At 40.5% G+C, this 144179-nt stretch overlaps 1 protein-coding gene across 7 annotated transcripts; it reads left to right on the top strand.

Moving 5' to 3' along the window:
- The first annotated feature begins 47415 nt into the window (after window positions 1-47415).
- Window positions 47416-142049, top strand: TSC22D1 (TSC22 domain family member 1). Of its 7 annotated transcripts, none has more exons than XR_013339477.1 (4): window positions 47416-47899; window positions 48508-51368; window positions 84566-84755; window positions 85719-87821. XR_013339477.1 is itself a non-coding variant. In XM_021528468.3 (4 exons), the coding sequence occupies exons 2-4, from the start codon at window positions 48541-48543 to the stop codon at window positions 140891-140893; spliced, it is 3138 nt and encodes a 1045-aa protein (XP_021384143.2). In that variant the 5' UTR covers window positions 47421-47899; window positions 48508-48540; the 3' UTR covers window positions 140894-142049. The 7 variants fall into 7 exon arrangements, 6 of the variants coding, with proteins under 6 accessions (XP_077637516.1, XP_077637514.1, XP_077637515.1 ...); XM_021528468.3 differs by lacking the exons at window positions 84566-84755; window positions 85719-87821 and adding exons at window positions 139677-139728; window positions 140636-142049 and having other exon boundaries at window positions 47421-47899; XM_077781390.1 differs by having other exon boundaries at window positions 84566-87821.
- Window positions 142050-144179: the final 2130 nt, after the last annotated feature.

The raw sequence follows: 144179 nt of genomic DNA, 5'->3' as shown, positions 1-144179 counted from the left end.
AATATTTGAGGAGCGGAAGAGACTGAAAGATGAAAAGGCTCAGGTGAGAGTGATGGTAGATATGAAGGAACCTGACAAAATGACTTGAGATAATATAGAATATGTCAGCTGAAGTAGCATGGAGAATTTCAGCTGAACACAGTATTTCCTTTTATTTAACACAAGAGAAAAGTGACATTAGATGAAAATGAAAGATGATGGGTATAAACATCCAAAAAAGAAACACTGCTTTTCAGAACAGCATGCACCTCCACTGTCATAACTAAACAGGTGGGCTTTTTTTCATTCTGCCTAAATACAGGGCAATGCCTATAGGTGTGTGACTTCATTTTTCTCTCACAACACTAACAGAAAATGTTCCATGCATGGAAATGATTGTCATAAGATTGTGTTAGAAGAAATACTTCATCTGAATTCCAGGACCATCTTGCAGTTACATGACTAATAGGCCCAGTAGGTATGTCAAGAGAAAAAATGCTCTAAAAGCCACCCTACTCCGAGGTGTGATACAACCAGTAATTGCCTAAGATTGGCAAGAAAAAAAGCCCCTGAACTGTGTACTCCAAATGTACGTGATTCTAGGATCCTTTCACTTTCTTTTAGCACCAAACATTTCTGGAAGCAAATACATCAAGTGAGTTAATTAGCAGGCTGGGACCAATGTCCTTAGCAACCTCTGCAGTCAGGAGGAATGCAGTGCACATGCTACAGGAAGGGAAATAAAATCCTATTTTTAAAAGCTTCTCTTAATACAGCAAAAATACAAACCTGATGGACTAGAAGGCAATGAAAGTTTTCCTTCCATGTACCCCCTCTGGAACACCAAATATTCCCATAGGCAAAAACAGACCCAGAGCCAGTGAAGCTCTGTTTCCCTTGGGAGAAATGAGAAGCCCAGTGGCCAGAGTGGCAGAGTTGGGTCCCTCAGTCCAACCCAACCCAACTCAACCCAACCTAACCCCATCACTTTCAGCATCTGAGCTGCAAAGGGAGGACACTGTAGCACCTATGGCAAAGCAGCCAGCAGCCACAGCCACAGGGCAGAGTACAGACTCCCAGATGAGTAAGTCCTTGCTACCCTGCAAGACTAACTCTGAAACCACCAGGGGAGGTTACACGTGACTGGGAAAGTTGCCAAGCAGTTATACCCCAAAGTAAGAGAAAGTGAAAGTGTCACAGTTTAGACATCTGTTCTTACAATGCTGTTCACCTACTTCATTCAAATTTCCTTTTTTGCCCTTTAATCAGTGCATTGTTTGTTACCCACCTGACTCCCATTTGGGAATGTTTTAAGAGTGGCTGCCCCAGCACCAGCATAACTGGTATTCCCCAGGCTGTTGGTTCTGAGCTCAAGCTGGAGTGTTTCTAGTGACGCCCTTACACTTGAATGCAGCCCTGGCTACTGCCCATCAAGTCCTGCAGAAGGGTTACATACTCATGACTCTTATCCACTCCTCTGGAAAAGCTGAACAAGCTTTGTCTCCATGAGTGGATACAGTATCTCATTATGATCTGGAGGGATCGTTCTCAGAGATTCAGCACTGGGATGACAAATCCGTAAACTCCTTTGGGATCTGTTTCTTTGTAAATACACAGACATGACTCATTACACTAATGTAGTTATGTGTGAAAATTCAAGGGGAAAATATAACCCCAAACCACCTTCATAAGAAAATAAGCTGCAAAGCCAAACATTACTGCATGCTTTTTTTTTTTGCCTGGATATCAGCAGTTTACAAGTTCCCTCTTGTTGGCCCTCAGGAAACAGCACATCCCGAGACTATGAGCACCAGGCAGTTAAAGCAATGCCAATGCTCTTCAGTGTGATTAAAAAAGCAAGTTCGTTGATATTTGCTGGAATTATCCACTGGCCTAGATAGGCCATGAATTCCTTTCTGTATGCCATGCTGTCTGACCCTTGCAGGCCTAAGCGTTTATCCCCTGGGATGCCTGTGGCTCTTGTGCTTGCTAAAGGCTCCCAGGTCTCATCCTGCTCCCCATCAAGCTCTCGGAGGTTTGATGTTGCAAGTCCTCTGCTAATGGGCTGCGCACTGGTGCTAATGAGGTTCAGCTCACTGACCACAGAGAGGATGGGCCACTTGTTATTTTTCTAATTAATTCAAGAACTAATCATACAGCAGCATGCTCTGAAGACAGCCCATCTAACAACTGTGTTAAGAAGTCTGTACAAATCTGTCCCCTCTGCATTCACCCCTGAGTATTTTTCCCTGCTTTTTGCAACTCATTCAAACAAAGGATGGCAAAAAAAAATCTTGTTCTACCAGCTGCTTGTGTTCTCCCCCATGGCAGCTCATCCTGTACATTAGGTCCTTCTGCTGTTTTAAATCATTTGGCATTCCTTTTGGGCCCACCCATCCCGCATACCCTGAGCTTAAATTCTTGACCCCTACTGGGAGATGACATTAGCTCTCCACTTCACTGCCTCTCCCATCTTACTCAAAGCTTATCTAAACCCACAGTTGCTCATATCTCCGATTTCTCTTTTTCTTTTGGTTATAACACTCTAATTAGAGCCTTGAAGCATACAGAGAAGTGATTTGCATGAAAGGCACTATTCAAAATGAAACTGGTTCCCAACCCATGCAGCTTAGCATGGCATTTGAAGGCGATAACTTATTTAGAGCCCTCATTTCTTGCCATTATTTTTTAAACACTCAAAGCCCCATTCATCTGCCCTTTTCTAAAAGACTGGAGCTAGTTTCGCTAGTTTTTCTGGATGGGTAGTACCCTAATAGGTCTGTACTGTGTTAAATAAACCCTAGAAGTGTTTCCACATTCCTCTTCAGTGTGTATATATTTACTTGAATGTGTATCACCTGTTCCCCAGCCCACACAGTGGATGTCTATCCTGTATGCTAAAACACACAAGATAAGGCCATTATGATAAACATCTGCACTCACCACTTTCTTGCTCCTCCAAAGCTGCTTATTTAAATGAAAAAGACAGAAAAAGTCATATCAGAGTGGTAGGCAACTTTAAAGTGAAATACTAACAGTAAAGATGAAGACACCTTATTATAGTTACCAGTCATTATTAAATATTAACTAAAATTAAATCTGGAAAGTTTGTAAACACCCTATTTACATACCCAAGTGGTTGTCTTATGTTCAAAGCCTCCCCTCAGAAGAAAAGCAGCTCCCAGTGCCATTTGGCTTGAAGGGGACATAAGTTACAGAAGACCTGACACGAGGAATTTGTGCTGTGGCTATTCATGGTGCCAATGCTCTCCACGTAACTCTCCATTCATGGCCTGTTTGGGGAACGGGATGTGTCCCAGGCACTGCAGAAAAGTCAGAAAAGGGCCACTTATTGGTAGCATATTCAAAGCAACATTTGCAAAACAAATTCAGCACAAATGAAATCTGGCCCAAGCAAAGTTGGCAAATCCTTGCTTGTGCTGTCCATGGAGAGCAAGTCACGTCCTTGCTGGGGTACTCTGGCTGGTCTCTGTAAATGTTCTGCTGCCTGTAAGGATGCTTTACCCATCCTAAAACTGTGAGAACTCCCGGCACGCTGAATGCATGGCTAATCCCATGGGAAGCTTTCTGCACTGTGCTGTTTCAGCAGCCAGCCAGGCAACAGCAAATTGGTTGTGCAGACCCAAGCGTTTCCCCGTCCCCCTGCCTTTGAACAGGCAGGGATGAAGAACAAACTTCTAATGAATGGACTTCAGTGCAGTGAATGTGGCCCTGGCTGGAGTGGTACAGCTCTGCTGGCCTCGGGCAGAAATGCTGCAGAGGAACAAAACGAGGAGCAAAACACTCAGAGTTGAATTTGGCCCTGTAATTTCAGTATGGGGCAGTACCAGGTTAAGCTATATAGCACTACATGCAAAATTGAGTGTTCTTACGCCCAGGATCAGGGACAGAAGCCAGGCCAAGGCTGACTGCAGTGACAAGGGTTAAAAATCAATAATTAGTCTAGATAGAGAGCTGAGATTGCTACATCTGCCTGTAGGGCACCAGCGCTGAGCAGAGAAGATCCTGCTGCTGTGGGAGGATGGACCTTGGCTCACCACAACATCCCACCCCCTCCTCCAGCAACATCAGTAGCAGTGTCTTTGGTTTCTAGGGCTCTGACACAGCCAAAATGAAATGCAGGGTCCCAGACCTTGAGCTAGTTCCTTTCCTCCACCCTGCTTCAAGACAGCCCTCCCCTGCGGATATCCATCCACTTAATCTGTGTCTTCAGCTGGTCTTTCTCTGCAGGCTGCATTTATTGTTCTATATGAAAGATAATTCTGAGAAGAGCAAGCCAGAGAATGTGTCAGAGAAGGGGAAGAAGTGACTTTGTAACTCCAAATAAGTGCATGCAAACAGGGATGACTGCCAGTGATTACTCCCAGAGTTGTGCCTTCTGAACCCACCACATTCCCGTCCCGTGACGTTTGCTCTTCTCTCCAGCCTGACTGCAATCATTAGCCAAAAGATATTGTGGAATTTCACTGTCAACTAGTAAAACTAGGCCCTAGAAATAAGCTTCCTCTATAATTACTCCAGAATACTCAAAGGACCAGATGTTGAGGCATGTGGGACACATCACAGCGTAACAGGATGGTTGTGGTTGGGCAGGATCTCTGGGGATCATCTAGTTCAAGCCCCCTGCTGAAACAGAGCTGGTTGCCCAGGTCCATGTCCAGACTGCAGTCCCAAACTTCAGCAGCAGGAAAAGTTCCTGAGGCAAGCTGACTTCTCAGAAGGAAGAGAAATTCTCAGAAGATGCTCCACCCAGATGGCAAAAGACACCTTCATGGCTTCTGTAGGACAAAGCAGAAAGTAGGGTGGGGGGAGACTGGGGTTTAAATGGAAATGGGTTTTGGCCACAAAGAAATAGGTGGATACCAGGGAAGGGAGGCTGCCCCAAGTTTGAACAATAATAGCCCAATTTCCCATCAGTGCAGTTTCATTCTTGCCTATGGAGCTGAGTTAAGGGCAGTGCTTTAAAAGAGAATAAACCAGTGTTGGGAAGACAGTACAGTTGTTATGGTTGGGGAGACCTGCACCCAGGGACCTGGTGAGCGGGAGAGCCACGTTCAAGTTTCTTCATTGCATCAGGCTTCCTATGCCATCCTGGACAATTCCTGCCTAACAGTGCCTCAGTTTCCCACAGGAACAAGAGGGAGGTAAGAGCTTTTCTCAGGCTCTTTTTCCTCTTTTTCATTGTACATGCTAGGATGGGATAAGCCTTAAATAGTGAGGTGCTGGCGCCAGGCAAAAGTGGTGGATATTTAGGTAGACAGGCAAAACTCTAAGCAGGTGACGCCAGGTCACCCTTTCTGAAGACGTCTCTAGTAGCCTCAGAAAAGAGGTGATTTGAAGACCCCCCTGAAGTATTTCATCAAATAAATCCTGATTATTTAGGCTTTGTTAAGACAGAGTGATTGTTACTCTAACTTCTTAAGGCACATAAGCATTTAAGCTGCCTTAAATCTTTAAGGTAGCACAATGTAAGCATTAGAGCCAACTTAAATCCTTATTAAGTCTTCTAGGTGCTTAAAGCATTTAAGCCATTTTTAAGTCTTTTTAGAATTACTTCTGATTCCATGGGAAGGATGCAATGTTGAAAGGCATTTTGTATGCAATGTCGCCTTAAAGTTCATACTGTCAGACAAGCTGGTGTCTTATATGCAGCCTTATCAGGAGAGATTTGAAAAATGTCTAGACTTTAATTTCCCTGCCATTTCAGGTTTGGTCCCAGGTTTACAACAATGCTTTATAAATGTGACAGAGTTTTGAGAACAAAATGATTGATCCATCAGCTCATCCTGGTGATTCATGGTCCACATCAGGGCTCTATTACACTGGTCTGTGGTGCGTGCTTCAAAGGACAGTAGATGTTGAAAATGAGTGAGTTCCTTGCACACACAGGGACAATCACAGCTCACAACTAAGCAATCTTTTTGCTCTGACTTTTCAGCAGTGACCTTTGGATTGCAATCAACCTTGGAACGCCCAATCTGAAAAGGCAACATTTTTGGCATGCCGTGAAAGCAAGGCTTTAGAATAGAAACTACTTTTGCAACTTTTATTGTATGACTTGCACTCAAGAGGATGCCATAACAAACTGCTGAGCACAGTCTTTCTACGAGAAGAGATGCAATCCAGCTAACCCTGTCCTGTGTGCACAGTCAAAGAAACCACTTAACCCCTTGAATAAGGGGTGGCATATGTGGCAAAAGTTCTAAAGGACTGGGTTATCAGTGGACAGAGGGTTTTTCCAATAACGCCAGTGATAATTCTGACTTGTTCTGGTTCTTAATTTGTCTTGCTGGATCATATCCCTCATACAATTATGACTCTGAACGGCTGATAAAGCTCTCCTTTTAGCTTGATTTTTGACTGGCAGTGACTGGGAAGCAGTTTGCTTCCTTCAGACCCTTAGCTGGTGCTGATATTGCAGGCACCCTCCAAAGTCAACAGAAGAAGACCCACAGCAAGCACAAGCCAGACAGACATCTCACCTCAGTGTTGGCCACTGTGCTGGGACATGGGCTCTCCTGCTGGAACCCTTTAAGGACTGACCCTACAGGATGTACAAAGAGACTATGATATGATTTGTCTCTCTTCATCTTCTAATAAAATCTGTTTCTGGGTGGGTTATCCAGTCAGACCTAGTCACACTTCTTAGTCAATGGGCAAAGATGAGCACTTCTAAGAAGCCATTCTTGTGACCTGTTAAACACAACTCTCTTAGTAAAGGGCAGCCATACCTTGGAAAAAGCTAATTGCTCTCCTCTATGAGTCTAGGCAATGTCAGACATAGGCAGTCACAATACGCATTTGAGCAGACGAAACCGTGCATCTTACACCTAGGTACAAACCAAGTGCTTAAATTGGCCAGACTGGATCTTACCAAGTGCGCTCTGGTGTGTGTACAAAAGTGAATGACTTTCTCAGCCACCTCTTGAGGTCAGTTTTGAAGACCCCCTTTACTCCATAAAATGCCATTGCTACTGAATCATGGGGCCAGTCTAGATTCTCCTCTTTTCACTTAATTGCAAACTGTTAGCCAGTATGCTATAAAAGGTTTATGCAAGCATACCCAAGCGGGTTTGAATGTTTTCCACTTCCCTGCTTTTGCACGTGAGAACTTGCTCACTCCCATTTGCAGACTCTCAGCAGATCTGGAGGTTATGACTGAATGCCTCCAAGCTGAGGGATGCAAACAGACGTCAGTGTTTGGAGTCAGTGACCGCACTCATGCCCACGATAATCACGAGCATGTACAAGCCACAGGGAATTGTTAACATTGAGACTGATTTGGCCATAACAAAAGTCTCAACTGTGTTTTGTTATAAAGTGCCTCATTAGTCTGATATTCTTTGTGACATCCCATTGGCAGTAGATATGAATAGAGGGTTTTTTCCTGTCTCACACATGAGCAATAGGCACAAATTCCCATGTCAGCCAAAACCAGGCCTGCTCTCCACACCAGAGATGTGAAATCTGTGGAACAGATTGCCCGGGGAAGTGGTGAAGTCTCCCTCACAGAAGATATTCAAGGGCTGTCTGGACACAGTCCTGTGCCACGTGCTCTAAGATGACTCTGCTTGAGCAGGGAGCTTGGAGCAGATGACCCTCTGTGGTCCCTTCCAACCCGACCCACTCTGTGATTCTGTGATGGTGTATCTGAACAACTGAGTCTGCAAGATGCTGAACATCCCCTGCTGATGAGAGGAGCCAGGTAGTTATTTGCCTCAGTCTCTGGAATAATCTAGCCCAAAAAGGGAATGGAAAGTTCAAGAGCTTATTTAAGAGCTCTGTGCCCAAACTTAGCTCGCGCAAAAGGAATCTGCAGGCTGAGTGAGTGCAGCCTGCTGCACAGCTATCTCTTCTCAATACCCCCTGGGATGAGTTGAGGAGTATCACAAGTCAAGCAGCAACTGCATCTGATGAAACCAAAAGGAAATTACCACGCACAGAGTAGCATCTGTTGGATTGTGTAAACATGCAACATGCTTGGGTATGCAGACCAGGCGTGGACAGCAGGACTACTAATTCAACACGGAGCACAAAGAGCAAAAGAGGGCTGGCTGTGCTCCTGCAGCCGAGGCTGAGTCTCATCTCCTCTGCAGCCATAAATGCAGCTGGCTCAAGGTCACCTTGTTGTCCACCAGGACAGCCAGATCCTTCTTTGCAGAGCTGCTTTCCACCTGACTGCTCCCAGCCTCCACTGGCACACAAGTTTATTCCCCTAGGGGTAGGGCATTGCATTTCCCCTGCTTGACTTCATAATGTTCCTGTTGGACCACTTCTCCAGCCTCCTTAACATCCTTGTGCATGACTCAGTACCACTGGTGATCTCACTGATGAGGCAAGCTATCCTGTTAGGTCGTGTTCCTGAATCAACACCTGACAAACTCCTCCAGCTGGACTCTGAACCATTGCCCACCACTCTGGCAATACAGCCAACTTTCCATTCACCTTATATCCAAATCACAATAATTAGGGCATGCCCAATCAAGCATTAACTTTACAGATGAAGCCACCATAGTCAGGGATTGAAAACGTATCTGCTTTTCCTTTTGAATGCAGCTATCCCTGTTTGAAAAAGAGTCATTCCTCTTCTCCACTGCTATCTAGACATGCAGAATGATTCAAACTGCTGATCCCATGAGAAACATCAAATGTCATCACAAACATCACAGGAACAATCTATTTGGCTCTGTAACAATACTTCTCACTAGTGAGAAGAAAAAAAATTTATTAACGAATTACAGATCAAAGGCCCTGAACCAAGCCTTGGTATTGCCTCACTTATTACTTGGCCAGAGGAAAGACAATATTCCTGATACACCAAGACATCTCTGTTTATCTGAATGATATGAGAGAGAGATTTGTAGTAGTTCCAATTAGATTAATAAAGAATGTACTGCATGCTTGGCTATCTCTGAGATGAAAACCATGTGCAGTGCACAATAATTAAATTGCTGATCACCTGCAGAGACAACGACCTCGATTCCATAGCACCCTCCTAATAGCTAAGGCGAGAGATCCTCTGCAATTGCCGTCAAGAGTTCACTCTGTTTGCTAAAGCCATTACGGTCATTATTCTAATTACCTGTTAAGACCTATTCTTCTGTGTGTGGTGCTGCACAATGACAAAGGGAATATTGTTTCTGTAGCTCAAAGTTTGCACGCTTAATCAAAGAAGAAGAGCATTCAGGCACCTAACAAATTGAGTGAGTTAGGGAGGGGAAGGAATTACCCCATGAATTAGCTATGAAATGTTTGTGAGGAAAATCTCTGGGTGAAAAACTGATGTATTCCTGTCAATCACCAGCCCCTATATTCTTGCAAAGTGGAGTGTGGGAAGGCTGAGTGTCTAATAGCCTGCTTCACAGGCAGTAATTCCTCTGGAATATGGTGACTGATTTGCTTGACATTTCCTTTGGTGTCAGTGGTATTAGAACCATCAGGCAATTTCTGGGAAGCTAATTTATTCCTTTCTACTATATGTTGATAAGGAACAAAGAGATGTTAAGTGCTGAAATCTCTCAAAAATCCAGTATGATTCGGATGCAAATCTCAGGAATCTTTTCTTTAGTGTAATGTAAGTATCGATACAATTTCCTTTTCTATTTCATTAACAAAGTTTGCTGCTGGCAGTATCCAAAATAAATCTGAGGTTTGGCATAACATGTAGACATGACTGTAGAGAAAAATAATTTTGTTAATTTAATCAATAATATGTCCTTATATGGAAACCTTGTCAGAATGTAATTATGTATCCAAGCAAATGTATTGCTACATGCTTCTTAGTAAAACTATTGCAGTGCAAAACTGTAAACTTAAAAGGAGCAGAGAGGCTTTAGATGCCCAAACTATTCTAGTCTTTGTGATGATGAAATTCCCAGTGCTAGTGTGGTAGGGTTCGGAGGGTACTGTAACCCTTTTATTTCCCAAAAGCAGCTATTTAGGATTTTTTCTTTTTTTTGCTCTTTTTTTGGGTAGTGGCTGAGATTATGATGGTCCCTGCTAATAAATCAGGTTTGCTAGACAGGAGTCCCTTGGTTTGGGTTTAAACAAGTTTGTACTGTATTAGATGGCTTAGCCCAAGGAACTGGCCTGTTTACCTTTGTCCATGTTCCTAACCTTTCTGTTCCTGTTTTTGTCACCTACATAGCACTTCAGAGACAGTTCTGCTCTCATGATTACCATGACCACTTAGTGATGCTTGGCTTGCCATTTTTTGCAGTGCTTCTGCTGCATGGATAGTGACTATTTGCAGCAAAAGCCATTTGAGAGCCCATAGCAGGAGAGTCCTTGTCCTGATCTGTTGCACCCAGCATAAAAGCTGAGATAGAGAATCACCACAAAGAAATAGCTGTGTTTTTATTGTTACATCCCTTTTTTCTTCTTCCCCCGTCTATTGCTACTCCCCACACATATAGGTCTTGGGAACAGAGTTAATATTTCCTATTTTTTTATCCAAGGTGCAGGTTAGATACACAGAAGCACGAGCTCTTTCCCATGCAGGAGCCAGTTAGGCTAATTAGCTGATGTGAACAAAAGCTGAATGACTTTCAAGGTCACCTCATATCTGAGAATTGCTTTTGTGCTACATAAAGCTCCAGCCTCCCAGCAGACTCTCTCGCTCTACCCCTATTTTCTGCAATTTGTTTTATTTGGCGAACCCTACTCCCTTGTTACCCTGGATCATGGACAGTTGAATTCACTCATTCTTCAAGCTCAATGGAACGAAAGATTGGTCCCAGAGTCCTGAGGTATCACCAAAACACATATAAAGGGGTGATGAGCATACTGCCTGCTCTGCTGTTTGCTGCAGGCTGAAGATCAGTGCTCCCTGTGGCCATGATCAGCTCCTTCTGGAAGCTCAGACAAGATTTCAGGTCTACCAGCTTTTAAAAGCTACTTGTTATTTACTAGTACAAGCATTTAACAGCATGCAGCTTCCTAAAACATGATTCCTCCTCCCCCCATCTTGATTAGTTTAAGAAGAGGAAATACCCTAATTTATAAGAACAAATTAGTGAGAAAAGACTGAGCCCCAGGTGTAGTCTTACCTCAGACTCAGACTTTGCATACACTTAGGGTGGTGCAAGCTCCTGCACTCAAAGGAGAGTGCTGTCTCAGAGTGGCACAACCTGCAGGATGTTTAAAGGCAAGCACTGAGTGCTAACAAAACCAGCAGTTTACTGATGAAGGTTCTGCTAATATGTTTATGCAAAACTTGTCCTTTGGTTCTCCCAAGGCATGGATAAATGCATGCAAGCAGTGTTAATGATGAGCTACAGAAAGTGTCGATGACACTTATTTTAATGACAGCACTGTGCACATAGGCAGGCACCAAGCCCAGCTATCTTTTTAGGGAAGGCCAAAGGGCTGGGATCCATACTTGTGTTTAGGTTCTTACATCCCACATAGGTGCTGGCAGCCAGACCCTCCCCACCTAACACCAGTCATGCTGTAAAGTTCATGTGTTTAGAGCTTAGTCACACAAGTCAGCAAGGAAAAATCGGTGTTTGCAGGGGTGATTCAGACTTGAGCCACTGCTCAGAGCCACACATCTCCATGCAGGAAACTTACTTCAAATGGACTCCCAGCTGCACTACCACAGGTGCCCAAGGGCAGCAAGTGCAGCTTTGGTGCTTCACAAGACTGAAAAGGACAATAACAGGTATGGTCTGTAAACAAGCCTGGAGAGGAACTTTGTGTGAGAGATTGAAGAGCACTTCTGTTAGCAGCAGAAACGTGAAAACAAAAAAAAAAAAGATTGTGCTTTACCCTCCAGGAGTGGTGAATAGAGACATTAGTGTAATTGTTCTATGATTTCCAACCCAAACCTGGGAGCTAGACAGCTGTTGAACCTTAATTTCCACCTTTCAGACTATTCCATTCTTGTGTTTGAGTGTCTTCACAGGGATGCTGGGGATTTTTATGCTGTGAAGAAGTTTATGCCCATTTCTTAAAAGAGCACAGATTCCCATGCACTGTGTGTTCACTTTTCCTTTCTTCAAACCACCTAGCATAGGAAGAAAAAAGCACAAGAAGAGTTACCTGTAGATAATGCAAAGGAATGCCTGCAAGGCTTAACCCTTGAAAGAGTGTGTTTGTCCTGTATATCCACAGTTTAATTAATTTATTTCTGGAATGGTTTTAGAGCAAACCAAAGCAAACATTTTTTTGCAGCTGCCTGCAATGAGGTTACAAGTAAACTAATGATATAATATTTTCTCTTGGAATTTATTCTATGAAGATGACTCATACTGGACAGCTAAATGCCATCAGCGTTGTGTCAGCTTTTACTGACTAAAGTGTTTTTCCATATGTGATAGTGGACTGGTCTTATTAATGGTTGAGCTGTAAAATTTTGCTTTCCCTCTTATTTATGATACTGGAAAAAATCCAGTGCAGCACAGTACATATGTAAGTCATTACCCTCCCTCTAAGCTCCCCCCTAAGTATGGAATGTTACTGTATTTTAATATATTACAGAAATAAACAAATGTTTTACATGTGGGGGATGAGTATAAATCAGAGATTATTCAAAGGGCAAAGGGGTTTAACAGAGTTTGCTGTGCCTGAAAATCTCTGGAGCCCAAGCAGTATTGTGAGGGGGTGCAGCTCTGCTGCTGCACTCTGCTTCCCCTCACTGGTTTGGCCATGTCCAGTTCTACATAGTGCCAGGCTTAGTGTTCAAGCAAGTTTTCAGGGCTACTCTTTAATGGACTCAGGGTATCTGATAGTTTTTTGTATCATGTGGTCTGTATTCCTTACTGCTGCATCCCAAAGCCTGATGTTGGGGAGTTTTTCCTTCCAGACAACAGCTGCTGGAGCAGCTCCTCAGAGAGCTCCCATCCTTGAAGCTTCCTGAGGGCCACATGCACACCCTGAGTACTCCTGTCCCAGCCTCAACGGCTTCAGTCAGCCACTGCTGTGGTGTCCACATTTCTTCTTGCTGAGACAAGTAAAGAACAGTGGAAGTTAAATACAGAGACACTCCTGAGAATAGGGACCTCCTAAGTGCCTATAGATTTTATTCTCTTCCCTTCTGGCCGCCCATATCTTACATCTCCCTTTCCATTAGTGGCTCAGTTTGCAGAGGGGAATTATGGAGTTTCCTGAGGAACTGTGACTTGAATGCTCTCACCCTGGGGAGTGAGTTGCCCCTTGGCTGTAGGCTGTCACCACTGGCAGTGCTACCATCAAAAGGGCTGGAGTCCTTTGGAGAGCTCTTTTAGCCCCACCAGGTGCAGGAGCAAGGCCTGTGCATCAGTGGGTGCCATTTGTACTGGTGGGAAGAAGGGGCTGCTGAAAACTGATGGCAAACACGGAGTTTCCATCCTTCTGCCTGAACCCTCTCACCTCTCTCTACCTGTGGACAGCCCCAAGGCTATTCCCTGGGCTCATCAGCATAGCTGTAGGCACTGAATCCATTCCTGAACATGCTGTGTGTGCAAGGCTAACTGGGGCCATGGGAGATAGCTGGTAGTGGCCACTCCAGTGTGGAGTATCACATCTCTTACCCAGGAGCTGCCCAAGTGCCCCTTTGCAACTGTGCCTTGATTTTGCCATGCCAAAGTCCTCAGCTCAAGCATTTATGCTTGGATCAATTCTCTGTCACACAGGGAGTGAGGAAAAGAAATCTTCCTCCTCCTTTTCTTCCCTCTGGATCAATGCATACAACTTCATGTGACATCAGTGGGAGCTCTGTCAGAGATCAAGAGCAGTAAATGGCCTAATGGAAAGAATAATAATGCTATCATGTGGCCATACTACTTCTCATCCATCTTGTGGGTTAACAGATCTTCCTCTTGGTGAGCTCACTGGTCATAATGCTCACCCTCAGCTAATTCATACATTTGAATTATCTTTTCAAAGACACTATCAAAAATCACGAGGAAAATAGAAAATCACAGAATATGCAGACTGCAAGTTGAAATTAGATGATCTAAAAGTTGAGTCTTTCCTTAGAAATATAATAGGCAATATAATTATTTTAAAAACAAATATAATTTTTTTAAAGTAAATTCTGTTAGAAGCTCTATAATATAAAAACTATGATCCTGAGTTTTAATTTTATCCAGCTGTAAAGTAATACTTTATTGACCTCAAGCTGGTTTATACCGGTTTTTTTTTCCTACCTCTTAATTATAACAGACACATCTTTATAAGCCAGTGGATTATTTACTAATGCAACATTTTCATTTTATTTAAGTGGGAAGAAAATTTATTTGTTGTGGGATTTAATTTTTCATAGCGTCTTTTTCTCCTGGATGTTGCATCTTTGTGGGTACCTTTCATCTAATACAATATTAGCTTTCATGATGGGGCTGTCTGCTTCCTTGATATTCACTTGAAGCTGGATAATAAAGTAGGGAAGAATAAGAGAAAGACAATAGAAATAGAAAAGTCTGCATATATGTGGCAGTTAATTTTCCAGCAGAAGCATCATTATGTTTACCCAAAACTGCTTCTCTGTTTGAGATTTCATTCTCATTTTGATTTGTTGTGGCTCAATGGACACTTAAAATAATTATTGTTATTTCCTTTTGCTTGAACAGCAAAAATATTCTGGCACTTTCACAGATTCAGTGGTCTCATTCATTTACAGTTCAAACAGAAGGGATGTAAGGAAAACTAAATTATTTTATATATTTATTTTGGCATCCAGAAAAATAGAAAACATCATCTTCTTACTGTAAGTGGTCATTAAGGAGAAATGATGAGTTTCTTGATGGCATGATTTATAAATTCTTTAAAAAGAGGTTAAAAGTGTATGATAGTGTAAAAAATTGTAATGGACTGATTTTTAAGAAGTATTTTGTCTATGTCAGGTATCACCATATACTCACATTGTGGAAGACCCCCTGCACAATAAATAGATTACAGCAAATCACAAAAATGAGGAATCACAAGAAAAGTATTTGTGTCTCATTTCAAAACACACTAAGGAGCTAAAATTAAACATGTGCTTCCCCTCCCTCAGCTGATTCACCTCAGTCTTCAGTGGGGAAACCAAAGCACTTCTGTGCATGGCACAGTAAAACACAGAAACTGAGACTATTGATAGAAAATTATTTCAGGGTAATTGCTGCTTGCATTCAGTCTGCTCCTTGGAGATGAATGAGTTGTTATTAACCATACGCTCAAATCTGTGATGAGTAAATCCACCTTGTTTGTCTGGATGGAGAGACAAGTCTCAGAGAATGTGAAGGGTTACAAGGAGGAAAGAGATATTTTAACATGAGACCTACATCAATGTGCTATGTTCCTTAAATAGAAGAGAAAATGTCTTTTGTGGTAGGGAGTGTTTAATGCAAAAATTCTGAAATTTTAAGGGTAGGCAATTGGGGTTTAATTCATGTTATGAAACTGCACACCAGAAGATGCTGTTCCACCAGAACAGTTGGGAAGAACTTAGCTTGTCCAGCAAAGTCTCAGGACAAAGGAAAACATATGAAAATGTTCACTATTTTCACCACCAACATTTGGATGTCAGACAACACAGGGCAAAACAGAGCTTGTGAGCAGCTGCCTGCTGTGGCAGGGGAATGTGTGACTACATCAGATTCTTCATTAGGGACCAGAAAAGATGCATGCCAGGTAGCAGCCACCACGCCTTGGTAGTTTGGAACGATTCAGAAAATGGGAAAAACTTTCAAGACCATTTTAACTCCTTTGAGCTCCCATTAATGTGCAAAACCAGCTCATTTCCAGTTTCCAGAGCACTCCTTCTTTTGCAGAGGTCAGGGCTGAATCTCACAGAGGTTAAGTGCCTTTCCCAGGACTGGAGTGCAACAGCAATAAGGGCTGTGGGGACTGTTGACAAAGATAGGTCACGCAGCAAAACAATTGCAAGTCAGGAAAGGAATCTGGGCCATGGGGATGCTCAGACCCCCACACAGCCAGATGAATGCTAACCATGGTGGGAATAAGAAAGAAGACATTGTTCCTTTAAACATCTTGGGACTGAATGTTTACCAACACAGAATCATCTTCAGATTTTTTCAAAACATGGTTCAGCCCAAGGCTTTCCTGGATATCAGCGAAGGAGTTAATAAAAAGCAGTGAAGATTAATGAGTCTTTAGTAGACTTGAACTCTTTATTTCCGAGTTACAGGATAGATGTCTGCAAATCAAAATAATTTGAAAAAATAATGGATTCCATATTTATCTGGAAAATAAAATCATATAAGAAAAAAATTGAAAAATCTCAGAAAACATCCACCAGAAAGACATCATTATCCAGACTTCTCTAGGAAAGTATGAAAAAAGATAAGATCAAAGGTAGATGCACCAAGTGCCTTGAACCATGTTTATACATAACATCTTCCATGTGTTCTGCTTTTGAAAGCAGATTAGCATTGGAAATGATTCAAAAACTTCTTCAAAATGAGCAATGAAGCTTTAGGAATACTAAGATGAGGATGAGAAAATTAACAGAAAGAGGTTCAGATCTAGATTCAGGGCTGTAAGGGAAGCTGTTGTAAAGTCCTTGCAAGTTAAAGATGTTGGGGAAGACGTCCAGACATCTGGACACAGGTGGTTGCTTGTGTCACATGAGAACCTCAGCTATGAATAGAGGGAACCAAGAAGGAGAAGGAGAATTATGCTGAGCTTCTGCCAAAGAGAAATGAAAATAATCTAAAATCTCTTATTCATTTTATATATGTTTTGGGTGTGCAAGATGGATAGAATATGCAATTTGACTTCCATTTTAGTATTATTTTTCCTTTTTTGTTCCTCTCATGTCACAAAGATACTCTTATTTAATGGGCTAAGATAAGCCTGGGAAATGAGTGTGCTTACCTTCTGTGTGGAGCCCAGATGTGGTGATGGAAGCAAAGGGAACTTACCAATAACTCCTGAGGCCAGGATTCACTGGAGCTTTCTAACTTCTACAGGTATCGCAGCGGTTCATCAGTGGCCTGATTCAGTACAAGATCCAGTGTGCTAGATTATGGAAAGAGAGTGTGTCAGACCCTCTCTGCTGACCTCATGCACACAGTTTGGGTTTCTTTGTTGTGTAGGAAAGAGAAGATGGTTAACAGAGAAATATGTCAGCTTGCATGAAGCCAACATTTCCCCAGCTGATTTTGACCAGCAAATTTGTCTTTACTCCATTTGAGAAGGCTGAGGGGACTATGTCCCTGCACAGAACAGATACTAAGGAATGGTAAATATGTTAGCATTCAAAATACACTTGAAATACAACATGCAAGACCAAAGTCCAAAGAAGTTACAGGTGCTGCCTCAGCCCACCCTTTGAGCTTTGCTTTGAGTCCCACTGAAATCAATGCTCCTTTGAAGTGTACTTTCCAACACTGTCAAGAAGCACAAGGGAGATAGCAAAAGGTTAACCTAAAGTAATGGCACTATGAGCTATATAAATCTTACTCTTTCCATCTGCAGCTGTATAGATGGGCAAATTTCTTTTGATGCCTGAAACTGTTGCAGCACACCAACACTTAGAAATTGCACCGCCTTATTTATTGCTTGAGCGAACTTCTCTTGTTGCAACAGAAGGCACAAAAGAGCCTCTGTGGATCTGGCCAGTCTGAGGACTCGTCTGGTCGAACTTCTGCTGCTGTCAGTGCTGGGAGAGTTGCCAGTGACGGGCAGGTGGGAAGACACCCGGGTGAGGACAGGATTACTTGGACTGCTGGAGAGTAGGTGTATAATGCTGAAAAGCTTCAGGAGAAAGCAAAGTGCAGCTTGGCTCCAGCATGGGGATGCTTCACCCTGCTGTGCCTCCAGCTGTATGGTCTGGCACCTTGTGTGCCAGAGTGAGTGCCAGAGTGCACCTTGAGTGACTGGGCAGCCGGCTCTAGCACGTTCCACTGACACTGCCCTGTCTGCCCACAGGGTCATGTAACATGGGTCAAAATCGTCTCTATCATTTCCTTTCATGTGTCCTTGCAAAGTTCATTCTTCACATTCTGCCACTCCCAGATCACCTCCAAAACTCTGACTTTCTAGGTTTCTCATCCCCTTGAACATCTGCCTTTTATCTGGTTTTCCCCTAGATATATTATGCTTCATTGTCTCACAGAATGTCATTGTTATTTTTCAGCTGGTATCCATCTATCCCCACTTGTGTTTGCAACAGTAATGTCTGGGAATCTTAATAAACCAGAATATCAAACATAACAACTTCGGTTTGTAACAACCTCTGAGCTAAGGAAAAGGGGAGGCAAACACTCTGCCTACAGACACAAAGGCGGATTCAGACTCTGGTGGCACAGAGAGCATTTGAGCTTACACCTGATCTGCAAAGATAAAGTTTTTCATCTGTTTGAAAAGAAAGCAGCAACGACTGTACCGCCCCCAGCCCTCATGGTTTGTAAAAACGTGCGTCAGTAAAGATGAAAAGCAATACAGATAGAAGAAGAAAAGGCATCCCTATGAAAATGCAATTGGCATTTCAGAGGCTGCTTTTGCTTTTAATCTGTGGGTTTTAGAAATGAATGCACTTTAGTTGCTGTAACAAGAGATGACTTGTGCTGAGTGGGCAAGTTTGGTGGTGTGCAGAGGAGCTGAGTGAGGAACAAGCCCTGCCCAAAGGAGGTGTATGTTCAACCTGACATTGCTCCGGGCACCCACAGCTGACCTTTAAAGCCAACATGAGCCCTGGGCTCCCCCTGAGGTCACCTTTTCTAATGTGTGCTGGGATTCAGTGGGGATGCTTGGAAATTGGCTGGGGCATATTTACAGAGTACAGGTTCAGACTGCTCCACAGTTAATTTGTCTGTCCAGACTTCAAGGTGTTGCCCACTGAAACAGCCTGGGTCTGGCATTCCCAGGATTCCCTGGCATGGGAATCCTCTCTTCCCCTTGGAGAGGACCATTTTCCCCAGCTCCATTTCAGGGTGCATCTTCATGTCCTCAGTATTCCTCTAACCATTAGAAACAGCAGGTAAAGGGTGGATTTTATAAGAGCACTGGTGTATCTCTTTTAAAAATACTTTTCCCCTTCTCTCTTCACCTTTCCCATCTCTTTCTTTGCTGGCTTCAGAGTGAATGGTCAAGGGTAAACCCAATTTCACAGTCTTCGTATTATGTATGGTAGGCTGGAGAGCAACAGCTTTCTGAAGCAAGTCTAAATATGAATGTTCCATGGGAAAGGAAGGAAGAATACATTTGTAGCAAAAAGGAAAGATAGGATGAATGAGAAATGAAACACTGGAGGTGATTTCCTTATGGCAGGTGAGTACTTGCTTAGTTTAGGACAAAGCTAGTTATTGTAAAATCCATTAGATATGGATTATGCTACCTCTTAACATTATTGTTAAAGCATATATTTAATTTTATTTCATAGATATATAAATATTTTATATTTATATTAAATTTCTACTATCAGGTATTTGAAGGTACAGCTCAGACTGAAATGAATGCTAATGAGGAGCTAACTTTGCCCTAGCTGGCTAATCTGTGCTAAAATAGTTTCCCTTGTCTAGATTAAGGTCACAGGTCCATGACTGCAAGCAGTTGTAGTAGCTGATTGAGTTTCCCTCATCAGCTGACTTGCAGTACCATTTACGTATCTACTCTGTACTCACCACGACACTGAATTCACATAATTTCCCAAAGGGGAACCTTGTGCAAAGTCTGAGTCACAGTTTATGCTAAGATGTACAAAATGAGTAGTTGCTGTGGCCTCAGTTGGCATTTTCAGCAGAAGATCTGCCTCAGTTTTGTGCCATAAGTATGCCTCTTGATGCCATGACGTTTGGGTTTTGAATCACTCATCAGTCCTTTGATCCTTTAAGAGTCACAGAATCTACGTGAGGCACTGCTGATAGGCAGTCTGAATAAAGCCCCTTTCTCTATCTAATCTGACTGGGCTGATGTAATGCACGATACAAGGCAGCATCTTCACAAGATAGGAATCTAGGAGCAGCTTATGTGGCTAAGCCTTATACCAGACACTGCCTGGTAATGCCGACTGGATGGGGGAATTAACTAGAGGAACAGTCAAGGCTCTTTGCTTAAGGGATTACATCAATTGTTATAAGATATATTTGCAATAAAGATCTGTGGTTCTGCTAGTAGGTCAGTATCAGTTGTGGCTAAGAACACTATCTTGCCATCTGTTCTTGGCAAGAATTGTACAATCCTTTCTTTCAAGTCGCAGATATTATTACACTTAGTCAGCCTTTGTCAGCTCAGGACTTGACCATTATAATGCTCCCTGCAGGATGCTGCTCGCTGCGACCATCTGGAAAAAGAAGCTAGAGCAGTATACAGCTGCTTATTCAGTAGCATTTCATACCACAAATGTCTCACACATCTGCCTTGTCGTCTGCCCCAGCTATTCATTTGCGGGTGTGGTGGGAGGTGCTGCTTTGAATCTATACAATGCTGTGCATGCAGACACAACTGTGCTAAAGGAACACTAGCCTGCAAAGTGAGGCAAAATTTCTAGTTTGGAAGCTTTGCAAGGAGCTTCTGGACTTCATTAAATATAGGGTAAAGGAGTATTTACACTTCCTGTCTTAGGCTACATGGACACAACCTGTCCCCACCAACTAAATTTCTAACTTCTTCCTCTAAATTGCCTTCAAGTCAGATTGCTGTGGCATCCTCCAGTCACTGTGATGAGTGGTGCAGAAAGGGGGGTGTCCACCAGGTGAGCAGCTGTTCCATGTTTTTTTTCCCATTATTCACTGCATGGCCCACTGCCCCACTGACCACACATTATCCAAGCCTTTCTCGGAGGCAGATCTGTTCCCTTCCTCACAGGCCCTTCTGTGTCACTCATCACTGCGACGTGATTATTAATCAATTTATTCTCACAGACTCATTTGTCGGGGAGATGGTGGGTATGCCTTCATCTTGCCTAACTGTGATTGTTACATTCTCCTGGGATGTCACCTGCTTTGTTTCACCTCTCATACCAAACCTTCGTGCTGTCGGTGGCCAGTGTGGCTCTCACAAATTAAGGGCATGGTGCCTGTGTCTCCTGGATTTTTGACATTCCCCTGCCTGGTGCACAGGCTGCCTGGAGAAAGAGTTGCCCACTTCAGTGGCAGAGAAGGCAAGCAGCAGCAGGAATATGGGAGGTCATGGTGAAAGCATCTGAGAACTAGGAGCTTTGCAAGGTGAGCAAGGGAAAGAGGAACAAAGACTACAGCTGAAGTAAGGCCACTGGCTCTGTCCCCTGTGATGCTGCAGAGACTGAGCTAAGGAGTGCGAGAGAAGACTGGGTGAAAGAAAAACAGCTCAAAGTCTGGCAAATAGGTCTGAATGATTAGGAGACCAGAGGAAGGAGGCATGGATGAGAAAAGAAACAGCAGAGGATGGGAGAGGCTGGAGCATGTTTTCCACCTTGGTTTTGGACAAAAGCCACTCTGGCACTCCTCTGTTGGTAAGAAACAGCCTTGAAACTCACCCACAAACTGTGCTATCACCCTCATCTTCTCACTGGTCCAAAGACTGGGTGGCAACCTATCGCTACTATCAATTACTCCCTCAGATCAAGTGTCTGAGTCACTTCAGGTCCTGGAGGGTCAATCTACCACAGACCACATCTAACCTGCTGGCTTTTCAAGGCACAGCTTACCTTTGGAGGCAAGGTAGAAGTTAAAATTCAATTCACAGTTGAAAATCATTGAAGCTGCTGCTATACTGTGAGTCCTGTTTTCCCAGGTATTGTTCATGTAAGTTGTAGCAGCACTGAACACGCAGCTCCTCTGTACATAACTACAACTGCACGAGGACATCACATAGTCTATTTGCACAGCCTGTTAGCTGCATAACTGGTCTTTTGTACACAAAATCTCTGATTCAGCAAGTTCTTTAATCATGTGTCCCACTTTAAGCACGTCTTTGAAAATTGGGTCTTATGTCACGTACCTCTGAAAAATCAATTTTTGTTGTAATTTGTGGCTTTTTCTGTCATTTGAGCTCTCTTGCTGGATTTCTCTGAAATTCCGTGCCTGAAGCAGAACATTAAGGAAAGATACAAATTCTTATAAATGATTAATTTTATCAAACAGTTACCTTCCATGGCTTAAAGTGACACATCACTGTTTTCTATTTTTTTCTGCATTATTACCCCCCAAGAAAGGACTACCCCCTTAAAGCACAAAAATCTCTTCCTAAAACTGCCCACAGTCTGAGGATTTTTCTCTTCGGTTAATGAGAATAAAACAGGACATCAGAAAAAGCCACATTTGACAGGATCTATTTACTCCTATGTCTTCCCTTAAGCTCCATAAATTGTATGGGCATACCATTCAGCTTCACAAGTTTGTTTGCAAATCACAAACACCCTAAATTGTCATGATCCCATAAAGCCTACCACATACTACATCCAAACACATTTGTCCAAACAACAATTTTATACCTAGTTCATATCTAGTTTATATCTACTTCTAGCATATACCAAAAATGCTACATGTGCACAGATAAAGATCAGTGATTCAATGATGCCTGCTGAAAAATGGGAAAAATTACCTGTATTATTAAAACCTAGAAGTTTTCCTATGCATTTAGGGACAATATTTTTTGTCTGGAGTTATCTAAACTGCACTTTGCCCTCCTACTCCTGGTAATGTGCATGACAGACTTCACTGCTGGCTTCCACAAGGATGATTGATTGCATTTAGGTATCAGAGAGTGCGTTCCTGGGTCTCAGGAAGTTTGTGAAGGCAGACAGCACATGGCTCCCCTGGTGATTTGAAGAGGTTGTATATGCCAGTTGTGATGGAAAGAGACCATGACCTCTCTTTTTGTCTTCAGAAATTTTACAGATCCATCCACAGAAAGCCGGTTTGGGACTCAAATAACCTTTGTGTTTTCTAGGCTGCAGTCTGAATAGGTGGAGAAGGAGGAAACCACTGTCAATAACTGCAAAGCTAAAAATAGGAAGACCAAAAGCCTCCGCAGGACTCTGGAAAAATCCTTAAGGTGGAAGTAAGAGGTAGTTATAAGGTTGTGAGCTGAGAGGGGAGAGAGAGGTCAGTAGAAGACACTACATTACTTACACAATTTAGGTTTCAGAAATTACTTTCTGGTGCACACAACATCATTAGTAGGTGTTTCTACTCAAGTCCTGGGTTCTAGCTACTTTTTGTGCCAACACATCATGCCATGGCAGGAAGCAGGTTTCTAGGCATTCCCAGCATGTAAGAAGGACAGGACTCATGACCTGTGACTCTGATTTAGAGAACAGAGATTCTTACTTGCAGATACATGCTTTGCAAAAGCACTTTTTGGAGCCTGAAAGCTGGTCAAGCTGCCTCCACAGGCATGGTCCTAACTGGTAAGAAGTTTGATGGAACTGTAGACAGATGCAAGCCTGGGATGGAGTAATCTTCTCCAAACTGAACTGTGAAGGACTGGGTTTTCTAATTGTTACCTAGGATGTGTCCCCAGACATCTCCACAATGGAAGGTGAGCTTTGAGGATTGGTACTGATTTAGGCCATGTACAATTCAGCAAATAGGTCAGTGCAACAGGATCAGATGCTGGAAACTTGACATTTACACAATATAGATCGGTCTCATTCTAGTCTCATCCCATTAGCACACCAGATGTGTCCCTAGGGAACACCTTTTCATTTAATTTTATCAGCAAGGGATCCAGCTGGTGTCTCTGAGACTACTCCATGATATGAACCCTAGCAGGGAATGTGGAGGTGCCTAGGGGATGCATTTCAGAAATACTTCCCAGTGCAAACAAAAACTCTGTTGTACAAAGATTATTAATCCTTAGATCAATAATTTTTATACAGCTGAAATAGCTACCGTGATACCTATCCCTCAGTCTGAGTACTCCTCTGAAAATGTGAGGTCTGAGACAAAACCAAGATGACTGACCTCATTTATACTTCTAAAGTTTGAAAATTGTATAGGTTTTCACCTCACATTTTCAAAGAAAGTAGAGGGAATATTTCTTTCACAAGAGATCACACACTTTTTTCTATCTTACTCTTAAATGTAATGAAATATTTGGCTATTAACCAGAACCAGCAAATTACCAAATTTTGCATTATAAAAACTGTTACAATTTTATTTAATGAAAAGTAATGGGCAAGATAATAACAGATGGATATTCCAGCCTAATGTAATGTAATAGAATAGAAATGACCAGTAAGTGTGTATTTAAATATATCCTCTTGGCATATTTTAAATTGGCTATTTACATTAAATCTGAGTTAAATTGCTAGTGAATTTCATGAGGAATTTAATCTAGTTTGCCATGTTAGAAAGAAAGGCAACAGTTATGCAGGAGGTGTGTCCTGCCTGGTGGTTCAAGTGGATCTCCTTGGTTGTGGAAGGACACCTCTGAAAAGTTGCCTGTGCAGAGAAATATCAGAAGGAAATGTTGGGACAGGCAGCTCCTGGATGAAATAATTGACAGCATCCCACGGAGGAGCACTAATACTTCAGAGGCCTGATTTGCTTCTTGCCCACACAAAACAATTCCACCGGCACAAGTGGGGGACAGGGATTTGCAGTGTGGAGGTGGGAAGGTGCACCCGGGGCTGTAATCACTTAAATGGGCTTTGCTGCATGAGGAAATGAGTGAGATAAGGAGCAATGAGGTGGAAATGTCTCTTGCTGAGGCTGAAGCTTGAAAAGCAGCAGCAGTCCTTCAGCAGCTAATTTAACAGTCATATTGCATATCAAAGGGACCCACTGACTTTTGGAGTGCACAGAATAAATAATTGATGCCTCACCAGGGGGACTATCACGTCTCAGCCATCAAACTGATGGGAATTAGCCTCATTGGAGGAGATGTTTGCAAGGCCAGACCATAGGCAATACTGTTGATAAGCAATTTGGCTGTGACATAATGCAGAAGTCAATGACATGTCAGTATTTTGTTACAGCATTTTACTCTCTGCTCTTCATTAAACCCTTCCAAGTGTCTGAAAAGTAATTTCTTTCCAGTCACCACTGCAGTTGTTGGAGCCCTCTGACCCCAGCAGCCTGGTCACAAGGGTGTCATGACATTTCTGCTAGAACAAAATAGGTCTCTGAAAAGCATGTAGGAAAGAGAGACACTGAACAGGCTATTTCCACTGCAAAGCTTCTTGGATGTTTCTGCATTTGAGAATGATAATACTAAAATTATTTTTTTTAAATAAAGGCTCAGGGTCAGTATCCTGCCAATGGCACCTCAGAAACAGGATGGTTCACTGTCATCCACCAGTTTGTACATAAGGACATGACTTTGGATGGGAAAACTGGCCTTACAGCCATTGGCAGGAAAGCCTCCAACCCGAGGTTTCATTTTTATTGGCCTGGGGACAAACACTTCACCAAGAGGAAATCCCATTGCAAACCATTTGGTCAGAGTCAATACCTCGTCACTCGACTTAGAATCTAGATGAGGGATGTGAAAATAATCTGGGAGTACAACAAAAACTGCAGGGAATAACTGTGAACCGGGAAGGCAGTGAGTGAGGCTACTCTATGACATGGCTGCGTCTGATTCTACACTCCCATATGCTCTGGATCTGTCTGCATGCACCTACAATTTAGAAGAGAGATTTTCCCAGGCACCGGACACAGCAGAAAAACAGACTCAGGTGGAAGTAAATCCAACCCACATCTTTATCAGCTATCTGTGCAACAGGAAAAGGAGACCTAACAAAGCTTTTATTTCTCAGGGACAGGCTATTAGACCTGAGAGCTCCCGAGTATCACAGTGACAACTGCTGAGACCTTTTAGGGATACAGAGCAAAAGTACCCTCTATCACCATGTCAGGGGGCTGAAAGATTGTAGCACCTCTTGCTCAGATCTCAGCAGTGCAAGCTCCTGGAACATAGTGCACTGCTGCAGCCAACCCCCAGCTCCGGCCCCAGCCAGCAGATGCTCCTTGCAAACAACATCCCAGGTCCTTGCTTCCACCTGGGAGCGGACAAGAGGTGCCCCCCAGCCTGGCCCTGCATGCCATGCATGCCTCTAGCCCCCTGCAACAACAGGGGGGCAGCTGCGGGGGAAGCCTGTGCCATTAAGTGCTAATGAGCAAGCTGGCAAGAGAAGGGGTTGTTTTTTTAGCTTCCTCCTGAGAGGGAGCCTAACGTAACTAAATACGAAGACAAAGGTGAGCAGGTCATTCCTGCCTTGGGCGGTCCCAGGTCACAGCTTTTCCACTGGCACTGGGTCACAGCTTGTGCCGAGCAGAGAGCTGGGTGAAGCTGCTGCACTTGCCCAATGTCAATCAGGGATGGGGCAGGGAAAGGCCATGAACTCGTTCATGTTGAGAACATGAACAGCCAGAAGACAGGCTGTGCTGTGCTGCACATCACCTTCAGTAACATCTGAGCTCTGCCTTAAGCTTTGGAGGCCTTAAGCCCCCTTAAGCAGGCTGATGCTTGAGAAATGTGGAGGTCTACTTAAAAAATGGTACTATGGCTGGAATCTGGGTATGTTCCACAAGACTTAAATCCATGGAAATCACCACTTTGCAATATGTACTGCTTTCAGAATCCTGAAGCCAAGGTCAGAGGTGGTAGCAGTGATGCAGATTACCTGACATTATGTTGCAATAAGAAATTATTGGGAAATTGTCCATTTATTAATGAGCAAGACCATTTTACCAAAGTTTCTGGGAACCTAAATGCAATCAGTGAATATATCTTCCCCAATCCTCTCTGTATTTACCTCTGTACAGGTGAAGAACTAAATAAAAATGGGCACTGGGAAATAAAGTGACTTGCTCAAGGTCATACAGAAGAGCTGCTGCCTTGCTTTTGGCATTCAAACCAGATACACATGTTGGGAGCATTTTCATCCTACGTTCCTCCTCTTTTCTGAGATTAATACTCCCAGAAGCTGAGCTCTCTGAGGTGCTTGTGTCTTCCCTTTTACGGCAGATGGAGCCTCATCTGGGTACATGGGAGGCACTGGATACAACTCAGCATTTTCTGAGACACTGTCCAATACCTTTAGAATGATATTAATTGCCATTCCCAACTGTACTGTTCAGTCTCAGATCAGGATTTAGCATGCTTGCATTTCATAATCTGCCTCTGAATTCTAAAATATTCCACCACAACCACTATAGTAGACTCTTCAAATTAAAATGCTGTTTAACAGGAAAATGAAGTCCTTGAAATGTATTGCAAAATTAGAATTACCCACAAAATAAAATAATTTTGATGTGACATATCTGGCTGTAAATTTGCCTTGCAACAGAAATATTCATAATTATAGTAATTTGCAGCTCAGCCTCTTACTGTAGTTACATGATCCCGTAATTGCTGAGTTGTCTGCAAAGCGCTGGTTGTGCTAGCTAAACCAGTTTGCTGCTTTAAAGGAACAGACTCTGAGCCAGCTCCAGTGCGTCCTGAAGCCATGGAAAACTTCCTAGAGACTGCAGTGAGCAGTGGGCTGGACCTTCAGCTGGAAGGGAGGATATTGAGTCTCCTGCAGAACTGTTTCAGTAACATTTTTTCAGAAGTGTGGAATACTGGGATGGAGATTAATATTGGTAAAAACTGTGTAAAGCCACCTCTGCTGTAAATCACTGCATCTTAACTGAGCAGTTCTGGGTTTATGCCAACACAAATGGAAAATACTCTGGTCAACATTATGGATAAAATATTGGCTTGTAGTTAGGATACCAAGCTGTTGATTTCCTCAAATTCAGAAATGAATGTTCACTTTCTAGGAGCCACAGTTAGGAGAGGTGTAATTGAATAAATACTACTTTCAGATTACATATGCATGCCCCAAAAAACATTGAGTGTCCGAGCTCAACTGCAATTAATGACCTTGAAAATATAGTCTGTTTCTCATGATCACATAAGAACTGGCATAACCCATGGAGGTATCTTTTAAATAACACCAGTAAGCAAAGAACTTGCATAGGAAAGGAGAACCTGAGATTTAGGTCCTAGGGCAGGATCTACATTTAACTTTGAGTAAAGCAAAAAAAGAGTCCTAACATTCTCTGTTCCTAAATCCTGAGCCCTTAAAGTTGCTTTCAGCTAGTTCTACCATCTTGTTGCCTCAAACCTGTGTTTCAGGGAGGTTTTATATTCAGCAAGAACAGAGACTGGATTACCTGTGGAATTGTGTTCTCTCCTGGGATGTGGACACTGTGGGCTTGGACTCCACTTGATTGGGGTCTAAAGGGATTTTCCATCTCCTAAGAATGCCTTCTTAGAACCAAACTGTCAGAGGCAAGCTGTGCTGCATGGTCAGACAGTATGTAATGCTGTAATAAATAACAGATAGGTGTTGGGTCTGATTTTGGTTTTTAAAAATAATTATTTTTTTAAAATAATGAATACTACTATTAAAGCTATCTTTCTTCTGGTCTGTAAAATTAATGTTACACTCAATCTCATATTTTATGACACTAGAAAAAGAGAAACTTGCAAGAGATAGGTTTTTATACTTCAGCCAATGTTGTAGCCATGCCTGTTTAGTCAAATTCATTGAGCAGTGTTTGAATGATAACTCCTCTATTATCTAATGTGTGTCAGCAAATGATCACCCACTTATAAAGCACTTATTGCAGCCAACAGCATGAGGTTTCTTCAAAAAAATTCTGTGAGCAAGGTTGGCCAGGTACCAACCTAATTCAGCTAAGAGACATAACCACTAAGGTCTTTCTGCTGTGCCTGGGGAAGAAGCAATTAAAAAGCTACTTTACCCAAAAGCTTAGGAGAGTCCTGTGACACAGTGCCTCTTAGCAGACTAAACCTTGCTGCTGATAGAATGTCTGCTTGGAAATGCCCCATCCATCCAAGCTCATACATTATAGCATTTCATTACGCTCACTTCAATTTAGTATCTCCTACAGCAAGCATGTTTCTGGCGCATAAAAAAGCAACCAGCTCATGTGGACACATTGCTGTGAGAAACCTTGCATGGTGTGCCACAGTATTTTATATTACAGGTTTTGAGACAGTTGGTTACAAATACTGTTATTATTAGAGATTTTAAAAATGGCTATTCAGCTTGTGTAAATTCTTTCAAAAGACTATTTCAGCATGTGACCTCTGGAAGGAAAGTTCAGGTGCACATACTGCAACTTTTCCCTTTACCCTGGGCCAAGCAGGGAAGCTGCTAGTCAGGCTTTGCCCAACAAGTTTAAGGAGTTAGTTTCTCCTTCTGGCCTCGTTCCACCAGGCTTTCCTCATCACTTCTGTTTAACTAGGTTTCTGTCACTGTAGTTTGAACAATGCTGTACATTGCTGACCTTCCTGAGGAGGAAGGACTCTGACTTCAGACCTGGGGTTTGGGATTGTTCATCCCCACACTGCAATGCATCCTCTTCCTCTGAAATCTGTATTTGGAGCCGCTTGTCCCTCTCCCCCTTCATCCATAGCAAGCCTTCACCTTCTCGTCATCAGCCCTGGGGGTCAAGTCAGGGATGCTGCAGGTGGGAAGGAGAAAGATGAGGTGAGATTGTGGTTGCAGCCATGCAATCAGCAATAGGAGCTGCAGGGACAACTGCTGCTGCTGAGGGGCCAGCTCCATCCTGGCCAGTCTGTCCTCTGCAACTCGGTAGCAGCCGCATCACTGCAGCATGTGTGGCCAGTCTACAGCAGGCACTCTGCCACCTTCCATTTAACAAACAGGCCAAGGGGAGGGGATCTGCAATCCCTCTTCGACCTGCAAGCCCAAGAGCAAATGACTGTCCGATGTTTCTTCTGGAAGCAATGGATTGGAGTACAGGAATATCAAGACCCAGACTGTCTGGGCAAGCTGTTGTGAATAAAATCACTCCTCCCTCCTCCCTGCATGCACATCATCCCAAAATAAATGTTGATGCCATCAGTAACCACAGCAGTGTGCCAGCTAATGGACCAGCAGCAAGAGATGTGCTCCTATCACCTCAACAGAGAGACCTGTTGGAGTAGAACGTGATTCGGCTGTGTTACTATTCTCAATTTTTTTGTTTGTTACAATAGGTCTTTGGGGTGGCAGAAATACTAGTACTTCTTTCTGGATGGTTCTTCCATCCTCTACCCCACCTCTTTTTTATTTTTTAGCACATACCTCTCTGCAGTTTTTAATTGCAAGTACCTTTCTCCTACCTAAAGAGCTGACAGTACTGATTCCTGGTGTCTAATATAGTGGTTCTTATACAGGGAAACACTGATGTCTACAGAGATGGAGCCATAATCCACACAGAAACTCTGCAACGTGTCCCATGCTGACCTTCAGCACACAATACCAAGGACCTGTCTTCTCAGCAGTTTTCTTGGCCGTGTTCCAAATTTTGGATCAATTTTATGCTATCATCTTATATAATCTATTTTTTCCCTCTCTTAAAAAAAATAAAAGCCATGACAAGAGGGCTGTTACATCAGTAAGAAAAGCAGTAAAAACATTGACTTTATGTAGTCTTCTGCCCTGGGCTGTATATTTTGTAAAGCATTTTTTCAATCAGTGCCAGGCTGGGATTATGAAGTGTGATAACCAGATGCAGATAATCTGCATGTACAAAGCTGAATAGCTGGACAGTGCAAATGGCATTGATTTTTTTCATACTTGATGAAAGTTATTATTCTGACCTTAATGCTTCCTTGATTTTCAAAGTAGCATGAGGTGTTTTGTATCTATGGCTTCCTGGCCCCATACTGCTTCTGTCCAAGATAAGAGAAATTTTATTAGTCATTTCAAAGAGGACAAGCTCATACCAATGGTGTCAATACCAACTGCATCATAAGGCTATTCTCTTGGAAAAAATGTCTGAACAGGAGTTCCCTGAACAGGAAGAAGTACAGTACTTGTAATAGCACCAAATATTTGCCATATGACTTAATGTAGATCCACATGTCCATCATAGTTTTCACAGCTAATGTGGCAGCAAGTAGATGCTCAGCTGGGTTCATTTTCAGGTATCTGTTTCCTCTAGATTGAAGCCAAAGTCCAGATCTGTTGGCAGTGACTCTGTAATGTCAGTGCAGCTTATGCTTCTGTGGCCAAAGGTAAATTGTGTCATTCCTTTTAATGAAATGTTCCTTAATTTCCTTTATTCCTTTGAATAGCATGTTTAATAAATAGAATATACATTTTATAAAGAGATTACAGAAAAGGAGAGTCGCTAATACCATTATATAATCTTGCAAATCCTAAACCTGAAATTGCTTTTTGCTTGCTGTTCTACAGAACATCTTTTCTTTGTGTCCTCTATAGCTGACAGAATAGTGTTTGTTTAAAAAAATATGTGACAGAAAACACCATGGGAAAAAATGTATTGTGAAGTCTCAGCCAACCCGCAGGAAGGCTCAAGCCGGGACTGTCAACACACACGATCCCAATTCAATGTCTGCTCTTTGCAGTAGAAGAAGGCAGTGCAGAACTAAGCAGAAATGAATTAGAAGACCAAAAAGAAAGAACAGAGAAAATTTTATTTCTTCCTAATCACAATCCAAACATGATTAGCAAATACCTGTCTATGGTACAAGGATATAATTTCACTCTGTAGTTCCTACCTAGTGAATGCCATAAACTAGCTCACAGTGAAGTTTTCATTTTTTTGAAAGCCCAAACAAAACTCCTACTGATTTCAGTGGAGCTAGGCTTTCATTTGATAAGCTTATCTTCTGCAATTTCAGAACTCTAAGAAACCAGTATTAGTTTTTCTTTTTTTTTTTTTTTCACATCCTGCATTTATTGGTCTGTGAATTTCAAGTAACTCATCATAAACACTGTGAACATATACCGTGATGCTATATATTTCTCAAGAGTTGGAGGATGTCATTTTACTGCCTGCCCCTCCCAGAGACACACTAGATAAAAAAGACAGAAGGCTTCTGTGTACCTTTCCCCGGTGTAAAACAAGACCAGCTCTTAAATTGACTTTTCTGATCAGAGTTGGATCTTGACATTAACTGCTCAGGGCTTGAAGGTACCCACAAACTCTGCTTAAAAATACCTATTTGTTTGGCTTGGTTCCACCAGAGAAAAAAATATTGTGCTACACCCCAACAGATTAACTCATATCCATTTTAGATGCTTTGGACACTCTCCAAATAAAAGTGGTTTTGTTATTGCTAATGAAGGGTTTTCACCTTTGATTAGGAAGTGGAAACATTGCTATGGAAGTGAAGCATTATAAAAAACAAAAACAAAACCAAACAAAACCAAACAAAACCAAAAAAACCTCAACAAAAACCCACCCAGGAACTTCAAGTGGATTTGATAGCTGCTTATGCCCAAGCTGTCACTTTAACTTTCTTTGAAGCCTGATGATGTTAAGTACAGGAGTCCAGGCGAGAATTGCTGAGCAGCTGGTTTCTGAGCTGCTGTTCTGTTTGGTACCTTGATGTTCCCAATAGCTATTAAACACCACAGTATCAGGATTTCACCGAGTGCCAGCAAACTGTAGAGTTCACAGGACTCTTTCTTCTACTAAGCTAAGGAATCCTGAACTGTTTTTGCAAGCATTTAAGCATACTTTAGAAATGGTCTGGAAGTGGCATGTACAGCCAGTGCCAGGCTTGCCTTCTGGAATGAGACTGCCCTTCCCAGGTGGCATGACCTGCATGGAGAACTTCCGGTGGTGTCATAGCAATACACACATTGCTTATCACACAGAGAGTTCCATTCAGAGCGTTTTGACAGCCTCTGGGGTTGTGAGTGACTAGCATTGGCTTTCCACAGAGATGTTACGGTGTTGGGGAAGGTGTGGGGCTTGGTGTGTCACCTCCCCACCTACCTCACGTCAGTATAATAAAATCATCATCACATATGCTATTGCATCAGTAATGGCTAAAGAACCTCCCTCTGCAGCTGCTGCTGCTCAGGGTGGCAAGCTGGTCTGCAGCAGGGCTAGGAGAGTCTGGGTCCCTGCAGCTCTGTGTCTGGGAAACTCAGGAGAGCTATGGCTATAGGGCATTTATGCAATGTCTTTTATGCAGTAGAGCTTCTCTCTCTTTCTTACACACTTCTCTCCATCCTCATGTCATATCAGGAGTAAAAGTTGCACTACAACCTTTCTCCTCTACTTCATTAAGCCTGTGAAAACTAAAGGTGTTTGGCACCTCTATATTTTTATCAAATACATTAAAACTCCCAAATTGTTTAGGAATATATGTAATTTCTTGAGTTTGGAGAAAAAACAAATGGGAAAAATATGCACTTGCAGATACTTATAATTTTTTGAAAGTAGGTTAAAAAAATACTACATGAGATCTAGGGCTTTCGCTTTCTACCATGATGCTCAATAAGATCAGTAATATGGTCACAGCACATTTCTATTTCTAGAAACAGTGCTAAGGCAGTGCTCCTGGACATCCTGCTGGCAGGGGACCTTCTGCTCTGTAGAAAAAGCCTTTCATGAGTAGGATGCCGGTCACCATTGCTGCCCTACAGTACTGTTCCTCGATATTGGGCACACCAGAAACCAGGGGCACAGGTTTAAACACTGTCCATGACATGTTGTGACCAAAATCTGGGTATAGTTATAATCACCTTTTTAGTTCCCTGAAGGTATTCAAGTGCTTTTATGAAAGATGGGGGTTTGCACAAGGCAGAATGGAATACTTCTGGGACATGATTTCACAGAACCATAGAATGGTTTGGGCTAAAAGGAACCTTTAAGAACAACTTGTTCCAACTCTGCTACCGTGGGCAGGGACACCTTCCACTAGACCACGTTGCTCAAAGCCCCATCTAACCTGGCCTTGAACGTGGCAGGGATGGAGCATCCACAGCTTCTCTGGGCAACCTGTGCAGTGTCTCACCACTCTCACAGTAAAGAAATTCTACCTAATATCCAATCCAAATCTACACTTCTTCCATTTAAACTCTTTCTGTTTCTTTAGATCATTTGAGGCAGAGGCTCTAAGATTTCTTGTATTCCTACTACAAAATTGAATAACCTTGGATTTGTTGTCCACACCCATTGCTTATGCTGTCTTTTCCACTAACTTACCAGGTCAACAGGTAGTCTGCATAGAGTCATCTGCCATTGAACAAGCAGAATCCCTTTCACAATAGAGAACAGGTTTGGGGTTTTAAAAATTGATTTATTTCATAAATATGCACTTTTTTTTTTTTTTTTGTCCAGCAGCAATTTATGCTGCTGAATATGTGACTTTCCAACAAATCCCTTGCTTAAAGCATATAGAAAGAAATAATAATAGAGTGGAGAACTCTAAGTCCTGTAAGACTTGTGGAGATCTCTGCCAAAGTAGGTCAATGTGTTCACACATTAGTTTTAGCAGAACTGCTGGAAGATTCCTGAGAGAGGTAAAAATCTGAAACTGCTTTATTTGTTGCTAGCTTTGCAATCTGCTAAGACTTTAAAAAGTGGTTAAAAATAGTGAAACAATTTTTATGAGAACTGAGACAATAGCAGATATTGAGAAAGGAAGCAACATGCTCATATCATTATGCAAAGCTCTAAATTATTCCTTCAGTAGGCTCCAAATGTTTCTGATTTAATCTCAGATATTTCTTATATTTATTATAATTTTTAGCTTTAAGAATTAACAAATTACAAGAACTTTCAGAAAACTATGGCAACAATCATAATCTTAGAAAAAAATAGTTTACCTGAGATTTCTTCAAATAGCAGGAGAACAAATAGAAAATTTCTGAGAAGTTTAGTGAAATATCTGCCAATTCAAATCTTGGCCTGTGTCTAGAAGCCATAGCACTTTCTGCATCCTAAACATGCATATGACTGGATGTTCAAACTTTGATAAAATATTATTATATTTACACTAATACACCATGCAAATTCTTCAGTACCCTTACACCTTTGTCTTAAACCAGAATGTTTTCTACAAAGATTTCCAAATTTTCTTCTCCTTTACCAGTCTCCTTTCCTTTAGGTAGCTAAATTTAATTCCCGTTTTTTCAACTTTGCTAAACAGCAACAACTGGCAGCCAATTATATTTTTTGAGCTGTGTTTTCGGCCAAAGAGCTGGATTTAGAGCTCTGAAATGTGAAAACACAACCAGGGCATTTGTATCACATGCAGTTGCCAGCCTTTCCTATAAATAGCTGGGTCAGGAGAGCACCTGTGTTTTTTCCCTCCCAGCATTTGATGGATAGCTTTGCTGGCATCTCTGCAATAGACACTACACTAAATTCAAAAGAGAGGCTTAGTCAGTTCTAAGTAATGGAAAGTGTCCAAATTCTCTTTGGCTTTGATTCTAACAGGGAAAGACATAATTTTCTCGTCCCTTTCCAGATTAAACTCCATTCCATTTTCTGCTGCCCTCAATGCGCACTCCTGAAAATCCCACAGACGCATTAACATTCAGTCAATGAAATATTTCTAGAAGCTAGACTACTACAATGTTTAGGTTCTTCTGCAGTTGCAAGGCCTTGATTTTAGTTTGCCTTTACAGTGCATAAATTGCCTTTAATTTTGAGAACCCTGAAAAATACCATCTTGACAGCCTGTAATGTCATGCATCCGTGCTAGCTATACCACCCTGCCTTTAAGGCTGTCATTTTCATCTTCTGTTGATTACTGATATGAGAGAAAAAATTAATAATCACCATCCAAATAATGAAGAACCCGTGTTTTCATGAGTTCTCCTGGAAGTTCATGAGGAAACTCTTTTTCAGCACAGATTATTTGGAAATTCCTCAGAATGTGGGTGAAACAACAACGTGCAAATGTTTTCTCTTTCCATTGTGCAGGATAAATAAAACACCCCCAGATGGTAGAGTATCAACAATTCCACCTTCTGGCATTGGGGAAGCAGGATGAAGGGAGGCATAGTATACCAAGGGAAGCACAAGCAGCAGGTTTGGGCTGTAAATGTAAACTATACCTACGGAAAAGACGAGATGTAACCTGCTAATGTCTACCTCTTAAACCCTTCCCTTGAAGATGGCATGCTACAGAAAGTACAAGCTATTTTCTTGCCACTCACAACCTTTGGCTCAGCTGCTTGTAGACTCAGGAGGATTTGCTACCAAGTTTATAGCAGATCATGCTTTCAAAGTTTTTTTTTGCAACTTCAAAGGGCAGGAGGGTACTTCAGACTGGAAACTAACAGCAACAGCACACAAGTCCTAGACTGTTTCAAGTGCTGACACTGTCTGGGTAGTCCATTCTGACACACTGCAGTGTCCTTGACCCAACCTTGCATGAGCCACCTTCCATATGCTAACATATGCCCTAGCTAAGGGCAAGATCACCAACCAAGAATACATTCCTCAAGTGGCTTCTACTACTTGTGTCAAACTTCAGATTACCACATTTGATGGAGGCTCTGAAATGGCATAATGGTAGCTCATGCACATCTCTGCACACCCACAGTCATAGATTCTTTACTAAGCAATGTAGGCAAATGTGTTCAAAAAGTATGTGTCATTCTCAGTGGCCTTTTTCCACATAAAATTCAGTTCAGCTGAAGTAATTTCAGGGTCCTGAGCATATGCAGAGCTCCAAAAGGGCAGGTTCCTAGGTTACAGTTTACTTTATCTAAACCCCATTGAGACTGCTGAGTTTTGTGACAGCACACTCCACCAGACTGACCAATCTGTGTTTGGCCAAGACAATTCTAGCCTGATTTCCTTAGGCAAAGGTTTGTGATTGTGGCCTTCATGCAAGGGCAAATACATGCATAAATGTGTGTGTACATTTGCATGTCTGTGAATTCCCTTTCTCACCACTGTCCATCATCCACTGGTAATGTTGAAGCTCTCAGTTACTTCCAACCAAATCTGACAGCAGAAAGCAGAGATTTATAACATGCTTATTTTCTATGGGTCTGTATAAATAGGCAGGTAGTTAATGGATAAAATCTCTGGTAGTATATCAGTAGTTCAAAGGAAAAGGTATAACTCCTATAGTGTACATCTATATCCCTGAATTAATTTTCCAGGACCATTTTCTGCCATTAAGGGCACCAAGTTGTGAACAGCCCATGCCACATACTACTAAATGCTCTTGTCCTCTGAAATAGGGTGGCCAGCTACTTGATGGAAACGGAGCTGACCAAAGCTCACTCCCACACTGTGTTCTAGATCCATTTGGGACACTGTTACAGACACAGGTCAGCACCACGCCAAGCACCGTTTGGATAATTTGACAGTACAGAGCATTGAATTTGAGTTGCCAGAACTGTTCCCTGGGACTGTTTGATGTAGTGCAGAAATTCAAAAGGGAAGGGTTTAAGAATGTCCCATCCATAGGAAAAGCCTGGATCAAGGTCACTATCATATTAGACAAGGGAGAATCCAAGTATGAAGTACAAACCTTCAGGGAATAGGCCTCATTAAATCTGTTTCTGACAGAATGCCTTGTTTAGCTGATGGCACCTTATTTAGAATTCACTCCCACTAGCAACCCATTTCAGATATGCTACAGAAACTCTCAGCCCTAGATGCCAGATGCATGAATATTTTTTTTAGTATTTAGCTGTTCAGATTTTGTTCTCTAGGTTGTTTGTAGTAGCTGCCACCATTATTGTTTTTTTAAGACATTGTAATTATGTGCACTTTTATTGCTTAACATGTGAATCAGATGATTTATCTTATTTGCTATCAGTAGAGGCAACTGAGAATTCAGACTGTGACCTCCACAGCTAAAGCATGATGTTAAAATCTTAGAGAATGAAGTCTGCTAACCAGCAGCTGCAAAGTCTCATCTTCCACGGCACAAAGAGAGACAGAGGACAAATACCAAGTATCTGCACACTGGGTATCTGAAGAACAGCCTCCTGCAAGGATAAACAGCTGAAAATTGTAGCAATGCTGAGAAGATTTAAGACTTGCAGGAGCTGGAAACTTGAATGCCCATGAGGACTCTGAAAATTGCAAGCTGTAGGCTCTATCTCTTCGATACCAGAGAATGAAATCTCATATTCCTACTGCAATATTATTAACATCTGTTTGTATTTCACTGGCACCTAGTGACCCAAATCCGAGACTAAGCCAACCAACTGAAAAATGAATACACATGCACCATGGGTCCATAATGTGCGTACACATGAAGAGGAAGACTCCAGAGAAGGAAACTGTTTTTGCATGCATCTTTCTTTGTCATAAATGCGTTTGCTCCATGAATAACAGCAATAACAATGTTTGCCTACAGACTTTTGCCGTGCTACATAGCGGGCCTCCATCCTTCCCAATTCATCAACACTTTTCTCCTCACCAGAACACTTCTCCTCCTCAAGATCTTTTTGCCCGCGGAGAGGGCTGTGTGGTGCCTGACCAGACCTTGCTGGCTGAACCACAGTGCTGTGGCCGCTGCTGCCCTACATGGCTGTGGGGTTGCCTGCTGTTCCCTGGAGCCTGTGTTGGGACCTCATCCTTTCCTAGGCTGTAGAAGAGCAGACTCTTCAGTGCTAGCATACCTTTGGGATCTCTATTCCTGTCTGAAATGAACAAACAGGTTCAGAGTTATTAAAAAGGGGCTGACAGACAAGCAGACAGACAGCCAGGCAGAACAGTTGTGTAAGCTTTGTTTCCTTAGGAAAGCAGGCTAAAAAAAGAAACAAAATGCAGTATGCACTCATCATTGTCTGCAAAAACACTGAAATCAGCTATTTAACACTTTGCAATGAGTGTAATGGCTCAGCAGAGTTATTTATTCTGCTTGAAAAACCTGTTTCTAGGCCTCAGAGGATTAGTTGAGAAGCAGCATAACCTCTGTGTGACCCTACCCGAGAAGAAGCTGGTCTAACTGGAAGCCTGAAAGCAGTATTTTGAAAGTGGTGGCAGCTATGTGTAGCTGTTCTAGGACTGAAACGAAGGGGAAGTTTTGCAGAGAACGAAAATAGTCTAAGCATCAGAAATGAGAAAGAGTCACAGAAAGCAAGTGAAAAGTAAGATTGAAGACAAGCAAAGAAAAAAGCCCAGGATCAGCACATTAACAAATGCATTTAAGTGGCATAAGGAACATGGTATGTAACTAAAATGATAGGTTAAAGGTATGTTCGGATTGTTGTTAGAAGCTGTACAGGGAAGAAATTTGTACAACACAAATTTGGTGTTCTAAAACACATTTTAAATCAACATGAAGCATCACTGCCCCCAGACACAGTGGATGCCGGAGCAAAGACAACATCAGTAACATGAAGCCAGGACTGAACCCAAAAATCTGCTTTCATCTACCTGCCAGTGCTAGGTTTGGGAGGTGATGTTCACATGGACTGTAGAGAGATGTCCAGTTTGAGAAGAAGGAAGACAAGAAACATGGGAAGGAGCTTTCAGCTGCACAGGCCAGGCCAAACCAAGCCCAGAGCACCCTTGGCTAACAGCATCTGACAGCAGGAGGGGGTGGAATTGTCAATCAGCAGACGATGACAGCACCACCAAGTTATGTTAGGAAACATTATTAAGATTATTATTTCCTAACATATATTAACATATATGTTAGGAAACATATATTAAGATTATACATATAAAATAATACAATGTATATTTTCAAGCAGAAAACTACACATAAAAATATTTACTTTTGTATGCACATGTTTATATACATGCATAAATTTATCTATATAAATAATGTGATTTTATTCCCCAGCATAATGTTAAAAAATAAAATCACATTCCTTTCTGCTCTGGATAATCACTTGTCACTTTAATCCTGGTATCAGGTAAAAGCCTTCAATTATTGATTGTTGTCCTTTGCCAAATAAGAGTATTGTATATATTAATGGTAGGAATAATCTTACAGATTATATGAACCCTCTCTTAACAGGCATAGGATTACTCTGTACAGGCAATTCTTTAGTAATTTATTTTGGCTAAATTTGAGTGTCTCTGTAATTGATTTTCTACCCTTTTCTCATGGGCTGTCTTTCATTGTTAGTGTCCAGTGCACCTTCCAAACTGTTCTGATGTTCAGTCTAAATATTATTTTTCTGATGCCATGGGCTCACATACCTCCCACTTTACCCAAGGTCCCTATTGATAGACACATACTAGACATCTAATTACCCTGGATTCTCTTAGCAGTCAATTGAGACAGCTCCAGAGGATGCAGAGGTTGTAGGTGAATGTTCCTGCTCTGTACAAGCAATGTTACAGCAACATTTCTAATTCAGGTACCTCACTGGGGGTGAGCTGAATTTGGATTTTGAAATACAACCCCTCCCCTTTAAATAGTCACAGATGATTATCTTGTGATTTAATGCCTCAACCTGAGAACGCTCACAAACAAACACACATTATGACTGAAACTCCTGCTTTTTACAACATCACTTTTTTGCTGCATTTTTCCGGGCTATTTCCTGTTCAACAATATATTTCTAGTACCACAATGTTCTAAAATGATTACAATGCACAGGGCATATCAACAACACCATCTTCACAAATGTCACCAAACATTAAAAATGTTAGTTTGCATCCACTTTATATACAAAAATCAGATCTAATACTGTGTTTACTAAGCATGTGAACTAAGCAAACATACTTCTGGAAATACTAAGCCTGCATGTTATTTCCTGGATCTGTGTGATTGACACACTGCCTCTCATCTTCATGTCAATGAATTTAATTTGTATCCCATTAACTTCCTCCTTTATGCACCAAGTAAAAATCACCATCTCCTGCAGCCCATGTCAAGAGGGAGTCATTAGAAGTCCTCTCACCAAGGATTCCCCTTTGACCATCCTCGCTAGGTGCTGAGGAGGCACCTGTCAATTGGAGAGCAAGTGTTCTGCATGATACTGAGCTCAATTTAGCATGTGTCCTGACCAGGATTTGTTTTTTGGTTCTCACAGCTGGTTTAAAAGAGAGGACTGGGAGACACAGGGCTGGGGGTGTTTGCTGCAGGAAGCAATTCCCTCACTTACAATGTCACCATATTTTGCCTCACAGGACAGACACACTGACATACTGCCCTTTATTCAAATAGGATGGGCTCCATCAGCACAGTTTAAGGTGTGTTTTGAGACTATTTCTGCCTTTCCTCATGTGTTATCTAAGAATTCATTTAGCAATGAGATGTGGCAAGTAACCCCAGTGGGTTTTAAATTCTCATCAGTGCTTCCATGCTGAAACTACTAATAACAGTATTAAGACTGAGCAGGAATAAAGCACTTTCCAATCAATAGCAGCATGCATTTTTGTTAGTAGCCTGTTTAAAATAGGGAATTTTCTGATTTCTGATGAACAACAGTTAAAATGCCTTAATAACAGGTAAAACTAGAAACGAGGTAATGTAGCTTGATCCTAAAGCCATGAAATATTGTAGGGCTAGCTTTTAAGCTAAGACACAAAGCTCCATTAGACATAATGTCAGCATCTTTCAAAAAAATATAAGCATGAGGAGTAACTTTCTTCTTGATAAGGACTCAACAGGGTTACCAACTAAAGGTAAACAAAATCCCAAGTCTCCATAAGGCCACACCTTAGCACATACCTCATCTTTTTGTCTTCTAAGCCTACAAATATTTACACATTTAATGTTAAGTTTTTAGGGGTTTGGTGACCAAACGTTAATCAAAGGGACTATTCACATGACTGAAGTTAAGCCTCTGACTTTGTGTTTGTGCCTGTCGGGACTTGGCACATCTTTTGTTTTACTGAAAGTGATAAAGAAAAATTTTTTTCTTGTGCTTGAGTTGGAAATCCTAAACCTGTTCCCCACTGAATTTTGTCACAAGGGCATTTTTAATATGACTTTCAAGGTTTGTCAGTGTATGTGTGCAGAAGCAAAAGTAACACATACAGTATTTAAAATGCAGAGATAATCAGAGGCAAGACGCCTGAAAAATAATAATGTAGGGAAACAAACCAAAGACCTCACAGATGTAGAAGAATTAAAATTACTGTTGTTGTGAATGAGTTTGTAAGTCCTTTAGCAGAAAAATAGTGCAGTATATATAACTATTGGAGTTATCAGGAAACATACCAATTGACTATTGATAAAAATTGTGTTTACTTCTGCTGTGCTCATGACCAGTCTGTGGTTACTTTCAGTAAACAGTTCAAGTTACACTACAACTAATGCATATAAAAAACAAAAGCTGAAGCTTGCTCAAGTACTGTCCCATAGAAAATTCTGGATTTCTGCAAACAAACACTTGCTTCCACAGAATATGTTTTAAATGGCTAGAAATGATGTTGACACAGCCAAAAGGGAGATGAAAACTAGATACACAAGCTTCAGACAATTGAGTTCAAGAATTTCTCTGTATTCTCCACAATCAGGAGATCCTATCTGTCTCCAGTTACTGTGTGATAATATGAGAAAAATTGTGTGGCTGTACTAAACACTAACTATACATTCTACTTTTCCAAAGAATTCAGCACTGAAGAAACCCATCTCTTCATGGGGAAAAACAAAATTTAATTCTAGGATGAGATTTTAAAGATTTGTGCCTTATCACAACAGACACATTCTCTCCTAACCATTCAAGAAAACCACACATAAATCACAGAACTTTTAGACATCACAAAATTCCCAGTGTAGTGAGGGAACACAAAGTACATTCCCAAACAAAGCATTTTCCTAAGTGCTTTCCCCTATCAGAATTAGGATCAGTCAGAAGAAAACAATTCCACACAATCTTTGCAACTGAGAACTACAAACCAAGAGCTCGGATTTTCAGCATTTTTAAACAGTCCTATGCAAAGGTTTATGATTAATTCATAAATACTAAAACTAATCTAAAAAATATGGTTGACTCCTACTTTGGTCATTGATTTACAAAAAAAAAAAAAAAGAGGGGGAAGGCTCTATTTAACTGTATGACCATTTTCCATTGATTTGATCATCTATTTCATTTAATCTTCAGCTTAATTATATATAACATTTGGCTGACTAATCAAAGATCAAACAGTTAGCAATCTAAGACCTGTACTCTACAAACAATTAAAGAAATTATCTCACTCTATAGTAGTACTGCATTCATTACAGTTGCATGTTGAGGTATCTGGGAAATACTTTCTATAACCTGGCGCTTGTATAAGATGCAAATTCATCAGTTGACTACAAATTCAAGAGAAAATGGAGGAATAAAGGAGAGCAAGATGAATATAGTGATAAAATGGTGGTGATCTTTTGGCTGTTAATTCATTAGTCATGGGCTGGTGGAGGATTTACTTTTAACCCTTGCTCCCACAATACAGTCTATATAGTCCTGTATGTAGTCTACACACCTACAAAGTTTAAAGCAATGATAAAGCTTCTAAACATCTTTCATTAATTCTGAATTTGAATACAATCCCCATTAAAAAAAGGCTGCCTACTTGGCCACATTTCTCAAGCTCAGGTATAATGAATATTTTAAAACAACTTTTCCAGATGATCTAGAAAGATATGATTTTGTGTATATTGGCATTGGAATACACCTTACTAGTCTAAAGAGAACTGATTTTTTTTTCAAGACTGCTAGATTGCAGTCTTGAATTGTTGATTTCTGCAAGCATTTATTTAATAAAAACTTGTGAGAAAGCTTCCCTTTCCCAAAAGTTCAACATTATTTAATAAGAATTAAAATAAGGGATGAAAAATGTCTCAGTAGGCGTTTTGGAATCAGTAAACTCAATCAACCAACTAACCAGCCAACTAAAAACAAAACAAGAAAGGAAGATCAAGACTTGACTTGAACTTTCTAAGAAAATGCAGAAGCAGAATTACCACTTTTTCAGGGCTGAAAGGTAAGAATTTTCTTATGACTACTTCTCTTAGAAGGAAGAAAAAAATGCATACATCTTTGCAAATCAACTTAGAAACTACAGTCAGCGATATTAATGAACAGAGAGAAGCTTTCTGTCTAAACCAACAATGGCAACTTCATGGGAAAAAATTATTTTTATTAATTTTTAAAAAAATTATTTATTAAACAGTCACACAGGACTTAAAGCACACATCAGACTGATTTTTCATGATTTTGACTGTCTTGAGTAAAAACCCCATAGTATTCCTGCTTGTTGGCTTTATAATTACTTAGTACAAAGACATAAACTACTGCATATGCTAGGATGAATGCACACAACTATGTTGAGTAGTGAAGGAGCCAAAGAAAGAAAATATTAAAATACTGCTTATTTTGATATCCTTGGAGAATCTGTGGTGGCAGCAAGGTGTTGTTTCCTGTCTGAAGAAATATTACATATACAGGAGACAGATCTCTAAATATTTACACTGTGAAGATCTTGTTCTCTTGCACTAGCCCGAACAATAAGATTTTAAAGTTGAAATAAGCATTATTCCAGACACTCACTCTCCCTGCCTGGCAGCAAGGACTGCATCAAGCTCATCTGTGCTTGTTCATTTGGGAAGTATGTATGTAAGAGATGCAATCCAAAGGGATTCCTCTATCCTGGCAACCCTCCAGCACTCTTCAGTCTGCAGCTGAGGTAATGATGGGACTGCAGGATTGTCTGCCTTGTAGTCATGAGCAGTGATCATGGTCAACAAGCTGCTCAATCCATCCAGTGATGACACAAGTAACTCTGGTTCCAGCTGACTGATCAATACAGCTAATTAAAAAATAGCAGGTAGAGCTGTTTGGAATAACTGCTGGGTATAATTTCACTTTCTACACATGGTCAGTTGTGTGGTGGCTGAATTTTTAAATATCTGGTGTTCTGTAAATTAGGTATAGGATGGAATTTCTTTTCCCACCTTGAACAACTAAAGAATACAATCCATAACAATTATAAATTCCAGTGGTTTAATTATAATTTCTTATATTTTAATAGATATGAAATTAAAATTGTTTATCTGAGAATCCCATTTTTATGCTTAGACTAATGCTTACCAAAAAATGAAAGAAAGAGAAGTAAGTTTGTACCTGAAGAAAATAGGTAAGGAAAGAAAATGGGTGTAACATGAAAATGTTCATATTTCAAGCAGCATTAAAAAATTAATTTCAATCTTGCCACTTCTGATGTGCTTTGTTTAGTCTAGACCAGTATTTGGATTGCTAACAGATCAGTGACCACATTATGCAGATAAGTTAACACTGTTATCTAAATTTCATTTTTTCTTCAGTTTCTAAGAAGAGAACAATATGGACCCAATTAATAAAAACCCCATATAACACACTGTACTATGAAGCAGCCCAACTACTCAAAATGAATATAAGTTAATTGGCATAGGCAAAGCAAATATTTAATTACTACCAGTACTACCGTTTCAATTCTTTTTCAGCCTTGCTGATATTGACTAGGTGCATACAAACTTTACAGCTCAATCCTTTTTAGGTTGCTTTTGCACAAATTTTTAAGTTTAGAAACCAACTCATCTGTATTCATAGCCTCTGTGCTTTAAAAGTAGTTGGATTTTGTTCAAACATTCAAAAATAATCTTCGAGTTACAACTCATCACAGAAACCTCTATTCCTCAAAGGAAATTGTTCTGGGAAAGTTATAAGCAGACAGAACAGGGATTTTTAATGGCTGTTGACTTGCAGTGTCGAGCCCTCATCTCAAAAATGTTTACAAGTGTGAGTATCTCATTAAAGACAATCTAAGATTTCAGTGTGGCACCAAGGATCAAGATGTAGACAGATTGTGGGCACGTTTGTGAAGCTGTCCTGAAATCTGCAAAGGTTACATGCAGCCAGCTCACTCTCAGGTAGTAGTCTTTCAGTATAGGCTGCCATCTGATTATCAGTTTTTTAAAAATAATATTGGCTTGCCCTCAGGAAAAGATGAATCCTATTTAACTATGTGTCAATTGTTCTTTAGTTTCTGTATAAAGGCAGTACAGCCATGGAAGGAGAAAGGGTTGCAAGTCTACCTTTCAGGTACCTGGAGACCTGAGCTGAATGCCTGCATTCCAGATAAAATGAATTAAACTGCAAAAGGCAGGGTTTTCTCAAAAGCCACCCCTATCCCCACACCAAATGAAAGCTAGATAAGCAAGGTTAGCAGGGAGAGGCAAGATGGAAGTGTGAAATTCAAGAACAGGCAGCAAGAGCTCTCGCTGTGTGTGACCTTGAATCCTTGCCCTTTTCACAAAATGGAGCAAGAAAAGCAGCTTTTTAGTTCCTTGGTGATTAAATGCCACATACTAAACATGGGAGACTCAAATCTCCTCTCTGCCTGAAGAAACTAACATTTATATCTCCCATAAGAACTCTCTAATGACTCAGCTATATGATATAATACCTTGGACTCTCACAACTTTTTTCCCCATTAAAGCTCTACTACTCTTCCTTATGTGTTTAAATATTCACAGCAGCAAGAGCCAAGCCCTGTTTGTTCTCCATGCTCTCTTGATCGTCCTGATCAGTGGGCTCCACAGTCAGGTTACAACATTAGCCTGAGCCCTTCAAACACTTCACCAATTCCAGGCAAGCCACAGCAATTTCAAAGCAGTGATTTGAGACACCTCCTGCCTGCTCATGGATTTCTCTGTTTGGAGACAACGTCATGCTGCCAGGAGTTGGGAATACGAGCATGGTGCACACCTTACGTAGCACCAGGCTGCCGGAGAAACAGGGCAGAGGGTGTGAACTTGTCCCGTCTCTGTAGGAATGCAGGACATCCCACCTATCGATCTCTGGAAGTCCGGCTGGAAAGGGTTCTGCTTGCAGGAGAGGTGGAGCGGTGCAAATGGTGGGGATCTATCGGGCTGGATCCACTGATCACGGTGGGGCCACGGGATGCCTGCCAGGCAGCTCTGTGCAAGGCAACAGGCACAAGGACGCGAAGGAAAAATCTCTGGGCAGGTATGTGTGCATCGAGCGTCTCTGGAGACCAGGCGGTGCTCACCGAAGGAGAGAAGCCAGCTCCGTTTGGGATGGGATGGGAGCAGCCTCACCGTGGTGGGCGTGGTGAGCTTTGCCGCCTGGCTTTGACGATGCTGGCACTTGAACAGTGAAGGAAGGTCTGTTAATTTCACCTCGATCCCGTTTAATAAGTTTTGTACTTTTTTTTTTTTTTTTTTTTTAATCAGTGCTTCTGTATGGTTCGTCTGGAGCTTTCATGAGAAGCTCCTCCACACACAGACACACGCCCATGGACACAGCGCAGGTGGATGCGGAGGAACGATCCCACCTGACCTCCGGGCATCCCTGCCCGGCAGTACGGAGGGCGCCTGCGGCCCCCGCCGCGGCTGGGATGGAGCGGGCAGCGGGGCGAGCCGCCCGCCCCGGGCACAAAGGGAAAGCGGCCCCGAGCGAGGGGGATGCGCGCACACTCCGCTCTCCTCCCCACGCGCGGGGGAAGGAGCGGGCAGGAATATTCTGGACCGAGGGAGGGGAGGAAGGAGAGAAGGCGATGAATAACTTGAATAAATCTGCAGCGGAGCTGAGGAGGGGGGAGGGAAACGGCGGCAGGTCATGTGAGGCACAGTCATGCTGCGGGCAGAGAGGGGGCACCTGGCGGGTACACGACGCGGCCGGGGAGGGGGACGGGCCGCCGCCCGCCATGGCCGCGGCCTCGCCCCCTCCTCGGCCGGGACACCCCCGCCCGCCGCGGGCTCGGCCATTTCCGCCACGCGAGCCGAGCCCTATTTCCGCCGGCCCCGGCCAGACGGGCTTTATGTCTGCCGGCGGGGCGCGCGTGCGCGGCGGCCGCCGCCATCTTACGTTGTCTCTCGCCCGCCCTCCCCTTTGGCGAGCTCTCCCCTCCTCCCCCCCGCGGCGCCTCCTCCGGCGCTCTGTGAGGAGACGGGGCCGGCACGGGGAGGGAGAGACCCGCGGCGGCGGGGAAGCCGGGAGTAAACCCTGAGGGAAGAAAGGACGGGGCGGACGCACACGCGGGAGGAGGAGGACGGATTCCAGGCGCGGTTCTGCGGAGGACGAGCGGGTGCCGCCTGTTATAAAGGGGGAGGAGGCGGCGGAGGGGGAAGGAAGAGCGTGCACAGCGGAGCCTCCTCCAGAGACAGCCAGACACAGGGAGGAGAGAGAGGCTGCCTGGCTGGCTCCCCCTTCCTCCCTCCCTCTCTCCTTTTCATGGACTCTTTTGTCGGGTTGCTGCTGCTGCTTTTCTTCCGTCCTTATTCCGTCTCTCTGATATCCAAAATGATTCAGCTCCATGGCTGCCACTGACGGGGATGTCCCTGCCCGGCTCAGCCTGCCGCTGCCGCCCTGCTGTGCGCCAGTCCTGTACGTATCCGCGCCTTCCTCCTCCTCCCGCTCCTAAGAGCGGTGATGGCGAGGGGCGCCGGCCGCCTCGCCGGGCTGCCCTGCGGGCCCGCCGGCACCCCTCGCCCCGCCGAGGCAGGGAGGGAGGGAGCGAGGGAGGGCGGTGCTGCCGGCGAGCCGCGGCGCCCGGCGGAGCCTCCGCGGGGAGGAGGAAGGGGCTCGCCCCCGGGCCGGCCGGCTGGCTGCCCTCCCGGGTGAGGCGCAGTCGGAGGGCTGGGGACGGGGGGGCGGCCGAGCAGGGAGGCGGTGGTAGGGTGGCGGGAGGGAGGGTGGTAGGGAGGAAGAAAGTGAATGGCGGAGGATTGAAAGTGTCACATTCAGAGGCGGCGGAGGACCGGTGCTCGCCCCCTCCCTGTCTCGGAGGGGAGGGGGAGGGGAGAGGGGTGGTGGTGAGCGGCGGTGCCGAGCCGCCTCAGCCCGTGCGCTGCGGGAGCCGGGAGGGCTGTGCGTGGTGGTGTCTGCCCTGCCCTGAGCACGCAGCTAACCGTGTGTGTGTGTATGTGTGTCTGTCTGTCTCTTTCCATACCGGGGGATTGCACTCTTAAAATACACTCGATACAATGCACCAGCCTGACTCAGCCGCAGACATTAGTGCTAGGAAGATGGCGCACCCGGCGATGTTTCCTAGAAGGGGCAGCAGCAGTAGCAGCGGCAGCGGCTGCGTTACTGCTCCCACTGCACCAGGTACCGGCGTTGGGAGCGCTGCCCTCTCTGCCGAGGATTATCAGCCGCCTTTGCTGGTCCAGCCGCCGCCTCCATCTCCTGCAGCAGCTTCAACAGTGGGTCCACAGCCGACACCCCCTCATCCACAAAGCCTGAACCTCCTCTCGCAGTCTCAGCTCCAGCCACAGCCCCTTGCACAGACTGGAGCTCAAATGAAAAAGAAAAGTGGCTTTCAAATTACCAGTGTGACCCCTGCTCAAATATCAGCTAGTATGAGCTCTAATAACAGCATAGCCGAGGATACAGAAAGTTACGATGACCTGGATGAGTCTCACACTGAAGACCTCTCATCTTCTGAAATCTTGGATGTGTCTTTATCCAGAGCCACTGACATGGGAGAACCTGAGAGGAGCTCTTCCGAAGAGACTCTAAATAACTTCCAAGAGGCAGAGACTCCTGGGGCTGTTTCTCCAAACCAGCCTCATCTTCCTCAGCAGCATGCTCCTCAGCCTCATCACCCACAGCAGAGTGTTGTGATCAATGGAAGTGTTCATCCCCATCATGTTCATCATCACCACCATCTTCACCACCACCATCACGGACACCATCATCCATCACATCCTGGGGTGGGTAGTGCCCCAATTTCTGGAGGACCGCCACCCAGTCCATCGTTTAGAAAACTATCAACAACTGGAAGCTCTGACAATGTTATATCAACTGCACCAGTTTCTGCTGCATCATCCACTGGTTCCCCAGCATCTGCTGTGTCTAATATCCGCACTACAAGTAGTCCTGGCAATTTAGGTATAAGTCCTGCTCCTGGAACTAGTACCTTAAGTAATATTGGTGGTGGTAGTTCTAATGTGGCAAGCAATGTGCTTGGTACTATAAATTTAAGCAACATCATGAGTACTGGTAATGTAAATGCTTTGTCTGGAACTAGCAGCAATGCTAATGTGAATATCTTGAGTGGTGTTGGCAATGGTACGAGTGCTTCCTCTAGTGTCATTAACAATGCTACTAATCCAACTGCAGGAGTGGCAGTGGGATCAAGCCAGCAGCAGCCTGCATCTGGCACGTCGAGGTTTAGGGTTGTAAAATTAGATTCTAGTTCTGAACCTTTCAAAAAAGGTAGATGGACATGCACTGAATTCTATGATAAAGAAAACACTGTTGCAGTTTCGGAGGGAGTAGCAGTAAACAAAGCAGTAGAGACGATAAAACAAAACCCGCTTGAAGTGACTTCTGAAAGGGAGAGCACCAGTGGGAGTTCTGTTAGCAGCAATGTAAGCACACTGAGTCACTATACAGAAAGTGTGGGAAGTGGAGAAATGGGAGCACCTACTGTGGTACAGCAGCAAGCATTTCAAGGTGTGGGTCCGCAGCAGATGGATTTTAGCAGTGCTGCTCCTCCAGCAATTCCAGCATCTAGTATACCACAGAGTGTTTCTCAATCACAGCTTGCACAAGTCCAGCTGCATTCTCAAGAAGTAAACTATCCACAGCAGAAGCCAGGGGTCCAGACTCCTGCACAGGCCAGTCTAACCACTGTTCCTGGGGTTCAGCCAGCCCCAGTTAATATACTAGGTGTATCCCCATCTCTGGGCCACCAGCAACCTGCCCTTCAGAGTATGGCTCAACAGCAGCTGCCATATTCGCAGCCGGCGCAGCCTGTGCAGACTTTGCCAGTGGTGCAGCAGCAGTTGCAGTACGGACAGCAGCAGCAGCAGCAACAGCAGCCAGTTCCTGCGCAGATGGCCGCGGGTCACGTTAAGCCGGTGAACCAAAACTCTGTCACGGGGGCTATGCCAGACTACATTCAACATCAGCAGATCCTTCAGACTCCAGCCCCTGCCATGCAGCCAAGTTCTGCAGGAGTAGGAGCTGGGCAACCGGTTCCTGTTGCCCAGGCACAAGGCATGCAGCCTTCAGTTCAAGCACATCCAGCTGCTGCCCCAGCTCAGCCTGTTGCACATGCTCCAGCAGCAATACCAGGTGTAGCTGCCAGTGGTCAAATGCTAAATGTTGGGCAGCAAGGAAGTGTAGCTGCTGTGGTGCAACCACCATCTGCTACAAACCAAATTCCACCTCCAGTTATGCCATCAACGGCTGCTCCTCCATCTTCCCAAGTAGTGCAGCCTGTGCAGACAGGAATAATGCAGCAAGGATTGCAGGCTAGCACTACAGGCCTTCCTCAACAAATGGTCATTGCTCAGCAAAACACCTTGTTGCCTGTACAGCCACAGGCACAAGGAGTGGAATCTGTAGTCCAAGGGATGACTGGCCAGCAGCTGCCCGCAGTGAGCCCTATACCCTCTGGTAGTGCTGTTCCTGCACCAAGTCAAGCTGGTTCAGCTGTGCCTCCTGGCATACCTTCTGCTTCTGTAGGTTTGGGACAGCCGCAGAGTATAGCACAGGCTTCGGCTGTGCAGAATGGTAATTTGGCTCAAAGTGTTAGTCAGCCTCCCTTGATATCAACAAGTATAGGTATGCCAGTGGCACAGAGTGTGCCGCAGCAGATGCCATTAAGCTCTACCCAGTTCCCTGCACAATCACTAGCTCAGTCCATTGTAAGCCAAATCGAAGACGGCAGACGCCCTACAGAGCCTTCCTTGGCGGGTTTACCTCAAGCTGCCAACGTTGAGAGTGGTGGTGGAGCATCGGCCGCTTCAGATGGCGGTAGCAGCAACATGCCATCCTCGGCGTCCCTCTTCCCGCTGAAGGTGCTGCCGTTGACAACACCTCTTGTAGATGGTGAGGATGAGAGGTAAGACTGCCTGTAACTTTATTAAAAGATGGACTCTCTGATAGTTTGATTTGCACTAACTTGCAGTTCTTGTTACAGCCATTCTCTGAAATGAAGCAGTGTGATGTTTCTGTCTAATTAAAATACTATTTCTCAGGTCTCAGTGCATGCAGATATTGTATTAAAGAACTTGTTTTCCACTTGAGGGGGTGGGTTGTATTGATTATGCTTTGAAACTACTGTGTGGGTAAATTGTGCTTAGCAGTCTGTTCAGTGTGTATATTCCCACAGTGTTGAGGAAGACGAGAATACTGTAGAGTATACTAGTGGTGATTGCAGTTTAGGTTATTTATTATATGAAAATAATTAATATTTATTCTTAGGTATTTTTTTTCACAAGCCTAGACTTCATCCTGGCTTAGCTTCTCTTTTTAAAGTATTGACTTTACTAAGGTTGAACCAGTTGTGATTCTTTGGTATATTCAAAACCTCTTTGATGGCCAAAAGATGCTTTAGGCAAATGAGTATGGTGGGATAAGGGATGTTCAGCAACATTGTTGTGGCTCTTTGAATTGAACTAGGGGTATTTTTTGTCTTGATGGTGTCGCTTCAAAGTGTTCATGTGTGGCGAGATCTGCTTAGGCCTGCCAAAGCGTGGTGAACCTTTGCATGTGATGTACCAATTCTGTGCAGTTGGAGTAAGAAAACTTCTATTTTTTCCCCCATTTTCACTAGTTCAAACTACATGTATTCTCTCACCTTCACCTTTTCAAGTAAATGACCACTGCTTAGTCTTAACAGTACCTGCATGTTAATATTCTCATTTCTTTGACAGTGTGTGCAGAGAAGTTGAGACCATTGTGTGTGCAGGCTGAGTTGATTGTAACATCAATTTTAAAGTCTGGAAAGTCCTCAATGGGTTGAGGACCTCTTCTGATAAGGGTTTGTGAATGCCCCGTAAAACTGGTGCTTCTTCCAAAGAACTTCCTAAGAAACTACATTAATGGAGAAATAACTTTTAAGATAAATAACCCTCCTTGGGAATGTGGAGCAGGATAGAAAAGACTAGAAAAACTGAGACTAGGGTGAGGAGACAAAATAAGGTACTGAACACAAGGTGGGAAAATGCTGTAGCAATGGGAGGTGAAGCACTTTTTAAATACCTTCTTGGTGCCATAATTTAAATCAGGAGTAATACCAGTGGCTAGACTTTATTATTTTTTTTTTTTAATAAATTAGGTTGCTGGGAGAGGCTGGATTCTTTTCTTAATAATGAAAATCCTAACTCTATCAGCAGTCTCTGGTTATGTTGATCATAAGGTGTTGACTGCCACTGTGGCTTTCATCACATCTTTCTAAGATGCCAGAGAACTGTAATGAGTAGCAGCTTGTCTTCCAGGAGTGCTAGAAGACAAGTTCCAACACTGTTGCATTCTGATTATGTTTTTTTAGTCAATAAGTACATGGAGGTTATAGAAGACAGATTGAGGTGTTAAAGCCAACAGTGTCACCATTATGCTGTTAGCAGTTTTTCAGAAATATTTTTTGGTTTTCTTTCATTTGAATTTTGTAAACCAAGACATTAATGCTTCTCTTTTTGAGTCCCACTGGTGTTTGGTGTTGTTGTTTTCTTTTCTTGTTGTGTGGTTGTTGTTTTTGGGTTTTGTTTTCTTTTATCAACCAAAAAATCCCCCTAAGCTTTCAGGGGATCATAGCCAAGTAGAAAAATCATAAGCTTAATGATAGGGTTTTGGAAAATGACATCTAGAATATGTCTATACCCTGATTTTAAGAGCATATGTTAACAGTTCAACATGATTGGTAGTTTTTCCAGAATGTTTAAATCCCTCAGGGTAACAATAGCCAGAAATACCTTCTTCCTCTGTTGTTTGGCTAGCCAAAGATCATATCCTTTCTTCTGCCATGCACGTTGCGTCTTTGTTCAATCTGTCATCTCCAGGTAGGCTACACTTTTGTTTAGCTGCAGTTGGAAAACCATTTATATTCTTTACACAAAGCAGGATATGACTCTATTAAATGGACACCAAAAATAATCTGGGTTTTTTTGCGTGGTAGTAGCAGCCAGGTCACTTTTGTGTACAATCAGACCATTTAGAGCAGCTTGTCTCTCTGTATATCCGTATGTGACGTTAAAAACCTAGTGAGATTGCTTCTGTTTCTGCTTCCTGGGGATCTCAGGACAGGGTACTTCTGTTGTCATCTTCACTGGAATTTTGGGCTGGAGCTGAGAGTTTGTTACTCACTTGAGGCAGTGCAAGATAGGTTGTTACTCTCTTGGCTTTGCACTTTTCTGGCCATGGGATTTCTCTAGTTTGTGTTTTTTGCTGGTTTTGTTAGATTATCCCCTCTTTTACAGGAGGCAAAGGGGTTGTGTATTGTAGAAGGACATAACCATTTCAGAAGCAGGTGTATTGTAAATATGAAATACTTATTTCTCTTGGTCTTATCTTCAAATATATATCACTGAAGATTTCTGTCAATGCATCCCAAGTGATTCTAAACCTGGCAAAGGAAAAGGTAGGAGAAAAGAAGTGAGTGGTGACATAATTGGGCCAGTGAAGAAGCTGTAAAATTCCATTTAACGTGCCTTTGAAAAAACATCTGACCCATGTAATACCTTGTATAGATTAACTCCCAGCTTTCCTTAAAGCTGTATATAACTGCGTTTAAAGCTGTGCCAGTATCTTTAAGTCTGTTCAGTTTTTAGAACGCCATTTGCAGCTCTTTCTATGCCTGTTATCAGGTTATGGCCTTTTAAATATAGACAGTGTGTGGAGTGTATCAGCTTTGAGAACCGTAACCTTTATTTCCCCAGTATGAATGACTTTTATTTCAAGTCATAGTGAAGATTAGATATTAAAAATGAGCTGCTTGGCAGAATGCCATATGGAAAATTAATTTGCAGATGATAATAAATAGAGGATGCAAATAATACTCCCTGTACTTTCTATAGTAAAAAAAAATCAAACTGCCAAACAAAAAACCCCAAACCCCAACAAAATCACCAAACACCCATAGTTCTTCTGACTAGCCTTTCTTAAGCCTGTTGGGTATGCCATAGTTGTTTGTGTGTTGGTAGATTGATCATCTCTTAATTTTTTGGTCTCCAAAAATGCAGGCTAGTTTTTTTGGTTGTTAAATAGTTTTTTTTTTCCATCTCCTTAGCTTGAGCTGTGATATGGACTCAGTGCATAGTTCATAATTAGTTTCTTGGATTTGGAGTGGTTACCTTGATTTATTCACTATAATTACTAAATCTTGCTAATTTAAGGCGTGGTCTTTTGAGTTTAGTATTTCATCTTTAGAACTGTAGAGCAGGATTGCTTTTATTTTCATGTGTTTGATATTTAGGCATAGGAGAATGCATGTTTATATCACAGTGAATCTTTTTGTGTATTTATACTTAGTGTTGCAAAATCAGTTTTACATCCTTGTAGACAATGTTTTGCTGTACATGTTTGCAGTAAGATTTTGTATGAACTTAAATTATTTTTAAGTTATCTAGAAAGTGAAGACTTCAAAAGTTAATGTATTTTACAGCATCTATGAAAGCTGCTATGTGAATTTAAAAATAACTTAATCTGAAATGTTGTTTGCCATTACTCAAAAGCAGATTTTTGTGAATGAAGGGTAAGAGAACTAGTAACTGCCTCCCTGACCTTGACAATGTTTCCTGTAGAATTGTTTGCATTCTTGAGGCTGGTGCAAGTTCTGTTCACCTGTTTGTGTATGTCATCCAACGAAGCTGAAGAGAAAGAAGGAAAAGATGATGGCAAACACAAAACAGGCTTAAAAATTTAAAATACATTTTATTATCTAACAATCTCATTATTTTTTAAGAGAAATTTTTATTGGAAGATCCCTTGAGAAATATTTTTCGTGTAGGACGTGTGTTTTGGCTTGTTTCTAAATTTGTAGAGGGGCTGGAACATTAAAGCTTAACATGAGAATCAGGACATGTCAGCAACTTTTGAGAAATCTGTAGTAGTAGTAACTAGTACTAGATTGTAAAGTGAAGTACAGTCAGGAAGTGAAGTACAATCAGGATTAATGTTTGTCATGTATGCAGCTGTGTAGTGGAAAGCTTGACCAGGTACAAGTGAGATTTTTACAGATGTAGTTCAATACTTTTTGAAGATTTTAGTAAGCAGTAGTGAAAGAAATAAGTAAAGTAGAACTGGAAGCTTCAATTATATTTTTGGTGCAGTAACTATTTTGCATACTTACTTTGATTGTGTAAGTGATTTTAGAGCTCATATGGACTTCTTTGTTTGCTGGAAGTTTTTGCTGCTCTGTATTTGGTGAGAAAGGGAATAGATACTTTACAACAAAGGATTTCTGGTGGATTAGCATAGATTTATAGTGGATTTTTTTTTAGCTGCATCGTAGGGGCACTGGTGTTAATTTCTGTCTTGCAGATTTTAAGCTTTCTTCCCAGTCTTGCCACCATTTTGAAAACTCTTGATTTGAGTTCTAGGAGATGAACTGTTAGAAATATCTGTTTATATATTCAGTTGAGCTTTTTGTGGAACTTGAAAAATAACCTCACTAGTATCAAGTTAAGTGAGTAGAAAGAGAGAACTTTGATGAAGAAAACGTGCTTGCTGTTGTGTCATGATGACAAGTCCAGTTTCTCACTTAGTCTTGATGGAGTAAAAGACCTATTGTTGGTGGAATTGACTTTGTTAGTTCTGCTCTAAGTAAAGAACAAGAGGAATTTAGGGTCTGCACCTTGTATGTCTGCTGACCAGCTGTATGTGGCAATACCTGTTTTGATGGAGCTTTTCCTGGCATCTTTTATAGATGCATTTTCTGCATGCCATGATACATGCATGCCCTTTGAACTAAGGACTGTTACAGTGCTTGGTATTACATTGTCTTTCAAGACAGGAAGAACCAACAGATAGCAGGAGGTTGTAAAAGCAGTAATTTAGCACTTAGTAATTAAGGCATATGCTGAAAAATTAATCTCTTCTAGTGATTTCTGGAAACCATTCCTTAGCACTGCAGTTTTGGTTGCTCTTTGGAGCAGTGCATAAATATGAAACCATCTATGTATGTGTATGAGAACATGAACAAGCAAGATTTTAAAGTATTTAATGTTGAAAAACAATCTTTTTTACTGTCTCAGGATTTGCATTCTTTATAGACTAATCTGAAAATTATAATTAAACCCACTGACAAATGAATTGGTAGTGAAGTGTTTCAGCCTTTACAAGTTACTGTGATCTAGATAATGGTGAACAGATACCAGTCAGCTGTAAGCTAGCAAAATTAGCAGACTGGGAGGGGAAAATAATTGAGAAGCAAACACCACCAATCCCCTTCAAAAAGCCCTAACCTTAGTAACCCCCAGTATGTTAATGTATCTGGCTTAGGCATAAATAAAAAGGTGTATGGCTAGCATTCCTATGCTACAAAAAGACCCCCTACAACCTGTTCATCTTACAGATGGTAATAAAGTAAACAAGCCTTTTCAGACCTGTCTCTTAACAGCTTAGGAAGTACATCAAATTGTAAACAGTATTGTTAGTGTGGTTTTCTAAACAAGAAACTGCACATGCCTGAATATCAGTGCAATTATAGCAAGTGATTCTTGGTATGACCTTTCTGGGAATAATTTGTGATCTGGGTTTTCAGTGTGATGTAGGTGAAACATAAAAATTACTAGAAAAGAATAGTGTCTTTGTTCTCATTGATTTAATGCACTGGTTCTTTTTCTATACTTTTGATTAATTTATGAGACTAAAATGTACTGTGTGTAATACATATTATACTTCAAGAAATGACTGAATGCTTCTTAAAGTGGGCTTGTACCTTTCATTTACTGCATTTACACCACCAAAAGCAGTGCTATTAAGATGGACTAAGGGTAAGATTATTTAGTAAATTATTTCATGGTAATGATCACTGTAAATAAGAAACTAGTTTATTCTCAGCATGGTTGTACAGGAAACCATAGCCTAAAGCAAAGATGGAAAGTGTTCCTGAGTGAGTGGAGATATGGCACTTTATTTTAGCCTGTTCTAAAGCATTCAGACTTAGGAATTGCATGATGGAGGTGCAGCATAATTACGGTATCAAATTGGAGCACCTGTTCATCCTTCTGGCTTTAATGTCTGGGAAAACTTACTCTTTTTCTGCCTTTGGAATTTGCTAACAAAGATAGTAATTGTGCTACAGTCAGTGGTGTAGAAATCCTTATCAGCTCATTTTGTGCAAGCCTCCAAACACCTATTGTGCATTGTCAGTGTTGGAAGCAGGATTTGGTTTGTGGTTGCAGCTATATGCAAAAATCTCAATCTTCCACTGAAGCTAAATTGACTTTCCTGAGAGAGATATTTAGAGATTATAAATGTTTGGCAGGCAGGGATTGTAAAGATGCCATACTTGCAAGTGGTACAGCCTTTGGTAGTTTAGTTGTTCTATCATTGTTGGTTGTCTTATGGACTAAGTAACTTGCTGGTACCTACTAAATGAGGGCTTCTGATTTTGGTGCTGTGCAGAGATGAAGAATTATATTCATCATGTTCAAATACATCATTATGCTTTAATAATGGGAACTTGCTCAATTTTATGAATTTTTTTTATACTTGCAAAACTAAGATCTTTAATGTGTTTTGGTAAAACAGAAGAGTCACAGTAAAGTTTTTCACTGTTTTCTTTGAGCAAACAGTTACTTTGATTATGCTTCCTTTAAATTATTTTGGTATTATTGTGTATCAAAAGTGACTCCTGAGATTTTTTCTTCTCTTCACCACTGGGTTTTGTTAGATGTTTGTCCCTCATGTTTAATAGTTTATTACCCTGTTTTGAGTTGTTGGTGAGGCTTCTTATATTGATGACCTTTGACAATCAAGATGTAAATTTAAGAATCATAGGCATTCAGGCTTGAAGTTCTTATTCCAATTTCTGTTTCTTCTTGCAGTGCAGGATTAGCTTTCAACAGAGAATGGCTACCAAAGGAAACTACTCTTTTTAAGTAGCCTTCCTTGCTGGGACTTGTAGGTATTGTACAATCTGAAATGGGTGTAGAATTTTGAAAATATGCTAAAAGAACAGAGTAAGAAGTAAAGTAGTTGAGGATTTTGTTTATCATTATGGCTGGGAAATTTAACACAGTTTAGGAGTTTACTGTAGTCCTCAAAGAGCAACAAATGCACCTACCACTGATGCTTTTTCTTTTCCTCAAGGAAATTCTCAGAAAATGACTTTGCAGTTGTTTTAATTAAATTTAAGGGGTATCTTGTTCATCTGTTTCCATACTTCTGAATCAATTTTTTTTGAGTGTAGCAGAGAAGTACCATTTTATAAATTGTTAAAACAGGCAGCCAAGGATCTTCTCTAAGTTTGGATTTAGAGATGAACTTGCTCCTAGGTGGCAGTCTGTTAAAAAAGATGGGCAGTCCTTCTAGAAAGGTATAGATTTGATAGCACCTGAAAAGTTGGTTGTAAAGTGTTTTATAATGTTCTGCTTAAGTTTGTTAAATGACTCGGCCAGGCATATTGTTTGAGCTTCTTTGTGATTTAAGTGTTTTTCTAGCCTTCTTGTTTGTGTGTCTTGTCTTTTCTTTTTTCCTTTTTTTTGGTCTTGTTTTGTTTTTGCTTTTATTTTGTTTCTTGTTTGTGTGTGTTTGGTTGTTTTAATTAGTATGGATATTGGCAGGAAGTTTTCAGGACTCTGATTTCTTGGTGTTGCTGAGTTTTGAACTTCTCCAGCAACTGTTGAAGCAACAGTGTTCAAGTACTGTGCTGAGTACTAAGGATGGTACTGAAAGCTGCTGGAAATGTGGATACACATTCAACAATAGTTTTAGCATCTTAATGCATTTAATAATAGGGTTCTTTTTTACTTAAGTACTGCAGTGTAGCTCTTAATGGTGAGTTACACAGGTAATGTAATTTCAGCATGCAGTGCTATAGTGTATCCTCAGTGTCAAATTTGGTTAATTCACCCTTTAAGAGTCCCCAAGGTGTGGATTAAATGTAAATTACACCATCTTTTTTACAGATATTGTTAGTCTTTTATTTGTAATTCATTGTTTTGTGTGCCTGGTTATGGATAACTGAGTGTTAATTGTCTTTGGTTCTTACATATCTAGTCAGTAGTCCTTTCAGTTACACAGCGTTAAATTCTGAATTTGGTATCCATTAAGTGTTGCTTATGCTGGTTTGTAAATGGTGTTTTCATTTAAATCCTTGTAAACAAATAAAAGTTATAGAAATAGCTCTTAATGTTTCTCCAGTAACTGAAGTCTGTGCAATGTAGAGGGATGCGATCCCTGTCAAGATGAGAGAAAACTTAAATGCCTCTTAAGCTTCCTCTGACCTTCATGTCACCCAATTTCATTACAGTCATGGATAGATGACAGAGATGATGACTGGCAGTTGACTTGTATATAAGAAACTGTAGAAATACAAAAAGTCAGAATGTAATCATACTAAATTTGTTTCTATATATTTAGTGCTCTTATAGCTATTAAGGAAGATGGTGATTAAAAATTAACCCAGTAATTCATGTATGATTGCTTTGATGTCTATTTCTACTGCAATTTTGAAATACTGCTCTTCTTAAAGAAAAGCAAGCAAAAATTTCTCAGACAGAATCTGAATAATGAGTGACTTGTTTGGCATATATTGCCATTGAGCTGGGATAAGCAAAGGGAAAAAAAAGGCTTCTGTAGATTTCCTGGAAGATTATTTTAAGCTTCATAATTTTACTGGATGTATGTGTGTTGAAATATCATAATATGTTTTTGTACCATATGAAAGATTCCAAATTTTTCTGAGGAAGTCTGTCTGTGGACTATAAACAGCATTTTAATTTATACTTCCATATTGAGCCTGACAGAAATGGAATGCTTTTCTTTCCCTTCAGGATTTTGTGAGGGCTCATGCTGTAATGCCTACCATATAGAAAGGAATGTAAGGGGAAGGAGAACAACTTAGGATGTTTCATGATTACTCTGTGTGTATCAACTTGTGAATAGTATTAATTTGTCATTCTCCCTTGATGTCTCTTTCAGTAGAGGATTCTTAGACTATAAGCATCTCTGAAATCTGTCAAGGAAGGATTTTATAGTAATAATTTGTTTATATTTAGCATTATGGTTTATGTTCTAAGCTGTTCATTGAGGAATCTTGACCTGATCCTAATTTGAAATGTCTCCTGAACATCTTGATTAATTTTCTTTTGAGATCCTTAAGTCTGAAATTCTTAATGTCGCTTACCTATATGTACACATATGAGAATTTATAAAGCTTTTTTTAAAGTAAACCAACCCAAAACAAATCTACTGGTGAAAGAATGAGCTATTGCTTCTTTTACAGTCTCATTTCTTGCAGTCTTACAAAATAAGACCAAGTGAAAATAAAAGCAACCATGAATTAATGACTACGTACTTAAGTACTTGTTAAATAATTTACTGTAGCACCCAAATGAATGCAAGGTATAAATGTACCTCTTTAATCTGCTGAATGAGGTTATTATGTTAAGAATGGATCAGCATATTGCATTGCCCAGTGTTTCTTTAGTAGGCCTAATATCCCAAATTGGGTGAAATGTCGAATTGCTCATAAATGTTCAGGGATTGGTGTAGGATGTGCAGGTACCTCCATGTTATTTTTTTCTTTCCAAGTGTATGAGATTCCTTCCAATTCTGTAATTGCTTGTGAAAAAGAGGAGTTTCTGAGCCTCTGTTTGATTGGAGAGAGAGGAGGGAGGGTGGAAGGTGTGAAAGAAATGTTCATGATGCTGGTTTTGGTTTTCTTTATTTCTGGTGGGAAAAGGGATTTTAATTTTTGAAATACTATCAGGCATGCAGCTTGCCATGCAGCTGTTGGCAATACAGCCTTTTCCTATTTATGGGATAGTAGCTAAAAGGCCTTGCTGTGTGTTGGTGCCCTGCTTTGCTGGCTGCTTTATAACAAAAGAGTAGAAAAGAATGTTGAAGGATTTGGTGTCTGATACAACCTTTGAAGTCATTTTAAGGCAGTGATGCTTTTAAGTGGGCAAAATCCTACATGTTTTTAGTGGTTTATGGAAAAACAGAGCAGCAAAGCAGGATTAGTAATCTTAGTGTTCTTGTGGAGTTGTATCCTGCTAATAATGAAGTGCTTTGGAAGAGCACTGCACTGCCAATGTTGGAGCTGCCATTTGGCCATCAAGGTGCAGGTCAGCCTCTTCAGGAGGTCTCACTGACTGCCCTTGGGGTGCATAGATCTGTAGTGCTGCTTAGTGTTGGAGTTGGGGAAGAAACTGAGCAGTTTTGTTGTTTCACTGGAATTTAACATGTAAATGGAAGATAACGATTTGCATCAAGATACCTTCAGCTTCTAGAGCACTGTGATCTGTGGAAGGGGAAAAAGAAATGCTAGCATGTTATAGCAGACAGGTGTAGTTATCTTCACCTGCATTTATCTGACCATCGGAATCCAATGTAGAATCTTTGTGTATGTTTACTGTCCAAATTCATAACATATTTAGGACAGTTTTTTTTTTAATTCCTGTGAAGTTACTGAATAAAAATACTTCTCTGAAAAAGTTCTCTGAAGAATTTTATAAAGGACAATGAAATTGTATGAAGTGTTCCTGCATATTTTCAAATTGAGGCTTGTCTTGATACTTAGATATTTACTTCTGTCTTAATACTTTTTATCTGGGGAGATGTTTAAGGAAAGCTGTTCAGGTTTTTTTTTTTTTTTAATTTTATTTTAAAAAGTTGCTTCCTGTATCAGCCTCTGAACATGATAGACTAAACCGTTCTTAATGTTTCAGAAACATGTACATTTTATAATGATCTAAAATGTTCTAATTTTTTTTATATTCCAATAACAATGATAAAGAACAAAAAAAGCACCCAAGCCCTGGAATATTATTTTGTTAAATAATGAAGTTTACATAATATGTTAGCCAAAAGATAAGTGAGATCACTATAAGAGCCATGCTATTACCTAAATCCCAGACATCCATCCTTCTAGTTTGGCTTTAAAAGTCGTATGATTTTGTGGATTTACAGGTACTCTTTAAAAATACATTCTTGAGGTTGCTGTCAGATTGCTCTGGATTAGGTCTGTAGCCTTTGTGAATGCAGACAAATCTCATGCTTTTGTTGCTGTGATCACTAGAGTCATACATATTGTATTCATCAAATGATATTGCCATGTAGCTGTGCACAACTTGGCCTAGGCAGCTTGGCAGTGTGAGGTCTGTCCTTGCAAGTGGTCAAGTATAAATTTTGGTTGTCTGTAGCAGATTGTAATATATATATGTAGAGTTTCTGTAAATTATATGCTAGAAGTTCTTAATGCATTTTCTACTAAAAGCTTCAATTTTCTTGGATAACATTCTTAAAAATTTTTAATTATAATATGAAAAGTCATATTAAATATTTTCTGTAGCATTTTATATCCTAAATTATATACTCTAACCCAAAGTATGCATTTAAAATTATGTTATTAAAATGGTTTGTTCCATTACAGAATTGTTCAAGATATGGGTAACCCTTTTCTAAAAAAATTTTTTTTCTCGTCTGTTGCATGTTTTTCATCACTGATTCATGTTGTCTGCTTCTGATGAAGAGGCAAAATTTAGAAATGAAGCCATTTCAGAAATCATGCAATTGCTGGAAAGATTTGCATTTTGTTTCAGAAATAAGAGTTAAAAGAAGTAACTATCATTGGTAGTCTCATCTTCCTAATGTGACCACAAGAAAAATGTACCAAAAATAATTGCTGGGAAAAGTAGGCTTTTTTCTTCACAAAAGAAGATCCAGCCATGTCTGAATACTATTTAATTATAGTGTCTGTCGGTGAATGTGACTAGTTCCTGGGAGATTGTTCTTAAGTGGTAAACAAGGGTGTTTTTTAATCTCAAACTGGTAAGAAATGGTTTGAAATACTGTGTTTGAAGATATGTGCAATTTTTTCTGGTGAAATAAGCAATTTTTCTCTAAGTATTGATGTGGTTGATTTTACGAAGATTGCACAGATGGGAAACATGAAAATTAGAACTTTTTGTTTCTGGCTGTTTTGAAAATTAAAACTGAATAGAAGGGGTCTTTGAAACCTGGCAATGAACACCTGAAATGTCAGTGTGGCTGCTGTTGATTTGGCAGATTGATTTTCTTGAAGGATGATCAAGTTAATTCACCTGATTATAACAGTTTTAGAGAAAAGAGATGCTGAAGAGAAGTCTCAGTAAGAGCCCTATGAGGTAAAGAACTTGGAAATTCTGGATTGAGGTTTGCCTTTTGGAGCACTTTGCTGTACGGATTCCAAACTTTTACCTTCTAGAACCTTTTGAACCTTTACTTAGAAAAAAGGTGTCTAGAAGTGTATGTGTCTCCTATTATACCTTCAGTATAATTTCTTGGGAGGGGGTGGAAGAGTTATTCTCTTAATGGCTCATGGCTGGAGGCCCACTGCCATAGGGAGAAGTGACTAGTGGAGAAGCATTTGGCCAGCTGGAGTGGATTTTGTGGAGTCTGGCTAGTATGACTGAGTGTTGTGGGGGTGCCATATGTCCTTGAAGCTGTTTTAATCAATGCTTGGCCAAGACCATGCAGATTTATAAGCAATATAAGGAATTGTTTGATGTTAATTGTAGGTTTCCTAGGTTAGCATGTTTTATATGTGTACAAATTGCATTTAAAAATTTTGTAGTGTATTTTCTTTGCTTGGTTTGAACTGTTTGTCTTTTAGCTTAATTATATTGCTCTGCTTATATGCTGAAGGACAGGCTTCAGAGCTTTGTTCTGTTTCTTTCCTGATAATGCTGGCAAAATACAGCACTTGCCAGGCTAGGTTATGCTGCATGAACTAATGAATCCTTTTCTAAGCATGGAATGATGTCTTCGAGTCCTTTTGCTTCAGCTTTGGGTCCGGTGCCTTTTCCATTTGTCCAGTTTGGTTCAGTATCTGCTTTTCTTTGCTTGAGGACTCCTGATGAGTTGGGTTCAGGAAAGAAAGGCTTCCGTTGGTGAGTCTGAAGAGTAGAAGCAATAAAAGGGAGTAAGGAAAAGAATGGTATGAATGATTTTAGTAAAGTTGGTGTGCTCTTAATTCCTCATCAGATTGGGAAAAGACCTCCATTTTTATTATTTTCCCTTCTTTGTATTTGCAGGAAGTCATTCTCACTTAACCAGAATGCCTTTGTGTTGTCCTTGTAGACTAGGTTTGCTTGCTGCAAGCATTTGGTGTCTGTAGGAAGTGGAGCCAATGTCAGGGGTCACTGGCTTTCCTCTTCTCTTACATCACTCATATATTCTCCAAGTACAATGGAGTGTTGTACCCTGGTCATTTTTGCCTTCCTGAGGATCTTTCACTCTCACCCACTATTACTATGGTGAATTAATATGTTGGAGAGTTCAAATCTCTTGCCAAATGTGCCAGAAGGGTCACTTGACTTTGGACAGGTAAAAAGCACGGAATGTCCATCTTGTAAGTTAAGAAGGTAATTTAACTTGGTTCTTTGAAAACAAAAAGCTGCTGTTGCTGAGGCCTACAGCATCTCAAAATTGAGTTGTGGCATTGTATTTTTCTTAAATGACAAAAGATAATCTACAGGGATTAGAAGCAATTCAGAATGAAACAACCAAATAATACCTAAACCAAGAAGTAAATCTCTAAAGCTGAATGATAAAACTACATCAGACTTCTGATTGAGACATTGACTTACAAAGAACCCTAAAGCTATGATAGCATAGTCACTTTCTTGTGCTTTAACTTATAAATTAGAGCTAGCTTAGATCATGAGCTAGACTGTGTGTGCCTATGTGCCCTTAAGGAATTAGGGAACAAGAGGCCATGGATAGAATTGCCTTGGCTAATATTAAGAAAGATTTTGTCTGTGGAGCTCATTGGCCCAAGATCCTGTGGAGACCTACAGGAAAAAAAAAAAGTTTACAGATTGTTGTACCTTTAAAGTAGGGAAAAGTATAACTGCTCTACCCTGTCAAAGCATAACCCAGAAATTAAGATATTGTGTAAGTAGAACAAGATATTTGTGGTTTCATTAAGAACAAAAATACTTATTCACAATTATTTTTTGGGAAGCTGTTCTTATGCTTGAAAAATGTAATGGTCAGCACAGCAACGGCTCAAAATAGCATTTTGGATGCTATAGCCCTGGCATTAGAGCCTCATTGGCAAACATCCAAGAGGCCTGTAAAAGAAAAAAAATGCCTTAAATGTTTAAGTTTCAAACACTTCTGTTTGATTTAAATTTTCATTTTTATTTAAATTTTCTAGTATTTTCCAATTACATACCTATTTTGTCAGATATTTGAGACTGAGGTTAAAATCCTGTGAAAACACACTAGATGGCAAGAATTCTTATTTGAAGCACAAAATAATTAAATTGATTATAGGAGTGCATGTAGGTAGGTAACTGCAAAGAATTACTCAAACTTCTACATACAGAATCCAGTGGTCACTGTACCAGTGAGATAAGAAATAATTTCAGTAGCTGGATTTTTCTGTTTTCCCTGCTTTCAAATTCTTAGTTGCATGTCAGGTTACAGTGTAGGCCTTTCTAGGTAATTTCTTTCTAAACATACAAGTAGGTTTAGTGGTTATCTGATGCAATTGAGGTGTGTTTGTCCTTTGCAGGACACTGCTGGTACCAGAGGGAGGGTTGGCCTTTAGCAGCCTTCTTCTTTGCTTTTCCCTACTCTTGGCAGTCATTCTACCTCGGGGTAGGAAAGATGCCTCCTGTTGTAAAAACCCCTCTTAAAGTGTCTCTGGATAACTCCTAGCTGTTGCTAATGAATAAATAGGCAAATAGCAAGCATTTAATATTGCCAGGTTCTCGGTTTTACTGCTGCATGAAGCAAGACTTGGAATAAAGGTGGTAAATGCTTCCTGTGCTTCCATGTGTAATTGTATTGGTGAAATGCTGTTACCAAAGTTGCTGTGAACTGTCTTCACAGTTAAAAAAAAATCAAAACCCACACCAAAAACCTCCAAAACAAGCAAACAAAACAAAAAAAAACCCCCAAAAATAAAATAATCGTGCATTTTAGGCTGATTAATCTCTTTGTGGTCATATCTGCAACCAGGAAACTAGGAGTTACTTTTCTAAAATTAGTTACCAAGGCTCTGACATCTGGCATAAGTTTTAAAAATATGCCCTCATCACAGTGCTCCTTTTTCAAATGTTTTAGGTAATTATCATAGAGAAAGAATTTGACTTTATGCAGCTAATAAATATTGGAGCACATTTTCCAAGACTTCAGAGTTGCAGGCATATCTGATTCTCTGCAGATCAGGAAGCACGTCAGAGGTCACTAAACCCTAAAGGAGACAAGTAATCTACTTAGGCATTTGGGGTTTTTTTCTGACTTTATTTATAACTTCTAATTTGAAATACATTGGAAATAGCTTTCATTGTTTCATTGTTCACTGTGTTTTTTGTTTTAATTCATCCAACAGCAGAGAAGGATTGTTATATCTTGTGTGTGGAAATGAGTGTTGTGCTTAGACAAGACCTGAATATGATCCTTCAAAAGGAATACCATTGTGGGAGGGACTTGGGTCAAAACCTGGGTTAAGACAAGGCCCAGGTACTGGATCTGCTGTTTCTCTCTGGCTAAATATTAGTATTGTGTTTGGTCTACAGCGCCTATTCCAGACCCCTACTTCAGAGGCTGGAGGAGTCTGCAAACTTTTCAGGGGTTATACTTTGTGTTCGGAGAGGATGTTTGATTAGGTTTTAAAGTGGAGTGTGCTGTGGCTTATATAGAAATAATGCATAATGTTTCAAGTCAACAGTAAAAGGAGTAATAAATTTAGAAATGCAGGAAGCATGTTGATTTTCTTTTTAATATAAAAGGTTTGGTAAAACTTAGGTTTTTTTTGGAAAAATTAATTGCTGTTATGAAAGCAAATAACCCTAGTTTGTATTTACTGTATAGAAAATGTTACTTAAATATTGTTTGCTGCCACATGAAGTAGCCTTGGAGAGAATTACTCTGAAAATACAAAATTCAAAACCCAGTGTCGTATACTCCAGGGCTTTGTGTGGCATATAGCTAATGTATAAGGCCAGTTAACAAGTGTGGTTTTGCTTAGTGGTAATCTTGGCATGAATTTCTATTCTTCATCCATTTTTTCTGTCTGTAACCTATTTTATGTAGTAAGTTGATCTGTAATATCTTTCCATAGCCTTAGAGAAGCATCTTGAATATGAAATTAGAATATGCTAAATTACTTGTGCCTAAAATAAGGATTAGCCAAGTGTTCTATTTATACTTAAACCATTATTCAGAAAATTTTTCTTCCTTGTGCTGGATAGTCATTTGCATCATATTATTGTCTGGGTGATATTGGAATATATTGTTTGTTTGGAGCACTAATGTGATGGATTACTTTTTCAGTAGGCTTTGAATATCTTTGAATTCTCGGAAAATAGGTGCAGAATTACTGAAAGTGGAATGAAATACACATAAAGGAATAATGACTAAAATTCTTATTACATTAGTCCTTACCGTGTGCCACATCTTGCTCATGTCTACTGGAAGAGGCACAGACACATGAGCATGTTATGTTCTTGGAAGAAAAACTGCTGGAGATTGAGGAAGGTGGTGCAATTATGTGTGTAAACTACTTGTGTAGCTTTACTCTTAAGGAAATGCACCTGTTCCTCCCTAATATAGCTTTATTGATATGCTCTGTAAAGCATCCTAGGAGAAAGGGGTCTGACAAATTTGAGACTTTATTGATCTGTGATTTTTGGACTTGTTCTATATGACAAAAGAAACAACAATTTGTATATGGTTGAGCAATAAATGGCCTCTGAAGATCAGGAGTAGAAGCTTGACTGCAGGGGAAGACTGTGCTCGTGAAGGTGGTTAAGTACCCAACATACAGGATAAAGAAAGGATACTGACAATCAAGACTAAAAGGAGTATGTTCTTTAGAAAGAAATATTCATGTGGGGAATGTTTATAAACATTGGTGGGTAAGAAGGGGCAGGTAGGAAGATAAAGCCAAGTATGTAAATATATCCTCTCCCTCCAGATATTGCTTTTTAAGCCACTGTACTGAGTATGTTTAGGTATATGTAATTAGACTGGCTAGCATATTTCAGAAACATTTTCCATATTGTCATTGACTAAGAGCATTGTGCTCAACTTACAAGTGTTAATCTTGTCTTTTTGTATTCCATATTTATGGTACTGTATGATGTTTAAGATGTGTATATAAGGAATGTCTGTGTACGTGCTGCTTCTTGGATGCAACCAGATATGCTTGTGATGAGCAGCTCAACAGCATAAGAAACTAAACTCTGAACTAGCCATGTGATCCTGTATAACAGTGGCTGTTGGGTTGGATAAGTTTATAAGTCTAATGAGTCTAATAACTTGGTGCCAGAAATTTTAATAGGTGCCTTTTGCAAAACCTTCTATTATGCAATCAGTTTGGATTTTGGCGTAAGTGTTTGAACTATGCGACATTGGTTAATAGGTTTTGGAGATGGATGGAATTTTATTTCTGCTGAATGAGGACTTGAAGCTAAGGTGCTCCTGATACTCTTCTTTTTAATTACTTAGAACCAAGAATTGTATTGACTCTGTTTTTCCTTTGAAAAGAATTGACAATACTATTTGTGATTTGGAAACCTTCATGCTCTTGTAATTAGGGGTTTGAGACTAATGGAAGAAAATTATGAAAGGGATTGCTGAGTTTCTAGTATTGCCAAGTTTAGATAGTTAGGTTTGTTTAATTGATGTGGATTAAATAGTTCTAAAAACTGTGTACCAAGATAGTACTGAAGTTCTTCTAGATGAAAAAAGAAATGTAAGTCACAAAACTCAGAAGAAAAAATGAGCCAGAACAGCTCAGTGCATAATTTATGCTACGTAAATTGCTTTGAAATTAGTGACCCCTGATGTATGGCCCTTAAAAAATGCAAAAGGGAATAGAAAAGCTTGCATGTTATGTACATCTCAACTGTAAAGCTTGTTACTCATTCTAGTATGTCTCTTACTTAAAAAAACCCCGTAAACTGCTAAAATCCTGAAGCTTGAATTAGCAGATGGAGTAGAATAGATGTAGAAATTCAGTGGCTGTGTTTATCAATAAATAAATTATTTGTCGAAATAGGAGACTGAAATAAAATGCTTTTGTATTGTTTCAAATTCATATGGAATATGTGACCAATTGTAAGTGCTGTGGGACCTGATTCAGGAATTTGCATAATGCTGATTTTCTGTTCTGGTTTGGATGATCCCTCATGTGATTTAATGTTTCCAGATGTTGCCCAAATGAACCTTACATTGCACTTCAGCATCAAAACACACTGTTAAATTATTTTATTTGTACTAACAGTTTTTGTCTTTTAAGGTTAATGTAATCTGTTCAGATAATTAGCTATGTAATAAAAAGCATAATTAGTAATTAATAAACTCCCATTAAACCTCAGGTTTAATACATGGAGGTCCAGCTGAAGGGAGATGAACAAATACTTCCCTTAACTTTAATTGATACTTAATAATTCTTGCAGTCCTAGATAGATGTAGGAAAAGCATTCTTAAGATAATTATATGTGATTAGTTATTTCTGTGCTGTATCTAGGCAGAATGAATTTCAAAGCCTTTGACAAATGCCTATTATTTCTAGATATTTGAGCCCATTTTTCCCTGGAGGAAGAGTGATGTATCTAGGGAAGAATTTTCTATTGGAATTTACTCATAGCTGTCTAAAAATTGAGTATTTGTGTTACAACTGCTTATCAATATTTTGGGGTTTTTTTGTCAGAATGGCTCTCTAAGGAACATTAGCAAGACAGAGGGAAATGTGAATTGCCATGGTTTTTACACAGAGTTTATTATATTAGTTCTTTGAACTTCATCTATCTCTTGTAACAGTGAAAATCAAAAATAGGAATACATAGGAATGTATACATTCCTCAATAATAGCAATACAAGGAATACATTCTGTGAAGATTTTTTTGATTTCTCATAACTTTGACATTTGAGTAGTTTTTGAAGTTATATATTTAAGATTTTTACTAATATAGCTTCAGTCGAAAACATGTCTGTACTTCAAGAGATTTTATTGAAGTCACTGAGATTGCACATGTTGTCTTATATCTCTCCTAGTGTGTTTGCAGTATAGGGTGTTCTTTATCATTAATCTGGCCGTTAGTTTATGAAAACTAGAAGAGATATCTTAGCTTAAAAAAAGTGTTTGATATTTAAAACTTTATTATGCATAATAAAGGAGTATAATATGGAATGTCCATGACAATTTCAGTCTTTGGTTCAGTTTAACTAAATCACTGTTTTTAGTGAGTCTCAAATAACTGTCAGTGTTTACTTGACAACTAGCAAAGAGCAATTTTGTCTCCTTAATTCTCCTTATGAATTTAATGTAACTCAGTACTTGAATGCTGCAATAGCAAACAAACTCAACCAAACAAAAAAATCCCTCATGTGAATATTCATGCTTCCAGAGTGATTATGTTACTTGCTTTCTTGCTCTTTTGTTTTATTTTGTAGTCTTGCTCTGTACTCTTTTCAAACCTGTGTGTCCCAAAGCATCCTGATGAAAATCTCTTGAAGTCAATCAAAATAGTGTCCCTGAACATTATTTGCTATCTTTGTGCTTTTTGGAACTTGGTCTTTGAAGCTTCTGTGTCTGTTCAGACTTTGTTTTTTCATGTCTTCTGGTGTTTCCTAGGTCCTGCAGATAGAAAAAAATTCACACATTTCCTGTATCTGTCTCTTTGCTCTTCAGTTTCAAAAGAAGTAGTTACAAATAAAAAATACAGTTATTGGATTGTATCAGTTGGAAAAGAATTCAACATCTTCACTAAATGTTTTACACTCTTGAAATTAAGACTTTAAGATGGCAAGCTTTTTATGTGATGCACTAATTCTGCTGTATAGAACTCTTTAGTAACAAATCAGTTATAGACAGTTCCTGACAATGCAGGCATGGTACATGGCCTGGAAGAAATTGCTAACAAATAGAGAAAGGCTTCTCCTAAATTGGGAAATATCAAATTGTGACACATGTGTAAACAATAAGGTTTACCGTTTTGATAATCAAGTGTCGATATGTTAAATATAGTTACCTTGTGGGCTGGTGGCACATTGTGCATCACTGAATGTTGGATAGTTCCTGTAAAGAAAAAGCCTGTTCTAACAAAAGGTAGTACACAGGACTCTAAAATGAAGTTCTCCTTCTCATAGGGAAGTACCATTGTTACTCACTCTAAAAAAATGGGCAGGAAGAGAGGAAGGTGGTCCGTTAGTAGCTAGCCCCATTTGGTTCTGCATCTCAAAAGTTGCCACACTGGGACATCTTGCGTATTCTTCTTTTGTAGTTTCTTACTGCTTTCTGCTAGCTGACCCTGCTGTGAGCAGTGGTGTTTGGACTAGGTGGTCTCCAGAGATCCCTTCCAGCTTCAGCTAGTTGGTGATCCTGTGAGAAATTCAGTACACTTCCATAATTTTTTCTTTTAAATTCTATTACTTCCAAAGCAAGGAGATGAGATACTTGTTTGAAGATTCTATTTTTTTTTTTTTTAAAGGAATGAACATAGAAATTGGGACCAATGATTGTAAAACCAGAACTGAAGGTGGTGCTTCACTAAAGCAAATAATGTTCTTCCTCAATCACAGAACTGAAACCAGAAACCCTAAATGTCTTAGGTTGATGTATGGACTGCAAGCCAGAGTTTTATTAATCCCCTTAAGTTTGCAGTTAATTATTGGTTCTCTAGAATACCTTTAGCTTATTCCTGATACACACCTGTATTTTATTTCGATTCTTCCCCCCCCGCCCCAGGAATATTTTTCATGAAACTTTATATAGATACTGCTGTGAATTCCAGTGGCTGCCTTGTTTCAAACAGATTGCCTCCTTCTTAAGGTCCGTTTACCTTTCTGTACTTGCTCTCTGTACCTTTGCCTTTCTCCCTGACCTGTTGGTTTGTTGTATTGAAAGGCTTCATACAGGAAGATGGGAAGATGAAAGGAAAGACAATGTGGTGAATTCACTGTAGTATTTTGTCTCTCTTAAACCCATGGTTGTGGCGCTGTTTATTATCTATATTTACTTTATTCTAATATGTTACGCAATTTTAAGTTTAACTTAAAAGTAGTGAGTTTTAGGAAGTGATAAAATTTGTGTTTTATATAACACAAATGATAAAGTCAAGTATTTGCCATCATTATATAAAACTATGTGTTATGATGGTGAATATACCTTTTTTATGAATTTAATTTACTACACTGTAGTTTGAGAGAGAGAATGTCTAACTTTACAGTTTCTGGAAGGACCATGAAAAAACTTACTGTTCCTTCTGCAGGCTGTAACTAGTGCTTGCCTGTTTTACCCTTTGTTTGGTTATAGCCGTATCATGTCCCCTTTTCTGGCTCCTACAGTCTTGGATTCTGTGGTGCTATTGGCAAAGCTGCTATGAGCTCAAACTTTTGGGACTGAAGGATTTTAAATTCTGTTATGCATATTTTTGGAGCGATACCTAAGGAATGACTGTCTTAGTTTTGTTCACATTTTTGAATTCCTTTTCACTGGTGTTTGCAGAAGGGAACAAAAACTTGAAGTAAAGAATTGTAAAGTTTGACAGAGTATGGCAGAGAATTTGCTGCTGTCTGTCAGCAGTTCCACTTTTTGTGGTACACTGTTAACCCATTGCTTTGGCAGCAGCCTACAAGTGTCTGGAGAGCTGACAACCTGTGCAAGTCCAATGCTCCTTCCAGAGGAAGTAGCCGCTGGATGGGCAGGATTGTCACACAAAGGGAGAGACATCCATTGTACTTGTATTATATGCATCTCTAATTCTCAAGACAGTTCACTAGGCCTAGTACTTCAGACTTACTGTTTCTGGATATTCTAGAACTGGAAAATTTCTGTTCATCACTTTCTTGTTTCTTGTCTTCTGATCTGGTAGAGAATATGGTATAAATGCATGATGGGAGTGAAAATAACATGCTCAGACTATCATTAGACCAGTAATTCAGAACTTGTTAGGTCTTCGTGTGGGTTTACTTTGGCCAGCAAGCAGACCAGAGTGAGTGCTTTGGAGCCAAGGAAATGGAATATGCTTTTGAACTATTGTTCAGGTTTATTCCAGCTATACTTGTTCCTGTTTGCCGAATTGCTAAATGGCTTTTGTAGATAACTTGAGGGAAAGCAAAGGTGGAGGAATTGGCAACTGCATGTATCTCTTCAAATACCCTGTTGTGAGCTTGTTGATTACCTTTTCATGAACTTCTGTGCAACTTTTACAAAAAGCTTGGATGTTGAAAATTAAAATAAACAGGAGACGGAGGTATCTGGAAGTCTGTCTTCCCTTTGCCAGGTTCTGTATTTGGGGACTGATAATTTCATCATGACAGTGGTAATTTTACTAATGCTGAATGTGTTTTTCCATGGTGTGTTTTTAAGATACATTTGCGTTATGGCTGACAAACTGCTAGTGATGCAAATGTCATCCTGAGTGTGTCTTGATGAAAAGGAAGTCAAGTCTAAGGATCAGGTCAGCATGAGAAACAAACCAATGATTGTAGCTTCCTAATGGAATTAAATTACCTGACAAATCAGACTTTAAAATGTTTTCTGAGGTTGTAGACTGTCTGAAAATTGTAGGAAGGCACTTCTTTAGGTACACAGCATAGGAACTGGAGAAGGCTCAGCAAAACTGACTAAAGGATTCTGTTACCATTCTACTACAGTCTTAGATTGAGAATTCCCAAATTGTTCTTTTAAATTAGCCTCTTAGGTGAGCATTTTTTAATACTGAGCACTTTCTGAGAAGGTATGACATTACCTTTCATAAATGTTTCACAAGTGTGGTTTTGTTTCTTTGGAAATACTTTGAACTTTGGATTGCATTAGGCGAAACAAAAATATGGTCACGTGTAGTTCTATTGTACTTTTGACTTAAATACTGCATTCCTTTTTTTCTTTTTTACAAGTTTGTTTTTCTAATAAAACTGCTTGAGCTGTAGTTGATTCTCAATTTCATGCTGTCTTTTGGATGATACTTATTCTAGCAAGACTAGTCTCACTTAATATTTTTCTAAAATGCACTGGTGGTCTCAAAAGAAGAGTGCTTCTGAAACAGGGACAAGGATTCTTCACTCAAAACCATTTGCAATCAGAAAAGACATTCAAAACATTTGTCCCTGCTTTGGTTGATGGAGGAAGAGATTTCTAAAATGTTGGGTACATAAAAACTGGGAACTTGATGTTCTTCTCTCCCAGTATGAGCAATTAAAACAAGTGTGGGAAAGAACAGTTATATCTATTGCAAAATACTCTTGACAGGGCCTGATTTCTTCAAGTACTTGATTGCCAGCTCTGGTAAGTGCTAGTGTGTTCACTGATCATCCAAAAAAATTGTGTAGAAATTCAGAATTAAAAATACATTTAAAATTATGGACTGTAAATTCAACTGATCAGGCTCTTTGAAATACAACACACATAGATGTATACTGGTTGAAAATTTTAATGATTGAAAGCTGTCTGCCTGAGAATCCCCCTACTTCGCTTGTTTAAACCTTGATGCAGTCTGATTTTTCAAGTATCCACTGTAAATTCTTGGGCCGCTGTTAGAAAAGTTTTGGTTGCTGGGTACCTGTGATGCTTTTTAAATTTTTTTGCACAATGATGCCAGATGTTTTGACACTGTCCTTCATTCAGCCTAAAGTAGTAACATGGAAGTAATAACAAAAAATGTTTTGCCAGCTTTATGGGTTACTTAGAAGGATAGATTTTAATATTAGTTCTCTTGTCAAGCATAGCAGTCACTTCCATGAATAAATATTCTCACCAATAGATACTATTATGTGATATTAGAATGGTTCTTAAATATTTGGCAAATAAGATGGCATTGAGCAACTTGCATTGGAACCATGTTTAAAAACAAAAACCATATAGACTTGCATCAGGTCATGAAAGAAGCTGAATTGTACTTAAAAATAGCATGGCTGATGCAATAGCAGGCTAATGTTGAAGCCTAAGTGTTATAACCATAACACTGACTCTGGTCCTGCCAGTGGCTTCATAAATGAATAAAGTTAATGCTTCAGGAGCATTGAATTAAGTGGAGTTCAGTCCAGTCAGTGATTCTGCTACATGGTTAGTGTAGGATGTAGGAACCAGCCTTGAAAGATTTAATTTTCAACCATTTTTGCCCTCCTGGGTATTTTTGTTAAATATTTGAGAAAGAAACACAAAGATCCAAGTGTGTGCGTGACTTTCAGGGGTTTCTGTCAAAAGCCCCCAATATTTTAGTTCTTCTCATATCTCTTTCCCATGTTCCCCATTGTAGTTTCCCTATTGTTTTGTGTATTTTGGCTTGCTGGCTCTCTGAAAAGAAACCCTGGCTGGGCTGCTGCTGCTCTCTCTGCTTGGGGTGTACTATCTGGGTAGTTGGTGGTTGTCCATCAGAATGAGTAATGCTGGGGATGCCTCTTGATGTTCCTCATGTTGTACTTGCAGAAGCAAAAATAGAGCCATGCTTATCTATTCCATTGGTCCCTTCCTCTGTTGTTTGAGGTGAGACACTGGATATAAAATAAACAGTGGCTTCAAAAGTGGTTTTGTGGGGAATGTGCAGTAGAAATACTTGTTTTCTTTTGTTATTTTGGGTTTGTTTTGCTTCTGAAGACCCACTAAGAATTGTGATTGAACTGTGTACACTAGACAGTAACCTTGTTGAGGATGAGAGGTTTATGACTGCAAACTATTTAAATGTAATAACTAGAAATTTGCAAGTCCATGGAGTTACAAACAGTGTGTGCAAACTAAATAAATTTCTATTAACTTTGTCAATTTCTGAACAAAATTAGTGGCCCTAATCAAACATTAGTTTGTTTAATGCTAGCTCCAATTCTGAGACAGATATTTAAGTTTGAATTTGACTTCCTCATAGTAACTGCGTTTCCTCCCTTTGAATTGTGTACTTTGCCTGGGCCATGGGGAGATGGATTACTGATGCCCTTGTCCATAATATCATGTTTTTGCATCAGACTAGCTTTGGATTCACTACATATTCATGCTGCAAATGAATGTGAAGTGGTAGTTTGAATCTGCCTTGTGATAATTGGAGAATAGGGTAATCAGATGATTCTGGCTTTTCTGATTGCAAGCTGCTGCACAGGCATAATTTTTTTTACATTATTTTTTAGGACACTGCTCAGAATAACAGTTTTCTCTGATATAAGTGATGAAGAAGAGGAAAGGAAGATGTGTTAATGCATACTGGGGAATAGAGTGGGGAAAAAAAGATGGATTGGTAGTTTGTAAGAAGAGTGTTAATGTTCACATTTTCTCTCTTAACTTTACCTTTAAAACACTTAAGCTTTATCAATAGCGCCTTACCACTGTTACTAAATTTCAGTTAGATTCATAGAACTGTAAAATGGTTTGTGTTGCAAGGGACCTTAAAGATAATATAGTTCCAATGCCTGTCATATATTTTCATACATTTTTTTAGTCTGTAACTCAATATTGTTTTGCTGCAGTTAAAGAACACTAGATATAGTAGAGTTCAAAAATCTGTGCTATCCAGTTAATGATTCATTTCCTTAAAGGCCACGGTTATCATGATGAAATTATTAGCTCTTTGAGAAAGGTCTGCCACTTCTAACAGGTGACCAAGTGATTCCACTGGAGTTGTGGAATTACACCCTTCCCCATGTCCTCCCCTGCCCCAGTGCTCTGTGTCCCTGCTTTGGAGATGGGAAGCATCTTCCAAGTAACTTTTTTAATGCAGAATATCATTTATTGCACATTATTGCAATGAACTGTAGTAAGTATAAAAGCAAATTATTATTGATTGTGGTTGTGAGGGACTTGGTATTAGGGAGAAGCATTTTATTAAATATAACAACTCTTTCTGAGGAAACACTGACCTTCATGTATGTTTGGTACAGAAATCAGAGATTAGGCAACTAATTTCATGCTAGAAGAGTCATGTCAAGAATATCTCCGTTGGGTGTTATTGTCAGACTTGCTTCAAAATAAACTGTGTGTTGTAGATATTAATAATATACAGAAATGTTAGGTAATGATTCAAAAGGTAGTGTTGTTTTCAAGAGGGTTCCTAAGTTTTCCAACTGTAATAATTCTGTGATACCGTCTTGCATGTTTGCCTGAGTGTGTGGGAAGTTCTCTTCTATCTGCCCTGGATTGTGGTTATTTTTATCAATGAAATCTTTACTCAAATGAAGGAAAGAGGGTCCTGTGAGATTCAGTGTATGGTTAAACACTCTCCAGCCCAGATCAGTCAGTGGGGTAAGTTGCTATTTTGGTATGATTATTTGATATCTTTTTCCCTGTTCTCAATAATTTTTGTGAAGAGAGTATGCCTAACCTAGAAATCAGTGATTTTGTATGTATTTTTATGTATGACTTGATACTATGTTTTTTTGTTTTTGTTTTTTTCTTGGATACAACCTAAACCAAGTCCTAATACTTCAACAGATACAGAGTGACAAACACTACACACTGGTATGCCTGTGAAGAGGCACTGCCAAAGTTAATTGTGTCTAGTGCAAAAGCTTGGAGTTCTGGCTGATCAAAGCAGGTAGGTGTGAAGATGCTTGCATGCAGAGAAGATAAGGGGACAACTCAATGCAAATGCTTTTACAGAAGCAGAACAAAATTATACATTTCAAATGGCCTTTACCTCAGCTGACTGAAACATTTTTATAATAAAACTTGTGATGGTCTTCTTCCAAGCAGTTTGGAAAAAATGATGCAATTTTTATTTAATACTGAAATGTGGGTGAATTGAGTCACTGGTCCAATAAGGAAAGTTAAGTCAGCAAATCTTCAGAAAACATTTAATTAGCTAATGTAAGACAGCATATTTTGTATGGTGGTAGCAGTACAAGACAATTTAGAATGCTTTTTTCATTTACTGTTAACACATACTAGGTAAAAATCTAAAAATGTAATTCTGATCTAAAGCATCAGTGGCTGCACATGAGACTCTTTAAACTTGTATCTGAACCTGAGAGTCAGACTGTATTGCAGAGGTATATCATGGTGTGCTTGCACATCATTTGCAAGTCATGACTGAATCAGTTCATCTTCATTGTCAGCTGCTCATGTTAGACAATAATAAGCCATTGTTGCATCACAGATCTATTAATGCTGAAGATCTTAGCTTACAATAGTGTTTGACATCACTTTGTGTCTGAGCAGTAACAGTTACTAGAGAACTCAGTCCAGTTTTGGCTGTAGAGTTTTTACTGCTTCTGGAAATAAAGAAGGGATCAAGCCCGTTGCTCTTGAGTGCATTCTAAATCTATTAACTCTAGGAGTACGGAAACCCTTTGTAGAAATCAGGATTTGATATGGAAAGTAACACAAGTGCTCAAATATGAAATACAAGTTTTGAATGCTTTCCAAAATAAAACTTTGTGAAACTGATGACTTAAAACAACCCAGGCAATTTGTTTGACTTTTATTTATCAGTGTGTCCATACTGCCTTTTCCTGACATTACTCTACTAAATATTTATGTTAGTGTAAATATTGCATGAAAGGACATTTCTCTGCTGTGATTGAGTTCTCCAGAGATCACAGACATCAGAGGAGAGTAATGAAGTATCAAAACTTACAGAGAGAAAAGTCTTGAGCTATTCTCATCTGGAAATTTGGTAGGACCTCACTCTACCTCTAAAAAACCCTCCAAATAAACCAGAAAACCCACCCAAAACCCCACAAAATCAAGCATCCAGTCTGATGTGGCTGTTGGAACAGCACTGAAATAATTCTTTCCCTAGCATTCCTTGTGTGTGATATTTCAGCTTCCAGGTTCTACAGATAGCCAGTCTAGAAGACTCTGACCAGAGAAGTGTAGGAATTATGTGAAGATTGAAAACTTAGTAAGAGAAATGATGCTTTTTTAAAAAATTGTTTAAGAAATTTCTGTTCCCTAAATGTATCAAATTATTTTAAATCAAATTATTTTAAACAAGCCATGTATCAAGAGCTACAAAGCAAAATGCAAAAACCACTGTTAACATTAAGAAACTACAAGCTTTTTTTCATTTTTTTTCAAGTAAGTTCAAGGTATACAGAAATACTGTAACCTTTATTTCTTTATTTGGCTTTCTTAAACAGAAAAAAGCAAACAAATAGCCATCATATGATGTCTTAAAAAAAACAGTTTATTTTTTTTTAATATTGGCTCATGCACTCTGCCCAGAAGCACAGAATTTCTCTAAGACTGAAAGAAGGTCTGTTTTTATGACAGAAATGAATGTTAGTGCCAATAAAGTCTGTTAATCTGATTAAAATGTGGTCTAGTTAGGCCAAAAAAGGTTTGCTCTCAACTGTACTTGGCATAAAAGCTGACAAGAAATAAATAGCATGTTAATGAAGACATTTATAAATATTCTCGTGATGTAAACAGTTTTAAAAAGGAAAAAAAAAATATAATATTGTTTAGCAAATATACAGAAATAGAAATATACATTTCATTAAGTGTATAAAATTGATGCTTCTCTTAATGGGAATTGTTTTTAAAAGGTAGTATTTTCTATAATCAACCAATCATTGAATTTTTTACCTCTAGAGTTTTCCTGTTGTTTTACATGTGCCAAGAAATACTGGCTGTGTTTCTCAAATGTGTGGTGTTGTGATAGCTATATATAATTTCGGAATTCTGTGTCATGCTGAGTTCAGAAAAGTCAGGGCTTTTTGCCACTCCTGAACTAGGAGTTTAGGGAGGGTCTCTCAAGGATTGGTACCTCTGCCAGTCTTACCTAGGTATAGTCTGATGCCTTGTCTGATGATCTAGGCAATGCTATGACCCTCTAGGTTTTAGTAGGCCTTTAAAGAAGTTGAGCACAGAACATTTCTGGACAGAGGCCAAATGCTTTTAAAACACCTCCTGGAATTTAGAAAGTCAAGATTGTTGCCATTCTATTGGTTGGTATATTTATCTTCTAATGACAGGTTGCATGATAATCTTAAAAATAACATTTTGACTAAGGTTTTTGCTGCCTTTTCACTCCATCTTGGGACTAAATTACATTACCTGATGTAGCTATTATAATGTTCAATGACTTCTACCCTTCTCTCCAATCAAGTCTCCTCAAAAACCCTCAAAAAATGCCCTACACCAGAAAGTTTTGGGAAACTATAATTTTTTATTGTAGTTTCAGTAGCTTGGAATTCAAACAGATTATATAACTCCTTTTGATGCTTAATACACATGCCATATTGGTGCTAATTCCTGGGAAAATTATGTTTTACTAAAATTTGCTGTTCTTGTAATATCTGTTTTGAATAACAGTTCAACTGGATGCTAGTATGTAGATCCCTTGGTGGGTTTGCAGCCTGCACATCTGTCTAGAGGTGTAATTAATGGCAGCAGGAGACAACTGTAAGTGCTGCAAATGCTCTGCAGGGGTAGTTGCACCTTAGATCTAAAATAATTGCATCATGCTTTAAACTTTCAGTCTGAGGGTTGAGAAGTACTAGACCTGACTGTAGGTAACTTGAATCAGCTATGGCAATTTGTCCTGTTTTCTGTGTTCTTTCACTTGGATTCTGCAGTTGTTGGAACTGCAGCATTAGAAATATGAAAAGTATTGTTGCTTATATTTATACTATTAACCAAATATGGGGATTCAATTTTTTTGCTTATTTTGCAGATGGTATCCTGTACAATTTACTCATAATTGTATAAACTTTCAATTTCTTGGCTATTGAGCTTCTGCTCATCAATGCAGAAAAATGGAGACCACTTCTCAGTGACCCGTGAATTGGCTGTGGAACATGCCCTATAGAGAAGGAAGAAAGCACTAAAAGGAGTTTTCCCCCAGGTGTATTTATCAATAGTCAGTGCACTATAGAAGGACATTGCAGAGATTCCTCTCTTTGCCTAAGAAGATGAGGGTATTGATTATAGAATTCCTTACCATCTTGCATATGTTCACAAACAGAACTGCTGGTGTTTTGCTGACCTCACCTACATCTGTAGATCCACCAGCGTGTTTTTTTCTTGTGTCATCATGGCCATAATTTCTTTCTGCTTCAGCCTGAAGGATCCCATCAGAGCCTGCTCTTGAGGTAAATCAACAAACTACAGTAGAGTGAGAAGAGCTGTTGGGTATTCATCTGCTTAAGCTAACTTAATATCCCATCTAGATGGTACAAATCACTTCTGGTGATTGATGTGAGGCAACAAAAGAACTTTTCCCAAAATTCCTGTAAGTGGGATTCAGGTACTTTGGTCTTTTCTAGACTTCTTTTTCATTCTTTTGAATCTTCTTAAGTTATTTTTATTCAATTAAGAATAAAAATATTTTTATTACTACTACTACTACTACTACTACTACTACTACTACTATTATTATTATTATTGTTATTATATTCATTAGCATTCCTCATCTCAAAATGCAGAAAGATTTATTTGTTTCAGCCCGAAATACATATCTGTGTGTAGGAATCACTCAGGCTAGGGTTTTTGATAGGCTAGAACACAAAAATTACCAGCCTAGTTTATTCTGTACTGCTCAAGACAAGTCTACTCAAGGGAAGAATTCTGTATGAAAGGATAAAAATAGTTTTTCCTTGGTTGTAAAAGGAGAGATACTGTGATCTTGATGAAAGAAAACGAATTTAAAAACAAGTCATTCCTAACAGCTTGTTTCAGGTTGATCTTCCAGAAACTGTTCAGCTGTTTCTGTGAGAACACCAATGGACAAAATCCTCATAATGTCTTTAATTTTCCTCTTAAATTTCACTTTGGATCTTTGCATCTTCTGCTGAAAAAGAGACATGAATCAAATAAGACCAAGTACTCCTCTCTCCTACACTCCTGAAGCTGCAATAGGTGATGTCATACCAGTGTATTCAAGGTGATCTGGAGTTTTTTCCATTGAATAGGGTCTTTCTTGTGAAAGACTCTTTCTTACAGAGACCCTAGACAGATTCCTGTTTGAAAGGACCTGCAATAAGCCGGGTCACACTGCTTTGTCTGAGATGATCTACTCTGATACCTTCTGTTGTTTTGAACATCTTGATACCTTCTGTTGCTGGAAAAGAATATTGACTTTGGAAGTCAGTAGTGTTTGTAGGCTTCAATGTATCACCTGAAATGAAGCCTGTAGTACTGTGTATGGTCTTATGAATGATAAGTAGTATTAGAGCAACTTGCAATGCCTTGAATCTCAAGAACTTATAAAATTATCTGGTTAAAAAGAACCTTCTATTCACAAGGGAGTTTTTAAAAAGAAATAATGCTTTCAATTGCTACTGTCTTACAATATTTTTCTTAGCCAGCAGATACAGAGCAGTAGACACTTGTATTGAACACATTCTGTTTATTGCATTTTATCTTCTTTTGTTTTTCTCCTGCCTTCTTTACTGGAAGTGGAGAGTGTAAACATCAGCCTGGAGACATCTCTTGGCCAAGTGCATTTATATTTGAGTTCATCACTTACTCTTTTTGAATAGGAAGAAACAAGAACATGCATGTGGGAATGAAAGACTGAGCCTCACTCGCTAATCTTTGAAAGTTGGTCTGAAATAATGAGAAAGACAATACTTTGTCTAGTTGAAAGGCATAGGAACATATCTTGATCTTGAGTTGATGAAAATATATGAAATTACATTTAAAAAGAACACTATTTTTGTGAACCACTCTTTCTAGTTACACTACAACTTCTTACTTAGCTTGAGATACTGTAACCATATTCAGGAACTAAGAAGCAGAGTATCCTTCTGCATGCCCAAGCAGTTTCTCTGGAAAGAGCTTGCTGATTTTTCTAATTACTTTAAGAGTACCAGGGTTAGTCCTTGATGGCTTTATCTGTCATTTGTTTACAAAACAAAAATGCTCCTTGTATGCTACTCCAACTGCAAAATTGCTGTGGTTTTAATGGCAAAACCTTCCCCCACCACCATTTTCTTGTGTTATTTTGAGCACAATGAAAGAAAGCAAGCTTTTTTTGAGCCGCAGAAAGCTTGTAATTGAAAAACATGTGAGGTATCTAACCATATGATGCTATTTTGTTTAGATGTGTGCTCTAGAGGAGAGGGTGAAGAGACACCACCAATTGCCTCAAAATGAATTAAGCAAAATTCTTCAGACATAATGAGTAATGTACCTCCATGGTTAGCTGTTGGATCATTCTCTACCTGATGTCTTAAGAGCAAAGAAGAGCCTGTCTGGTAAAGTGATGGTGCCGTGCGTGCCTCAGCACAATGACTGCCCCACATGCATGTCGGCACTGCTGTTGTGCAGAAGGTACTGCAGTGGCTAATAGCCAGTAAATACATGTGGGGGCAGCTGTCCCTGTAGGTGTTGGAAGTCCAGTGACTTCTTCTGTTTTGTTGTATGTGGGCTCCATGCTACTGATAAAATTTCATAGGAGTCTTAACCAGCTTTCAGGATTTGTTCGTGTAATCACAACTCCTAGGGCATTTGGGTTTTCAGGAATAAAAAGAGGAGTATATTAGAAATCCAGAAATATGATGCAGGAATTTTGAGTTGGTTCTTATCTTCCACAGCAATCATAATCTGCCTAGGTTAGATCAAAGGTTGTCACAACAGCATTAAGCTGCTATTAGTGTTCAGTCAGTCCGATTTTGGCACATAAACTAGAAAACTTGAGATTGGACTAAGACCTTTACAGAGGAGTTAGGAATGGTGTTAGAAAATCATTGGTGAGGAAAACATTCAGGTAAGTATGACCATTTCTTCTTAAAAGAAATTATGGGGAGATGTTCACTGCATTGCAATAGATGCCATTTTTAATTCACTTGAGAAAAGGTGAACAGAGGAGAGATTTGCATTATTTTTCCCAGAAATGAGCACTTAAATTTCCCCCTCCCCACCACCTACATCTACTTGTAAAAAAAACTTACAGAACTTTCTGGACAAAGCATCTTATGATTGATCTCATCTGTTGCTAGATGTCTTATAGTCTTGAAAGTTCAGAGTTCAGCACTTTGGGGTTGTTTTTTTTTTGGCATCAGAGCATGAAAAAACTGCATGTCTAGTACTCATCTCTTGTCATCCTCCCCTATTGCAGTGACTATGTGTATGTCTCTGTGTGGCAGAAAATGAGGGAATACAGATCATTATTCAAGAAGTTACCAACTAGCACTTTTCCTTCCCCTCCAGTCTTTCTGCCTCCCTATCCTGGAAGTATGGAGTCCCTGCCTCAGCCTACGGCTTCATTCTTTTTCCAGCTGCCCACAAAAGTAAAGAACCAGTGTGAGAGTTTGAAGAAAGAATCTGCTCAGAGGACTGAGTCTCAAGCAAAAGCTCCAGGTTGCAGACTCAGAAAGAAACTTCCTTTGGGGAAGGATCTGCTTCCAGGATTTGCTCGTCTCTTTTTCCTTGGGCAAACAGTTCTTGAAGCAAACAACAGGGTTGCAGGTAGGTAGGGCCCCTTTGAACTGCCATCCGCTGAGGTGTGAAGGATGACTTTATGCTGTTTCTCTATGCATTTTTTTGTTAATGTTGTCTTCCACTTCTCTAGGCTGAGAGAGGGAAAGAGTGTGAACATTGTAAAGAAAAAGTGTTGGGGAGAGAGAGAGGAGAAAAATGTTCTGGGCACTTGGAAAGAATGCCTTTGTGTAAGCTTCCTGTCCATGGGTCATATTTGTGCTACAGTTCTGTGAAGCACTAATGATGTTCTTGGTGTGACCCTTCTCTAGACAGGAAATTAAGTCAAGAGCATAAACTAGTGGCTGGAGCCAAGATAAGTCCAGTGATTGTATATGGTCCATAGCCACACAGTTTTCATCTCCTCCCTGTCTCTTTACACTAACGCTAGGTTTGAATGTGCAGTAAGGTGGAGATCATCAAATGGGTTTGAAATCTGATGTGATTCCCGGCACTGAAAAAGTTCGCCAGTTCTAAACACATAAATACATTTCTTCCTTTAGAGGAGCCTGTGGCTGCTGGGTTTGTAAAGTCCTGTTCTTTTGTCCATGTGAAGAAAATAGACTAGAATACTCTGATTAAGGGGATATGCTGCTAACTCACATGATCAGCAATCCCTCAGGCCCAGAGAAAGAGAATCGGCTCAGGTAAATTCTGGCTTTCTCACTTCATGCTGTGCAGAGCACCAGCCTCTTCCTTGCAAACATCGGTAGCCCACAGTCAAACCTTTCTTTTTCCAGCTATGTCATTGCTGGCACAGGAAGTTTAGTCTAAATTCCTTTTTGATTTTTAGCAAAAGAAATCACTTGAAAACTGGCAATGACATTCTAAGGAGATTTTACCAGTTCCTCTTTGATGCTGAGTTGAAGTCATTTGGAACTATGTTACATGCATTATTACTTTGGTGCATCTTGTGACTCTCTCTCCCTCTTCATTCCCTCCAAATTGCTTCAGGAAACCTTCTAACCTTTATACTGCATCACAAGCCTTCAGCAGAAGATCTTATGTTGCTGGAAGATGACTGGGTTTGGATCTTGGCCTTCCCTAAGCAGGATCTCCTGGCAAAAAGTGGGATTGGGAAAGACATGACTCCTTTTTCCATCACACAGAACCACCCTAGAAATGGAGACCTAGGCAGAAAATTACTTGCAATGCATCGTTCTTTAGGAAATGTGTTTGGCCTCCCATGGTCCTTTTGTTACAATGTCATATAGATATCCTTTATAAAATCTAAACCTGGCATCTTCCTATCTGAAAATCAAGTAAATAAATCCAAGATTATGACTTTAATAATGTGGTTGGATCTTGCTGTCCCTTGCATAGGAGATGCCATGTGAATCTGTGAAACAGGGTTCTGCTGTGATTCAGACTGTTACATTTGTAAAGCCTTTTCTACTTATATGAAAATTATTAGAAATAATATTAATAAAGGTTCTTGTGAAAATGGTATTTAGACTTCTACCTTGCCGGGTTTACTTAAATTTGAGACAAAATGTCGCAATGGGCAATATGGGAAGTAGTGCATCTTTTGAGGTTTCCTGTGGCTTTGTGTCACAAAAAAAGTGTGTTGGAACTGTTGAGAGCTATAAAAGTGGAAATCTTAGATTTTTCTTTAAGAGTGAGAAGTTGTTTGTTAGAAAGCAGAAAGCTTTTAATCATTCCCCCTAAGGGATTCTGTAGTCAAATTTAATTAAATGTCTTGCAAGATCTCAAATAAAAACCTTCTGTCTGGCAGTAGTGAAAAACACGCACATGCTTGTGCACTTGTTCTCACTATAGGAAATGGGTTTCAAAGAATGGGACTTAATTCTAATGTTCATATTAGGAAAGGGGAAAGTTTTGTTCTGAAGCTGAGTGTGAGAATAGGAGTCAGGAGGGTGTACCAGACCCTCTGGCAGTAAGTGAAGAGCACTTTCGTTTTTCTGTTTTCTGCTTCTGGCAGTTGAAGTAAACTAGCCAGATGCTTATACTTGAATCCAATTAATTTCTCAAATCAGTTTCCACAAAACTTTTTTTTTTAACTAATGCCGAGATGTTTGTTAAATTCACCATCTTATTTAAATTATTCAGTAGTCTTTACATAGCTCTGAGGCTACTGCTTCATGGCAGTTGTCACTTCTTACTATTCTGGAATGCACTGCAGTCCTAGTACATTCTAAAAATAATTGTTCAGATGGTGCTGTTTAAGTACATACTTATGTAGTGAGCAATTTTCACTGGACTTTCTGAAATTGGCTTTCTGTTGGGTGGCTTTTTAATATCTTATTTTTCTGTGATTATCAAACTTGTTTGTCTTGGTGCTTCTGTGATTATTGAGTAAAGTGCTGAATTTATAACCTGGTATTTTTAGAGAACTCGTACTCACATGCCTGTGTTAAACTATGAAAGCACAGTAACACTTGTTAACTTAGACCTTAAAAAGAAATCAGTTTAATGTATCAAATTCAATCCTATTATAATATGTGGAAATACATATGTGATGAACTTAAAAATTGAGTAGTTGTTAAAATATAGACATGAATTTTGTACTGAACAGAAGTAATCTAGACATTAATAGCTGAAGATCTGTGGGTCTCGGAAATAAATTCTAACATCTGACTAGGGTTTTGTGCCAGCAGTGCTTTTAGTTGAAAATACCTGTTTTCAAAATTTCTAGTCAATTTAAGGTCTGATACCCTTTGTGCCTTAATAGGTATACTTACACTTGCCTCAGCCACAGTTTTTTGGTCATTTTGTTCTGTAGTAGGTAAATTTAGGACTGTCAAATACTTACGAAACAGGCACTGAGAACTGTTTGTTACTGTCTCAGTTCTTAAAATGGCTTTACTCCTCCCCATCACAACTAGGAGACAAAACCACCAAAACAAAAGCAAAAACCAAACAAAAAAGCCTGTTGCAATTTTACAGTCAGTATTTTGATACTTGTTTTATCACCATCGCATTAGCATGTTTCTGTCATGCTCTGAGTTTTACAGTTGGAATCCTGGGTTCTTGATACAGCCTTAGAACAATAACTCCTTCCTTTGTGTTATTAAATAATAAAGATACCTGAAACAATTTTCTTCATGTTTATATTGTACTTGCCATAAGTGTATGTATTGAGTGACTCTTCTGGCAAACTCCAGAAGGCCAGGATATATGGAAAAACGCATTATGATTTTGGAGGTTTGTAATGGCTGGTACTAGCAGAATTTCGAAAAAAGGCATATGATGTTCCTGTTTTTCCTCTTTCTGTTCTCTTAAAGATTTCTTTGAGCATTTGAGCTACTTAATTCATGCTCCTTTACGTCTTCTTGACCAGCTACCAGCTCCTCCTAATTGTTTCATAGCCAGTAAATAAAATTCCTGACTTTTGACACTGTTTTTCCTGTCCCAGAAGAGCTGTTGTGTTTAACTTGAAAGTTTTGCTTTCTTCTTTTCACCTTCTGTCCACCCTCTGTGGCTTATGCTGCAGCTCTTTCTCTATTACAGGATGCTTTGAGGAAATACCCTGTAAAGATCAGGAAATTTGGGGGAAATTCTTGCTGATGTTGCTACTTCAGCCAGAGCTAAACTTGTCATTTGTGTGAGAGATGCTTTGTCAGTTTAGTTTCAGGAAGGGAGATGTATCAAAAAGTGTTATTTTTGTAAACCAGAAAATTATTTTGATTTTATAAACAAGTAAGTGGGACTAAAGAGCATAGGTTTTGGAGTGTTTGTATCCTCTTGCTTTACACTGAGGAGGTGGGTAAGAAAACGAACAATTTTACATGATTTTCTGAAAGCCAGACTTGTTCCTTCAGCGATGGTGTTCTTGAAGTTGGATTTCATTCTTTCAGTCCAGTTTGCAGGACATGGGGATTTGAGCAGGTAATAGTGTCAAAAATATTTTTTCAGATCTTTTTTTAATTGAGGGAAGTATGCTCATTCCTTGGTTCATCAGACATGAAGGCATCCCTGAGTCTTGAAAGAATGAATGTGATTTAGGGGTAAGTTTAGAAAAAGTGTTTTTAACTGAAAGCTAGAAAAAGGAATTTTCTGAAAGCAGTGGTGACTAATGGTTGAACCATTCCAGTTTTGTTTGTTGCATGGACTTTGAGAAGAATTGGCGGCTGCACGGCTCCTAGGACAGGTCCGTAAGTTGATGTCAGCAACGTGAGGTGAGTTGTGGGTTGTTACAGGAATAGATAGATATTCTGCTATTTAACTTGAGTTTTCAGTTTAAAGACCATATTAAGTTTCTGATTCTTTTGCTGATAACAGTGACACTTCCCTGATCACTTGCTAATTTTCTAAAAGAATATGAATTTACTGTTCTCATGAACTGTTCTGTATTGTATTGTTTCATTCCCTTGGTTGCTCTCACATGAGTAGCTTTGCTTTCTCCTGTAGAAAGTGACGTTTCTTGTTCCCTCCATGGACTAAAGAAGTGGAGGTCAGGAAAATATGTGGGTTTTAGCCTGGTGTTAAAAAACATTAAATGAAGAAATGGCACCTTGCACAGATGGGTGTCACTTTCATGGGGGTAAGAGAATATTTTGTCTTAAGAGAGGGTTATAGGAGCTTGCACAGTTAAGGCAGTGTATGGCTTTTAGTGGTTTTCTTCTGGGTAACTATTCAACAATTGTGACCATACCAGTATCTGACCTCTTCTTTCCAGATTCAAGTTAAGATATCACCTGTAATTCTGAAGAAAATAACTTTTAAATAAATAACAACTTGTATGGTTATAAATGGATTTAATGAGATCATAATTGGCCTTCAAAGATAGAAGTGTGATTTATATAGGTTTTCCCAAACTATAACTTTGTCCTGCCTTAAACTGAAGTTTCATCATTGGATGGAATTATTTTAGAGCTCACATTAAAGCGTCCTTATCCATTTGAATGTTTCAGAGGAATTTCCACATACCTGCTGCTGTTGTGTTTAGAATTTTTCAGAATTTGAACTATTTTTTTTTAAATGGTTTCCTGGTCTCTGGTAGTACTTTGTATTAGATGAAAAAGCATGAAAAATTGATTTGCAAAATCTTTGTGTGCATATAAAAACAATGGAGAGATGAAATTAGACGGAAGTATGTAAGAGTAAATGAAGAACAGCTGACATCAGCACAGCTGCTATGTACATATGGAATGCTCCTGGGTGACTTCAGGATTACAGTGAAATTGAAGCTTAGTTGGATACTGGAACAGCACAGGAACTGGACTTGAAAGCAGCTAGCTAATGTAGGAAGTTTCCCTTAAGAGGGAGTAGACCTGACAGAAAATCACTTAAAGCAGCTAAGTCTTTCCCCCCCCCCCTATAAGTAATGATAGAAAAGTTTGAACTCATAGATTTATAGCTTGTGTGGTTGGGTTCTCTGGTGTACAGTAGTGTATAAGTGCTGATTTGAAGCTTTATTATGCCTCGGGCACTAGCTGTGTTTATCACCTAATGGTGTCTGAAACCTGAGTTAATGCTGCAGCTTTTTTTAAGGGGAAGAAAGTAGGGACAAGTTAGAAGGGCTTCTGGACTTGTACATTTATTCATACATAAATTTTAAGACCTTTTATATCTTTGGCTGCAACACTTGCAGCTGCTTGAAATCAGGAACAAGTAAAAAAATTGATAAGAACATAGGAGTGAGGATATTCAAAGAACTTAGATTAGTTTCTTTACTAATAAATTAAGAGTGGTGATAAAAATGAGAATATGCTATACATCAAAAGCAAGTATCTGTTCCCTTGTATTAGTGCTAAAATTTATCAAGATTTTTTAGGTATTCTTCCCTATGTTTGCATCTGCTCTGGAGATTTCTCCCATATATCCCTTTTCAATCAGTTTTGATACTCCTTTTTTAACTAACTCAGAACTGTTGAGTTTTTTAATAAAGCAGCTTGCAAATGAGAACAATGAACAGTAATGCTGCATTCCGTTCCCATGTCAGTCTTCACATTGTTCTCCAAAAATACGTGCTGCTTGGAAGACCTGACTGTATCTCCACTGCTAGCAGTCAAACCAGTGCTTCCAGTGTGGCAGTACTGAAGCTATAGGGCATTTTGCTTGTCTCTTCAGGCAACATTAACACCCAAATTCCTGCTTGTAGGAAGTAACTCAAGTTACTGTTTCAGATTAATTTTCTGCCTCTTTCAAAGGCTTTTTAAAAACTGTAATTTTGATGACAGTGTAATAATGATGCAAAAGGCTATCTGTGCTTCTTGCTCATTCTACACAAATTTGTCGATTTAACATTTTTCTTTGGGCTTTAGTGCCATATATGAATGGATGAGATAAATCTTGGATTTTTGCTTGCCATTGCTCTTAAGCAGTGAATGGTTTGTATTGCCACATTTTGTCACCCTGAACTACCATCTGTTATGTGTCCCTCCTTAAGCGCCTGCTGTTCCAAAATCTGGCCTGCTTTTTTGAATCTGTGTACATTTTTCCTAAAGAAATTCTCCTTTCTGCCTTTCTGTAAATACCAAAGTATATGCAAGATGTTATGGCTTGACTAGCTGTTCCTGTTTGGTTCTTAGCACAGAATGCAGAATTAGATTGGAGATGTCTGAGTAATCCTTTGGTTTAGTGAATAGTCTCATCAATTTGATTGACCTGTGACATTCACTTATTCTCAGGTCATTACTTTTTGGAACTTAGTCTTTATGTGGACTTCACTGGAATAAATCATGTAGTGACTGGCTTTCTGTGAGGCAGGTATTCTTGTTGCCTGAAGGATTTTTTTTTTCTGCACTGTTGCAGAGACATCCTTCTTTCTTTCAGGATTTTTCATAGAGCAGCACAGAGGAAAGAAAGAGAAAACAATTTCTATTTCTGCTCCTTATTTTTCACATGTGGAATGTGCTTAGAGAATTGTTTACCTGGGGTGATTACTTGATTAGATTCTAGCGAAGATTACTTAAGCCTGATGGCCAATCAGATCACCTGTGTCTGAACTCTCAACAGAGGGTGGCGAGTTGAGAGTTAGATATGGTAGTTAAAACAAGTAAGTTTGTAGTTTTAGTATCTTCCGTTATATAATACATTAATGTATTATAATGTAGTTATAATAAATCATTCAGCCGTCTGAATGAAAATTAAACATCATCATTTCTTCCCACCAAGTTTGCCTACATTTTGCAATACTGCACTACCTAAAAGAAAATACAATAAAACTGCTAAAGCCCTGTATTTTTTCCCCCTTCTTTGCGCCTGTTTGCTCTTTAATTTCTGACATAATTAAGAGGTTTATTTACTTAGCAAACTCCATCCACCATTTGGGGAATCCATGCAGGTTAGATAAGCCTGGCAAATTCATTGCTTTCAATATGATCCATTACTTAATTTACAAAGTACATTAATATCAATAAAGCCTCACCCTATATTAAAATATAGGAATTTACCTTTCAACCTAAAATTACAGTGACTGTAACGTGATATAAATGCTGTTTCCACCTACTCCCTCAAACCTGAACTTCAGCTTAGTCTGTATAAAATTCAGGATGTAATTATTTTCTCCTTTTTCTCTTTATACTAAGAAGGAGACTTTGCTTATTACACGAGACCACTGGATGGTGTTTCAGTACAAGCATTACTAATTTGTTTTATAAGGCAAGGGATTTTATTTACACCCCAAATGAATGTCAATTCCTTATTTGCACCTAAAGTTGAAGATTATTCCCTCAAAATTATAACTTGAACATAGTCTGTCATACAAGGATTTTGCTTGTAGGGGGCAGAAATTTTGCTTCGGGGCAGAAATCCACCTAAAGTAGAGTTTTGGGACCTGTAGTATAAAGTATGGTGTAATACGTGATACAATATCTCTTCTTAACATGTCAGAAAAATAATTACCATTAGAGACTGGGGACTGTACACTGATGTTTTTTTCCCCTCACAGTTTGAAGTGTTTTAGAAAGGAATAATTTGAACCTATGAAAGGTCTGAAGCTTTTGTTAGTGAAGGCCACCATTTTTTAATAAGCCCTCTGCCCTTGTTGCCTAGTTGCTGTCTTACTTAGCACACTGACCTTATTTTTTTTTACTAGGTCTGTAGTAGTGTCTTCATCTAAAGACAGTAGAAAGTTGTTTTTTTCTATTACCTATTATATTTGAATGTTTATGTGTTGATTTTTAACTGTGCTGTTAGTGACAGCTTCACCTGTGAGTTTGTTAGCTTTTTGTTAAATGAAAACATTCTTACAGGTATGGGAACTAGGAGTGGGATTTTATAAACATTGTGCTCTTGTATATAGAAGTGGTCAATTAAATGCAGTTATCCTATTAAGGAACTGCTTTATGGCACTAGGCATTCATACTGACCTTTAAAATGAAAGCTAAACCTCAAATAAGCTCAAACTAAGGCAAATAACATGACTGCCTGTAAAATGAGTTCTGTGAGTATTACAGAAGAAGCAATTCCAGTGATCACAAGGAGCTTGGGTTAAAGGTGCAGATGATTACTTTTGAAGTGAGGTCACTTAGTGAGAGAGGATATTGTTTTCTTCAGCTCCAAACCCATTACTTTTGGTATCTTTTTAAGTGCTTAGTAAATTAAAAAATGAATTTGTGTCAACTCCAAGCTCCTACAGCTTGTAAGAGTAAGTTTGATTATTGGATCTATTTTGTCTGTGGAAATGGGATTATATGTCTGTATATAAACAGATCCATAGCTATGTCTGTTTATACAGTTAGAGCAAGTTGGTGTGGAATATAATTTTTGTAAACAGCTTTGGGAATTTTTCTATTTCTTCCATTTGATTTTAAAGACTATCAAACCCAGCCTCTAATAATTAAGTACTAAGGGCTTTAAAATAAATTTCCCCCAGCTTTTCAAAGCAGTATTATTATGCTACAATTATCTAATTTTTGATGATTCTGCACTAATGTATAATCAAGAGGGCTTTGTCCCCAGAAGGAACAGTGATCACCCTCTGCAGCAGTGGTGTCCCTCTGTCACTAGATAGGGCTGTCAAAGCTTTTTGTGCCATCTCTTACTTCTGTGTGCTGCTTTTTTGACTTGACCTGAATGTTCTTGACCTGTAAGGGTGATGAGGTTTAAATGCTGAGCACAGACTGATTAACAAGGCATTAAGTCAGTTAATTCTTTAATTTTTAAATAAAGTATTAACATGGTTTTGGTGGCCATTGATGTGCATTACAAATTAAAGAGATCGCTTATGTAAGCAGTGTGGATTTCTAAACCATTTGAAGTTTTTGGTGGTTTTAGTCCTCAGTCTTAAACTGTGGAGTTCACAGAAACTGAGTTGCTGAATTTGCTTGCTCATGGTAGCTGTTGTAGTAATGAACAACAGGTATGGTACTAACTTGTTTAAAGAGGAAGTTTTAAAATGAGTTTGTGTAAGCCTCACTCTATAAATGTGGTTTTTAGAAGGTATTTTCCTGTTTTATAAAACAATGCTAGACTTATTAGCCAAGAGGTGGCTTTGCCACTCCTGTGGCTTAGTACCTGAGTGCTAGTTCAGTGAAACTTGAAATAAAGTAGGCTAAGGCTTGAGGAAGGTGGGAATCATATTCTCTAGATGGTACTGAAATAACATGACCTACAGCTTAATTTTTCCATGCTTTCTAAACTTCAGATATAGTGGACTTTGAATATTTTTCAGTTAGGACCATAATGGTGTATAAGAATAAGACCAAAGGTTCCACTGGAGAGGAAAATAAATTTAAATCCTTATGCTTCAGAAGTATTTTCAAATGCTGAAGAGTATGAACTAAATATTTCTATTTTGAGAAGGTGCTTTTTAGTCCTGAGGCCATCTTTAGAAAGTTTTTAAATAAAATGATCTTACATTCATCTAAGAATTCAAGATGATTCATTAATACCACTCTTAATTTCATGGGAAGTGACCCATGTGCTCTGTGGAGAAGACATAAGGATTCTGTATGGCTTTAACAGAGGACCGGTTATTGCCAGGCAGCCTCCTTGAGAGGTGGCTGCTGAATTTTTGTGGAAATATTGTGGTGCTTATGGATAGACAGGTATACTATCCAACACTGTTACCCGCTTGTAGGATCTTGATCTCTTAGGATTCATTTTGATTTCTGCTGTTGTGAGTTGATGTCCCCTTGAAGGACATGTTGGCATTCCTGGTTGACATAGTCACCTGTTGTATATCTTGCAAATTATGGAGTACTTTCTGACTCTAAACATGTGCTTAATTAGTGTTGCTGTTGCTTGGAAGAATGACAGTGCGTAGGGCAGTGCTTTTCCCCCAAATGCTGTGTTGAGCAGTCCTGCTTCAGCTGTTAGCTGGGTCTGTTCTAACATCTCACCTGATGATCTGGGGCGTATTAACAGGTTTTGGATTATACTAAACCTGTTTGTTACAGCATGTTAGAATAGATGTTGTAGCTAGGGCATGTGTAGGGAGAAGACACAGACTTCAGGAGAGGCTGAGAGTTCCTGGGAACTCTTAACAATTGTGTAAGATTTTGTACAATAAACACAAGTACTCCAGGTTTATCTTGGCAGCCTCTCCAGCTGTGTATCTTATTGTGTGAAAGGCCATTAGTCATGTTTCTGGATGCCAGAATAAAATAGAGATGTTTATTGCTTGCAGATGGTGCTTCACATGCAGAAATTATTTCTGCTTATCCAGATACATGACAATGTTACACAGCTTGGTTGTAACTTTGAATTGTGGTAACACACATCTGAGGCTGGAGTTCTTGGGTTTGACCCATCTTTTTCCTAAAGTTTATTTTGATGTTATGTAGACCAACTAGAAGTTTGTAAAATGTTAGTTGTTACAACAAAGGAATCGCAGTTTAATGAAGAAATCTACTGCTGTCTTGCTGACAGCTTTTTAAAGTATGATTGAAAGTGTAAGTCAGTATCGGAAATGGCCTCTGAGCTATAAAGACTTTTTTTTCCTTCCATCATACATATATACTTTGAAGCAAGTACCATACTCATGATTTTACATGAAAGGAGAGTCTGCAAAAAGAGTAATTAAAATAATGTTGATGTAACAAACTCTTGGTTGTCAGTCATTTCCTCTGTAATCTGTAAGATTTCAGACTGCTGAAATCTCAGCAGTCTGATAATTTTAAAGTTTGTTTTTCTCTGATCATCATCATCACAGAAATTGATAACATTCTCATTTTTTCCTTCTGAGGATTTTAGGCCATGCATAACTACTACATCCATCTGAAGATAATTTCATGAAAGGCCTTTTCTCATGCCTTCATGTTATCATGGTGATACTGATACTCAAGTTTCAACATAACTGGAAGTGTCAGGATTTAGTGTTAATTTTGGTCCAACTTGTTATTTTGATAATGGCTTTAAACTTGTACTAATTTGATGCTATCACATTCAAATTCTAAAGGTATCCTAGTCTATCAGTATATGAGTAGTTCTCCATTGACGCTGATGGTGGGAGCTTTGTTTCCATTCTCTTTTATTACTATATTGAAATATAGTGTAGGTTTATGATAGGATTTAAAAACCCATGACTGTTAATCTGAGTAAGTGTATATAATGCACTTAAAAGCTTCTGTGTGTCTTGTATCACTTACTTCTGACTCTCCCTGAAAAAAGATTCAAACATTCAAAGTAGGCTGTAGAATATCTTACATTTTAACCTGGAGAATTGATGTATAGTCCATTATCCACAGAGACTTTAGGTTTGTTTGATGCCAGGTAATGCCACTATATACATATTAAATATGTATTGTTTTATAAAAGTATTTAACCTGAAGAAGCCGTTACTCTTCTTGGAATGTGTTTTTGTTAATTAGCAGTGCATGTTAAGTAGACATTGTAGGACTGGAGAGGTAGGGAGTTGTCCTCTCTCTTCAGCCTTACTCTTTCTACTTCTGATTCTTGCTGATGGCCAAAATTTTAAGAGCATTGTCCTGGAAGTTTTTTCCTTTTTAAAAGGGTAGCAATATTCTTCTGTTTTGGCAGCCCACTTCCATTTGGTGGGTAGGAGGACATTGTTCTTGTCACTTCTTCTTCCCTCTGCCCCAGCTGTTGTAGTGTTGACTTTGCAAGCAAACTGAAACTTCCTCTCTCATGTTTAATATGGAAAAGAGATTCTCTGTCCTAGGACTTGCCCAAACTATGCTAAGAGGTCAGTGTTTTTGCAAAAGCAGCTTAAATCTGTTATCTTCTTGTGCTTTTTGCAGTTATTTTTGTGCTTAAGTATGTGTTTGGATTTAGGCTGCAAACAGTGATGCCACAGCTTCCCTGGTAATAGTACAGGTGGGAAATTAATAATCATGAGGGAAAGATCAAACAAAAAAATAAGGCAGTTAGTTAGGAATGTCTGTTATAACCTAAGCATATGGCTGTATGGGTGGCCATAGACTTTTTAGAGCTCCATGTTTAGAAAACCTGCCTAACTGATATTTGGATGATTCTCTAGCTAGTAGAGCATTCAGTTCCAGATACTTGGTAATCAGAATTTTTGTAGTCATGCCTACTGCTCCAAATTCCTGTCATTCATCTGTCTATTTTAATGTGTCTCTTGTGGAGTAGTTGTAAAATTATCCACTGTTTTGACCTGACAAATGGGAATATGTGAGCTCCTCCTGCTGCTGTTCAGCTGGTGTATGGCTGCTTACACCATTGAAGTGAGATGATGATTCTGCATGGAAGAATGGGGCATGTAAAACTATATGCTGACTCTTGCTCTGTTTGACCTTTCCATAGCAGTGACAAACAGGGTTTCAGCTCATCACTGCAGTGTTGAGAGTGTGTTTTGTTTATTCAGTCAGGTTTTCAGACCCCCTCAATGAAGTTCAGCCTTTACAAACTTGCTCCTATACAACAGCCTGTTTTGCTCACCGTTAGTGGGCTTGCCCAGCTATGCTTCCTCCCTCAGCTTGTCTGGCCAAGCTCATTGCTCCCTCAGAATATGAATTTCTGTAGAATGTTTTGCAAAAGGTGGTGAGCCATTTACCAGTGAGACTTGGGAAATGGGGTGTTAAAAGTAATCCGTAATAAGTAGCTCTTTTGCTAGGTTGTACATTATGTCATTGAGATCAAATAGTTTGGAAATAGTGAGGTTTTGATTCAAATAAAGCATGGCTTTTCAGGGAAAATGGAAAGGAAGAAGGATCTGAAAGAGCTACCACCCCATGCTCTGGTGAAGGAGAGCACAGGCCTACTGGAGAAGGCAATATGTAGGAGGCAGTGGAAGAGGACAGCTTTTTACTCCTAACATAAAAACCCAGCCTTGCTTCCTCTTTGTCTCTTCCTCTTTTATTTTCTAATGAATTCTTTTTTTTCCCAAGTCTCTTTTTCTGTGCATGAACAGATTTGCATTTTGCAGCTTCTGTAACCACTAGGTAAGAAGTGATGAGTTCTCTCACCTTCTAAGCATAAAATAGTGTTTCATAAATTCCAGATGATGTCTGCAGTTCTAGTTCTGCCTTGCTAAGCTGCTGTCTAATTAAAACGTCAGCTTTCCCCTTATCTCCTATGCCACCCAAACCTCCCATATTTTTTAATCTTCTTACAGTTCAAATGTCTTAAATACTAGTGGTGAATGAGTTTTTGTTATCCGGTGATTTGGATAATTTATCAAAATTTAAAAAAAAAAACAGTTCAGTGTTAGTTAGGTATGTAATCCTGTGAATTGTGAACTAAAAGAGTTTAAAGTAATTTATTTGCTGATAGACAGTGCTATGCAAATACTGAATGGTAGATCATCCAGTTGCTTAGCAATAACATTAACAGTCATGAGTGTTTATAAAGCAAATATAATACGATATGGTCAACAAGGTGTGTGGTGCTTTTTGTATTACTTAAGTGTGCTGATAACTGTTGGAAAATGTTTATTAGGATTACACACGAGCCAGCACCTGACACTTAAGAGCAACAACCTGAATCTGATAAATTATATGCCTGTTATTTTTAATCTAAACCCCCACAACTTGAAACGTGATGGTTTTCCAAATACACTAGCTTTGAACTTTGAAATGTTATTTTCATGGCTTTGATAAATACTCTCGTAATGGCTTTGGATGTTCAGCCTGGAAATACTAAGGGTGATAGGTTATGTGATTAAAAGGCTTGTCTCTGTGCACACAGCAAAGCCCTGAGGCACAGCAGTGGGCGGGGGAACCCGGTAACCTCGTCACAGAAATGAGCCCCCTGACCTGGCTCCTGCCAGGGCTGTCACTGGAGATTATCAGCCCTTGGGGACCCGGGTGGCAGACACTTGAGTTAACAGAGCTCAGCTTATTCTTACCCAGATGCAAGTAAGAACATTTTGGAATTGTACACATGTCAGAATGGGATGTTTGGGGAAGGGACAAGGCTGGGGAAAGGAAGGATCGGTGGCTTTGTGTGGAATGAATCATGGGAAAAATAGAGGAGCAAAGGGAGCTGCTTGTGTGTAAGCAAGTGACTGGTCAGGATGTTTGTGAGGCCTTGCCTTGGCCTCATCAGTGCAGTCCCATTAAACTCTTATTTAAGGGGCTCAGTACTGTATGTGTGCCTATAGGGGGGTCTCAGTGCCAGCAGCTCGAGTCTGACCATGTCACAAGAGCCTACATGGTGGGGTCAGGTGAGGGGATGTGTGTGGGGTGTGATAACTGAGGACAATGAAGCAGGAGATGAGACTTGGCAATGGCCATGAAGTCCAGAAAAAAGCCTATGTGCATCTGTATGATACAGCTGGAGGAGCTGGAGCCCAGGCCAAGCACCACAGAGACTCTGGGGTCTGGCTGAGACCCCCGTTAGTGTGCACATTTGTGCATGAAGTAACCGGAGGCTCTTGGGACCAGCTGCTGGGTAGAGGGTGCCGGGCCACATCCCAGAGGGCTCTGTAGAGTGTCTGCGTGTTTGTGAGGGGGTCTCAGTGCCAGCACCTGCAGTGGGGCACGGGAGCTGGCGTGCCCTGTGTTACTAGCTGGGCAGACCCCAGCTGCTGGGCAAACTGTGAGCGAGCCCAAGGCCAGTTACAGGGCTGGTAATTCTCTGAGTATGTGTGCACATGTGTACGTTGTCTCCTAATGGACTTTCACCCCCAGCAGCCAGGAGTGGGAAGAGGATGTTGGTGCCGGCTGCATTTACTGAAGTGCTGAGTTTGCAGTGACCTGTGTTGCCAGACGTGTGTGCTGTGCACGTGTTTTGTGCGTGCCTGTGGGGAACTGTGCTCAGCTCACTACCAGGCCAGACCTTGGGGCAGGGAGCTGGGGCTGGGGTGACCCTGTTGGGCTGCTGGATTTGGCAGCTGCTACTAAAGGACTGTGGCTCTGAGAAAAGGTGCTGAGGTTCTTTGAGAAGTCTCTCCTTATCAAAACTCAGAATGATCCTCTGAGATCATTCACTTCAGGAGATACTGATTCCAGTTTTCAAATGTATTGTGCTGGTGAAACACGTAACAGAAATTGTAGTATAATGGGAAATAATTTCAGTGTAAAGACTTACAGGGGCTTATGGAAAATCGGAGCATACACCATTTAGAACTAATTTAGACCATATATACAATTTAGAATATAAAATCTGATTTAAAATACAGCTATTAATTATGACATATGGTGTTGGACCGTATTGTTCCCCTGCTAGATCTCTATTTTTCAGACTGTTAATTAAATATTTTTGATAGTACATTGCCATTTTTTTTATTACTGTTGCACTTTGTTTTGAGGCAGCTTAGGCAAATTCAGGGTCCTAGATCTGACCTTGAACCTTTTCTATGCATGTGGGCCCTAAAGCAAAATCCATACAAGAAACATATATTTGTTTGTCTTTTCTGGGATAGTTCTCTATTTTGCTTTTGCAGACATTGCAGATCGTATTAAGTCTGTAATAAGTTTCTCTGGAATGATGTAAGAAACTTCATCTGAAGGAAAGTCATCATTCATAAAACCCTCTAGATACTTAAACTGTTACTTAGTAATGTTGTCTAAACTTATGTAATTGGACAAGTTTTTAAAAAATACTTTGGTGAATTCTCTCAGCCACCTGTTTGGCTGAAGGAAATAGCTATCAGTAAAAACAAAAAAACAACAACCTTGATACAGAAAGCCAGGAAAAGTGAAAAGCTACTTGAAGCAATCATGAGAATAAATGTTTTATGTTGTTTTGCTCTGTGAAGCTTCAGGTACTGTGCTGCAGGGCTGTTTCAAAATGTCACAGGCACTGTGTAAATAGGCTGGTAGTATATTCTTGTACTCTGATACACCTGTCTCCTTTTTTATTTGTTTTGTTCTTAAAATGAGCTCAGACCTCTGAAGAAGCTCACATTACACATCATTGTAGTGTCTCATCTATGTTAAAGCAGCTGATGTAGGGGGAAAATGAGGAGTGGTTTGCTTCATACAAAGTACATACTGGTAAAAAATCCGAATGGCTTGTGCTGTGTGGGGAATGGTATGTAGCCCAGTGGCTGAAGACTGATGTAACACAGTAGAAAAGAGAGTTAAAGGTCTTTGATATCTTAATATGAAGTAAGTTAATGCAATATATAAAACCAGAGGTGGTTACTGAATCTGGAAAGAATGTGTTCATTCAAAATATGTACATTGGAATGCCTGAATTATAAAGATGGAAGGAAGGATCCTCTGTTGAACTTAAAAGAATTTAGACAAGTTTTTGAAAACTAGAAGTGTCTTATCTTTAAGTAAAAAAGTCAAACAAACATACTAATTTCAGCAGAGGAATATTTTGGAAAGAACATGTTATGCAAACCAAGTTTCTAAGGAGTCTGTAGGCAAAACAGAGTTTAAGAACTGATATGCAAAATAATTCATGTTCTACTGCAATTAATTATTGGGGGTATGTGTATTGTCACTTATCTAATGTAAAGAATTATATTTATCCTTGAACGGATCCTTGTGTGAGAGTTTAGAAAGACTGACATTCAGCCTTGTGTGACAGCAGTGTATTGGTACAAGATTTTGCAGTTCAGATGACCTGTAATGTTCTGGCTCTGGCTGTTAAATGTGGGTCAGATCTTTGAGAGCTGTGGGAAGGTCCGAGTTCTGGACAGCAGTGAACTGATGAAATAATTGTGGTGCCTGATTTTGGTTTTTGTTTGTTTGCTGAGGATTATAATGGGCACACGTTTTCTCAGCCTTTGTACATTCTTCCACTATGGGTACATGGCGCTTTTAAGTTGTTTCATTTCCTGGCTCACTTAGCAGGAGACTTCCTGAGAAGTCACCGGCAACTGAATACTGTGGCTCCGTTATAGGATTAAAACTTTGATTCAGAGGTCATTAGCTTCATCCTCTTTGACCACTAAGTACTGAAATAAATGTTTTCTGTATTATGTTCTGTGAGCTTCTACAAGATACGGCTTGACTTCTAATGTATGTTAGTATTTAATTGTAATTAAAAAAGGGTAGGTCACTTACCTGAATACTTAGATAAGGACTTTTTTCTTGTCTATGTAGTGTCTGCTTTCTGATTAGTCACTTTAAAATGCAAAACACTGGGGTATGGGAACAAATGTCTGCAGTGATTCTGGATGCAGTTTCATGATAATATTTTCCCTTCTACTTGTTAACATAGTTGCATGTCTATTCCTGTCTTTGCAATCTTATAAAGCTATTGGTGCTTTCCTATTCTTGTTTGCCAAAAAGTCTTAGGCTAAATTAGTTGATGAAAATGTCTCTATTTGCTGATGCTGAGTCAGAAGTGTTTATTTAAAGATGATGAATTTAGTAATCATCAAACCATGTTTAAATCATCAAGAATGCTAATTATAGATCATCCAACCTATCTTTCTGAAATCCTTAATGACTTGAAGTCCAAATCCTCCTTACTTAAGTTAATAATAAATGCATTAGATTCAGTTGGAAATAGGTGACTGTAGTTCACAAAAGATAAAAGTAGTAATTATGAAGATGAAAACATAAAACTTCTTTCCCATGATATGGAGGGGAGAGAAGCTGAAGTTCTCTTTTTCTGTGTCCTTTAGGGTAAGAAAGGAATAAAAATATTTTGACATTCTTTCAAGCTATATATATATTATATTTTTTTGTGGTTTTGATGTTTTTCCTGTGTTGTGGTATATTTTGAATATTTATTCTGCCTGATTTATAAGATTTTTCTTAATTTTCATGGCTTCTTGTCATGGTTTGACACTGGCACAATGCCAGTGCCCCCATGAAAATGTGATCCCTACCTGGAATGCTGTGAAGTGGAATCTAGAATAGAGCAAAGCAGGCCCAAACTTGATAACAGGAAAAAAAACTTTATTAAACTACCACTACAAAAGAAAAGAGAAAACTAAAGAAGGGAAAAAAAACCACACAAAGATCCAAATGAAAACCTTGCAAAACATTCCTCCCCCCACCACCCAAATCCAACAAACCACAGTGAGACACAATCTGGACCCCAATCAGGTTTCCACCCTCCAAACAACCGATACCCAGTCCATCGAGGGAACAGAGTCTCTCCTGTGCCACAGACCCCCCAAGAAACACAGCTCCACATCCTGTGTTTCCATGTCACACATGGCACCGCCCGGAGAAAAAGTTTGCCATGGTGACCCTTCTCCTTTCTATGCACAGTGCTCTCACCACCAATGCATGGATGGTCACTGCCTTTAGGATTTTTCCTTTCAAGGATGCCCTGCCAAGAGGGGAGAAAACAACAGTTCAGTTTTTCATTGTTTGGGACCACAGTCCCCCCCATTTTCCCCTGGGGCCGAGGGCTCAAGAACAGAGATCTTCTTCTCTTCTCTTTCCTTTCCAGGGCAAGGGGGCGCCACCACAAACCCCCTAACCTTTTCTCTGTTCACTCCACTTTTGTCTTTTTCTCAGCTGAAGCAGGTCTCTTGACTCACTGGCATCCTCCCAAAACACAGTCCCTCTTGACGGAGAAGATTTGGTTCAGGTTGTGGCTAACACGGAAAAGTCCAGCCAAAAGCCACTCCTTGTCCCCCTCCCATCCAGAATTCCTCCTTCCAACATCCCATCCTAGGGTCCAAGGTGTCCCTCTTCCTCTCTTTCAAACCGAGGAGGGGAAAGGAAAATTCACAAAGCTTTCATTTCTCAAGGAAGGGTTAAAAGTCCGAACTCCCAGGATGGCTCGATGCCCGGACATCCAGCAACTCCCACACAACTGGGCACCTTGCAGCTCCCCCCGCTCCTTCTTCCTTGTGGCTTTCTCTCTCCCGCTCGGGAGAGGAACTCTGGGGGGGGAAATGGAGACATCCCAGATTTCTTCCACCCTTCCATCTGCAGGGGCCAGCCCGGTTCCAGTCCTTTCACCACCCTTCGGGCTTTCGGCCTACCTTTCTCAGGCCATGGGCTTCCCCTCCCCCACCCAGCTTGTGGCTGGGCAGGGGAGGTCTGCACTGCACGCTGACCGGAACCAAAGAGAGCGAGTTCCCCTGGGAATTCTGCTTTCAACCCCTCTGTGTTCTCAGAGGCGTGTCTACTTTCAATTGGTCAATATCTAAATTGACCCCTTCCTTCCGGAAAAAATTATCTTTCCGTGTCAAACCACGACATTCCACCCTTCGCCTCTGAGAACACAGACTACAAAAAAAATCATTATCAAAATTACATTCAACACATTCTACATAAAACAGCAACTTACACTAAATCTCCACCCCAATTCATCTCAAAACCCAACACATGCTTTGCTCTTATTCCTTCTGATCCCATTTCACAGCATTCACCTTATCACCATCTTATCTTATCTTATCTGATCTTATCTTATCTGATCTTATCTTATCTTTTCCCGGTCAGGGAACCAAATGTCATGGTTTGACACTGGCACAATGCCAGTGCCCCCATGAAAATGTGATCCCTACCTGGAATGCTGTGAAGTGGAATCTAGAATAGAGCAAAGCAGGCCCAAACTTGATAACAGGAAAAAAAACTTTATTAAACTACCACTACAAAAGAAAAGAGAAAACTAAAGAAGGGAAAAAAAACCACACAAAGATCCAAATGAAAACCTTGCAAAACATTCCTCCCCCCACCACCCAAATCCAACAAACCACAGTGAGACACAATCTGGACCCCAATCAGGTTTCCACCCTCCAAACAACCGATACCCAGTCCATCGAGGGAACAGAGTCTCTCCTGTGCCACAGACCCCCCAAGAAACACAGCTCCACATCCTGTGTTTCCATGTCACACATGGCACCGCCCGGAGAAAAAGTTTGCCATGGTGACCCTTCTCCTTTCTATGCACAGTGCTCTCACCACCAATGCATGGATGGTCACTGCCTTTAGGATTTTTCCTTTCAAGGATGCCCTGCCAAGAGGGGAGAAAACAACAGTTCAGTTTTTCATTGTTTGGGACCACAGTCCCCCCCATTTTCCCCTGGGGCCGAGGGCTCAAGAACAGAGATCTTCTTCTCTTCTCTTTCCTTTCCAGGGCAAGGGGGCGCCACCACAAACCCCCTAACCTTTTCTCTGTTCACTCCACTTTTGTCTTTTTCTCAGCTGAAGCAGGTCTCTTGACTCACTGGCATCCTCCCAAAACACAGTCCCTCTTGACGGAGAAGATTTGGTTCAGGTTGTGGCTAACACGGAAAAGTCCAGCCAAAAGCCACTCCTTGTCCCCCTCCCATCCAGAATTCCTCCTTCCAACATCCCATCCTAGGGTCCAAGGTGTCCCTCTTCCTCTCTTTCAAACCGAGGAGGGGAAAGGAAAATTCACAAAGCTTTCATTTCTCAAGGAAGGGTTAAAAGTCCGAACTCCCAGGATGGCTCGATGCCCGGACATCCAGCAACTCCCACACAACTGGGCACCTTGCAGCTCCCCCCGCTCCTTCTTCCTTGTGGCTTTCTCTCTCCCGCTCGGGAGAGGAACTCTGGGGGGGGAAATGGAGACATCCCAGATTTCTTCCACCCTTCCATCTGCAGGGGCCAGCCCGGTTCCAGTCCTTTCACCACCCTTCGGGCTTTCGGCCTACCTTTCTCAGGCCATGGGCTTCCCCTCCCCCACCCAGCTTGTGGCTGGGCAGGGGAGGTCTGCACTGCACGCTGACCGGAACCAAAGAGAGCGAGTTCCCCTGGGAATTCTGCTTTCAACCCCTCTGTGTTCTCAGAGGCGTGTCTACTTTCAATTGGTCAATATCTAAATTGACCCCTTCCTTCCGGAAAAAATTATCTTTCCGTGTCAAACCACGACACTTCTGTTAGCATTTTTATTAGCTAATATTTGAGGATCATACTGTTGATTATGGCTATTTATGAGAGTTAATCTGAGGAAGAAAACAAGTCTTCCATTAAGCCTTTACAATTTAACTCTTTGTTTCCAGTAAGTATTTATAGTGGTAGTATACTTTAATAGGTAGGGGAACATTCCATTGAAACTAATTCTGGAACAAAGCTATTTTAGAAAAGAATGGAAAAGCTCTTTTCTGTACACAGACAAGGAGACAGTTACTGACATAAAGTTTGAGTCTAAATTGTTGTCATATCATTTTTGTCTATTACATGTGATGAGGAAATATTCCGATAGTTGTGCCTGCCCTTTTTTAATCTGGAAATTCCATTTTCTTAGTGATTGTGAAATGTAATGACTTTGCAATGGTCCTGAATGCTGTTGTGAAGCAGCACTGTTTTACTAAATGTAGAAGTCTCTTATATTTTCAGAGACCAAAATACCATTGTTTCTGGTTTTGCTTTTAAAATGGATGGAAACCTGGGTACTTCCTAGTAAGAATCTATGATGAAAAGAAAGAACGTGAAATATTTTAATGTGTGACTAATTTAGATGAAGGATCTGTCCATAATTGTGCCTCATCTGCTTTCAGAAACTGATGATCAGTTCTAGGGAAGGGTTTTGTTCAGTTAAAATTGGCTGAAAAATGATTCAGTGCAGCTTCTAATAGGCCATCATTTTAACTTAGTGGACCCTTACATGTTATGTTAACTGGTGTTAAATGAAATTAATCCAGAGCAGGCAGGTACAATTACTCTTACTTAAGTTACTGTTAAGAGTGTCTGAATTCAGGGTGTTTGAGTGTTATTTAATCAAGTTTTAAATAGAAACAATGGGTTTGATAGGCTCTACTGGTATAAAACAACCCATTCAATATTTTTTATATTCCAAAGTGGAATGTTAAAAAAACCCAACTAAATAACATGTTTCACTGTAAACAAGATGACAAGATGGATGTGTTTTAGGGGCTGGGAGTATTATTGCTGCTATGACTATTTTTTCATTATAAGACAGTGACTTCAGGAGAAATGGTACAGAATGCATATGACATTAAACAATGCTAAATTTACAACATTTATAATTCTGACAAATAAAACTCTCCCTTCTGCACTAGTCTACTCCTTCAAGTTTAGTTTTACATGGATGCATATAAAAGTAAGATTACCTTAATATGTTTCAGGATTCTGAAAGCTTTGGGAAAGAAATTACTGTGACTCCCCTGAAAAGAATGTATATTATCAGAGGTATTCTTTAAATTCTACCCAAGATTCAGAGATCAAATATACACATTTTCTGATACCAAGTGTGAGCTTCTCATTTAGTGTTGGGAAGAAAATAAGATTTTTATCTTGATGGGAAAAACCCAAGTCCCAGCACCTATTATCTAATTCTCTTCAGTGAGTGCCTGTTGTGTCAAATTACCCATGGTGTGTTACTTTTTTTTTTTTTTTTTTTTTTTTTCTTCTCTGTGACCTGAATCTCTCAAAACTTTGTGACAGCAGGGGATTGTCACCTCATTAAACTTTTGTATGGCTTTGGAGCCAGGACAGTCAGTGTTTGAGAACAAATGAGTCTGAGCATCAGAAGAATGTTTTGTGCCTGTGTAGAGTCCCAGTTCATAACTGCCAAGTTTAGGCAACTGCTTATCTTTGGGCTATTCTTAACCTCAGCAAACATGTATTGCAAATATTTCCAGCATGTCTAACCTTGCTGTAAGAGTTCAGTCTAGAGTACAACTTTGGAAAAAAAAAAAGGAAAATTCCATCATAAGTTTGTGACCATCAAGTTTTGAAACATTAGAAATATCAGTCTTTAACTGTTGGAAGCTATAGTATAAAAAAGTGTGTTTAGTATTGGCAGTGAGTGCAGAAAAAAAGTAACTGGCCTTAATAGACTTCAAAACCACTTAATATTGTACTTACGTAACACATGTTTTGAGAATAATGTTAAATGTGATGTAAGGCTAAGATACATCTCCACTTTACTTACAGTCTTCACGTAACCTGCTTGCTTTTTTTTCTCTTGTAGTAGTAACAATGTTGATTTCTACATCGCTGATATTTCTGTTCTCCTTTTCTGCTCTATTTTGCTTTTGACTTGTGATTGTACGGAGCTGTATCCACTGAGTTACTAATTAAATATATATCTTTGAACACTGCTAATAGTGGTTTAATTCAGGCAGCATTCATCTAAACACTTGGACTGAAACAGTGGTTCAGAGTGATAAATTAGGAAGCAGTCCCAAACTACACAGGTTATGAGCTTTGTGAAAGTGGTCATTCGCGTATTACAGAACAGCAGCAAAGCATATAAAACTTGTGCAGGTTCACAGGCATGTTTTTAACTTAAGACCAAAGTATCTAATTCTTGCCTTTGTTTTAAGTTTTTTTTGGTGATACTATATATATGTATGTAGTAGAGATGTAGCACTTTTAAAATGAATTCTACGTGGCATGAATGTTTTGGATCAGTCTCTGGGGTTATTTTTTAGATAGCATCTCTCTTGTCAGTTTGGATACCACCTTCTTTCAATGCTGTCTGCACCTCGGATCATGATAGCATACCTAATTGCAGCATGATTGTTTGTGGCCGTTGTTTTTAAATATGTAATTGGATTTAATTGTCTAATCTACTGATACAGTTACCGTGTTGAATTCTTGAGGTTTCAGGGTGCTTTGGAGCTAGGACCTAGTCCTATTTACATTTGCAAGAGAAGAGAGCAGGTTTTCATCTGGGACAGTACTACAAAACCCTGTTACCTCTGAGTGATATATTTGGTGGTGTTTTTTTACTGTCATTTCTCCCTTTGATACCCCTCCTGCCCTAGTTCAAATGCAATTTGGGCATTTATAAAGAGGTTTTGTGCACCGAGTTTCTTGCTGGTTTTGGCTGTTTCCTTGATCACCTTTGCCAGTAGATGTCTGAGGGCTTGAAACTTTCCTCCTTAAAAACATCCATGAGGGAGGAGAGTTACTGTTTTTATTTTTCAGGCTAGTGTGGTCTCTTACCTTAAACTGTCACAAGAAAATAAATATGACATACTAAAGGTTACTGCTTGCGGAGAGCTGAGATTCTGGTTTGCTCTCCAACCAGGAATGCAGAAACCAAATAGCTGAAGTAATTTTTCAAACACAGCTTAATATAAGGTATGTTCTGATGAGTTGCCTACTGTACTTTCATAACTGTACTTTTCAGGAGCCGTAAAGTTTTTTCTGGTTCTCATATCCTAGAGCTGTAATATTTTGGAAATTGATTACTGATTCTTTGGATGATCTTTTCCTTTCTGCTGTTCCAGAAAATAACTTGTGCTGTTTTAGTTGAGGGTGGGGGGGGGATCACAAATGTGTGGCTTTTGCTGGTCTGAATTGTGAGGTCCGAAGGCACCATTTCTGTTCACTGCTCTTCAGCATTCCTAAAGCTGAGTCTTTTGGATGGCACCTTCCAATTTGTGGTGCTCTGTCAGGGTAGTAGTGCTCATGAGCTTTGGGCTCCATCTGTTCTTGTACCATTGCTTCAGAAGGCAGCCTCATGTAATTTTGAAGCTCGCCTTCATTTGAGCAGGAGATTGGACTAGATGGAAGCCAAAGGACCCTTCAAGTCTATTTTTTTTCCTGTTATTTTGTGGTTTGTAACACCTGTATTAACTAAGTGGTTTTGAAGTCTTACATTTTACCTACCTATTTTCATTCCTTTTTTCATTTTATTGGACTTCCCGTGTTACTGTTTGTTCCCTTATGTTGAATGCAGAAACTTTCAGTTCTCTAACTTGTAAAACTACAGCAAGACACATTTGAATTGCCCATCAGTATTCTTCCCTGTGCATCCTGGCAAAGGATTTCCAGAGATTATTCTCATGAAGAAAACTCACTGCCTGCTTTACTTTTTGTGAAGTAGAAAGTAGAAAGAACTCGACTACTTCAAGAAAGCTAAGATGATTCAGTGAAATAATTGAATAAAACATTGCTTTGATAATTTAAAAGTATACATTTGAGTTTGATCAGATAACTTGTGGAGTCTACATGCTGTATTGAAATTGCCATACTAGACAACTCCAGGTTGGCACAGTAACAAATGATTCAGACTCTTGTATCAAATCCTGCTATGACAGCTGATTCCGTATTAAATTTGGATGAGTAGGTTGCATAAAGTACCTGTTTTTAATTGAATTCACAATATTGCAGGCACATCTTTTTCTGTGAAATACTATGTTCCAGTCCAGGTGTAGGTAAGTCAGTGAGAGAGAAGGTAAAGTGGAGGAGGGGGAAAAAAATCAAGGCTTGATCCCTTTTTTTTTTGTGATTACCTTTGCTGTTTCTTCAGTCACTTGAGTTTCTAGACATAAGGCTCTTCATTTGAGTTGGAGTGATTGTTTGAGGTGAATCCAGATTTTTTTTGATGGTGGTGTTTTGTCTTACAAGCTTTCACGCTGCTGGGCTAAGAAAACTAACAATAGTTTCCATTAATGCTTGACCTGGCAATGTGTATGTTCTGCCTGTTCAGAGGGAAGGCCAGTGTTACTAACAAAACAGTGCTGACATCACTTTTATACTAGTGATGCTTTTGGCAGTTGAAGAACAAGTCTGTGCCATGTTGGCTGATGCTCTGTTAAAACAAACAAACAGAAAAAAAAACAAGGAAGGAAAAAACCAAACAACAATACCTTCAAGTGTTTTGTGTGTTCATAAAAAAGAAAAACACTAAGCTGCATGTTCATCAACACTGAAAATAGTTGCACAGGGGCATAAACTTCACATTTTCCATAAAGAAATTTTAAAAAACCCCCTAAAACCCGATTTTAAAATGTATTCTAGCAGTAAAAAGTCTTGAAAATTAAGATTCTAAAATCTGTGTTCTGAAATAAAACCTTGCTTGTGTGCACTGTGTACATACCCATACTTGTATGTATTTTCTTAAGCTAGGTCCAGCAAGGGCTTGTTTCTTGTATCCCTGGGAACAGTGGCAGGATTTGAGTGCACAGCATCTCACTGATTTAGTATTTGCTCACAGGTAACCACCAGCTACCAAATTTTGACTGGGTTGGAGGTGAGAGTACGAGGATCCTTTGGCAGCTTCTGCTAAAACAACTCTTTGGGTTGTTTTTATTTCCTGTCATATGCTGTGAGGCTGGCCCAAAGGATAAGAGTCCTTTCTCAATAAAGCTACAATGCTGTGGGCATGCATTTTTTGTGGACTGGCTAATGACCTCCTAGCAATAGAAAGGCCTAAATTTAGGGGAGTTTTCAGGAAAACATAAGAGGGAGTCTGGTAATCCGATTGATAAAAGGATTGCTTCAGTCTGAGAAATGGCAATGTGGGGGAAAAGAGAAGGTTTTTAAATATAGTGTCAATTTAGTGTTTGGAAAGGAAAACAAAAAAAAAAAAAAAAGGTGTCTTATACATTATGCCACAATAAATTGAAATTGTAATCTTTCCCCTTTCTCATGAAATGTGGATCTTCTGGTGTGACATCAGTATCTTGCTACCCTTGCCTGTGGATTTTTTGCTGATGAGAGGACTGAGGGGAGGGGAGTGTGTTACTGTAGCTTGACTTGAATTGGCAAGTGCGGCTTACTGTAGCCTGTCTGCTGTGGTGTTTTGCAGGTTACTCTCCCAAGAAAAACATGGTGTGCTCAGTCTGATTCAGATCACTGTCTCTTTCTGCCTCCATTCACTAGCAGGTTCCAGCAATCAAAGCTGGGCTGGCTTCCTGTATGTGCAGCACCAGGGAGATTTTTCTAGACTTCCCCTGTGTACACACAGCCTTAAATATTTGGTAGGAGGGAAAAACCAGCAGAGGTTTTGTCTCCAAGGTCTTTTTAGACCTGAAAGTGTAGTGAGTGACTGGTGGATGCCCTGGGGCAGAGGCTGGTAATAGTAGTGGGGTTGGTATAGCGTCCTGGAGGCAGCTCCTTCTCGGGGCAGTCAGAGAAATGAGTTGCTGGTGGCGGCATGTGCCAGGGTAAAGGTTCTTTTCTCAGAATTTTGGTAGGACTCTGGCTCTGTGAGTTTTCCCTTGGCAGCCTCTCTATGCAATGGGACTGTAGGAACAGAAGGCTGCTAGGTGAGGATGGATAAACCGGTGTGTGGCCCGGGCCTAGGGTGATGCAGTAGCTGGGGATAGATGTGCCCAGCAAGCCGTGGTTTCCCATATCCGGCTGTGCTCCACGGCATCCACAAAACTGCCTTTCGCTGTCAGTCGGGTTTTGTCCGTTCTGATGCTCTTATTTATATACCCAGTCTCTGTGCAAAGCCGAGATACTCCTGTGCCAGCGCACTTAGCCGTTATCGCCGTGGGTGAAGGCCAGATAGCCGAGTCGTCGTGCCTGCGTTCTCGGGCTGTTTTCCGGGAGATAAAGCCGTTTTCTGTAGGGAGGAAGGTGGGGGAGCCCGGACCGCTGCGTGCCGTTCTGCGTGCGTGTCTCACGGTTCGTGCGTGTAGTTCTTTATCTGCAGCAGGTGTGCGGCGGCGCCGAGCGCGGCTCGGGCAGGGGCCCTGGGCTGGGGCCTGCGGCAGCGGCGCCCGGGCCCGCAGCGCTCCCTGGCGGCCGCAGCGAGGCCGTGCGGCCGCGGCCGCCAGGTGGCGCGGCCGAGCCGCCGCCGCCTCTCCATCCCTGCCCTGCGCCGGGGCGGCCGCGGCGTCCTGAGATAGCCGGTCCCACGGCGGGGCACCTGCGGGAGCAGCCTCTGCTGCCCCGACCTGTGTCCAGCTCATTCCTGAAATAGCCGGTCCCACGGCGGGGCACCTGCGGGAGCAGCCTCTGCTGCCCCGACCTGTGTCCAGCTCATTCCTGAAATAGCCGGTCCCACGGCGGGGCACCTGCGGGAGCAGCCTCTGCTGCCCCGACCTGTGTCCAGCTCATTCCTGAAATAGCCGGTCCCACGGCGGGGCACCTGCGGGAGCAGCCTCTGCTGCCCCGACCTGTGTCCAGCTCATTCCTGAAACAGCCGGTCCCACGGCGGGGCACCTGCGGGAGCAGCCTCTGCTGCCCCGACCTGTGTCCAGCTCATTCCTGAAACAGCCGGTCCCACGGCGCGGGCATTGTTAATTGTGCCGAGTGAATGTGCACAGAGGAAGCGACTCGTGTCTGTGAGTCGGAAGTGAAGCCGAATCCACGACTGGCCTAACTGACGGTAGTTAAGATTAGAGGGGAGTGGGGCCGGCAAGGGGCAGTGATGCCCCACAACAATGCAGATTCTGTTTTACGTGACAGTTGTGAAATGAACTCAGGAAGCTAGGCAGAGCTTTATACTGACCTTATATATGGGTTTCTCGGGAGGACAGGGTTGATGGAAGTCGTTAATAGCATTAAGGTTACTTTTTGCGTGTATGTACATGGTTACTATTCCACTTTCTTCCAGATTGATTCTGCAGGAGCCTGGTCTGGTATTCCCTATTTAAATTTCACCTCGATTCAGCTTTTAACTTAAAAGATGTTAAGAGCTAGACTTCTGGGGCAAAATTGTCAGTAGGGGCTTGCCTGACTTGTGTGTCTGACCAGAGAAGCATCTGCCTCTCCAAGCCCATGGACCCCAAAATGAGGGAAGCATCAAGGGAAGAAAAGGCAGAAAAAGCTTTAAAGCTGCTGGAGCAGGGTGGTGTTCAGCTGTTTCAGCAGTGTGGTGTATTAGAATAAATTTTGCTCAGGTGTGATATTCTCAAGGTATCCCTAATTAATGCAGTGGTCGAATAACTCCCAAATGGGATGAAACTTGTGAGAAAAATAATGAATGGTCTAGACCTGTATTTACACTTTATAGCTTTCTTGTTTGAATTCCCAGTAATAAAAAAGGGAGACTTTTCTGTCATAGTGTGACTGTTACAGATAATTCCACATATAAAGAGCCCTCTGGGGGCAAGGTTGGTGCTGATAACATTGAGCCTTTCTGCACTGAGAGTGAAGAATTTCTGGTTATGCAAGCAAGCATTATGCATTTTTAATTTCTCTTTTTGGGCACAGTGTCCTGTATGGGAAGCTTAAGAATCTATGTCACTTCTTTGCTTTTCTCCAAGCATTACATTAGGCATGTAGCCACAGGATGGTTTCTTATAGTTTGGGGGGATTTTGTTTGGTTTTTGATTTTTTTTTTTATTTTTTTAAGCTGCATTTGTGTTTTAGGTACCTACTTGCAGTGCTGATATTAGTGGCAACTTCATCTTGCTCTAAGTTGGTGCAAATATAAAATAAAACAGAGAAGTGTTTTTTGAAAAAAATGGATCATTTGTCTTTTATACTTGTATGGAAATGAGTGTTTTGTAGGCAGTTAAATTATTATACAGCAGGGGCTTTGAAGAAAAAAAATAGGCAAATAACTGGTGAAAGGAGTTTCAAACCAGTCTGAGTAACCACTTGCCTTAAAAACAAAATCTAGAATACCTTTTAATCCTAGTAAAAACATTCTTTCATGGACAAGTGGCAATTTGAGACTAAAAACTGTCTAATTTTCTCTTAATTCACAGTGGCAAGAATTGGGATAAATGCTAAACTAGCAATAAGATGATAATGTTCCGGTTTCTTAAGGTACTTTCTGCCATGTAATTGAGCAAACATTCAAATCTTAAAAAACCATTTTTTTTCATCTTCAATGGGAGTTGCTAGATATTAAGCAGTCTTTTTGCATTGTTGATAAATGTAAAAATATCTGAAGCTAAAATTATTTTAAGGTTAATCTATGCAGCTTAGGATAATATATAATGATTTCTCATTTAAGTTTTTTTTTTCTTTAAATCTTATTATCTGTGGCTTTCCTAAAGGTGCCAGATTGACCTTTTTGTGTGTGCCGTAGATCTCAGCTTTCCTTACAGTATGGTGTGCTAGAAGACTCTGCATTCTCTGAGACACCTGCAGCTCAGATTAATTCTGTATGCTTGGTATCCATTGCCTTCACCTTCTACCCATCTTCTTATGTTTCCCTCATGCTCAGAACTTCATTGCCAACTATGTTTTCTGGGAATAGGGCAAAGGAGAACACCTGGAAGGTTTACTAGGTGTCAATTTGGTAAACCAAAGGGAAAAGTACCTGAAAGAAAATAGAGAAAAGAATACAGGAGAGGTGGGAACAGAGAAATGGATGGGCTCGAAAGCCAGCACAAAGCACAGGAATACACAAGGGGCTACTAAAATCCTTTCCGGTAAGGGTCTCAGTTTGAGTAGCATTGCAAAGTCATAGTACCGGTAGTTGCTCTACATAGTAGCTTTTAGCTACCAGAATTATTTTGTAATTTAGGGGGGTTTGTGTGCTTATGCTTAGTTTGTTTTATGAGCTTTCATTTTGGCTTATGCTGGCCACTAAAAAGTCTGCTTTGGAGGAGGGAAAGATATTTACAGATGCGAACCTTAGTTCAGGATATTCTGCTGTTTCTGTAATTAGTGGAGAAAAGGCAGTGACCCTGGGTGCTATGCTGTAGACATCTAACCTTGTCTATGCTAAAGTGAGCTTTAGAAACACCACTTGATATCCAATATGTGAATTACTTCCACTAAGCTTGAGACCTTTTTTTTAACTGCTCACTTACCTTGCAGGGTGCCTTTGAATGGTCCACACAGTCACATGTGAAAAATCCATTACTCTAATAATACTTCTGAATAAAATAATTGGATAATGTTTTATCTGTGTCAATACCTCTCTCTTCCTAGGTACAAGCAATTCAATCACTTCTTGAGTGACCTTGAAATAAGAGATTTAATGTTAATTGTGCTTGTTTATGTGTGTCTCTTAATATGATAACTTTGATTATAACTGAGGGTTTTTTTTTTTTCTTTTTTCTGCTCTCATCTCTGCCTGCCTGCTTCTCTTCATTGGAATGTGGTTCTTCAATTGTTCTGATAAACTTCTGACACAGGTAAATACCAGTCTGTTTGTATCTGTATTTACTGAGCAAGCCCTTTGCTTGGCAGTGTGCAATGAATCTTGAATCAGATATGCTGTAGACTGGGAAAGGGAAATACTACTGCCATGATGTGCATCTTTAGAAAAGATAATTAGCCAGGAATATTTATTTCCTTATCTGCTGTTTCTATTCCTCCCTCACTTTTAACAACAGTAAAATAGATAGATATCCAGGTAGAAAATAACAAAATTTTGTATTTGCTTTTTGGTGACATATATCTACTTTTGGTACTGTATATATATATATATATATCTACCTGCTTTTGGTGGTGTATATCCTGCCTGGTGTTTCCTGAGAGACGTTATGCTCGTAATGGAGCTGGCGTGTGTGTAAGGAGGGGGAACGCAGCCTAGAAAGAAAAAATGTTCATAGTCTCACTCCTCCTACTCTGCCAGTCATTCGTTTCTACCTTCACTTTTATATTGTTCGCATGGAGTAGCAGGTGGTAATTTTTGGTTTTCCTTCAGATCCAGTGAAAAGGAGAAGGCAAAAACATGTGGGCAGGGTGAAGTAGGCAAACCTCTTGTGGCAGTTAGTTGGAGCCCATTGTGAAATACAGTAGTGGAATATGTGTAATGGAGTGAGAGTAAAGGAATGTTATTCAACTTGTCTTGTTAGCTGCATTTGTGCCTTTTATTACAACACTTAAAATTCAGCCTTTGTCAATGGAAGGCCTGTTGACCTGAATGCTGAGCAAGTTACTCTCATCTTTGGACTTAGCTCAGTATGTATGTACTGATAAGGATCCCTGCAAAGGTTTAATGGGATATTGAACTGTTCACCAGAGGGGAACAGTTTTGGTTTTGATTGGTTTGGGGTTTTTTTTCCTCCCCCTAGCTGCCTTGGGAAAAAACCGCCTCATTTTTTTAACTTGATAAATTGATATTCAGAAGCCAGAAGTAGAGAGAGTTTTTTGGAATATGTTTAGAACCCATCATCCTTGCTACTTCTGGTGCATTTGTCATTGAACAATATGGAGTGTTAGCCATTATTAGCTACAGCTGAAATGCACATAGGTCAATAAACTGGCGTTGCATCCATCCATCTGTCCTGCCCACTCAAAATGGCTGTGCTCTGAAGAGGAGTGAAAACAGCAGCATATTGTTCAGAGCTCACACGGGAATGCTGCTCTCCTAAAAAATCCTCACATGTGCAATGACCGAGTTAGTTGTGCTTGTGGGTAGATGGATGTAGGCTGTGTTTTTGCTTTGAATGGTGCTTAACCAACCTGCACTGAAGGGCAGCTGCTGTGCTGGCTACAGGGGCTGCTGGTGCATGGCTGAGCTGCAGTGCCCCTGGCAGGATATCCTGCATGCTGGAGGCGCTTTGGCGCATGGCTGCAAAAGGCAGGATAGCGCAGTTCAGGGCTGGATTTGTCATTTTGGAAGGAGCTACCCCTAACACTGTCACCTTAGCCCTTTCCAGAGGGGTAAGAGGAGCCATGTAAGGGTCCTGGCTAATATTACTGGTTTACTTCTGGTACTTTAGGTTAAAGTGTTTCTCTAGTACACTGTATTTGGAGCATGAACTAAAGAGAGAGTTGTCACAGGCTGGATGATTTTGCTCACATACATGGAAAAGGGAGCTTGAGTGTCTGTAGCTTTTAAATATTTTTTCCCTTTTTCTTCCTCTTTTCTAAAAGTTGTCATCATAAGACAGTGATCCCGTGGCATTAGTTTATCAGTGGAAGTGCTGTTCTGCCAAGAGAAACTGCAGGGCTTTGGCAGATGCTTGCTGTAGATTTAGTTTCTTGATTCTTCCCTTCCTGTATTTCTTTTTATTTTTTCCCTTGAAAAGTAACATTTCCAGAAGTGCTCTTTCTATTTTTCAGATGTTGTATTAAATGTACCAAAAAAAACCCCATCTGCTGTTACCTTTCTTTTGGGTATTTTTAGCCAATACTTCCTTTATCCTCTTCACTCCCCCATGCAATTCCTGACCTTTCTCTCTTTAATGCTTTGTTCTCCTGTTTGACTTGCCCTGGTTACTTTTTCTTCCTCTTTCTTCCTCTTTCTTCCCTACTTCCACTTGCCTTTTTATTTTGAATCTTTGCTTCTTACTGTTACAGCTGTCCTTAGTTCACTGACATGTTTTTCTAGTTTCCAGATGTGTAGTTTGATGGTTTTCTTGTGGTTCTGTTGTTTAATATTTAATATTTAATTTCATTATAAATATATGTTTCAGTCTCAATTGTAGCTTATATAAAAATAATATTTCTTCCTCTGAGATGCAGTGATACTCTTCCAAGTGCATATTTTGGTCTCCTAAATAACCTTCATAGCTTTTTGCTCACCTGATTACAGCAATTCAATTCAAGAAAATCACTGATAATTGCTGGCTATGGAACTGATGTCTCAGTTTCTGGCTTGAGGGGCATTTCAGCACATCTGAAATGTTGTCATATACTGTGCTTCTGACTGATAAGGGAAGAAGTGAACATATTGTCAGAAGGTCTCTGAAGAAAATGCTTTGTCAGAAGCAGCTAATTTCAGAATTGCTGGCTGTTGTTACATAGGCAGATAAGAAAATTGAAGGTGATGACTTTCAGTTTTTTCTGAAATAAATATTGGCAAAGGAAGTCAGTTTAGAAGTATATGAAATAGACACAGTGTAAGAGTTAAATGTTCACAGGAAAAATAATGAAGTATTGGACTAGTGCTGTCTTCCAATGCCTGCTAAAGGAGCTAATGTTAGGGTGTTGGTGCTTGAACTAATGTAACTTAATCATTCCTGGTGGGCCACTGATGGGATTCATTATAGGAGAATACCTATGTGGTGTCAGTGTCTCAGAGTGGCAAGGTATTTATTTTGCTGTGGTGTTACTTCTTTGATGCTGTTTCCCTGTCAAATCTCTTTAAGCATTTCAGTAGGTTTCACAGCATGATGGAAGTAATTTGTACAAGAACAGGTAACACACAGAGCACTTGTCAGACTGTAAGGTTTCAGTTTCAGCAGCAATCTATACCATTCTTTCTTCTACATGCACAGCACTCATCTTGTGCTGCTCATGAGAGGTCCTGGGGTGGTCCTCTTGGGAAGCAATGTGTTAATGGAGGGTTTTATTCTGGTTTAAACATCAGATAATCACTTTTTAGCTAGATCTTGCCTTGCAGAATTTCTGGCCTAATTGAAGGAAAAGAGGTATAACAACATGTTTTTCCTTCTGTAGGAAAATACTTGGCATGGCAGAGAGAACCCCAGTCCATCCAGTTTCCGCAGCTTGCTTACAGCAGTGAGGGTCATGTTAAAACTGCTGTGCTCACAATACCGAAAGGGCTTGGTTACTCCTGTATGAATTGGTGCTTTTGTAGTGTCTCAGAGGTGATGTTCTGCTTGCCTCCTTTTGTAAGCAGGCTGATTTGTTATGGCTCCCAAAGCTTATTGGGCCTGAGCTGTTGTTTGAGTACAGGCTGCTCTCTGAAACCTGATATAAAGGAAGAATTTTTAACTCTACAGTTGTCTTCCCCCAGATTTTCCTATCTTGATAATGGTTATAACTACATTATTCTAAATCTTTGATTTGCTCCTTTAATATGGATGTCACCAAATGCTCAAGGAATGTCTGCTGTAATTTAGTTTCATAAAGCTCCAGTATTACTGAGGAAGAATATCATATGCATAGCTTTAACTGGTTCCTGTTAGCTCACACCTAGTAATGAGTCTCAGTTTGGAGGTTTGGGCAGGACAGAAATTTAGTCTGCAATTTTCCTGTGGAGGTTTTGGATGGCCCTTTTCAATAGGAAGCTCTGAGTCTTTCTTCATGATGCGTTTGTCTGTCAAAACTGAGGCTCCATTTCATGGATTGTACCACTGGCAACTACAACTTCATAGTATTCTCAAATTCTCTCTTGTATGCTTATGTTAAATGCTGACATGTTTTGGGGGGCAGGGTTCCTTCCCCTCCAGTCTGGCTGAATTTCTGCAAATCCTTAATTTTCATTTTGTATTCAGTTGATGTAACATGCAAAATAAATTGTCAATGCCTTGCAGCAAAAAATGCTGAGCTGTTGTTAGGTGCTGTGCCAGCATGTTCATCATCAGGCTTGTTGTTAATCAGAGATTCTACTGGTTTGTGTTTCACAGGTAGCGCAGCAAAGGAAAGGAGCACTCACCTTAGACTAGGATAGCAAAGCACAGCCAGGGTAGAGACATGCCTTACTTGTAGAAGTGGAAGAGGTACTGGGCTTGTCCCCTGTAGGCTTAATCTGATTTTACTCATTTCCATTGTACAAAAAGCAGTAACCAGTAACTATTCTTACTGGCAGTGTGTGTTCAGTATCAATTCTAATAGTTGCACAGTTTGAATATGCTTTGATGACATTTGCTCTTCTGTTATGATTAAATGACAGAAGTTCAGTGACTTTCAGTTAGTGGAATGTAAAGCACTCACTTGCAGATAGCTCACTATAGTTTTTGGAGAAGTCTGACTCCTGCAGCTGCTCCTTCATGCTTGTGCTGGCTTCCAGGTGTTTCTAATGTGTGTTCTTAAATCGGGACTGCTTTTGAGATTCAAAATCATATCTCTTTAGAAGCCAGGGTGATTGATGCTTCATATTTGATAATTCTAAAAATTCTCTTCCCTGGGTAATTAAGTCCAAATTAACCAGACAGAATTTTATGAAAACTTCAGAACTATGTGATATAAGTAATTTCTTGAAAGGAAAATAAATGGACCAGTTGGAAAAAAATTCTCTTGCATCATTAAACACTGTGTTATTTCTTGTGCAGGAACTCCTTGAGCTGCTGGTTGCTCGCGGGTTGGAGGATACTATAGGAAAATTGCATTTACCTGCTTGCCTTTTTGGTTTCTCACTAAATATCTGCCTCGGGCCATGCCTAGAAGTGGCTCCCAGGCTAAATGGATGTTTCAATCCAGTGAGATCTTCCCCATATATGTTTCTTGCTCTTTCACACAGGAAGGAGCAGCTTTTCAGCAATATGTGTAGGGGTACCAAGATGAAAATAAAAATTGAGTGTAAACTAACAGACTAAACATGCGCAATTGTAGTGCTTATCTCTATGTAACTGAAAGCCATACCTTTGGTATCACTTGGTGATGGCTGAGGGATGTATAAGAAAATTCCTCAGATGTGCAATTAGGATGTTAATAGCTAAAGACTTTTTTTTAATTGCTTAATGATGGACTGAAAGCTATCTTCTCTAACTGCACTTCATTATAGTCATTCAAAATACAAAGACAGCAAAAATACAGCAGTGATTTTTGCTGCTAGCATTTGGGAATGAGATGTTTTCCAATTTGTTGTCCATGTTCTTGTCTTTCACTTCAGTGCTTCAGTTTTCAATTCAGTGCTTTGGTTTTCAATACAGTGCAGATGTCTTGTTACAGTTTGTTTTTTTGGGTTGGTTTTTTTTTTTTTGGTGCTTTTTACTTTTTCTTGTCATTAAGACTATTTCCTTTGATATTCTGGCATACATTGCTTTACTCATGGGTTCTAATATTTTCTGAAGGCAGTTTTTGTTTTTGTGTGCTGCTGTTGCTGACTAGCAGCCTTGTGAAATCCTGTGCCAAAGCACTCCATAAAGATTGACTTAAAATAGGAGAGTGCTATATAACAGGGCATTAAAAATCCTGTAGGTTAGGATGCAGCTGATATATGGGATCTCTCCCATAACAGTAAGCACTGTAACTTCATATGAAGGTTTCTTTGCTGTACTTGTATTTTTTTTAGCCTCTAAATATCCTAAGGGTTGCATGTTTGTAACTTTAAAGTTTCCAGAAGAACTTGAATATCTGGTATATGTTATGCTTTATCAAGCATTCATAGGCACATCCGAATTTTAAACTTATTCTTAGTTTGTTGCATCATGACAAAATTGATGCTTGTTACCATAGGTTGCTTTATGTCTGTAGTCTAAAGGTTGGCTTTATTTTCTACTTCTTATGGTGAAGTCTGCATTATTTAAACCGTGTCTGAAGTCCTCTATAGAATGTGGAAAGTGAACCTACTGAATGTTTACCCCGTGGACTTATGGCAGCTCAATCAGTGATGTGTAACACGCTGAGGAATGTGGGCTGTAGTGCTACACTTTATTCAGACTGACATTAACAGTAAATTCTGCTGGATGAATGCCAGATTCATTCACTTACAGGTTAGATCTAAACTTGGGCTGATGTATTTTTTAATTTTTTTTTTTTTTAAAGCAAAACTGTCAAGGAGTACCACAAATCAAGAACCTTGAAATAGGCTCCCTCTTTCCCTTTAGACATAAGAGCTATGGGTGGGGGAGAACCTAGGTACCCTGATGCTCTCATGCATGAAATCTTGTTTTTTGTTTCATTAAATGTTAAAATTTGCCTGTATCTGACATTCTTATGCACCCAGAGTGATAATTCATCTGTGCACAATCTGTCACTTTATATAAGAGCCAGGATAGTTCTGGACAAAGGAAGGAAAGCATAGCTTGATGCTGAATTCCTGAATGTGATAGGAGAAAAACTAAGATCCTTGTACTTGAGGCATTTTTCAGTTGAAGCTAGAGGCTATTTTTCGAAGCAATAAAAATACTCAATCTCTTAGAAAATCCAGTTGCTTTACAATTTCTTTGTGCTTTCTGTTGCCTTTAAGTTGTTGCCTCACACATGACTGAGTAATGCTTTTAATTACTTGAATGCACTGGAACCGATTTTGTCAAATTTATGGGAAATGCTTATGAAAAAAATGACGTAGTTGACGAATACCTGCCTCTGAAGCAGTTGTGTTTTCACTTTGTTTTCAGTCTGGTAACTGACAAAGCATATCCTTTGCTGTCCTTTGTGAAGGTGAGAAGTGGAATTGATACAGATTTCTCTGCAGCACAACCAACCCCACATAAAATGTTGATTCATTTGAATCAGGTGCTTCTAGATCAGTGGTATAGAAATAATTTTCCTCGACATAGCTGAAGAAGTATCATCAAATGATGTCTGTGAGTGTTGCCTTATTGTAAAGTCATCACCAGAACTGGGGCTGAAGCATGAGGAAAGTTGATTGGTCTTCCCAGGGGTGGAGCTAGCTGTGGCTTTTCTGTGTGGGCCCAGCAGTGAACTTGCTGCTTTGCAAAATGAAGCAGCTGCTGTATGCTACAGTCCTGCATCATACATGCTTGGGTGTGTATATATTTGCTTTCCACTTTCAAACTGACTCTGATGTGGTTTATTCTAATAAGCAGAGCAAATTACAAGAATTTTAGCAGAAATTCATCAGAAGGATACTGCAAAAATAATATTTGCAGTAGTATCTTTTTATTTGTGTGGATGTGTGTTGATAGTACAGTTATTAATCTTCGATAAATTTTATCCAGTGCTTAGACTTGTATCTCTTAAGAAATTCCTTTCCCCCCCCCCCCCCCCCCCCCCCCCAAATGTAATCTAACATTTAGTGATCTTTCTGGCTATATGGGAAACCCAGATTTGAGTCAGAAGAGCTTTGGAGCTGAGTGGTGTATTAGTCAGATGTGCACAACTTTCTGGACCCTGTTTTTAACTCTCATGATAGCTGCTAGCATGATGGAGCTCCTGTTCAGTGGGCATCTCAGAACAGGAAAGGAGAAACTAAAGACTGGAAAGCTTAATGTCACTGCTTTCATCCCTTTCCCACTCCAACATCTGTCAGTATGCATTCATAGTTTCAGGCATCCTAGAAGACACCTGTGACCAGTGGCACATATTGTATGCACAGTAGGTATGGAGAAAGATTGTTCTCCTATGTGGTGTCAACTGTGCAGCTTTACAGGCAACAGAGATGGCAAGAAAACAGCAGTGTTAGGGGAATGGCATCTTAAAATCTATCAGCTCTCTTGGTGCAATTCTGTGGGACACAGACTTAGCTAAGCCTGACTGCCTTGGCTTAGCACATCTGATATATGGGATTGTGTAACTAGCACAATTCATTAGGAATTATTGCTGCCTCCAACTCTGGAAGGATATATAAGGATGCTGCTCAGTAAAATTTCTGTTTTGTTTCAGCTTTTTGGAATTGGTTTTGAACATTCTTCTAGTCAGCTTGATACTTCAGCTCTTTAAAATAAGCAAGATTCCATGCTATAACTAATATTTCATTTTGAGTACTGAAGTTACTCAGTAATATTGGGTCAGACTTTCTCAGTAGTTGTTTATTGGTGTGATTGCTGTTTCCTTTGTTCCTTGTTTATTTCCCATTGAAGCCTGTTTACTTTGATTCACCTCTCTCTTATAAGTGGTTGTAGCCACTTGAAGCTTTCAAGAGGAGCTCTGCTTTCAGAGTAAACATCCCTCTTTTAGGGCTGTTATATCAGTCTGCCTCTACTCCAAGGACCAAGATCCAGGCATGCAACTGCTCCACCATCTGAGTGGTCCCACCTCTGTGCCTTTTCAGTGGGAGTGAGAGGAGAATGCTAAAATCAGCCTTGACTGTTACCCATTCCCATGCTGTGCTGAGAGAGATGGACTTGATATAATAAGAGAAACATTTATTGTAAAGTGTAACTTGTCGGCTTCAACTCCTTGGTGTGTCTTAAAAGGAACATTATGCTCTGTCCTTGTAAGACAGGCGTACAAGGATCTGAGAAGGCTGTTCAGAAATATTCTGCCCTCCTTCACAGTTAGTACATCTGAAGCTCCATTTAAATTTTCTGAATGCCCTCTTGGCTTTGGGAATGGGTGTGGAGTTGCGGTTTTATATGTTTTATTACATCTTTATTCTGTCATGGTTTGTTCCAGTGTACCCCCATACTGTATTGGTTTCTCCCTGAGTTTTCCCACCTTTCCCCAAGTGTCAGTCTCCCTAGAAAATGCCAAGTCAGTCCCCTGTCCCCTCCCAGTGCCTTGTCTGACACTCGGTGTCCCTTCCCCTACCTCTGGAAACTTCCATCCAGGGCACCGAGTGATTGGATGAGGTCCTGGGACCCCTGCCCTGTCTCCCCCTCACTGGATCCCCCAGATGTCAATCCCCACAGAGTCGCTCCTGTCTGTTCCCCACTGGCTGATCGGCCCCCCTCCCTCTCCCTATGTAACATGTTGCCAGCACCCCTCAGTCGCTCTTGTTGGCTGTCCTCCTTCGATGCTGTTGGATCCTCAGGACCTCAATAAGCATTGGATTTTTGCACCCAACAAGTGCCTCTCCTCATTTCCTCGCTGTTGGAATCAGCAGCGACCTCAGGACCCACCAAGCACTCTCCAAAGCCCAGCCGGGTACAGCGGAGGGTGCTTCCACTCGCCCTACTCGCCCCGCAGGAGAGCTAGCCGGGGCTGAGGACAGGGGTCTGGGGCGGGGACGCGGCAAGTGGGGAACTAATCCCACTGCACCCCTCATTTCCAAGGGAAAACAATTTGCCTTTTTTCCTTTCTTTGCTTCCTCAATACCTCCTAAAGAAAATATTCCCTGTGTGTGATGGTGGACTTCTTAGTTCTAAGTAGTTGGTTTTAACACTCCCTTCCTCACCCAAGACAAACCCCTTTCTTTTTTATTGTGTAATACCTACTTCTCTTGCCATCAATCACCTCTTCACCACCTTGGCAAGGTACAGGAGAAGTGCAGGTAAATAATATATGGCTGTGCTCTGAGCCAGCTGACAGAGGGCCAGTTTAGATTAGGTAACAGGAAGCAATTCTTTACAGTGAGAATGGTCAGACACTGGCACAGGAGGCCCAGAGAAGCTGTGGATGCCCTATCCCTGGCAGTGTTCAAGGTCAGGTTGGATATGGTTTTGGGTGACCTGGTCTAGTGGAAAGTGTCCCTGCCCATCACAGGGGGATGGAACTAGATGGTCTTTAAGATACCTTCCAATCCAGATCATTCTGTCATTCTAAGAACTTGTTCAACCCTTCCATTTGGTTTCTTTCCAATGTATTCTTGCAAGGCAAAATCTACTTGAGGAGACACATCTGGCATCACTTTAGCAGTCAGCAGTAAGCCCAAGTAACATTTGCTAGGTTGGGTTTCTGGTTTTGTCTCTGCATTTGTGTGGTCTTGGTCTGATGGAAGGATGTAACCATTGCCCATGCTCTCTGGTGTGGTGGGAGTTCCTGCACACATACTGCAAGTAGCTGGCTGTTTCTGTGGTGAGAATTCTCTCTTGCTCTGCAGCTTGCCTGTGGAGTAAGGAAATTAATCTTCTTTGCTTCTGTACAGTGTACTTGTGGGCAGTCAACTTATCTTCCCACTGAAAAGCATTCAACACAGTCAAGGAAGGAAAATGGTGAAGCAATGTTGGATAATGGTATCTATGCATATAGGCTCATCATTACATGGCAGAGAGTTACTACAGTGCACCAGAACCCTCCTCATGGCAGTCTGTGTTTCTGTGAGGAAGAATATGCAGTATTTGATTGAATTTTGGCTTGATACATGATGAATTGCTATCTTTATCTGACTAACTAGATATGTGTCTTCAGCTTTCATCACTGGTTCTTTTTAAAGTAGCAGTGATGGACAGGATTTGTTTCTGGCAAACAAGCTACTGTCACTTTTGTGTTTAATTAGAATTGCCATTAAGCCTTAGAACTTTGATTTGAGAAACAGTACAACTTGTGCTGCCTTTCTCTAAGCAGAATTAGCTATCTGTAGTGATTAATATGTGCTTCACAAAAAGTAGGAGCAAGTTGAATCAGCTTCAGAGTTGACAAATTTGGCAGTGCTGAGAGAAGATGCATTTGTTTGAGATTTGAAAACGTAATCATGAAGATTTTAATCTCTTTTGATGCTTTATGTAACAGAACACCATGTGACCTCAGGATCTGTGGTGTCACTGTTTGCCCTTCTTGTTTTTCTTGATCATGACCAACCAGTATTAAACTCAGCAAACTTTGAATTGAAGCAAGTGGATAATCTTTAACGGGCAAGGCTTTGCAATTCTTGAAGTACTGCAGAATTCAGGACCCGTAGCTAATAGTGGAATGCTAATGCTAATCTTACAGCCACCAAGGACTGAGAGGTATCTCTTCTGACCCTCCGTCTGGGGGAAACTAATCAGCAGGTGCTAAATAAATACATCAATGAAAGTGGGATTTCTCCAGAAACAAGTGCCTGACCAAATAATCATGAAAGTGTTATTCTTGGAACTGGAACACCATCTGAAGAGGTACTTGTAAAGTTTTTAATATGTAGATACTTGATCTATTTGTTTAATTTTGGGGGAGGTTCCTTTATTCTGTTTGCACAAATATTTAATACTTCTAAATCAAGATACTTGGCACTTGTTGAAACTATTTCAAGCTAGGAACATCATGCTAGTTGAGAGTACTGTCATGCAGAGTTGATTACTTGTTCAGTGGAAATCTACATGCCTTGAAATATCTTTACTGCAGTATTTAAAATAATCCGTATTATAAAATGTTTGCTCTTACAGTGCTTTTACTTCCTTTTTCCAAAAAATGTTATTCTAGTTATTACAAATTTTAAATAATGTAATATTAAAAGAAAAAAGAGAATTTGAAAAAACAGGATTTGAAACTCAAGTAAGTTTGTATTCATTCAAATACTTTTCATATATAATATGCACTATCTTCTGTACTGTCACATGATTAAAGAAAAGTTTAGTTAATCAGTCTTGTTAAATGTTTGGAGAGAACTGAAATACAGCTTAGTCTTTTGCAACCTCCTTTTCCATATTTACAGTGAAATATGAACTGCATGTTTTTGATGTGGTTCTTTCTTGTGTTTAAAATAAATACCAAGTAACTTGGTGAATTGGAAGAATTATTTTGCTGAGTTAAAAATTCATGACAGTGAAGGGAAAAAATTCCCTGACTCTTCATGTTGCAGAGTTGTTTTTCTGTGTGCAGAAGGAAAATACCCATCTGTGGGAGGGAGCATGGAATTTGTTCCTATCTTCTGATCTCTGAACTGGTGCTTTTGTTATGCCACACCCTTAAAATTGAAACCCCTTGATCTTATATAAATGTTTACATATATCAACTAATATGTTTAACTTCATATTTTTGTCATGTTGTGTTTGTGGTATTGCCTGTGGAGAACAGCTTTCCTCTGTGAATGGTGTCGCTTTAAAGAATATAAAATTGTACATTGGAAAACTTTTTTTAAAAGCTCACTTTTCATTTTTTTCAGTAATTGACAGTTTCTGAAAGCAGTAAAATTAGAGTAAGTTAATTGAATGCTTAAGGTAAGTATAATATTCTATAACAGCAATTGATATGTAATGGGAACAGTTATGTGTGAGCAGCACTTGTATACAGCAGTGATTGGTATCACGTATTACTGAACAAAGGAGGTAGTATTGAGGAGGTTGTTTCCTACCATCAAGCAAGCTATTCCACAGAATGTGTAATGAAAAACTTGTGGTGGCGTAAACATGTAATTTTAACTTTTTTGCGTTATTAAAAGGTTTTGTTGTGAATTTCTTTTACTGATACACACAGGAACATGATGTAGCACCTCTAGTCATAAACCAAAATCTGCATCTGTTAGCATTATACAGAAAATATGGATGGTTTCTCCCGTAGTCTTACTCTGCAAGCTGCTTGCTATTTAGTTTTCATTTGCCTTTGTTTCCTCTAGTTTCTCTTGCAGAGATGCTGGTTTTTCTCCTGGTTATTGTTCAGTCAATTCAAGTTGGCTGGTTGTCCTGTCACCAAAAATAGCAAATGCTAAATGGCAATTGCAAATGGCAGCCTTTCTTGGCTAATATTCCTTGTGACTGTGTTTTTTCTCAAAACTGACCCTGCTGGATGCATGGGTCAAATACAAAGAAGCATTTAGCTTTTTTGTGGATGCAGAATTTGAGAGTGGGTGCAGTTGTGTGTGTCTTTCTGGAGGAAAGAGAAGCAATTCTGGGGTCAGGCATCTCATTTAAAACTTAGAGAATATAGATACAGTTGGGTGAATCTTTTCCTTCTTGCAGTCCTTGGTCAAGGGCAATTTACAGCATACTGAGAAGGACTTGTACTCTTAATAAAATTAAATACTTTATGCATGTTTTGCATTTTAAGGCTGCCAGAATGAAGTCCAAGATTCAGAGTTTATGCTCTAGAGCTCCACCAAGTTGTTTTGAAAAAGCAATCCCAAATGTCTGTGTGCTGTCTAGCACTAGACAGCTGGAAATGGTGATTGTATAGATGTGCAGGAGCTCCAGCCTCTTGTGAAGTGCAGACTGAAGACAGGTGGCTGTGTCCACTTTGGATGTACACCATCATCTTTCCATATTCATACAGAGTGAATGGTGGTGTGGTATCCTCCATATTTCTTTTTGAAACTTGATTGGAAGTGCGGAAGTTGTGAGTGGGGAGGGTGGGGAGAGATAAACAGGTCAGAAGATACTTCAGCCTTTGGTTATGGCATAAACTGGAAGGAGGGAGCACTAGGTATATCTGCTAATTCTTAGGATGGGTAAAGTGGGCTGTAGTTGGTTAAAATACATGAATATTGAAGGCAGGCATGAAAACATCTGTCTTGCTGTTATATTTAGGTCATCCCTATCAGAACTTCAGTAAATTTGTTGAAAGCATACCTGAATGATAGGCATCTAGTCTCTGACAGGTGGACTTGGCAGTGTTATGTTTTGCAGTTGGACTCAATGATCTTAAAGGTCTTTTCCAACCTAAACGATCCTATGATTTTGTGATATCAAGGGAAAGAAAACTCATTTTATTTATGAGCTAATGTTCTTACTCTTTTTTAAAAAGAGGCTTTAATTCATCATTAGGCAAATATTAGGTAGTTGTACTCTAATATGAAGAAATAAAACAAAGGTCTAATAGCCTCTTAAACCTAGTGTTTTCTCTATTTAAAGGTAATTTTTCACTCAAGTCACATCTCAGTCCTCCCAAGGATTCAAAGGATCCTTTGAAGTACCTTGACATCTTTCAGTCTATCAGTATAAGTAAATTCCCCCAGCCTTAGAATCAGTTCAATGTTTCTATTCTACCTGCTTCAGTTTATTGACAACTTGTTTTAAAATGCCTAGTTCTTCAGAAATAGAGCTGAAAAACAGGTTTGGGCAAAATAATTTGAGTCAAGAGCCTATCTGAGTGGGCAGTAGTGCAGTGCTGTGACTGAAACATTCACTTACAAATATTTTTGTTTGTAGTTGTCATGATTGTTTGTACCTGAACTGCAGATTGATGTTACTGTCCACCTGGTGGGGGCCTCTATCAATTAGTAGCAGCTGGTAACAGTCAGAGAGGAATTCCCCTGTTCTGTACCTTGTGTGGGAGGAAGCATGGCTCCCTGGATGGGAGGTTGCCTCCTGTGGGTTTTGGGAGAGATCCTTCTGGCCTCTATGCTTGGTGAACAGCAGTGGTTCCTTGGCTCTGTCAGTGGAGCTGGAAGAGGGGATTTAAATTCTGTGTTGCAGTAGGGATTTTCTCTCCTTCTGTATATTGAGAGTAGTGTAGCAGCTCAGTGTGTTGATGCTGTAGAAGAGTGGCAACTGGGCTAACACCCTGGGTAAGAATGAGGAAACGATTCCTGGGAGCTGTTTTGGACTCCATGCATTTCTAACTGGGTTACTCAGACTTCTGATACTGCAGTTACTTTGGCTTTGTTTTTGTGGGGATTGGGTTTTGTTTTGAATTGTTTTAAGCCACAGAGGTAAAAGGTGTCATTATAATGGTAGTGGTTTCTGAAGGATGAAGTAATTGTTTTTCAGAAGTGTTAGGTACCTGACATAATATATCCATGAGCCTTGGACCTTATATATACAAAAGACGCTTGGACATCTAATTAAATGGTTTAGGTGAATATCCACCAAAAAACATGCATCAGCAGTTTTAGGGAGAGGACAGGAATGCTTCATAAACAGGGTGCCACTTGTAAATGTAGCCATCACTGCATAAAGACGATTACCCAGATACTGATTAAGTATGACATGATAGGCTGCAATCTTTCCTTTGCAAGTTGTGTATTAAAAGATAAAGAGAACGTCTTCTGCTGTTTGCAGAATGTCTGGCTCAAGGGCAGCTAACTGTCAGTGGTGTGTGCCCTGCATGGCCAGCATGGATCCAACAGTCTCAAGGTACTTGCTGCTTTTAAGCTAGAAGATGATGTCCTGTGGAAAATTAGAGCTTCTTACTGCTTGAGGTTCCTTTGCAGGATCAGTAGGGTACTGAGAAAAGCTGGATCCCATTTGAAGGAGAACCAGGACTTAAGGATATACAGCCTTTTGTAGAAGACATGGACCCATGCCAGCTGTTTGCAGTCTCTGGCCTAGAAGGTGCTCCAGGGACATGTTCAAAATATGCTGAGCCAGCACACCTGTGTTCTGTTCTCTTTCATTTGCAGTGTGGCAAGGTTTCAAGAACCAAGTATTGTGTTGAAGTAGGTAATACATCCCTAAAGCCGCAAGGCAGTCGGGTCAAATTAAAATTTTGATCAATCTGTTCTTCAGGTAATTTTTAAGTTTTGCAGCATGCCTCATTTCATAGTTTTGCCTACTTTCCCAGGTTCCTTGTATTCTATTTCATATCAGTATCACTTTACAGTTTATTCCTTCAGCAAGGAGAGTGTAAATGGAGATACTCTGGGATTTCTGCGATTGTGAGTCAGCAGGATTTGTGTCTCTTAAATCATTGAAGCTGTGCCTGGATTAAGAAGCCTGGGAGTGCTTTCCCTCTCCAGAGTTGAGCTGTACCTCTTTCTCAGTGCTGTACTTACTGAGTTGAAGCATGGGCATTCATCAAATTCCTCTCATATGCTTGTTTTCACAGATGGGGGGGGGAAGGTACATGCTAGGCAGGAAATTATCCCACAAATGCTCAACTCATCATGTTTTAAAAATTTTTTAAATTGTTTTTAAAATTGTTTTTTAAACATTTAAAATTGTTTTTAAACATTTTAAAATGTTTTAAAATTTTGGGGTACACGGTACTGTGCAGCAAATTTAGTATTTATGTGCAGTAAATGTGCAGTATTTATGTGCAGTAAATTCTTATTTGTTTGTGGAAATTCTCTCCATGCTTTCCTGAATGGTAATGGAAGTAAATGGGGTTTGATTTCTAGAAATTAAAATCTCAATTCAAGTAGAAAAATACCTTTAAATAGGCTACAGTAAATTCAGCCTGTTAAAGAACAGTTCTTGGATGGTACAGAAGGTCTTGAATTTTTCTTGTTTTGTCTTAGGAAGTCACCAGATTACGACAAACTGTGGGTTGTGGCATTACTAGAGCAGAGTATTTTGACCACTCAGAGATTAAGAAATAAGGCATTTCAAATTTGTGTAATATGCATGCACTGGAGCCGGGGGAGTTAATCTTAAAGTCATTTACATACTTACACATTGCTACTGCTGATACACGTGAAGCCATTTGTTGGTTATTGCAGAGACAGAAACTGTGGGAGTGTAAATGGGCAGCTGGATAAAGATCTGTTGTCTTAACATACTTGCTGAGGAAGAAAAGTGGCATTGAAGTCTGAGCTTATTGTCTTCTTCTATACGTTATTTTTCTATACGTGTAAACAAGTTGTAGCGTTGGGAGTTTAATGTTATTGAACAGAATGACCTTAAAATGATTCTGCACAGCAGGGTGGTAACGAGGGATCTGCCACCACAGAAGCTGAGAAGTGGCCGATTTTCATCCTCTTTCACGGCAGATCGGTTTCGGCATCCCGGGTGCTTCTTTATCACACTGAGGGCTTACTTTTCCTTTCTGTACTTTTCATCAGCTGTTCGTAATAATTTCTGTAAAAGCTGGGGTAGGGAACTTCATTCCCAGCTTCCTGAAGACCATAGGACAACTCTAGTAAATTGCAGAGGTTTTGGCTTTTTTCCTAGCAACTCTGAGTTGGCTTCCAGTGCGATAGGCTTCTGTGGGAAACACAGGCAAGTGTCGCACCAAAAAATGGCCATCAAAGGACAAATGATATTCAGTGGGAAGTGTAGACCAGCTGTTAATGCTATATAAATACTTTTTAATAAGCATGAGTAAATTATTAGCTGATCCAAGATTTTCAATATAGTTTCAAGGATAACAGTTAGAAACAGGGGAGGAGGTGGGAAAAGAGGAAGGAATGGACTAGGGAGTTTAAAAAGGCACAATAGGTGTAAACTTCATAAGGGGCTGGGGACAGCGGAGATTAAGGGCCTTAAGATCCTCCATATCTCCCCTGTCCACAATTAGCAGTACTCAGTAAGACATAGTTTTCCCATTTCATGAGACCTGGTGTAGCTTTTCTGCAGCCTTAAGGAAACAGAAAATAATACAAATTCAAAAATAATAGAAGATGACCCTTCTTAGTTACAGGTTAATTTGGCTGTTTTTAAATTTGATCACTAAAGCCATTGTGTACTATTGAAGGTAACCTGGAGTGGGTGGGTGTCAGCCATTGTAGTTCCTCCTGGGCTGCTTGTCCCTTGGGTCAGAGATGCTTTTTAATACAAAGTATTTCATCTTTCCAAATGCTTGTCATGCCAGTGTGCCAAAACACTCCATATACTTGCCATGTTTATTATGTTAAATGTAACTTAAAATGATCCAGTGACTCTTTCCTTCCCTCCTTCATTTAATTTTGGAGTATGTGGTTGAAAATCTGTTGTACAGTTAGAATAAGTGGGATGACACACTTGTGTAAATGGTTTTTACTTCGAGGTGTTCTTGCCTTTGAGAAAAGCATTTATACATGAAAAGTACACAGAAGACCAGGGAATTGAACACTTTTTTATGCATTCATTCTTAAATTATTGAGGCCAAATTTCACATAAAGGAAAAATAAATTTGGGTAGTGAAACTTAAAGGTTGTAACATTTTATCACTCTTCTATATATGCTGCTTTATGACACTAAACTTCTTTCCCACATCCATCCTGGGGACAATGTCAGCATGCAGTGTGACATTGTGTGCAGCTTTCTGGAAGAAAGAAAATATTCCTGGCTCAGATGTCTCACTTAAAACTTTCAGGGTGCTAATTTCACCTGTAGTAAATGTTTCACACCTACTCATGTAAAGGTTTCTAAAATCAGGAAAACCTGTGATTCCCAAGCTGCATGTTACTGCAAATGTATAACTTCTTTAAATTTGAAGTGGAGTAGCATCTGGATGTAATTTCAGGTTTTGAGTTATGATAGACCTCAGCTTGCTCTGTGAGGGGACTTTGAAACTCACTGGACATGTGCACAGCACAGACCTTCATCTCAGCTGCATTGCTAGATGGTTATCTATGGATGATCTCGGGAAAGGCTTACATCCCTCTCCAAGCATCCAAATTTCTTTAAGATGGCTCATATTTCCCTGCAGGATTCTCTCTGATGGGTAACAAGTGGGTCATCTCTTTGACTGTATCCAGGTACTTGATTATAGACAGTATGTCTTGTTTTGTCAGCATTAAAGTTGGTAGAATCATTATAATTCTCATTAAAAATAACTAGGATTGACTTGGTAATTAGTTGTCTGTCAAAGAGAAAGAGGATATCCTCAGAGGAACCAGTGAGAACCTCTTCTTGTTTTTCTTTTGATCTTACGTGGTTATCTTCTTGCTTTAAATGCAGCCTTCTGTCTCTAGTGCAGAGCTCACAGCGTGATACTTCTTTGTATGCACTGCGATCAGAGATACTGTCAGGTTATTTCCAGAGCCCCAGTAGGGTGTGTGTATTCTTTCCACTAAATATTTATCTAGTTATGCTTGCACATCTGGAAAAAAAAATATTTACAAATACAGCACTTCATTTAACTAGCATATTGCATAGCTTTCCCTTTTATCTGTTTTTCCTGGAACTAAACCCCAATTTCTAGCAAACTAATAAACTAAATTATAGATGCAAATAATATTACTGTGGGGGAGGAAAAGCTCACATTTAAGAAAACTGAGAGAGTACTGTCTTGTAGAAAGAGCTTTTTCAATTTAGCAGAAATATATAAATTGAAATAGTAGAATTCAATCTAGGAATAAAATACATGTCTTTTGGAGCTGAGCTGTAAGTTCTTAGTGGCTTGGTTTCTTTAAATCAAGATCTTAGCTAAAGGTTTCGAGCTGGAAAAGGAAGTTGGCTGAGATTTTGTGAACTTTATTTAGGCTATCTGAAGATGGGGCTTGTGTGGGTGGAGTTATTTTGTTTGGTTGTTTTTTGGTCCTTAGTCTGTTAAAAATATTTATGATTTACTGTGGGAAAGAAAGTTCGTTGGACAGCTTCTCCAGTTATGTACCTTTACTGAAACGAAGAAAAAAATTATGACCTACTGAAATAAACGAACCTTTAGTCCTTGATGTAAAGTATAGTCAGAGCTTTTGCTGTCAGTTATTAGCTTGGCACAATTTTGCATAAGTTGGATGCTGGGAGGGTTGCTGTCAGTACACAAAGAATTTTGAATCTATGAATTTTAATGCAGAATAGTATTCTGCCATTTATTCTCCATTTTTAGATGCCAAGTGGAATGCACAGTCAGATGTCAGGTAGAATCTAATTACTGTAGCCTTTACTTGACTAAATAGCAGATTTTATTTTTAACCTCTTCAGTACTTGCATTCTGCAGTTGAAAGCTGTAGTTGAAGTTCACAAGATCTCAGCCTGTCTGAGCATAAGATGAAAGTGTGCTGTGACAGCAATTGCTGTTTTTCTAATATGGTTTCTGATATGGCATCTTTGTAACATCAAAAGATGAGATTTATTTTATGTTCAGAAGATGTGTATTGAGGGCTTTTAATGTTGTCATCTGAAGGGAGCATACACTGACAAGGTACTTACAAGATAAATGTTTTAAATTAAAGAACTTTTTAACACGCATGGAGAAATATGACAAACCAGACTTGCATAGAGACAAAATGATTCTGTGCTGTAGTTTACCTCATTATGTGCTTAAGATGAAAAGCACTTTCTTCAAGTGCTTAGCATGAATAAATTGAGACAGGAGGAAATAATTTAGTGGGAGGAACAGTGTTTAAGGGCTGAAATATTACAAAAGGTGACATGTGCTAAAAAGTCTTTGACTACTCTTTGTATGTTCAGTTTAAGAAGTCAGTTTACTTGAGGATCAAAGATGCTGGTGAACTACTCGTTTGCTGTATCAGACTCTAGTGATTTCTCAGGAGCCCATCTCGAGTCTTTTTCTGTTACTTTATGCAGTTTGTGAACACCTGGGGTGCTCTGTAGATAGGCAGGTTTCCAAAGCATGTGCTAACATGAATTTGTCCAACTCAGTGCACGCCTAGAGTGCCTCAAACTGAAGAATTCTGCAGCCTTTCTCACCTCTACTCTCAGGAATTTAAGCTTTTCCAGGAGCTGAATATCCCGTATGATCTGTTAATGATGTGGTTATAAGGTTTTGAGTAACACAGTAGTAATCTTGACACCCTTCTAGAGGAAAACTGAGTTTGGAGAACTAGCTTCCTTAAATCTTCCATGTACTTTTTTTATTTCAAAAATGAGATATTTGTTAAAAACAACAGCAAAAACCCAGTCCTTAAGAGCTCAGTGTCTGTCCTTGTCAGGCAGATGATGGGGTGTTGAAATGAGAACATCAGATATAGTGGTGCTGTCTCCTCCTCCAAAAAAATTCACCCCAGTTTTGGAGATAAATGTAATTTATATAGTGGGTTTTTTTTTTTATTTCCTAGATGATCTGCTTTCTCAGCCATAAATGGACTTATGGTTTGCTTTTCTGTAGAGTGGGCAAAGCAGAATGCATATTAATATGCAGTCCTACTTATGCAGCTGACAACTTTCTGTTGAATCACAACTCTACTTGTAGGCATCTAAAAATAAATGACAGATTTTGTTAAAAGCCCACTGAAGTTAATGAAAGATGGTTAATGAGTTTAGTGGGAATTCGATTTAGGATCATATGTGTTATCTCTTCTTTGTGAAGATTAATATAGATTAAAGATAGCAGTGTTGTTAATTTAGTTTGAGAATGGTATCATTTTTCTGTTGTAAACGGAATAATGGCATTTGATAATTATCAGTCGTTCTGGCAGAATCAGGAACCATCTTGGAATGAAACCATGACTTTATTTCTACCTTACGAATGAAATCCAATACAATTGTCTGCTGTCCGTCCTGCAGCAGCAAAGCAGGAGTTTTGAGGATAGGCCTGTGAGTTTGCTATCTTCAAGTTCTTTTATAAAAGCCTGATTAGCCTGATAGGACTTAACCTGTTTTTGCACCTACTCTGCCCTTTTTCTGATAAGAACTACAGAGCAACTGCAATTTTGTTAATTGCGCTGAGTAACTGCCATGGGGAGGAATCATTTGAGACATTACTGATTTTGAAGCCCAACCTTCATGTCATAAAACATGAATTTAGATCAAGTCAAGGAGTTGATACAGATTCCAGTACAGCTGATGTGCTGCTGACACTGTCTGTTACACGGCTCAGTTCATCACTGGTGTGTAGTGAGTAACCTCTGCAAGGAAAGTGCTGCGGGAGGTGCCAGTGCAGCACGTGCTTCCCGGTGCTTGTCCCTCGGCGGGGAAGCTGGAGCCTGATGCCCGTGTTGCTTCCGTTTGTTTGCTGTCACGAGTTTGGAAGTCAGTACATGGAAGAGTTTTTCTAAAACATTTCCTTTAATGTTGAGCCTGTTAGGTGCTATCCTGTGCAAATTCCCCACATGTGCCCTTGTGGGATGTGAACTCTCTCTGGTAGCAGGAAAATGGCTGTAAGGAATTATTATTCTTAAATGTGACCTCCCTGTGAACAGGATTAGTTTGAACTACTCTGCTGGCATTACTGAATGAAAGAATAGTAGTCTAGGACAACATAAATAAACTAAGAAGGATGATGCAGATACGCAAATGCTAAATTTAGCTTTAAGATGATTATTCCGTGCCTCCTGGCTTTCCTGCTTTTCTAAGAGCAGCACCTGTGATGTATGTGACTTGTAGCTATTGGAGAAGTTTGTTGTAGTGAATGGAAGAGGTTTTTGACTTTATTCTTTTGCATCTTTAAGTAATGTAATGTGGAAGGGGCTAGCAGGGGCCTGTTAGCTAAAGAAGCTGAGCAGCAAGAAGCTGATAAGGAGCTTTCTCCAAGGCTGTTACCAAGGAGACCTAGAGAAGAGAGAAATTGAAGAAAGATAAGGAGAGAACTTTGCAGCTGGACAGAGTATTTTTAGAAAGTTAGCTGAAGTCACTGTTACTTTTCACCAATGGTGTTATGTTGAATTATTGTGGCCAATAGTTAGGTAGAAGTCTAAACAATTAGAAAGTGTATAAAAGGTCAGCCATCTTCGAGAATAAAGAGTTACCATCTGAAACTGCTTACTGTCTATACTATGTGTCACGACTGCCTTCGTAGCGGCAATGTAACACATGCTGAAAGTGCAGGTCTAGGAAAGAGTGGTTTTACAGGTTGGCTGTTTCTTGTGACAGTATTTCATGATGGTCTAGTTCAGCCTTTGGTCTCTTTCTAAGCTGTTAGTGGTAGAGAAGATCACTTGGATGGGCACGGAAGTAGTTTATGTGTTCCATGACACATGAGAGCATAACATTTGTTGAGAAAAACATCACAGGTGGGAGAAGGATCTTTTCCTAAATTATTAATGCATGTGCTGTAACTTTTAAGGCTGAGTACCTTATGGTGCAACCTAAAAATAAGTGAATAGGCATTTTCTCTGTTACTATAGAAGAGTATCAGCCGGCTTGCTAGAAACCCACAGGTTTGTGTCATATGTGTGTTTGTAGATGATCAGTGGCTGAATATTTTTTTCATAAATGACTTTATGGGCTGATAAGGTGTGTGTAAAGGATAAAGGGGCATCGTAGCTGTCTGGGAGTTGTATCTGCAGTGTGTGGGTATCCTACTTGTACTGCTTGGCCTGGGCGAAGCGGGCAGAGCTGCCGGGTCCGGGCTCCGCTTTGCGGGGCTGAACCGTGCGGATTTCGGCTCGAGGCGGAGGTGCGGCTGGCTGGATGAGCCGCGGGAGGCGGCACCGGGGCTTCCCCGCCGCCGCGCGCCGATAGGTGGCGGTGTCGGCGCGGCCACGGGCGGCCTCTGGGCTCGTCCCGCGCTCCGCCGGGCCGTGCGGGGCTTCCCCGCCGCTCCTCGGGGCCGCTAATTATTATTATTTTCTCCTCTTTTTCCTTTTATTTTTTTTTTTTTTTAATTTTTATTTTTATTTTAAATCCCCGTCCGTTGCTGCGGCACCGCGCGTGCCGGGGCCGGCGGGGCCCGGCCTGCCCCCCCCGCTCCCGCGCGTGCGGGCCCGCTCCGCGTGGGCGCTCCGGCCCGGGCCGCGCGCGGCGGGGGATGCGCGCTAATGAGATGCGCGGCGCGGGGCGGGGCCGGGGCAGCGCAGCCAATGGCAAGCCGCGCCGGCGCATAAATGAGGGGGGGGCCGGGATACCCGGGTTTTGTGCTGCGCGGCGGAGCGCTGACCCCGCTCGGAGCCGGCCGAGCGCAGCCCCGCAGGGTCCCGCAGGGTCCCGGCCCCGCCTCGCCTCGCCTCGCCTCGCCCGGCGGAGCGGCTCCGCACGCACACACGCCTTCGAGAGGAGCGAGACCTTTATATATATATTTTTTTCCGGGGAGTGTTTCTGGCCGCGGTTGCATGAATGCCCAATGTTGTAGACCGGTGGCAATGGATCTAGGAGTTTATCAACTAAGACACTTCTCGATTTCGTTCTTATCGTCATTGCTGGGCACCGACAACTCGTCTCTGAGGCTCGACAGTAGGTAAATAAGTGTTGTGTCTGAGCGGCTCTGCTGGCGCGGCGGTAGCGGGGCAGGTGAGCTCCGGGCTGGCTCCTTTGTCCGGGGGAGCCGCAGCGGCGGCACCGGCGCCCGCCTCTCCCCCCGGAGCTGCTGCCCTCCCCGGCGCCCACCGCTTCTCCCGCAGCCTGCGATTGAGTTCCATCTTTGTGGTCCGTCGGGGGAAAAATGTCGGGATATTTTGGTCGGGCTGCGGGCGCGGGGCTCGGCGCGGCTTCACAGGTTGCTTTGCTGCATTAGAGCATCCTGGTGAGGCGGCGGCAGGGCAGCGTGAGGATGACTTTCTCAGCCAACTGGCTGCCAATGCTCGCGTTTCTTGTCTCTTAAATAATTCAGCCGCCGCTAATGTTGTATGTTTTTTCTCTTTCTTTCTCTCTTGCAGCTCCTCTGGTGCAAGCGTAGTAGCTATCGACAACAAGATCGAGCAAGCGATGGTACGTACCGATGGGGCATAAAACCTTGTTCGTGCTTGAAGCAGTAAACAATATGGGGATGCAGCGGCGATACCCGTGCTGGGACGCGTTTCGGTAGCGGAGCCGGGGACGGAAGGGGAGGCACGGCGTCGGTTTCGGGAGCTTTGTTATTTTTAATTGATCAAAGGCTTCCCGCGGGGAGGAATGCGCACGTTTGTGTATTGATGCCGGGGAGGGAATGACGGCATTGCTCTTGGCTACTGCCTCCCCAAACGATTGATCCCGGCTCCATGCGGCGGCGGAGGGGCGCTGCTGGGCAGAAAGCGGAGCCTATTTGTGGGGTTTTACAGTCCCAAAGAGAGGGGGTTTTCGGGTACTTTTCATTTTATCTTATTAACTCCCCCCGCCTCCGCCCCCAAGCGCAGGCGAGCAAGCCCCCGCGGGCTGCAGCCGGGGCATCCACTGCCGCTGCGCCCTCCTCCCCGCGGGCGGCACGGGCGCTGCGGTGCCCGGAGCCGGCTCTTCCCGTCGGGGGCCGCCGCTCCGCTGCCCCGGCCCCCGCCCGGCGCGGAGCCGGGGGCCCGGCCGCCCTTTGTTACTGGAGCGGTGCCTGGAGCCGCTCTCCCGGGAGCCTCTCCGGCTGTTGCTAGGCAAACTCCGAGCCTTTAACTCCCGGCTATAAATAACTCGGCCGCCCATTGGCCGCGCCGCGCTCTGACGTCACCGCGGCCGCGCGCGGCCGGCGGGAGGGAGGGAAATGCGGCAACCTGCGCCCAGAACTGGCTGCAGCCGGCGCGCGCGGGGCGGGGCCTGGCGCGGGGCGGGGCCCGGGGCAGCCCGGGCCGCACGTGAGGCCGGCCCGCCCCGCTCGGCTGCAGCCCGCCTCCCTAACGCCTCCCTAACGCGCACGCTGCCTTCTGCCTTGCAGGATCTGGTAAAGAGTCACTTGATGTACGCAGTAAGGGAGGAAGTGGAGGTCCTCAAAGAGCAAATCAAAGAGCTGATAGAGAAGAACTCTCAGCTGGAGCAAGAAAACACGCTGCTAAAAACACTTGCCAGCCCAGAGCAGCTTGCCCAGTTCCAAGCACAGCTGCAGACTGGTTCTCCACCTTCCTCTTCCCAGTCACAAGGGACAACACAGCAGCCTGCTCAGCCAGCATCACAGGGCTCAGGGTCTTCAGCATAGCTCAAGATGTCATCGTCGTCATGATTGCTGGCTTCTGGACTGTCCAGAGCGAGGAGGACTAGCGGGAATCTGCCACAGCCACCCTTCATCCATTTCAGTGCACGTTGCAACCCAGACCGAGGACTCCATGCCTTGCACACATCAAGAGAGGCTTCTCCCCCTTGTATTACACACTCATGTGTCTCTCTCTTACCTCCCTTACCCCTTTGGCTTGAAGGAGTCTATGTTCTTAGGTTGCTCGAATAAAATAAACTTCCAGAGAATTAGCACAAGTATACTGGGGACTTGAGCAGCTTCTGCCAGTGGCTGAGAAACGAAGCTGCATGCCTGATTTTTTTTTGTTTGTTTGTTTGTTTTTAAATCGTCCATTCATCCAGTGCTACAGCTGATACAAGTGCTTTTCAAACTTGGAAACGTGAAGAAATAGACTGGAGTAAAAAGTGATGGCTCAACCCCCTGTAGTGCATTGGGGTTCCAAAGTGTGGACTGGTGTGTAGGATCTAAGAGGAAGAGGGAGAAAGGTAATCTCAGTGTTTAACACTTAATTGTCACCTGAAACCTTAAGTGCAAATATTTGCACCGTTTTCTGAACCAGTGGACAGGTGCATAAAGCTGTATTATATATAGAAAACAGGTAGGTGACAATATAGTTGTTGGGTCATAGGATAATTACCATGAAGGTTATTTGCCTACTGTATATTTGTGTATTTAGTGTAATTACTTTGTAAAATAGAAAACTGTAACTATTTAGGTTGTACAGATTGAAGTTTAGTTGTCTCATTGGCTGATCTGAAGAAGTTTGAAAAGTTTTTTTTTTATGCTACATATATAAGAATGCACCTACGCAACTGTTCAGAATTTGGCAAATTAATGCTGTTTGTGTAACTTCTGAAGATCCCTGGCTGCTGATTATCTTGAAGTAAATCATTGTTCCTTGTAGTTTGGTTCAAGATGGGAAAAACCACTCCAAAAATTATCAAGACCTGCTAGCAAAGAATTAAAGAAACAAAATTGGATTTCCCAGTATGGGTTTTTTGCATATGATCTGTATAGTAGTATGCATATGTTTTTGTGCATGTTCTCTACAGTTGTAACACGTCAATGTATTTAACTGTTGCACTTGTCAACTTTCAATAAAGCATACAATGTTGATAAATCACTGTTTCTATATTGTACTGGTGTTAACCACAGCCACTTTTAAGATGTTGCAATGCAGTTTTACATGGGTGGTGAGGTCAGCTCTTTAAAACAGGCAGATACTGAAGTTAAACGGAGGAGGAGGGAATAGGGCACCTGACTAAGTAAAACACGCTGGGTTTGGTCCAGTCCTGTGTGGTCAGGACTGTAGGGCCACAGATATGTGTTGTTTATGAATATATAAGTTGTTTCCTAGTGGCAAACTGTGCCCTTGCCTGTGTACTGGTCATTCCATGCTGGCACAGTTCCCACCCTTAACTTGAGGTGACAAAGGCAGTAAGCACTGCAGCTATCCCAGCAGGTCAGCCTCTATTAATTACAGTATTAATTCTGCTTTCTGAAAAAAGTTGAATAATTTCCACTTTTGTGTTGTAAGTTTGGAAAAAATGCTTCTTTAGTAATACTGATTAAAACTGAATCTGAGCTTATGACTTTCTAGGTGAAGGAGTAGTGAAGCTGTGATTAATACACTGCAACCAGGGGAGCAAAGGAATTTGCAGTTTTTAAGCAGTAACTTAAAATGCAAATACAAGAAATTAATTTGACTTAAAATAGAAGTGGTGCTTTTTAAAGGGCTTAATTGTCTCAGTTGCCTTTATATTCTGTCTCATATTGCCTTTATATTTACTGAGTGCTTCCAGACCATAACATTGTGAAAATTGACTTTTTTTATATACTTACACAGATCAGCTTTTTCACACTCTTCAGTTATCAAAATTTGTGAAGAATTTTTTGTTTGTTTAAAAATAAAATGGACCTTTGGGTTTATTTCTTTGAAGAACAGCATGAACGTATTCTAAATTCCAGTTTGGGTTTTTTCTTTAAAGTGTTCTTAAGTAAATTACTTGGAAGGCTTCAGGATTTGGGTTAGGTAATAACATTAATTTTAGTACACTGTAGTAAAAAGTAGCAAATCAATGGTAGCAAATCTGATCATTTATGTACTGAGTAGTTCTAAACTGTGGAGCTGGTTCTTGGAGCTGTTTAATTACTAAAATGAGGCCAAGCAATGTTTTGTTGCTCAGATGATTTTAGCAATAGCTCTGGCAAAGCTGGAGCCTCTTCATGAAATGGATTCAAATTGACTAAAATTGTGCTTGAAATCCAGACAAAGAGTAGATGTTTGTCAGTTAATGTTGTAAGACTTCTGGAATTAATTGTTTTGATTTTTCCTTTTGTTCTAGAACAAATCTTCAGAGAATTTTAAATCAAATGTTATCAGTGGTCAAGAGTGTTGTCTTTTTCCACCAAAATTTTTCTTCTTACAACTATGAAATGCTTGTTTTTATTCACACTGAGACACGTATTAAATATAACATCTTTTCTATGTCTAGCTTTTTATTCTCTGCATATCTCCAATTCAGTAACTCTTCAGGCTATATTCAAGCTGTTTGTCACTTAATTTCTTGCTGTCAATTAGCTGCACACTGCCTTTATTTTCAACAGCAATATGATAAACTGATCAAAGCAAATTAGCACTGAGACCAGGTTGCTGGTCTTTTTTCTTCTTATGGCTTTATTTTTTTTTTAAACTAATACTTTTTTGGCACATAATTCTGAGGCAAGGCTAGGCGGGTCAGATTCTGGGGTCTCTATAAATACTTGAAAGTGCTAGCTGTAGCTGGGGTCTAGCTATTTTTTCTCAGATTATGGTATGGGGTCATGGGTTGGATTTGTGACCAAAACTGTTGGTGACACAGGGATGTGTTTGTTACAGCTGAGCAGGGCTGACACTGAGTCAGGGCCCTTTCTGCCTCCCACCCCAGCAGAGAGAGGGCTGGGGCTGCACAAGGAGCTGGGACGGGACACAGCCTGGACAGCTGACCAGAACTGACCATAGGGGTATCCTATAATATATGGTGTTGTGTGCAGCGTACAGAGCTGGGGGAAGAAGGGGAGGATGTTCAGAATGATGGTGTTAGTCTTCCCAAATCACTGTTACACGTGGTGGAGCCCTGCTTTCCTGGAGATGGCTGAACACCTGTCTGCCCATGGGGAGTGGTGAATGGATTCCTTGTTTGCTTCTCTGTTCAACTGTCTTTACCTTAATGCATGAGTTTTCTCACTTTTCTGATTCTGTCCCCTATCC

This window comes from Lonchura striata, chromosome 2, assembly GCF_046129695.1.
Source record: "Lonchura striata isolate bLonStr1 chromosome 2, bLonStr1.mat, whole genome shotgun sequence".
NCBI classification, from domain to species: Eukaryota; Metazoa; Chordata; class Aves; order Passeriformes; family Estrildidae; genus Lonchura; species Lonchura striata.
This window is presented reverse-complemented; position numbering and strand designations above follow the sequence as displayed.

What these genes read in the sequence shown, in the direction of transcription:
- TSC22D1 (XM_021528468.3), top strand. Translation starts at nt 48,541, where the DNA reads ATGGCGCACCCGGCGATGTTTCCTAGAAGGGGCAGCAGCAGTAGCAGC. An exon ending in GTAGATGGTGAGGATGAGAG is followed by an intron (nt 51,369 to 139,676) that starts GTAAGACTGCCT and finishes TCTCTCTTGCAG; the next exon opens with CTCCTCTGGTGCAAGCGTAG. An exon ending in ACAAGATCGAGCAAGCGATG is followed by an intron (nt 139,729 to 140,635) that starts GTACGTACCGAT and finishes TCTGCCTTGCAG; the next exon opens with GATCTGGTAAAGAGTCACTT.